This window comes from Gavia stellata, chromosome Z, assembly GCF_030936135.1.
Source record: "Gavia stellata isolate bGavSte3 chromosome Z, bGavSte3.hap2, whole genome shotgun sequence".
NCBI classification, from domain to species: Eukaryota; Metazoa; Chordata; class Aves; order Gaviiformes; family Gaviidae; genus Gavia; species Gavia stellata.
Genome location: NC_082637.1, coordinates 69084515 through 69228693, shown reverse-complemented (window position 1 = coordinate 69228693; position 144179 = coordinate 69084515). Strand labels below are relative to the sequence as shown.

At 39.6% G+C, this 144179-nt stretch overlaps 2 protein-coding genes across 3 annotated transcripts; one reads left to right on the top strand and one right to left on the bottom strand.

Annotated features, from left to right (window-relative positions):
* Positions 1-27500: 27500 nt before the first annotated feature.
* Positions 27501-105304, top strand: SRFBP1 (serum response factor binding protein 1). Its single transcript, XM_059833985.1, has 8 exons — positions 27501-27552; positions 53084-53172; positions 54138-54210; positions 81895-81966; positions 101593-101674; positions 102603-103344; positions 103787-103824; positions 104560-105304. Exons 1-8 carry the CDS (start codon positions 27523-27525, stop codon positions 104745-104747), a joined length of 1314 nt encoding a protein of 437 aa, XP_059689968.1. The 5' UTR covers positions 27501-27522; the 3' UTR covers positions 104748-105304.
* Positions 105305-118508: 13204 nt separating this feature from the next.
* Positions 118509-126525, bottom strand: LOX (lysyl oxidase). 2 transcript variants are annotated; one of them, XM_059834080.1, is made up of 7 exons: positions 126116-126525; positions 125793-126037; positions 125206-125314; positions 123807-123944; positions 121320-121476; positions 118764-118859; positions 118509-118628 (listed from the first exon to the last, which is right to left on the bottom strand). In XM_059834080.1, the coding sequence occupies exons 1-7, from the start codon at positions 126523-126525 to the stop codon at positions 118509-118511; spliced, it is 1275 nt and encodes a 424-aa protein (XP_059690063.1). The 2 variants fall into 2 exon arrangements, with proteins under 2 accessions (XP_059690063.1, XP_059690062.1); XM_059834079.1 differs by having other exon boundaries at positions 125793-126525.
* Between the last annotated feature and the right edge of the window lie 17654 nt (positions 126526-144179).

Below are 144179 nucleotides of genomic sequence, written 5' to 3'. Positions count from 1 at the left end.
TGAGAATATAACACAAATTATTTTTAGTTTTGTGAAGGGTTTTGGTATGTCAATTTTTGATGAACAAAATACTTGAACAAAATACACCAGAGTTTCTCTCTTCAGGCTGCACAAAATTATGTATCAATCTTAGATATTTGTTTCTTAACATCTCCCTTCTAGAGATCTGATTATTCCTGAAGCCACAGTCTCCATATGCATCTAGTGATTTTGCCACACTGGCACACACAGAGTTTCTAATTAGATTCCAGTACAACTAAAATCTTTATAACCATAACCATTTGATAAATGAACTCAGGAAAAGACATTACTCTCAATAAACAGAAATGTGTTGATGACCTGTAGTTTAAGAGCTGATATTGTCTATCCAAAATAACCGACTCAGCACGTTCCTTACCAGAGAACACACTAATAGGGGGTGTCCATCTATCACTCATACTTTCAGTGCTTGCATAAAGCAGTCACCATGATTTTAATTGACAAACACCACTTGTAAAACATCCAAGTTTCACTGATGTAGCAGTACCATCATAGCTGGAAAAGGAAAATCTGACAAAATATAAATGCAGTTTTACAGTATGAAAGGTTTTCTGAGGGGATGTGTATTCTCAGAACGTACGGGGATAAAGCACTGCATTCATACTAGGGATCATATTTGTAACTATTTGAGTAAAATAGCACATCCACGACTCTGATAATCACACCATCCAAAATGTATACATCTCAAGGACCAAAAACTTTTCCATTATTTTCATATGTAAATTAAATTTGGATACAAAATGTACTGTTCTGCAAGATGAGAGGAGACAAGCTGGACTCATTTCTATAGAAATATGAATTGAATGCACAGGTTCCACCAGCTGCTTACAAGAAATAGGGAAATTTGGTCCCAGTTACTTCTTTGGTTTTTTATTCTAACTTAATGGTATTATCTTTAAAGACAATGTTAAAATGCAGTTCTGTTCTGAAAACGAAAACTGTAAATATTGTTTTATTATGTTTCTTTAACTGCAAACTGCTCTTTTATTCTTTTTAATCAACAGCAATAATATAACCTATCTGGGATGCATGTTAAGGCAAAATAGGTTTGCTGCAAGGTTTGTATACTGCAAAGTTACCATTCTGCAACTGAAAGTTAGTCAATACCTAAGATGAAATACAAACTGATTTGTAAATCCATGTCAGTCCAAACCACTTTCCTGTAGTTTTAACTTTGCATTTTTAGCAAACATTAAAAAACCCCTTATTTCTGTAAATAAAGAGACAAAGCTTGGAACACATGCAGATAATAATAAAAAAACATTGTTTACTGAGACTTAATTTAGAATAGAAGTATACCTACGTCTACTCAAAATGGAGCTAATAATGATTTGTTCATATGTGGAGTTTCATTCAGTTACACAATTGCAACTTCGTATTTGAGTCAGATTTATTCAGCAGAGGTCCTCTACAATGTCTAATGGCAATTATGACTGCTGGAGGAAAAAAAGACCTGGGGATAAAGCATGAAACATGTGACCATGTGAGAGCCATAAACAGAAACTGAAGCTATGATGAAAACTTATCAGTCCGTATTTCCCTGCTTTCACTCAGATGTACTTCAGCTCAGGTCGTCATCCTTTGCCTGCTTGTTCCCAGCCTTGCGCCTTGCTGACCCCGACCCACTGGCTTGGCTTCCTGGCTTGGCCTCGGACCTGCCCCATGGCTGGGGCTGGTGTGATGGTCACTGATCCCTTCGCTGTCCCTGGTCATTCTCCCGACCCTGCACTGCTCTCCTCATGGGGGTGGTGGGCCAGCGCCCTTGTTGGTGTGGCATGCCGCTGCCAGCCTCCTTGTCCTCGTGGAGCTGCCTGCTCTCTTGTTGCCTGATACCTGTATTCAAAAGACATCTGGTCTTATATGCTTAAAAGCAGTTAGGTGTGGACTTTTTATTTATGACTGTTAAAGATATGACAAATTAAGATGAAACCCAAAATCACATGCTGGAATTACATGGGTTTAATCTTATCTCCTATATGCCAGCATTAAACACAGGCCTGCAGTCAACAGAAAAATTGTGTACAATTTCAACTGGTCCACACTTCCAGTATCTACAATAATAAGAATCAAAAATACCCTTGGGGTTTACAGAAATTCATCATGTTTGCTTAACTGTGTTTTTGCTGCCAATATAATGCCACTGTAATGAACTGACTGAGAACTCAAAACCCAAGACAGGCACAGGACTTTCTTAAGCAAACTGTGGACTTTTTCTATGGCACTGTCAAACTTCACTATATCTTTAATTCAAGAAATGTTTTTCTTCATCTAGACTATTCTAGAACTCAAAATTTGCCAAAGTGCGAAATGATAATGAGCCAGAGTTAATGCATGTACTTCATGTACTCTCGTTCAGTTCACATTTTCACTTGTGGATCTCAGCTACCCAAAGTGGGTAAGTAACTATTTTCCGAATCATGGTGTCACAACTCAGTCAGGGTTCAGGATCTTGGAAGAAGAAATAAAACCTAGTAGCTTTGTAGGAAAAAACCTCCACAAATGTAATAAAGGTCAAATAATGCAAATGAGATGAATATCAGTCATAACTTTACAAAGATTTAACTGACCATTGCAGCACAAAATGTCACTACACTGTCACCCAAAAAAAATCCTGTGACTGACTGGAAAAGTTCATTTTTATCTCCTGTCATGAACCATTAAAGCATTATTATAAGCTACATAAGTACTAAAGAGACTGTTCAGCTTTATCAATTTTGACAGCTAACCCCGGGAAACATTTGCTTCCATGATAACTGGATGTTCTCATTACTTTGTTGTTTATACAATTTTTTACCTTAATCAGCTCTCCTTGAGCTCTCCAAAGGTCCCACCTGTACAAAATATCAAATATATTACAGTATGTAGACAGTATATAGCAAGAATTTGCAGTGTTACGCCTAATTCAAACAAAGTTTTAACATGCTTCAATAGTCAATAGAGCTCTTCTGTAGAGCTCCTTAACTACAATCTTTTTTCTCTTTCCTTTCCCATATCCAGTCTGCTGTTGTTTGCTTTCAACTTCCTCAAAATTCAGAGTTTTTTGTAATCTCTATGATTAAAACTCTCCTGGCAGATGTTGGCCGTCTTCTATAGCAATTGTACTGCCACTTGCCGAGGTTATTATTATCTTTGTTTGTCACTTTTCATTTTAGAAAGTCATCTTTCACACTTAAAAATCACATAATATCTTCCTTTTTATCTGTTTATTGGCTTCTTATCTCTTGTGATACAATTTCTGACTTCTCATAAGCTTATATCATTCTCCTTAATTTCCTTTCTTGTTTGTTTTTCCCCAGTAACCTCACTATCTTACCAATTCTTCAGTGCAACATCTTTGCCTGCTTAAGCCTTCATGCTTTCCAACACATGGTTCCAACACCAGTCCTAATCTAATGAAAAATGCCACCTCAGACAAATGGGTGCAATAGTACATATATGATCTATAATTGTCAGTGCATGACAACTGGCCATTAAAACTGTTCTGCATATTTGAAATGTGCCAGATATCAAATCTGTGCTTCAAACACCTAGAACAGTCAACCTGTTTTGCTGTACTTTGGAAACTCATTGCACATCCCCATGTTCTTCATTGCTGTTCTGAGTTATGCAGCTATTTCTCATGTCTTGCGTAAACTGCAAAATCTTTGGAACTAGAAACACACACTTAACTCATGTTGATAAAAGTATCATTTATTCTGGCCCTACACAGATGTGCTGATTGTGATTTTTTACTAAGGTCTTAGGTGAGATCTTCAAGCTTATTTCATTTGCAGTGAGCCATAACACAAAATTTAACACTCACTGTAAGTTCCTCTGCTGGCTTTAACATGCATTTTGTTCTGGACTTGGCTATAGATATGAAAGGATTGAGCTGTTTTCCAACCTACCTTTTCTATCTGAACCTCTGTAACTAGTGCTAAAAAATTACTCTCTGCATAAATCAGTACAGTTTCACAACATGTGAATTTGACCTCTAATGTTTTGCATGGTCTTTTATTCAGGACAAACATTAAGCAAGTGGAAAAGTTATTCTGTCCTATGCTTTCCTAGTTGGTATTCTTGCCATGACTCATTCATTCTTACCTTCTAAAATTAAATCATAGTAAGCAAGCCTAAAGTAATCTTTTATTCCAGAAGTGCATATATACTTTTTTTTTTTAACAACCACCAATTTAAAAAAGTATATGCATTTACTGACATTTATGTTACTCTGTTTCACTGTTCCTCCTTTATCACCTATGCTTTATTACCCATGAAGCCAGTATGGTTTAGTCATGTCTTCCTTCTGGGGAAAATTAGATTTAATACTGTAACTAATTTTTTACTATCCCCTTCAATTTAATTTAGATTTCACCTTGAATTGTTAATAACTTCTTGCCTTTACTCATTTGCACTTAAATAATGGCATAAAGTTCACTGGCAATGCGATGTCATTTCTTGACTTCTACCTTTGTTCTTTCATTTTAATCTGCTTCACTTGGTTTACTTTTTTTTACTTTGAAACTGTTTAATATTATTTTTCAAGGCTCTGTTTAGCTAGCAATTAATTCCTTGACTCAGGTTAAATGGAAACACATAGAGCTGACATTCCATAGTCTCTTTTCCCATTAGGTACTGAACATCCTTCTCCACATAAGCATCTTCCCTTTTATTACTTCCCATCACAGTGATAAAGCTCCATTTTAATGCAAAATAATGTTTTATGGTGTTTTGGTTAATACGTTTGCTTTTTGCAGTAGTCTTCTTAGTTAAAAAAAAGAATCCAAATGAATGAAAGCATACAGGGAACAAGTTGTAGTGCATTTACCTTTTCTAGAAAGGTGTTCTTTGAAAGGAGTGATACACTCATTAGATCATGCACGTGACAATAAAAGTAAAACAAAGGCTGAATTAATCCCTCAGCAAAGACTGCCAACAAACCTCTAAGATTAATCAGAATGGAGCATTTCAAAATAAGAAGCAAAAGGCAATAGTTCCTATGCTGCTTGAGTTTATTCCCTATGTAGCATGTTCAGAGTCTACTAACTCAGAGAAGACTGAATGGATTTATATTCAAATTCATCAGCCAGAAGTGAAATGTGCCATCACTAAGATACTTCAATTATGTTCAAAAAAAAATTACAGGAATTCAAACTTTTCTTACAAATTGCATGTAGATAGATCGAAAAAATAGATAGATATAGCAGCAAGGGCGTGTAATTTTCCAGTACCCATGAGATCATCAGCTATTTTTAAAGTAGTGTCTTACCAGGACTACTGGCAACGGTAATTAGCTAAAACTGACAAGGTACTCATTGTGACATATTATGACAGGGAAGAATTTGTATCGCATCTCTACTTTAACACTTCAACATATTATAATAAACTAGCCTCATGGCCTCAAAAGGATATTCAAGTTTCCTCTCTTTCCATGTTTTGTAACTCTATCATCTTTTCTAGTGTATAAGTATTCCTATACCATCAAGCTGTCTATAGGATTGACTGTATAAAATATGGTTTACATCTCATAACCACTGACTTGATGACTTTTACCTCAATTCACAGCTACATGGAAGAGTTATTCTTGCTAAAGCAGAAAAATCTTGCAGCATAACTTCCTGTTTACCTTGAAATACAAGAAATCTTTGACACTTCTTTAAGCACTGGGCTTTTTATTTATTATTTTATTTGGGAATTACGAAGTTCTAATCTTTTTGCTTTTGTTAGTACTGCATTTTGGTGCATCTCTGAGCAAGAGAACAAAAGAGTTTAGGAGCACGTTAAAACCGACTCTATAACCTGTGCTTGCCTGAAGCTATTAATAACACATCATCAGAAAAACTAGATGCCTGCCTAAACTTTACACTAATGCCTCCTAGATGAAAGGATTTTTTGACATGCAAAACAGCACAGGCAGGCAGTCTAAGAGTAACTACAAAAGAATAACACATTTCACTTGATTTTTTTTTTAAATTGGTTTCTAAAGAAAAATGTGGCTTTCTGACTTTGATCATCAGGCACCAGTGGAGGGGGAAGTGAAAAGTGTTCTTTCCTTCAACAGTAGTCACAACCCCTATAATGTAAACACTGTGGAAAGTCTTCAAAACCTCCTATACTCTATTGTTATTCAAGCAATAGTTCAGTGTCCTTAGCTGAACTGGAAGCTCTCCCACAGAGGCAATATGTAATCAGGTATTTAAGGAAGTTAATAAGACAGACAAGCCTTCTGCTCTTTAAAATTTAGAGCCCACGGAGCATGGATACATCTTTGTTCTGTGCCAGAATTTTTATAATTCAACAGCTTTCAATGAAAATTTCCACTTAAAAATCGTGATAGAGATAAAAAATTATAATTCATAACTGTAAAGCTACAGTAAGTAATATCTAAGAGTTTCTTTTGCATCTATGCAATAGTCTAGCCCAATTATAAAAGAATTGCTTCAGTGGTACTTTGTGTGCTCATTAAATGCACAGGAACTTAAATGGAGGGCAATCTCCTTTTGCCACTCATTTGTCTTAATAATAAATCACAAACCCTAGGTTCTCTGAATAAAAAGACTGTATTTGGCCAGCATAAGCGGTATCTTTTCATGCAGATTCTGCACAGGGTTGTCAGTTCATTTCCTTTCAAAAACTAGTCAAGCAGCTCTCCCAACAGGAGGAAGGCTAGGAGAAATTCTAGGTCATACTGCTAAACGTCTTTCCGTAGCAAAACCTCACAAAAGTCAGCTTTTCAACACAATCTTGTTTTAAAATCACATTCTTCTCCATGTCATATGAAATGCTAAAGTAGAAAAAGTCACCATTTGTGTTTCAGATCCTGTGTGAGAATTTTACATTTCCAGTGATACGACTGGCACCATCTGGAAAGCTGTCGTACAACAGCATGAGCAGAACTGCTGATGGGGTCTCTGAAAACACTGCTAGTCTACACTACGCAGTAATAAAATTCAGAATTTCAAGATGCTAAGTCTGGTAACATTGCACTTACAGCACTGAGCAGGGAACTTTCTGTAAACATAACAGCAGCCTCAATCATACGTGCCACTAGTTTAGTATCTGTGGTGTAGTTAAGTCCCAGACTTTGATCACATAGTATTTTCACAAGAGCTACCGAGACCTGAACTTTTGAAGCAAGTTCTCTTTAAAAGTCTTTTTACTCTTTCTTTACTATATCCTCCCAGTGCTTTTTCCTGATGTCCATCCAGTAATACAGGATATGCAAGTCAGCCCACAACTACCTCCAGAAGATTCAGACCTAACAGAAAAAGTTTGAAGTAATGAACTAAATCAAACCAACATTTTTCTTTCTTCAGCTGTGTACTAAGAAAACACTCAGAAATAGGAGATACAGTCTTGAAAAGATCATCCTCTGGTTAAGACAAAGGACTGGAAGTCAACAAATTTCAGTTTTCAATTTTCTAGCTCTGCCTCAGATCCTTAATAACCTTGGGATGTTTTCCACATCTGAAAATAATGATGATAATAACTGTCTAACAGCCTCAAAAAGTACTTGTGAGGCTTTATTCTTCAGTGCTCTTGAGAGCAATGAAGTATTTGTCAGAAGGCAATGAAGTACACAACACTACTGTAAGAACCATGACATCTGGCAGGATGACCACTACTCCTTCTGGGTTCATGTCTACAAGTATTTGTACATCACTTCAGTTCTCAGCTTCTCTGAGCAGAAAATGCGAAGGCATTACCTGGTCTCCATAGGATTTTCTGTATTTTATAGCAGTAACATAGGATTACTGACTACTGGTAAAACCATTTAACCTTGTGTCCTATTGTTTCCAAACTGTGCAGATGACTTTTAATATACAATTCTTGGCATGTCTACACAGGAAGGCATTGTCCACATTTGAGCAAGAAACTAGGCAGATGCCATCTATGGAACTGACTGAGCAGCAGCTCAGAATTGGATTATTGCCTGAAAACGTCAGCTTCTACTTAAAAACACTTTCAGACTAAGTAGTTGTAGAGGAAATGATGCCTACAAATGCTTCAAGATCAAAATTCGGAAGAACTGAATTCTGTATGTAGGGGCTGAGAGCAGAGGGGAAATGAAAGGCTGTGATTCACTGTTTTTGCATGTTTATGGTTGACATGCAAGACTCTCCTCTTTTCCATTCAGTGTAAGTAGACACAATGCTTATGGTATAAACATGTCTGTGACAGAAATTGTATGTAGTCTTTAGAAATAAGTGCCTTATTAATTTTTACTGGAAAGAACATGACTGATGTTAGTTCACAAGTTTCCTCTTAAATGTTGGTCTTGCTGAAGGCTGTTGGATTCCGATTACAAATTTACTAGAGCTACCACAGCTCCACGTTTAGTCAATAAACATTTGTTTATTGATATTAATACTAAGGCTTGTCGTGAATTTTCCACATGAATGATTTTACCTAAAACCTGATTTTCTGATATAAAGTCAAAATCAAATATTTCATTGTAGGTCTCTCTGACTCATACATTTTATACTGTACCAAAAAAGACATTCTTATATTCGAAATAACAAAACATTAAATAACCTTTCCCAGGCACCATACTGCATTACGGATATTATGTATCAGGCTTTCATTCCAGTTTGGCCTAGGCTTTCCAAATAACGTTTCCCACAGTGCAGTATGAAATTCTCTCAGTTCGAGCTGGCTGGTGCTACATGAGAGAAAAATTTTAATTCATCGTAGAAGGAACTGGAAAGGACCCTGGAGGCAAAGGCACCGCATAACATGTTCAAATTAGTCTTTTCTTCCCTTGTTGACTACTGGAACACTGAAATGCCACCATTTATTAGTTTGAAAAAAAAGCTAAGAGCTTTGAGGTATCTCTCAAAGCAGTGTCTATCTGAACTTCTGTCTGGACAAAACAGATGCTAGCCTCCAATAATCTTCCTTTACCACACTTTACGCATAGTACACTCTTTTAACTCCTAGCACAGATTTCACTTTCTGTGTTGGACCATGCTGCAAATACACAAACTTTGCTATCACTTAAGTGCATTCTCAGTGTCAAAGCAGTTCATGTCAGACTCCCAGTGTCAGAGTCTTTTTTCTTGGCAGCCCATGAGTGACCTGCCAATGTGGTCTAGAGAAATTACAGCTTCACAGAGTTCTAAGAAAAATTTTCATTGTTTTAGAAAAATATCCTATACAGTTTTATTCTTATACCCCATTTATATGTAAAAACCCTTTAGAATGTTCTGACAATACTCGCCTGCTTTTTTTTTTTTTTTTAAAGAAAATCCAGAGACATGTCAGTTTCATTAAATCTCCTTAAGAAACAACATGTTCCTAAAATGTTTCCACTGGACACTTGATGAGGTGGGAGATGGGTAGTACTGCAAGCTCTTGTCAGTGAAACCTGGACAAGCTCTAGCAGAGTGCCACGTCCTGACAATTCTTCGAAGCACCTTGGCTCTTCTGAGGTAAGCGCTCTCAAAAGAAGCATTGCTGCCCACTGAGTCCTGGTAAGTGATTTTCCTGTGAAGGATGACTTAATCGAGACCACTAGCCTGGCAGATCTCTTTGCAGAGCACAATCTCTAAACCATCTTTTGGAATCTGAGAATCATCTATCAGGTTTTTTTGCTGCCTTTCTTCCGTCATAAAGTTGGCTAGAGTTTTTCCTGAGACAAAAAATGTAGAATAAAGGTGAACACTCATTCGCATGTCCGGTTGTGTAAAAAGAAAACATTGCAGAACATTGTTGCCTGACCACAGTTTCAGGAGACCAGAAACTTCTTTTTACTCTTTTTCCTTTTGGCAGCTCCATTTCACAGTGAGGCCCAGACAGGGCAGGGAAATAAGGGAGTACAGAAAGTTCAAATAAGAAACAGATGTCGGGAAAAAGTGTTGAAACACTATTCAATGTCCCAAAAGCTATTTGTTTCAGCACCCTGAATACCCCAAGAATGTCATGAAAATATATTATAACAAAGCATATATCAGTACGGTGATGGAAATTAGTAACAGATCAGCTTTTAAAAGCAGCCTTATAAAGTAAAAAGTACTGAAAAGAGCATTTCATATTTAATAATTATTTATGAACTAATGAATTTATGATTTACATAATTACATTCTAACCTAAAAATACGGAGCTTGGTAATATGATTTTGTAAGTTATCAGACAGCAAATTATTCTGAAATTAAATCCATACGCAAAAGCATAATTGAAATGAGAGTTAGCAATGAAATGCTAATTTTCCACTAGCTCCAGCAGGAGCTTTTGTGACTATCATGGTTTTAGTACCTGTGGAGTAAACTAAATGCCATAATATTAAATCACTAATGACCATGAAGACTTTTCCAAACTGAAAGTCCTATTTTGTTTCAGAAGTCGAAAGGTAGACTGACCCAACTAAGGATGTTCACGCACCGTTTTTATCTCTACAGGTAAGTTAACTGCCCTTTTTAGTTAAATGAACACAGTGACATCTCCAGTGAGGATCTCAGAGCATATATAGCAAGACAGCTTTTCTATCACAGTGTTATATATACTTCGTGCTCCATACAATACATGAGTTTGGGAAGAGTGCCCTATGGAATCTTCTTCCCTTGCAAGAGGTCTCTGTCATATTATGTTGCATCCAGGTGACTGCAAGTGGTTGGTTAGACTGTCTAAGGAGTTTTCAAGGGCACTTTGTCCAGTTATGTTCTTCTGAAAGGAATGACACCTCAGTCCCATTATTGCTTGCTATCATACCTTGTAAAGAAGTCAAAAGGAGCAACTGAAGAAACATATTTCTTAACTTGGCTGAGCTGGTCATGTATCTGACTACTTCATACACACATTCATATATTTATTATACTGGTTGAGCTGTATTAAAGTATATATCTCACTACTTCATATATTACAAATCTTGAGTTTTCCCACCTTTTCTGCAGTAGTGAAGAGGCCTTTTCTAAAAGAGCTCAAACATCTGAGTAATTTTTAAATTCTACTCTCTAACTTCAGCTGCTGTAATTTAGTGATGCAATTTTGCTTTCAGCCCATCATATTCTTTGCCACAAACCATACTGGCAACAACCATTTGTAATGACAGCTCTCCTACCGAAGGCTGCTGCACTAATCAGCGTGGTATCAAGCAATTTGGAGTGAATCAACAGTAATATTATTGTTAGTACAATTCTGCTCCTCACATTTCTTGTTCTGTCGAGAACTAGAGATTACAGACATGAGCTGGTGTTCACATCTAAGCCTGAGTAACAGTGGCTTGTAAATAGAAGGATCTATTTCACCTATTTCATAAAATCCCAAAGTTCTAACTGCAATTTATTTTCACTTATAAGGAGACAAATATTAAAGTAACCCTTAGACAAACTTTGGTGGACTTTTTAAAGGGAAGTTTTATATTCTCAAGAAAGCACAAGATTTAGGGGTGTATATTAAACACTGATTTCTACCAATATACAAAGCTACAAGGTCTTCATGAAAGAAAGCAGTTTTAAAACTAAGTCCCTTCTTATTCATAAAAACTGTGAAACACATCCTTAAGCCAAGATCATATCTAAGCATTACATTATATGTATAGATGTATTTTATACATATGCACTTATATATGTGTATTATATGTAAATATTATATACTCTAAATAATCCAGAGGCTAAATTTGGAAGAACAGATGTTGAACATGTAATACTAGAGAATATTTATTTTCAAAACAGCTAAAAACACCTGACCAGTTTCTCATAACTTTAAATAATATCAAGGATCTTGTGATTGAATTAAACTTTCAAAAAATTATTCATAGATTTTTAATTTCCTCAGATATTTTCTATGTCTCAGATATTAAACACAGTTAAGAGAAAAAACTCCAGGGCAGAAAAATCATCTAATGATACACAAGTGTTAAGAGCTTTGTTATCCTGAAACAGGGATCTCTCACGACCTGAACATCTCTGCATCTCGCCCCTGTTCTCAAGATTTCCATTGCAGATTAAGAAATAGTTCTCTTAAACAGTGTGAACTTTCAGGAAGCTGTCCCTTCTAGCAGTGCTGAGTCCTTGAATAACTCCAGCAGTAGTCTTAATTTTCTTTCTTATAAATAAAAATAAAAGGAATTCAGTATCAGCACAACAAAAGATGGGACACACATACTTATAAATACCTAAAAGTCTCTTTCAATCAGTGAATACTTCCTTCCCAAATGTGCTTCCAGGTTTTGGTGGTAGAAGACAGGCTATTTATTTGTTAGCGGGCAAAATTTGTAAGAACAGCTGTAATACATGATTAGATCTGACTGTTGAGTGATGTCTGAAGGCATTGCTCAGTGATATTAAAAGCTGGAGAATTTCTCCTCCCATAACCACCTTAGTAGTTGCATAACATAAAGTTACAAATACCAGCTTTACATTTTTACTCTTTCTTGTAAGAGAAAGAAAACACATACTGTTCCAATACATGTGGTGTGCCCCATGGCTGTATCCCATGGCTAACTATTTTCACAGGCTACTATTCCTATCATATAGAATTACCACACATCAGACATGTGATGTAATGCCTGTTCACAATACTTTAACAAGTACTATCATGGATTTGTATTCATAAAGCAGACAGAACTTGGCCAGTATTACTTTAAAATTATTATAAACTACTTTCTCTCTGCTGACTTAAGCAGTCTGAAAATCCACTTGATCAATGTATCACTAAAAATATGCTACAAAATGTATATGTATATGTATATGTATATGTATATGTATATGTATATGTATATGTATATGTATGTATATGTATATATACATATACATGTAAATGAACGTTGGTGGGTTTGGACCTTTTACTGATAATAGACAGTAACAAACTCCGTAAGATTTCTTCATTTAGATGCATTATCTTAATTGCAAATCAGCCTTCTGAGAGTTGTATAAAATCAGGTTTTGCAAGATTTGTGCACTTTTTCAGCTTTCAGACCATTAGGGGAAGTACTGACTTCTGCTGCCAGTACAATCATTCCTCAGTTTACTGAACATGTTCAAAATGTGTTTAACACTTCTTGCCATTGAACTGACAAACATAACAATGAAAGAGGTTTAGTGACAGAGGCTCTAAATGGTATGCTACAGGGATGAGCAAATTTTAATAAATTATTTGCTGAAAAATCCAGCAGTAGCCAACACAGAGCTATCAAAAAAATTGGTTAAACTTACTCATTTCAGAGAAGAAAAATGGAGGAATAGAAACTGGAATTCAGAAACCAAGGGAGAAGAGATTGTATCGTCTACTCAAAGTCCAATGGTTGGGTCTATTTCTAGTTTTTCCTTCACCCCAGACAGCAGAACAGTTATTTCCTACGATAGTATTCTAAACATCATGTTAAGGTATATTCCAAGGTTCATTTTTTTCTTTTTGAACTTGCTCCATGAATGTTTTTATTGGGTTGGAGAGATAAAGAAAGTGAGGAAGACTCTATAACCCATTCCTTAAGGAATATAACATAGAGAATACCAAAACATGGACTCTAGACCTTGCTGCATTGAAAAAAAAAAAAATTAGTATATTTGTATAACTTCAGAAGGCAGATATGAGATCAATTCACAGAATAGCTTAGAAGTTCATACAAAAGAACTATGAGGACAAACCAAGAGAAACTGCTGATGCATGATCAAATACAAAATTAAGTTGCTATAAGAGACTTGATGGAAATATTCAAATTACTGGAATATTAATGTTATTGATATTAATACTAATTAAGGATGTGAGGACATATCTTCTTGTTTATCAAGAAAATGTATGTTTTCTCTAATGTTCATGATGCAGAGGGAAACCTGCTGAAAATACCTAAATTTTGCTAAAATCAGAAAATGAGAATTTATCACTCAGTAGTGACAATATTACAAGAGTAATCTAGTATAGACAACCCAAATCATGGACCTCAGTAGGAGTAGGCATTTTATGAGTCAATAATAGAATCATCCAAAGCATCACACATGGCAGCAGCTAGGAATTTTTAACCATTCAAACATCGGTTTCGAAAACAATATGGCAGAACAAAGACTGTACAGCAACTTCTTTGAATAAAGTGGTGGTAAGATGACTTTTCAATAATTTGTCAGACAATAACACAAAGGAAGGTGTAGCAAACAACATTATTCTTTCCTAGATGCTCTTCCAAATGCTATTCTACACAATAGGAAAGATGTGGTTTAAATTGGAAGTGCAAAGTTGGTGTAAATAGACACTATTTTAAATTTATAGTCAGGTAATTTTGAACTTTCTTCTTTCAAGTTTCCAGGTTTGACACCAGGACACAATAATAACTTATTCACACAGCATTTTTAAGGCTGTGCATGCAAGATGAATCTCCTCGTTCCTTTTGCTGTACTTGCATAGTTCACGGAGGCTCATGTATTACTTTAATGACTGTATAATCATTCAAAAAGCAGTGTGGAAATAGGCTTCTGGTCTTTTTCATCAATTTTTCATTTTAATGGTATCATAAACAAACTCATCATCTCTAAAAATCCCCATTGGCCAGATCATTATAATGAGACTAACCTTCTGCCCCTCCCAAACCACTCAGGACTCTACAGTAATCTTAATTAGTAAGCTTTAACAGGAAACTTGAAATTAATTTGTATAAAAAAGGTCTGGCTAAGTGGATGAATTACTCACATGAGCTGAAGCAAATCTCTTTATGTGTGAAGACCACACACAAGGGTGCTTATGCACTGCAGGTTTCAGCTACACCGATTTCAGCCTAGATTTTCTGGTTCCCAGTTGAGCTATGCTCAGCAATGAGTATTTGCTAGTTTTGAACTTCCAGCAGCCCTGCAATTGGCTTACTTGACCCTGACAGCCTGCTGCCAGTAACTGCAGAGAACAATTCAGTGACTAAGGACCATCCTGATCTTGCTTTATTTCCCCAGGAGCTTCCATGTCAGCGTGAAGAGTACGACCACAATGCATTAGCATTCTTTACCCACCTAGAGGTTATGCAGAGAAGTCATATGGAGGCTGAGCTATCAACTTTCTATCTACTTTCCAAAACTATTCCATTGCAAAACAGTCATGCAGAGTCAGGTCTTTCACCTATAAATAAATGAATGAGGAACCAGAAGGAGGACTGATATAACCTTCCTTTGGAAACGAGTAGTTAAAATGTTGTTAATGCAGTAAATTGGCCATGAAGCTGAAAAACAGAAATCAAATTTATTTCCTTGGCTTGATCACAAATTTGAGTAAGCCCTTTGAGCAAGCCACTTAAGATGTTAACAAGTGAAATTCTTAAATCCTGAGCAGCCTGAAAAGACCTGCTCAACATGTCTGTTAGGGCTGTCTTTCTCTCTAAAATTATCCCAGGGGTGGGTATGCGTCATTGGACAGCAAGAAATCAGAGGACGTGAAATCATTTCACAGGATTTCTTATTCATATATTCATTTGAAAATTCCTCTTAGAATATGCTTCTTTCTAACTGGAACAAACTGAATATACTTGTTCATTTTCCAGGCATGACTGCCATGAATGGAAGAATTACAATCAGGTATTAATCAAGATACTATTACAGGCTGTAGGGATTTTGTACATTCATTGGCAGAGAAGCAGACAAGATCACTATGTGAATGCATTTCTTCATAAAATAACTGTTATTCATTCAGAGCCTTGTATTACCACAACTGCCATCCACTTATGGATATTCACTTATGGTGACCATTTTCAGGAGAATTCATATGCATATTTACTTACTATATCAAGCCAGTCATCGCTTTCCAAAACTAAAAAAAACCAAGACCCACAACCAGTCCCAAAATACTGTAACTGAACAATTGCTTGCCACTGTTGTCAACAGTTTTGGGAGTTTTCCATTGCAACAGAAGCAACAGTAATTCACTTACTTCCTCTCCTATTCTATTTGCTTAAAAAGAAACAAAATCTGAGCAGAGCTGTGTCTGCACTAACTCAGCTGTGCAGATGCTGCTGCACCAGCTGTATGAAGACCTTGTGAATGAATTTCTGTATATTTTTCTCTGTAGTACAAAAGACTTTTCTATTTATTCTCTCATGTACTGTCAAAGCAAAGTCACAGGTCCATGGTGCACATGTGCATACACACTCAGAAGTCAAACAGTGATAAAAAAGACACACTAATGACTAATAACTTACTTATTAGCAGACTTAACAAATTTGCTAATGATACAAAATCAAGAAAAAAAGCAAATAATAAATTAGAGTATTCTTCCTACAGTTATCATAAATTAAAATGCAGTGGTTAATAAAATTGCTGGAGTGCTAGCAGAAAACCTCAATGCATTTGCATGAGAAAATGAAAAAAAAAAACCCAACAGATATTACTACTTACACATTCTGTTTCACAGCTTATTGCATCGAAGACAGGCTTTTATTAAAGAAATAAAGACCAAGTTAGAACCAAGACCAGATGTATATAATTTAGGCAATTTGAAAAAAGACAGGAAGAAAAATCAAGAAAACCCTGACAATCACCAGGTGGAGCCTGTACTCAGTCTACTCTTCAACGGACTAAAAAGCCAGGCCTAATTTGGACAGTGGGAAGAAAACCATAGCAGGTGCTCAAACTATTTATGCAATAATACCATCCGTGAGCCTTACATGTTCTAACATATTCCTCCACTCACTTGCTACAGAAAGTAAAGTCCAACTCCTTAAAAAATTACATATCAGAAAATGAAAAATCAGAAATAGGAATGCATTCTCTTTTGTCCAAATCATTCAAGTCTGTTCATTAACGTCGCTTTACCATTATAGCAGAAAATGAGAGGACCAAAATTCTAGGTTCTACCACAGATATATTCCCCCAAGATATGACATTTAAGTTGCTCAAAAAACCCCAAAGAATTGAGTCTTAAATCATACACACTGATCAGTTAGGAACTGCATAGACCCTTCTTTCCATCACTTACCTATGCTCTGCTATAAAATAGAAAAAAAGCCACCCAAAACTTACTTATACCCTTTTGGGCCCACTGCCTCTTGCCCTATCAGTGGGCACCACTACTTCCATCAGGCATTTATACACATTGCTAAGATCTCCGAGAGCCTTCTCAAGGCTGAACAGGCCCAGCTTTCTCACCTGCTCCTTGATGCTCTAGTCTGTAGTCATCCTCATGACCCTTCACTTGCCTTGATCCAGGATGTCCGTATCTTTCTTGCACTGGGGAGCCCAGAACTGGACCGAGCACTTCAGAGGTCTCTCACCGGGTCTGAGTAGAGGGGAAGGATCACCACCCTCAACCTACTGGCAACGCCTTTCCTGATGTAACCCAGGAGACTGCTGGCCTTCTTTGCCATGAGGGTGCATTGCTTGCTCATGGTCAGCTAGTGTCCACCAGGACACCAAGGTCCTTTCCTGCAAAGTTACTTCCCAGCCTGGCAGCCCCCAGCATAGACGGGTGCAAGTGTTTACTGCTACCCAGGGGCAGGACTTGACATTTCCCTTTGCTAAACTTGATGAGATTTCCTCTCTGTCCCTCTCTCCAGCCTGTCCACGCCCCTCTGAATGGCAGCACAACCATCTGCTGGACTCTTCCCAATTTTTTATCTTCTGCACAGGCTCTGTCCTATATCCGTAGTGAAGAAGTTACATGCTATTGACCCCACTATTAAACTCTGCAGTCTAGCCAGTTTTTGACCCACTTCACTGTCCCTTTACCTAGTCCCTGCTACTTCAGTTTATCTGTTAGCACGTTACGGGATACGATGTCAAAAGCATTACTGAAGTAGAGATAAACAACCACTTCTCATCTCGTCCACCAAGCTAGTCACCTCACCGTCGAAGGCTATGGGGTTAGTCAAACGTGATTTCCCCATTGTAAATCTATGCTGACTGCGCCCAGTCAGCTGCTTGTCCTTTATATTTCTGTAAACGGTCTTCAGTATTATTTGCTCCATGCATCACGTCAGCAATTCAGGAGAGGCTGCCCAGCCTGCAGTACCCATGATTTTCCATCTCGCCTTTCCTGAAGACAGAAGTGACATTTGCCTCTTCCCAGCTGTCGGCAATCTTCCCCCTGCCTGCCCCACCCCAGGTTCGTCCCAGCAGGACCTTTCAAAAATGACTGAGACTGGTGACAACGGCCAGCTTCCTCATCAACGATGGGTGCATTCCAATAGGTCCCACGGACTTGTGTATGTCCACTTTGTGTAAACGTTCCCTAACCTGATCCTCCTCCACCAAGGGTAAGTCTTCCTTGGTCTGGACTTTCCCACTGGTTTCAGGGACCCACGATGCCTCAAGGCTGCTCTTACCAGTAAAGACTGCAAGGAAGAATGATTGCTTACCTCGGCCTTTTTAATGTCATTTATCAGAAACCTCCTTTCCACTCGTCAGTGGGCCTGTATTTTCCCTAGTCTTCCTTTGGCTGCCGATACTCCTGCAGGAGCCCTTCATGATGCCCTTCATGTCCCTCGCCATATTCAACTACAGGTGCACACCTGGACAGTGTCTCTCAATTCCTCCCAGGCCATCTGCCTCTGTTTCCACCTTGTACGCTCCCCTTTTACAGTTGAGTTGGTCGTGATCTCTTCATCATGATCCCATGATGCCCACGGGATTGATTCTTCCAAGCAGCTGCCTAACGCGGCCAAATTCTGCTCTCCTCAAGTCCAGGCTTGTCATGCTGCTTATTTTTTTTATTCCCTTCTCTCAGGATCCTGAACTCCACTATCTCCGGGTCCGTCACTGGCTCCTCAATCACCTGTGTTAGAGAGTTATCATCAGCACTCTCCAAAAATCTCCTGGATTGCTTGACAGCTGTGCTTTGCATCACTCCAGTGGACAGTGAGGCGATTCAAGCCTGTGGACGTGAGGCTTCTTTTAGTTGTCCGAAGAGGCCTCACCTATGCCCCAGGGAGGGTGTGCGCAGCCACACGGGAAAGCTGGTGGTGGGGAAAGCGGGGCCGGGTGGGCTGGGGAGGCTTAGGTCAGCGCCTAAGAGACCTCTGCCTCTTTCCACTTTGGGTTCTCCCCCTTCCCCTCTTGCCCCGGATTTCGTTGTCCTCCCTCTAAAGCCTCCTCAACACAATGTGAAAATCAGCCGGATGGGTGCTAACGGGTCTAGGGCCACCCTCCCACCTCCCGTTTGTCCCGACAGCGTCGCGGTCTGCAGTGTCAGCACCTCTCGTGCTGGCCTCTAGACTGGGAGACGCGTCCTCCACCTCCCTGGGGTGGGCTGGGTGAAGGTGTCAGGAGGTCTTTCTGCCCAGCCAAGGTGGCGGGGCGGGGGCACGCTTCCTTTGTCCCCTCTGAGGCGCTGGGGCAAGTCCCCAGACCTGGGCCGGAGGGAGCGTGTGGTGTCCTGGGAGGCGGTGGGAGGCAAAGGCAGCAGGAGGCAGGCAGGGCAGCGATGTCCTGTGGGTGCTGGTGGGGAGCACGGCGGAAGTCGGACACTAACCAAGGCTGGGCCTTGCTGGTTCACGGCACCCTGAGTGGGCAGGCTGCTACAGTGCTTTGGCCTGCAGCGCAGGGCATGCGCGCACCACCGTGGGCAGCCTTTGCGTGGCAGGAGCTGCGTAACGTGGGGAAGTTGTGCTGTGCGGAGGGGATGGAGTGGGTGAAGTCATGTGGAAGGGGGTCTTCGCCTTTGTGTCAGAAATGGTGTGGCCAGCAGGAGTAGGGAAGTGATTGTCCCTTTGTACTTTGCACCGGTGAGGCCGCACCTCGAATCCTGTGTTCAGTTTTGGGCCCCTCACTACAAGAAGGACATTGAGGTGCTGGAGCGTGTCCAGAGAAGGGCAACGAAGCTGGTGAGGGGCCTAGAGAACAAGTCCTAGGAGGAGCGGCTGAGGAAACCGGGGTTGTTTAGTCTGGAGAAGAGAAGGCTCAGGGGAGATGTCATCGCTCTCTGCAACTACCTGAAAGGAGGTTGTAGCGTGGTTGCGGGGGGGGTCGGTCTCTTCTCCTAAGAAAGAAGTAATAGGTCAAAAGCAAATGGCCTCCAGTTGTGCCAGGGCAGGTTTAGATTGGATATTAGGAAAAATTTCTTCACGAAAAGGGTTATCAAGCACTGGAACGGGCTGCCCAGGGAGGTGGTTGAGTCACCATCCCTGGAGGTATTTAAAAGATGTGGCAGTTAGGGACATGGTTTACTCATGGGATTTGGCATCGTTAGGTTTATGGTTGGACTCAATGATCTTACGGGTCTTTTCCAACCTAAATGATTCTATGATTCTATTAGTTACCCTGAGAACAAAGCTCAAAATTAAAAAAACAATACTCAGTGGTCAGTTTTAGCTATGTTCCGAATCCATGCTCCAATGTTCATGAATCCCAGGACAGTTCTCTCTTTGTGACATCAAAAAAAAAGGTGGTGGGTTTTTTTTTCCTAATTGGAAATTTCTGAAAGATTCTTTTTAAAAGAACTCTGCAGTTTTTGGATTCTGCTGGTAATACTGAAAGTGAGTTAGAAGTTCAGTGAGTTCATTAATGCATGATTTTGCTAGATTTTCAAAACCAGCCAAATCCCAAAGTATAACCAAAAGATCTCATTATCTCACAAATTAGAAGTAATCAGGGGAACAGATTAAGAAATACAAGTTGTTTATTGATAGAAATTTTCTATATAAGTTCCCACAAATAATTAATTTTTTTAGTGAAAACACAACAAAGCTGAAACATGAAGTCAGCACCATAAATTTCCTGGAAGCTCAAAAATAAGGAATATCTGTGTCTGTACCACAAATATTAAAGCAGTGATTCCCTTATCATCACTTTCACACCAAAACCACCTCTCTTCAAACTGAGTATAGAAACTAGTGTGTAGCCACTGATGTTACTTTGAAACATTGCTGTAATAGAGAAAAGATGTATTTGAAGTTTAAAATAATACATATTAAGTCTTCAGAATTCAGGAAATTATGTCCAGTTTTTACTGGTTTCACAGCAAACTTTCAACAATTGCTTTGACATTGGAAAGACAGCAGATTTTTTCCATCATTTTGTGGCTTGAAAGCTCAGTAAGTTTAATCTTTGCCAAAGGATCACATGTTGCCTAAATTCTGGGTATGTTACATAATGTATTCTTTTACAGTGATACAGAGTGCTTTTAACTGAAACCCTTTTGCTGGTTCGACAACCTTGTAAATTAAGAAGACTTATTCATCTGTATTTTTCAACTCCATTTATAAAAACCTCAAAACACAATTCTGCGAAAGCTGCTGCAGTTACAGATCCATCAGTCAAAATTTCCACTATAGACTCTTATTCTCAAAGCTACATCATAAAATAGTGTTTAGGTATTAACATTAGCTTCAGATTTCTTTCTAAGACTAATTGTAAACTATTCCTAAGCCCGGACCACATAAAAAAAATTTAAAGCATAAAGTCTCCCAGTTTTTTTTGTTCCTGTAAGTTGTATAAAACAAAATCCAGCCTGTTTTATAAAGCACATTTTGAAGAGAGATTATCCAAAATTTAGTTTTAACCTTTTGCTCATTTTAATGTAAGAACTGATGCATTCATCTTTGAAAACTTGTTACTACAAATGAGTATGCATTGACTGGACTCACATGCTTACAAGTAGAACTTACTACTCTGAAGTTGCTACAATCCATCTATTACATGTATCTTTAAATTGACCAGTAATGTACTTTCCTATTCAGAGTTGTACCAAATGGACAAGTGAAGACATATAAGGGCAGTTTATGAAATATGTACGAGAACATAAAATACAGTATATACCTAATACTGCAACCTTTACTCATGTTGTTTGTTTACTCATGACACATGACAATTGTTTGTGTGCTGTGACAAAGACCCGCTGTTAATCTTGATACTGTACGCTTACGCAGCTTCTGCTCATGGGATCTCTTTTAGAGTGCTGCTACAGCTTAATCTTCAAGTGATCCTCCTGCAAGGGATTGGAGAGAGCTCGGTCTTTTGTCCTTTTCTCCTCCTGAATCTTACCTTTGAGTAATTTTTTCTGCCATCACAAATTCAGCAGTCATCTCTGGACTGAAACATACAGATGTAGCTTTCTACTCCAAACTTGCCCCTCAGTCAAAACTCATGTTTCAGCCTGTCTTCCTGCTATCTTGTCAGGTCTAATCATCAACTGGGCTACTACCCTAATTTTACCCTCTGGCCATTTCTCCCACATCCTTCTTGAATCAACAATGACAGCAGCGCCATCCTTTCAATAGACATATACCAGGCATCAGAGCCCATATACTAGGCTCTACTCAGAGAACGTTGCCTAAAGCATAATGATTTTGCGTCCAACATAAGGTCTTTCCTATCCACTTACGGAGCTGATACTCTCATGCAGGTTTCTGTTACCGCTTTTCTATTACAAGTATTGCCACATCGTAGTCTGTGGCCTTGACTAATACAGTTCTGTGCCTTTGCACTGTATGCATAGATCATCTTCCTAGAAAGTAATTTTCACCTTACCACCCTTCTCTTTGCCAGCCTACCTTATGCATTACGTATAAGCTTCTTATCTTCACTTTCAAGATCTTGATACTCTTTCCCAGACACTACTGGAGTCAACAGAAAAATGAGCATAGACAGTTATCACGGTCAGGTGAGGGAGCAAGCAGTGTCAAACTTCATGTCTGCCCCTCAGTGCTGCTCACTAGCGCACGCAACTAACAGTGCTACAAAGATCACATTCGCATGGCTTCTGGACAACTCAGAGCAAAACAAGCTTGAGACTGCTTCGACTACGAGCAAACAGTAGTTGAAATGGGAGAACAGCACTTTCGTGCCTATTCACAATGTACTGTGTATTTACAAGTGTCAAAACAAGGACAAAAATACACTAAAACGGCATTAAACTAGGAAATGCAAGAAGGCAATAATCCTTTGCAGAAAACCAACTATGGTATGCTCTTTCTTCTCTGTCAGATGTCAAACTACTTTAGTACTTGAAGAATTTTGATTTCTTAGTATTATTTGAAAAAGCATGTTTAATATATTTTGAAACAGGTTTTTTTACTGTCTTAGAAATGGTATTAAAATGCTGGCACCTTTCTCAAGAAGTTTTGCTCTATGTCTTTGCGATTACTGCCACTGTTCTGGAATACCTTTTAACAGCAGTTTCAGTTGGATACATTGACAGAATCCACTGCTTGCAAAGCAGCTGCAAAAACTGCTATACCAGACAATGTTAATTCTCTGGTGGAGTGTTTCTAGACTCTCTCGTATTTAATATTTTAAACTTTTACAAAGTCTTAGTCCATCATACAAAAAAACCCAAGATTATGCTTAACATGTGAAATGCTTTCCATTTAAGGTCCTTATACTCTGAACACACAGAATCTACTATGCTGTATGTGTATGTATGAGATCAGTTATAGCTGGATCTTATTCCAGTCAAACCAACATGCCACAAAATGCTAGCGTCATTTTTTCCGTAAGGGTGTGTTTTGTGAATGCCATGTAGTTGCTATAATATCCAGTGAACACGCTCTTTAGAAAAAGATTAGTCAGAAAATGCAACTGACCTTCTTTTTAACACATTAACAAGCCACATACGAATATACAGTGAATCTGGCAAATAACTTAATTATCATACTGAAATGTGAATTCTTATTTACCTAAGAAGAAAATTGAAAAATGTATTTTAAAAGATTCCTTGGTAGTCTATAAAAATCTTTTATGAAATTAGTTTTTTTGACTTTTAGGACAGAATAGAAAAATTGGCTCTTGTTATTGCAGACTTACTTATTACTTTCTTCACTTCTGAAAATTTTTGTGTCTTCATACATACTTACTAGTTACTGCCCTTGTTATGTACACACTAGAAAATGCTAATCAGTGAAATTCACTGTATTTCAATCCGAAGTGATCACATCCCTCTGTTACTAAAGAAGCAGACTTGAGATTGCTTCCTATTAGAATGCATTCAATGTTCAGCCACACTGTAAGCACTTAAATTTGAAAAATATTTCTGAATTTAATTAATATTTTAATGTATATGAAAAACAGAGCCTGGAAAGATGATCCTGTGGTGAACTCCAACCTGGGATATTGAGTTTAAATGTGCATTGTTTTCTTCTGCAGCCCATCATAAATGACTTAATAACTCCTATATCCTACATTTTCCTTTTGTAAGGAGCAGTTTCAGTAGTTCACTTTGCTATTTCAGTTGCTTGTTGTGTGATGCTGAAATTTTCTCTTACTACACATATGTAGAGAGCTAAGTAAAAATGAGAATCCTAATGTCAGCTAGATCTTTTAAGTTTTATGATTTCCAAAAAATAATATAATCTCCAATAAAAGAAAGGGAGCAAGCCCAGAACAGATGCCTTGGTATCAGTAAAAAGAAACTCTGCTGGAAAAGTCAGAGCACTAGCTGCTGTACAGGAAGCTGCAAGTCACAGAACACCTTCTGGTTTTATGGTCCTCAATGTAGTTAACATTATTGGCACTTCCATTCTGTGAAACTTCTTAAATTCATAAATTTGGTTCACGAAGCATGAACAATTAATTGAAATTGCTAAAATTTACTTACTGTCATTTTCAATACAAAACACACTTACTGCATATTTCATTACGTCTCTACTGTGCGTATGAGTGCAAGTTTTTGCAATAATCACAAATTTCCATAAGTACTCCAAAAATATGACTTATATGCATGGCCTCTAGGATCAAGGTCAGATGTAGATGCAAGATGGTCTGCACAGCTGCTACTACATCACATAAGCCTGGACAGTGCCAAAATAAAGGGTGGGAAATGGGACCCAGTCATAACCCCCTTTTTCCTTAAACAGCTTACCAGTCCAACTTCCCTGTATTGTTCTGCAACATATTATGTCCTACAAATACATGCTGCCCTGCCACGTGCACATACACGCAGCTGTTCTCAAAGTAGAGAAGATGGTCCAGAAAAATGTGCTCAAACACTGAGAAAGCATGCCAAAATATGACTGAAATACTGACATGAAAGGAAGAAAGGTCAGAACAAAGCACCGAAGTATGAAAGTGTTACATGGGGCAATGCCTCAAAGCATCCTGACTGTGACAAACTGACAAGAAAATCTTGACTTAGAATGAATTTAAGTCAAAAAACAGTATGACTAAGAGCCAATGAATAGCAATTCTAAACTCTGGAAGGACACTGAGGTTTAAAAAGATGAAAGCAAAAAAAATATAAACTTTCATCAGTGACTGACTGTGTACCAAGTAAAAAAAAAAGTTGTTGGATGAAGAAGAGCCAGAAGTATGTCATCAGGGTCCATGAGAAATTTCCAAAGCAAGTTATTTCAGTGTCCAGAGGAAGTGGAAAGGAAAATTGAAGTTATGACCCAGTAGGTTACACAGACAGAGAACAAGTCTAATTGATGTGAGGCCAGGCTGGCACTGGTTGGAAGCACAGAACCGAGCTGGCTTCTTGGTTCAGCTTTTGCCTTTCTCTTTGCTAAGGTGCACAACAGAATTTAAGACTGGCATATATAGGAATTAATTTTGCATGAAAGATCAAGACAAAGAGAAGCACCTCTTTATTTTCCTTGGAAGATCTTTCGTCATTGAGTTTCTGAGTCCAATTTTACACTCAGTGCATACAAACCCAATCTAGAATCATATTCTTTAATTTTTAAAAATACATTGGCAGTATTGAGTGCATCACATCCAAGACTGCTTTATATGCAAACATAATCAAACACAGCTACTTCTCATGTAGAACACTACAGCTGCCTGCCATAAGTGGTACTAAAAAGCAAAGAATACTCTATAATGGTCGTCTGACTTCAAGTAGGCTGGATACAACTGCCTAAGTCAGAATTTTTCAGAAACAGCACCTGTGGTAAATAACCCTCACCTGCAGTGAGAGTCAAAGCAGTCCTGGCAACTATACATTTAACCCAAAATTCAGCTGCTGTTGCAACAAAATACCTTTACTACATCATGAAGGGATGGGTTCAAAGTAGTTCCAAATGAAACCTAGACTGCTACTGCACAACCAGTACCACTTTTCTGAAACATCCTGAATGGAACTCAAAAGTTTTACTTTGAAGGACCAGCCTGGCCTGATCCCTTGCATGTAAGACTCGATAATATACAGCCAAAGGTGATTTAGCTGCAGTTCACTTGCAGGAGATGCCTGAGCACCAGTTAGAAATCAAAAATTAAAATATAACAACATCTAAATGCTAGATCCTGCAGACACAATGCATTACAGAGACAGCTGACAACAGTTGTATTTATTTAAATATTCAGACTTCAAAGCAGAAGAATTCCAGGCACAACAGTGCCATCCAGGGGCCAGCTAGCTGCTGGTGAACGTCCAAAGAAATTTCCTGAATCTGATTTTATTCATATAAACAAAAAAGTTTTAGATTTAAAACCATTTCCCCAAATATTTTCAAATATGATCTCAGTTCTTTTGAATACTGCAACTGATAAACAGTAATGTGAAACAATAACTGATTCATTCTCTAGACATGCTAAGACTTGCTTACATTTAGGCATGAATTTCATTAAAGTTCCATTTCAGTAAAACAGAAAAATATTTGTAACAATTTAAATCAACAATTCCTTCTAGCCCAATAAACTGCAAGTAATGAAGAAAAGTTCTGATGAAACTTTGGCAAGCTTTTTAGACTTAGATCTCACAAGGTCCGAAACACATGCTCAGCCCCACTTCACTACAGCTCTTTAAAATTAATTGTGTATATAGAATTCTACAGAGCTAAAGCTTCAGACGATTTCATTTCTGCACAATCCATACTCTGCCTTCTGCACAAATGGAAAAATCTGAAAATCTTAAAGCAGTTTGAAAATGGAGTCTGGTTTTGTGCAATAGGGAAAAGCAGAGGAGTAGGATAAAGGGAAGTCTAGAAATACGGCACTGTTCACCCTTTACTCATGAAACCTTTTTTTAGGCTACTTCCACAACGGCAGCAACAAGACGAGAAAAGCAAAAACCCTAGATTATTTCTAAGTTTATAAACCATTGGGAGAGACAGATGTCTCTTTAGGTTAAGAATTTAGATGTGCATCTTTTCAGGTCTTCGATTCAGCCAGCTGATGATGCAAAGTAGCAGCTTAAAATGCAACGCAGCAGTGAGAAGTTTCAGGTTTCAGCTCACGCGAGGTGATCTCTTTTCAAAGAGCTGCCCCTGACGGGCCTCAGACAGGTCAGGCTGGCGACCCTCTTCCTGCCCACGTCGCCGACCACCCGTGAGAACCAGAAGAAAACTCTCTTTACCCCCATTTCTAAAGGAAACGGGACTCCGAGCTGGCGGGGCCGGAACACGCGGGGCGGCCGAGACCCCCAGGGCCCGCCGGCCGCGCCAGCCCGGCAACTGGGGCAGGGCCTCGGGGGCAGCGGGGCGGCAGCAGCGCCGCCGCGGAGAAAAAGGCGCGCGCGCTCCCCGGAAGCTGCGCGGCGAGGGCGGAGTCGGAGGACCGAGGCCTTCGAGAGGTGGCCTAGACAGGCTCTACCCATCGAGCTTCAGTCTGGAGCAGGCTTGCTGCGGCACGCGCGGCGCATGCGCGCAGTTTCGCTTCGCGCTGCCTGTGCAACAGCGTGGGGAGGCCTCGGCGGGGAGGCGGCGGAGCTCCGCGGGCAGGGGCCGGCGCCATGGCTCCCGTGCTGAACCTCAACAACGAGGTGAGCCCTCAGGGGTGGTGGCTGGAGCAGGCCGGCGGGGGCGGTTGGGGAGGCTTGGGCCGGGGAGGGCCCGGCGGGGCAGGGGGAGGCAGCGGCCGTTGGAGGGGGCCGGGGCACTGGGTCGGGAAGGGGATGGTAGAGCTGAGCGGCGGCGTGTCACCCTGGGAGCGGGCCGGGCTGGGCCGGACCCGACACTCCGCAGGGCCGGCGTGGCTGTCTGGAGCGGTGGGGAAGGCCCCGGGGCGATCCCGGCCGCGGCTGTCGCCATGTGGCCTGAGACGGCTGCCGCTGTCCCCGTGGGAAAGGCTGCGCACTGTGCTGGCTCTCAGCGAAAGGGCTATGTGGCGAAAATGTAGATCTGTCTTGTGAAGATAAACTACCTTTAGGGGGGTGCTACGCAACTGTCGACATGGGTGCTTCTGTGCAAGATCCCATCGTTGAGTGTCGTATCATGTCATGTCTTACTGTGTTTGTGTTCGCCCTGAAGTTTTGCAGGTGATTGCAGCGGACCAACCAAAGTCTTAGCTGCCTGCCTCTTGGATAGCAAAGATACGATGTTGCCCTATTTTCTTGGAGGTGGAGAGGCTGAGAATGAGAAATTAATGGGTTAGAGCTAACTTTTTCCTGTTGTATAAGAAGTTTGGTGTTTCATGTTTCTTTCAGAATTTTTTCCTGCTCTTTAGCTAGAATTAAATTAGCTAGGTGTGTTTCACTTGTGATGGGTTTTGAATACACATTTGCAAATCATTGTGTACAGTAAGTCTGATACAACTAAACTGGCCTCTTTAAACTGTTGCTGCAACACCTAAAGAGTAGCTGACAGTTCTGCTGAGCTTGTGTTGTATCAGCTGCTGCAGATGCCATTGTGCACTTCCAGGATTCCTAGATAATTCATGGTATCGTTAAAGTTATTATTTGTCATCAGCAGAGCCAAAATGACAGATTATAAAGCATTCTCAGATTACATTTGTATTTAAAGTAAGTTTTATGTTCTAGGCATATAGTAACATAGAGGGAGGTTGATTTGCAAGTCAAGAATTTAGGGAGAGATAGCCTGTTCATCAGAAAAAATGTAGTTTGATATTACATAAATGACCAGTTAAATATCTGTATTTTATTACAAGGTTTTGGTCCTTGCTATTAACAAATGTAAGGTCAAATGTCAGTGATTTCACACTGAAATATGCCAGTGAATCACTGAAGAAAGAAGAGAGTATTTATTTATTCAGGTGGTGATTCATAGTTTTTCACCAAAGAGATACTTGTGTAACAAGGGATGAAAAAAGAAGCAGCATTTGACTGAGGAATGACCAAACAGTTCAGAAAAAGAGAGAATACAATGAATTTCTGTACAAAAGATTGAAAAACTTCAGTAAGGACACGGGGGATGCCGTTCCTTCTTGTAGTTCAAACATCACCCTATCCTAAGAGGCAACTGAAAGTAAGTTTTTAGATTTTCTGGAGGTGGGAGCTTTCATTACAGCTCGGACGAAAAGTAGGCACTCTCTAATGATGGGTCCTTCCAAGACGCAAGGTAGTACAGAGACTGAAATCCTGGATGCCATCGCATCAAGGGGGACAGAAGGTCATGCTGGCTAAGAGTGGGGTGTAGACCTAGTGTGAATAGATTAAATAGTTTTTGCCATTTCTACAGCTATGCCTTTTCATGAACATCAGAGCTGTATTAATTACTGTGGTGACTAGTCACAAAATCTGAAATAAGTATTTTCTTTACCAATACCTGGATATCCTTAATGTATTTATTACTGAGATGCCCTTGTAAGAATGCGTTTTACTGGTAATAAATATTTATTTTCCTCTAGTAAAGGTGAAATGGTGGCATTTGAGCATGAATAAAGTAATGTTTTTAGAAAGTCTAATGTTTTAAACTGTTGGATTTTTCTTGTGTGTTCTTCCAATTTGCTAAGGGAAAGATTTACTGTAACCACAAAGCAGCTCTATACTATGCACCCTTGGCATTATGCAATCAACCAATATTAGGGATCATACAAATTTCTTCTATTAGGCGATATCAAATAGGCATGATGGTAGTTGTTACTGAAAGAACTTTGTGACCCTTAAATAGCTGATAAACTTGTTTGTTTTAGCTGGATTTACGGTAGTTCTGAGTAAGGCCTTGTAAATTCAGCTGTATTATATTTACATATTCCAGGTTTTAATTCTGGCAAAGGCAGACTTCTGCTGCTGTTAATTAATATCATAGATTATAATGGCCTGCTAAATGATCGAGTCTTAAGAAATTCTAGGATGAGAGGTTTCAAAATTTTTTTTACCAATTCATGTTTTGTTTACAGGAAGAACAAATAGTCTAAGACCAATGTTTCTCAGTAACATGAATTGGCACCTTTCTTAATGTTAATTGACCCTTATTTTTGTTACTACCTGTTACATGTTTGATACTATTAATTAACAAAACAAATAGTTATTGATGTCCAAAAACTTACTTGTTTTGGAGTGTGTACAGCATTCCTATAAACTGTATTGTCATAGGTAAAAGTTGCACAGCATCTTCTTTGTACAGATAAGATATACTTGTTTATCTTATTTCTGAATGGGAAGGATAATTACTCACCACTTATAGGTATCTTCAGTTCCGTGTAATTCAGTGGCAGAGCTGGTTCTGTTATTACTGTTCTGGTGAAAACAAAAAAAACCCCTCACACTCTTAATGGAAAGTTTTGTTAGTACAGTGTAAAAACCAAGCCATTGGTTCCAATATTGTAGTGAAGTAAAGCATATACATGTTTTGAAATGAAAGGACATTTAATTGGGTAGTGATTTAACTTCTTATCACCAAAGAAACTTGAAAGTTGAATATTATTATTATGAAAATCTAATCCTCCAAGGAAATGAGACAAGTAAAGGACTGTGATGTGTGTCTCCTTTTTCACAGGTTTTGAATTAATTGGCTAATTTCAGAGAAGTTGGAGAGGAGTAGAGACCTCAAAAGTTGGGGTTTTCTTAAATTATCATTTGGTTAAAGAATAGTGCCTCCATGAAGCAACATGCTCCCAACTGTTCTGATCTAGTAGGGAACAAAGAATGAAAATATCGTACTGTTTAGCTGACTGTATGAATGGGATCTGAAATTACTCTACAGTGGTAAGGATCCTGGGTGAAAATAAGAGGGAATTGAAGTTGTTGTGATGAGGTGAAATAAGACAGAAAAATAGAAGAAATCAGCCATAATTATTCATCTATTCACAGAATATTTAGTTTAGACATTCTATTCATCATTTATTTTTTCATGTGAAGTTGTTTATATCAACGTAACAGCTTCAGAAACTCACATTTCCACGTTAACAAATGGGTATTGTGCCAAAAGTGTATAAATGTTCTTTTTCTTTAATTGCATATATACCTAGATAATAACAGAAAAAAAGCAAGATCTTGGCAGAACCCACAGTTAGCAAGGTCCAGTAATTTTAAGAAGCCATCATCTTGCTGCTGGCAAATAACGTCGTATAGTTTCAGTGTGACTACATGGCTGAAAAATTAAGATTGAAAACAGTTAAAAAACACAAATGTTTTTGTAATTCAGACATCCCATTCCAGTATGAGATTATTGCGTTTTGATTTCTGTGCCCAAGGAAGAGTTGAGGCGGGGGAGGAGCGCGGGGAGTGAAGACTGCAGAAAGTTAGAACAAAGCGAAACAGTGAAGACTGGAGTTTTTCAGAAAGAAGTGGAAACTGCAGTATTTCTTACCATTTTCTACTTATCATGTTCTTTTATACAAGGGAAAACATAACTTGTAGAATGAAAAAGTTCAGTTTTGCAATTATTGTGTATCAACTGCATGTGATCATGCTTTTGCAGGGTTTGTCTGTATTAAGCCTAATTGTATTCTCATCTCGTGTTTAATTTTATAAGCATGCAGGCTGAAGGAATCTTTTTAAAAACTATTGCTGTCCTGTATATGTTTCCTATTTTAAAAAGCTTTCTAAGAATTTTCAGGTGTCTTGTCACAGAATAGCTTCCAAAGTTTAACTTTTCTGGAAATATTTGCTAGATGGCAGCACATAATCATCAACTGCCATGGACAAGGGCAAGTTTAAAGGGAGATAGCTCATGTTTAATGTGAAAAATTCTCATTGTTGATCAGCAATATATGATAGTATAAAACTGAAACTTTTGAATGGGAAACAACACAGATTTGTGTTTTTTCAGAACCCATGCTTCTTAAATTATGTTGTTCTGGTTTTACTGTCATACTCTGCTACCAATAGCATATGACTACAACAAATACAGTTATCTCTCTGCCCCCAGCTTTTTGGAATTAAATTCTGCTTACGACTATCTCAAGGAGTTAAAAATAAGTGTTCTGTTGCGGATCTACGTGAGTGCTGTAATGGCTGAAGTTGAATATTAGTAAGGCATCACATTATGTAAAGCAAATTTAAATCTTCTCAGAGTTGAGAGTTGTTTCTGTCTGTGGGACATAATGATGAATTGAATTTGCCAAACTTGTTTGGGTATGAAAACTTTGGTATCAGGTGAATTTTTCTCTTTCTCTATTTAATAATCAATTGCATACACCCAAAATAATTTCTTTCTGTAAAAATGTTATGGACCTCTTACTGAATTAGGAAAGGTTGAGTTTCATTTACAAAGCTGTTTTTTAGGTAATAAAAGCTGATGTCTACATAATGCTTGTCATCCACTACTGAAGTGTTCTTTTTTTTTTTTCCCCTAAAAGGTAGAGTCAAGATAAAAATCTATCTTCAGAGCAATATGTGTGCACCCATATTTTTCAGTCTGCTAAACAAAGTACAGATTTAAAAAATGTTACGTAAGGAGCTTACTGATGAAGCTCAATGCGGTGGATTCCATTCAGTTGTGTTTTGGGTCCCAATACTTTATGTTGTGATACTCAACGTGGCAATACTCAGGCCCTTTCACTCTTTTGATTTAGGACTGACATCCTGACCTCTGAGTTATCTGGACTGCAATTTAGATGAATTACATCTTCAGAAAGCAATCTGGACATGTGGCTAAGGATTTAGACTGGTACACAGCAAAGTCAAAGATGGGTGGTGTGGCCGATTATGAAAAAAAAATTAGACAAAACGCTGTGGGAAATAAGCTTAACTTGTGAAGAAAACTGACATACAGTCTCTGAAAGTCTGAAACTGCAGTCTTCCATCTGTAATTCTGTGAAAATTGCATCTTTTATCACAGTGCAACCAGAAGTAAATGTATATTTGGAGATGCTTATATAAAGGCTGGGTTGGCCTGGTGTAGCATGGGTAGGTGTCCTGTTTGTCATTAGGTGGTCAGACACAGCTAAGATAACAAATATAAATAGAAAAACAGTTACTGAAATAGCGTTTATACATGCCTTCACTCACAAATTGCAGAATGGCCAAGTACATGCTTTTAAAAGTAAATCACTCTTGGTGACCAGAGTTTCTGTATAGCAGTGAAAAAAACATGGTCTGACTGGGATATCAGGTGGAATTATTGAAGAATGGGGAGGGAGGAATTTGAGAGGGTCATGCATTCCTCCTGAAGTTGAATTGACTTGTATAGCCAGGAACTGTATCATGAATTTTGTAAGGTGCATTAAATGTGAAAAAACCTGACTACTAACCCATGCTAGTCCTTAGTGCATTATATATTTCTGTTATTGATACGGTACGTCCAGCATGTTTGTATAAATACCAATTTTAAATTGATCTGAAATGAAATTAACTTAAAGGGTTTGTTGTCATTGAATGATCACCATTTATGCAGAGAAATAGTCCATACAAAGCGAGTTTAAGTCTTCTCCATGGTATTTATTTGCAGTTACTTAAGATCTTCCTTATTTTCAGCCTTCTTCAGCATTATGACTGCCATGTCACTCAGGTGTGATATGCCTCTCTGTGTTCTCATTGACTTAGGATGACAATTTAGACATATAATTCAAGATTTTGTTTATTAATGACTTATTTTTTTTCCCCCACATTTTAGACTGTAGAAACTGGGACAGTTTTTAACATTGAAAGGCCTTTCATGTAAGGCTTTTTGTGAAGAATTCCTTTGCTGTTCAGTGTGCGGTGTCTCAGACACATGCAATGTGCCCCTGAAGGAGTGTGATTCTCAGACTGTGGTTTCACAGGCAGCAGGACTCGCTGCTTCTGAAGCTGGGGCTTCTCGCTCTCCTTGCTCCTTACCCATTCCAGCCACATGGTCCTGCCTCCCTCTTCTGGGAACAGAATAAGTCATTTGCTAGGGTAGTTTTCTGTTACTGATTTAAGGTAGCAGGGTCTTACAGGGAGTGAGAGCAGCAGGAACCTGTGACCAGGGATGAATGGGAGGGGCACTGAGGAGGGATGGAGGTGGACTGTCTCCCTTCCACCACAGCGAGCTGTTCAGTTGTCTTGTGGAGCTGGTAGAACTGTGCTGTTCTTCATTGCACTTAAGTGTTTATCTTTAGGCAGTGGCGTTTTTGTGAAATAAGCATAAGATTTGGGGAGGGTGTTCAGCAAAACCTAAAATAGTCTGGTTGATTACATGATGTGCAGTTAATGTTGTTTGGCAGCTGTTTATGTTACAGAAATTAACTAGTGGTCAAGGCTATAAGGTCAGGAGAACTAGAGGGTTCAAAGAGGAAGCCAAAGGAGCCCTTATATTTATGTGATCTTGATAATGTTACATAATGAGTTCATCGGAGAGTAGTTACAAGTCAGCTTGAAAGAAGAATCTTATAATTTTGCTGTTATAAATAAGTTTATATTTATTTTTGGAAAATGTCACCACGGGTATATCAAGCCGGGGGGGGGGGGGGGTGCGGGGAGGGAACCTGGTCTCAACAGGTTGCAGTCCAGTAATAAGTAAGGCAAAATGTAATTTTCTGGAGTTGTATTTCACACAGTAATCAGAGAAATGAACACTTAGGCCTTCTTTCTTGGTTTTTCTTTGAAATTGCTTTTTACTACCATGAACAAGCTGATATGATCATTCAGTTTTTTAGTGTATTATATCCAAACAGCTAGTGTTACCTAAGGTATGTTGTGATATTTTTGAGTGCATTCCTGGACCTTCTTTACCAGTGATAAAAAAGAATTCTAGATGGAAACTTTCAAAATAACAGTGACTGAGTGCTGTAGGCATTATGGTGTTTAAAGCAATCTGAAATACTGGGCAGCCAGCCCAGTGCAGTGATCCACGCTTCTCTTTGGAATAAAGTAGCTACCCCCAAAGATCTGTTTCATGTGCTATCCCCTGGGCTATGTGGGAATCTAGGGGTTACTTTAGGGCAGTTTAGTACTGCTGTGGCCTGACTTTATAGGTGTCTAAAAGGGAGGTGAGACATGAGGTCAGGTATCTGACCAGTTATCCAGTATTGGACTGAGCTGCTCAGAATTCAAAATATGCTTTCTTTCAAAGCATGCCTCTGTCTGATGGAGAAAATGCTGCATTTTTTGTTTAATGGCTTTATTGTTAGAAAACTTCCCACTAGTTAAGAGAGCTGGTGTAGAGGATCCCTCAGTCTGAGATGAGTTGAATCCTGTGATCTCAATGACCAGCAGAGTGCACTAATCACAAATACTAACCCTGGGCTACTGTCCAGCAAAGAAGGGAGATTTTATGGGGTGATGGGAGCCTGGTCATGTATTTCACCAGTAGGAGCATTTCTGTAGAAAATGCATGCTCCAAAGGCTGCTTATCCAACCATTAACATAAAATGCATGAGCTCCCTCAGAGGAAATATTGGAACTCAGAACTCTTTACCCCTGAGGAAATTCTTCTTGCTGGTCTACAGATGAGTTCCCTTTTGCTATTTTGTCTCTGGCTTATGAGCCTTGTTTGTTCCAGCACCTGTCCAGTGTGCTGGCCAAGCCCCTCTCTTGAAGTAGAAGTATTTGTCCTAGACTCCGTCACATTGAAGAAGGTCTTTGATTTTAGGCTTTTCAGTTCTGGTAAGTTCCCCAACATCTAGACTGTTCCTCAGGTGGTGGACACCAGTACTAGTCCTGTTCTGAGCTATCTGCCAGTATGGTTAAGCTGTATCAGATAGACTCTGTCTCTTGGACAACTTAAGTCAGCTTTATGTTCATCTGTGACCACTTCAAGATTATTATTAAGGTAAAGTGGTTAACACTTAGATACTTTTGAAAAAGTACAGGTGGCTAGGATGCTTTGTGGTCAAAATTGAAGCTGTGGCTGAATTCTGGCACTGCCAAGATCTGCGTATCCCTGGCTTGCAAGTGGTCTTAAATGCTTCCTTGAAGCTGGTCAAGCTTCAGTGTCACTGAAACTGTTCTACAGTCTTGGAAAGGCATATGAACAAGTTATGAGAACTGAGAAAAAATAAATTTCTACACAATTCAAAAGCAAATAGCTAATATATTCCATCAGTTTGTTTCTCAATATACTGGCAAAGCACTACTTTCTTCTGTAGATTACAAGTCTGTGCAAAGTTAGAAAGCAAACAGGACTTTCTCTTTAAACTCTGGAATACTTGGCAGCAGACATTTTAACTTTATGGAAATGCATGTAAAAATTCTTGCATTACTTATGTTACTAATAAATAATTATAAGCACAACAGTTTCTTGAGGGAGAAGAAAATTATGCTAGATTGGGCTTGAATTCTGCTTAAAACAGTTCAAGTGTTAAATTACTGACATTCTTTTACAGACCATGTAAATGTCCTAAGGAAAAGGTCTTTTGAAAGCTTATGAAATTTCCAAACTTATACTCTGTGAGATAGAATTCTGAGGAATTGTGGCTTTTTTTTTTTCCCTAGGAACTGTTCCAGCAGCTGTTTCTAAAGTTTCTAGAGTTGCCACATCATCAGTTATACTAATATTAACAGCAAATTCTGATCTGCTATTCACACAGATTTTGTTTCAGCAGATTACTGAAGCAATTAAACATGGCAAACTATGCAGGTTTTTGCTTCAGGCAATATTGTATACAGCTGTTATCAAACTACTGTACTTCAGGACAGAAATGAAAACTTTTCCTTAGCTCAAGTGGTTTATATGAAGTGTGTGTGGTAGGCCACGTAGACTAGTAAGATGCTCTCATAAAACAAAACATCTGTGGTTCCTTGGTGTGGTAGTGTACAATAATGAAAAAAACATGCGGACATGGTCATGGGAAACTTTGTAACTTTTATTTTAAAGGAACTGTGAGATACTTGCAGTACACTGTATAGTCTTTTATCAGGTGTAGTTTACGGGTATATATGCAAACATAAAATACAATTTTAAAAAATCGTTTTACAGTAAATGTGCTTAATTGCTTACTGCTGCCATTGCAGACATCTTTCTGCAACCTTTGCTTTGCTGGGCCTGAAGCTTGCTGCCAAATGAAGAGGGAAGCAGGGCTGAAATGGGTGTAGAAGGGAAGGGGTGGTGTTGGATTTTTTTCCTAATAGAATTTGGGGGCTTGGGGCAGGGGGCATTCCTAAAAGGAGAATAGTAATTAATTGTGAATTCATGGTGAATTGCCAATTGGTATAGCAATGATAAAATTCCTTTTGGTGTGTCTTACGCTGTGGACGTCAGTAGTGAAGAGCAATTAAGGGAAAAGTTTTTTGAGTTTGCATTTTCAGCACAAAAGTGGTCAGCTGCTAAATTCAGTGCCTTTTTTCATTGTCCTTTAAATCATACAAGAGAAAGGGATTTTTAAATTCTTATACTGATTTTTAGATGGAAAAAGATTACATTATTTCTGTTTCAAAGATGGGTCACAATGATACATGTTTATTCATATGGCGTTTAATACCAAATGAAGTGTGTGTGCATATATTCAAAACTAACTACTTGGAATGTATATCAATTATCCTTTTTTTAGAATACAAATACCCTGTTCGTTTTTATTCTGGTGTATTTTCTGTTCTGTAGTCAGCTGACTTAGAGTCATGCTTTCCTGTTCTTTAATTTTTGTGTTGAGTAAACAGGTCAAAATTGGGTCCAGCAGAGTGTTTGTTTAATGGCTCTTGGAGAACTTCCATTTAAATCACCAGTGAGCTTGATACTGAGATCTCCATGACACCAAAAATAAGCTAGGGGCTTTAATTCACAAATCTAAGTTTGAGTGTACTATCTAGAGATCTGGTTGGATTCATTCAGTTGTGTTGGAAGCTAGTTTATCGTATGTTTATAGAGTTGTTTAAAATTTTTTTTGTCTGTAGTCAAGCAAATATTGGCTATAAAGTGGCTCTCAGCAGTTGAATTGTACAGCTATCAATTTAAGATACCATTGTGTAGCACCTTGGTAGGGTGAGGAGTTAGATTGCATGAGGAGTTAGATGGCAAGGTCTTTAAAATCGATGCAATGTGAAAGAGTTCAATCTCAAAAATTCATTACCCTGACTAGGAGCAGAAATAAGTAGTATTTCAATAGGAGCAGGAGCTCAGAGTGAGGAGTAAAATGTGGGGGACATTTTGTTTCCTGTTTTTAATGAGTGAAATATTGGAATTAAGGCTTGTCTTTCTCCTAAAAGATACTGTGTGTTAAGGTAAGGTGCAAATGTAGGCAGTGAATCTGGAATAGCTCTTTGTTTGGAAGCTATTTTAGAAAAAGAGTGCCATCTTGTGATTTAGCTTACTCAGTTCCCAAGTAACTGTAGTAATGAGAATAAGCCAGTTTCAAATAAAAATCTCCAAACATGCTTTAAAATAGCTACAAAATTGTGTTTGTTCCTGCATTATTTCTGTTTTTTTTCTTCTGCAGTTCAGGATTTCTTAGCTCAATTTCCCTAGATTCTGACCTTGATAATTTCAACAGAGAATGAAAACTAGCCAACAAAATAAAATTTACCAATGGAAAACAAAACTCATTCCTCAGGGTATAACTTAGTACTTTTTAAACTAAAAATACTGAAATAACATTTATTTTGTCTTGAAAGTGTTCAGAAGAAAGCCCACCCCTTCTAAAGAAAGCAAATTATTTAAAGCTAATGGTGGAGCAGGGCAAACAGAAATTAGGTTTTTATATAAGCAATACATACAATGTATTACTGGCATAGAGCTACCAGTAAATGCTGAGTGTGGATATCTGAATCTCTAAGTGGTTAGGGGAACATTTTCCATTAAATTTGTAGCCATTATCATGGCATCTCAAAATTTTTACTATGAAAACTGGCTATCTTCATTATTTTCAGAATCACCTGTACCCTTGGGATCCACCCAAGGGTACTGAGGGAGCTGGCAGACCTCACCAAGTCCCTCTGCATCATTTATTAGCAGTCCTGGCTAACGGGGGAGGTCCCAGTTGACTGGAGGTTATTAAATGTGATGTCCATCTACAAGAAGGGCTGGAAGACGGATCTGGGGAACTACAGGCTTGTCGGTCTGACCTCAGTGCCGGGGAAGGTTATGGAGCAGACCCTCTTGAGTGCCATCACATGGCATGCACAGGACAACCAGGTGATCAGGCCCAGTCAGCATGGGTTTATGAAAGGCAGGTCCTGCTTGGCTAACCTGATCTCCTTCTATGACAAGGTGACCTGCTTAGTAGATGAGGGAAAGGCTGTGGATGTTGTTTACCTGGACTTTATTAAAGCCTTTGACACCGTTTCCCACAGTATTCTCCTGGAGAAACAGACTGCTCATGGCTTGGACGGGTGCACTCTTCACTGGGTAAAAAAACTGGCTGGATGGCCAGGCCCAGAGGTTTGTGGTGAATGGAGTTAAATCTGGTTGGTGGCCAGTCACCAGTGGTGTTCTCCAGGGCTCAGTATTGGTGCCAGTTCTGTTTAATATCTTTATCAATAGTCTGGATGAGGTGATCGAGTGCACCCTCAGTAGGTTTGCAGATGAAACCAAGTTGGGTGGGAGTGTTGACCTGCTCGAGGGTCGTAAGGCTCTGCAGAGGGATCTGGACAAGCTGGATCGATGGGCTGAGGCCAATTGTATGACATTCAACAAGGCCAAGTGCCGGGTCCTGCACTTTGGTCAAAACAGCCCCATGCAATACTACGGGTTTAGGGAAGAGTAGCTGGAAAGCTGCCCTGCAGAAAAGGTCCTAAGGGTGTTGGTTGACAGCCATATGAACATGAGCTGACAGTGTGCCCAGGTGGCCAAGAAGGCCGATACCATCCTGGCCTGTATCAGAAATAGTGTGGCCAGCAGGAGTAGGGAGGTGATCGTCCCTTTGTACTCGGCACTGGTGAGGCTGCACCTTGAATAGTGTGTTCACTTTTGGGCCCCTCACTACATGAAGGCCATTGAGGTGCTGGAGCGTGTCCAGAGAAGGGCGACGAAGCTGGTGAGGGGTCTGGAGCACAAGTCTGATGAGGAGCGGCTGAGGGAACTGGGGTTGTTCAGTCTGGAGAAGAGGAGGCTCAGGAGAGACCTTACCACTCTCTACAAGTACCTGAAAGGAGGTTGAAACGAGGTGGGTGTTGGTCTCTTCCAGATAACAAGTGATAGGACAAAAGGAAATGGCCTCCAGTTGTGCCAGGGGACGTGTGGATTGGATATTATGAAAAATTTCTTCACTGAAAGGGTTATGAAGCACGGGAATGGGCTGCCCAGGGAAGTGGTTGTGTCACCATCCCTGGAGGTATTTAAAAGATGTGGCATTTAGGGACATGGTTTAGTGATGGACTTGGTAGTATTAGATTACTGGTTGGACTCAATGAACTTACTGGTCTTTTCCAACCTAAATGATTCTATGATTCCTCTTTGCTGTTTTATGAGAGCACCCTAGAAAAAGTCTAAGGTCGTGTGCAGATATGCTAATATAGGAAGGCATGAGTGAATAGAGACTGGTGACATGAGAGGCTGGTAGGAACTATTTTGAATAGCAACTGGTTCAAAGGAATGAATAAGGGATTTCATCCAGAGGCAAAAATCACTGGGGGACTGCTGCAAAGGAAATGAGTAGCATAGAAGCAGGAGAGCATAACTTACGCTTAGTCGCATGATAAAATAGAAATTCCAGATGATACAAAGCAAAAGGTCAGTTAAGGTGATTGCTTGCTCATGGAGCAGTTCAGAAATAATAAGAATGATGGAAGAAAGGGAAGAGAGAGATAGCTGGTAATACTGCAAATATTGCAACAGTCATAGGTGGGTAATGAGGTGTGTTAGACAAGAGGAAATAGGATGAGGAATGAGGAGAGCTCATAAGGAGGGGAAATGTGTGTTTGGTACAAAAAAGCTGGAGACTGAAGAAGAAAGTAGCAAGCTTCAGAAGAAGCAGCAGAACCAGCACTTGGTGTTGGAGAGAAGTTCTAAATGCTGGACAGTAAACATATCATACCTAAAATAGATGGGTAGTGTGAGAGCACTTGTTCTCTTACAACAAAGAAGATTTTGCAGGAACCTTCGAGTGCTGCTCTAACTTGTTAGGAACTAATACTGGGATAGTTACACAACCTCTTGTAGAGCTGGTGTCTTGGCAACTGCTTGATGGAGAACTAATTGCTTGAAGGTATAGTTTTTAAACAGAAGAATACTGTCTGTCAGATCTGGCAGGGATGTTTTAAGCTCTTTATTCCTTCTACTTTTCATACTTGTCCTTTTCCCCAGTTTACATTTTATGTCATGAAGAAACTTCCAGGAAGAATGCAGATTTTTAGATTTTTCTGTATTTTTTTTTTCTGACACTGGCTTTCACATGTGTTTGTGTTTATGAAAAATTCTTGTCCTGAAACTGATTTTTTTTTTAAACGTGTTCTCAGGGAATAAAGAACACTAACTGGTGTAGCAAGGTAATTCTCCGTTCCCACTAGGAAGAATTCTTCCTGTCCTTCCAAAGAGAATGAAAAGTGAGTTATATGCTAGTGCTGTTAAAGTACCTCACTTTTTAAGATATTGTGGATGAGCTTAGTACAAAGTGAGTGGTTGTGTTGAATGACAGATTCACAAAAATAATGCATTTTCTGGTAATATTAAGTTATGAATATTTGGCAAATACTGTGCTGCTGTAATGTTGCACAGACTTCCCAGTCTTTCCCCGGCATCTTAGCATGTGAGACTGGTGTAAGCCGAAGGTAATTGAAGTAATTATAAAAATGTCTTTTTACATCAAGTATCTTGCACCTCTCCTTCTTCTGTCGAGTTCAGCAAGCTGTCAGTGTTCTAATTTCCCTTGAAGCTTTAATCACCAGATTAAAAACATCAGAATGTGGTAAGAATAAAACACATGTTCAAGTTGCAGACCCAATGATGCCTGGCATCTTACAGCTTTGAGTCCAGTATTCCTTAATACTTCATACCAGTATCCTCAGTTATTCCTCTGTCTGTACAGTTTGTTAGTGTATTATCCTTGGAGTTGTTCTCTTTGAGCATTTATCAGTAACTGTAGTTATGGCCCGTGTCTCCTACCTGTTTGGCCAGTCAGGAGATGTGACTGGTGGGTGTTCTGTGGCTGGTTCAGAGCCAGACGTGCTGGTGAATGAGTATGCATGTACTAATTGGCAGCCAAAATGGAAAAGATTTGAATTCTGCTTGTGTATTTCTTCAATGCTAGGCATGCTAATTTTAGTCCTTATCTCCTACTTGGCTACTAGTTTTCACAAAATGTATAGGAGCTTTGGCCTGTGCTGATTTGTCAAACTTGGTTTCTCTTTAGTAAGCCTGAAAGTTACTGGGGAGGGATACTGACAGGCAAACACTGTGCTGACAAACTTAATTTCCTCAGAAACCAGGTTAACAAATTTAATTCCAGAATACACACAGTTTTAATGTTCCACTCTTTCAGGATAGCTGAGAAAAGTTGTAATGTATTGGCTCTCAGGACCCTTGAGGTTTTTTCTCTGGTGACTTAGGAGGCCAATACCACCATCTCTTTGCAAAAATGATCATTAATTAAACTCAATTGGAAATGCTGAGCATCAAACACATTTTGAAAATCTAAATTTTGAAACAAAGTTGAGAAAGCGGGGCTTCTAAGATGGCATGGACACAATATGTTTTAAATGTAGTATAGGATATGTTTTCCTTTGTTTTTTGAGTATGTAAATAAAGTAGTTTGTCGTAACGTCAGTGTTACATAAAGGTAGTTACACAAATTGATGTAATGTTTAAAGAACTTCAAGTCTAAATAAACTATTAAAAAGGAGAATTATACATAGAAGAATCAGCTTGGCTGGCAGTCTTCAGAATTTCTGTCTTAAGCTTTGAGTCAGCTCAGGTGCTGGTTCTCTACTTGCTTTTAAAGCCCATCATAAGCTGTGCCACCTTTCTAGATGCAAATAACTGCTTTCACTGGGTGTTTTCCAGAGCACTTTCAAAACGAATGCATGAATAATATGAGATCAGTTCTACCAGTGCAAAAAGAAGGGGCAGCGTGCATTCTTGAGGGCTAATTGGCATACAACTGCCACTGTGCCATTCCCATCCCACCCCGAATTAGTACCCTAGTGCTGCAGACTGATCTTCTTACAGCTGGAGCTGAGCAGCTTTGTTGTGGTTCAAAAATGAATCTGGATGTTTTACTTAATGACAAAACATACTTGCCTGCTAATCTAAGTGAGACAGTCCTCAGCACAGGGAAGACATGGACCTGTTGGAGCGGGTCCACAAGGAGGGCCCCAAAATGATCAGAGGGATGGAACACCTCTCCTCTGAAGAAAGGCTGAGAGAGTTGTGGTTTTTCAGCCTGGAGAAGAGAAGGCTCTGGGGACATCTTATTGCGGCCTTTCAATACTTAAAGAGGGTTTATAAGAAAGAGATGGGGACACACTTTTTAGTAGGGCCTGTGGCAATAGGACAAGGGGTACTAGTTTTAAACTGAAAGAGGGTAGATTTAAATTGGATATAAGGAATAAATTTTTTACCATGAGGGTGGTGAAACATTGGAACAGGTTGCCCAGAGAGGTGGTAGATGCCCCATCCCTGGAGACATTCAAGGTCAGGTTGGACAGGGCTCTGAGCAACCTGATGTAGTTGAAGATGTTTCTGCTCATTGCAGGCGGGGTTGGACTAGACAACCTTTAAAGGTCCCTTCCAACCCAAACTATTCTATGATTCAATGAATATTCAACAGTCAAGTGCTATGTGGAAGTAAATGTAAATGAGGGAAGGTAGAGAAGAATATAAGGGGAACAGCACTGTGTTTACAGTTTGTCAAAGTTTATTCACTCTCTTACCATTCCCATCTTGTAAACATTTCTACAGTGTACTTTTTCAAGTGACTGATACCCCATGACTGAGACATTCAAACTGAGGTAGAATAAGGGTAAGTTATCTGATACACTGGTTTGTCCTTTCAGCTGAGCTGCCAGCTGGTTGTTCTGCTGATGCTTTTCTTGCAAGATGGAGTGATATCTATTCAAGTGCTTTAGTTTTACATTCTGCTGCAAAGGAGTTAGTAGTTAATAGACCTCTTGCTGGCCTACGTAGCAAGGAGTCTTGCATCTCTCTTAGTTCTGTCAGACAAACCCATCCCTTGATGTTTTGGGGCTTTGACAGATGGACTTAATTTAACTTGCATTTAAAGCACTTGCTGACCTGGTACGAGGCAGTCAGAAGAGAGAGTTCTAGCTACTCACTGGTGGTTAGGCTAATACTGTGGTTCATGAATTGTGGTAAGTGAAAGTGTGGTGAGCGCTCAACAGCGTTACTTAGGCTCATTTTTAGATAAAAGTACGTTAATGTTTAAAAACTATACATTAACCTGAGTCTTATTTTTAAAATATCCTCAGAACAGGCATGTAAGTTTGTAAACCTCTTTTGACTGTCTCTTTTTTTAACAACTGTGCAATTCTTACAGAAAGGTGCCTATCTTACTTGAAGTGGAAGAAGATGAAGTAGTAACATGATGGTGCATCTTTAAAGGAAAAAAAGAAGAATAATAACAATCCCAAGCCAAACTTGGGACTTAATACTGGAAACAGTGTTGTTGCATTTTTGACTTTGTTATGTGAAAGGTGTCATACCCAGTTTTGCCAGAATTTTCTTTTCATAATAGCGATTCAACTCTACAGGTTTGGACAATGTTTGTGATTTGTATAATTAATTCAAAAAGTTACAAAATTGTTTGTGAGTCAGTAGAGTCAAGCCATGGTGTTATGCTTCAGATTATGCAAGTAATATAGAGATTCATAATGTTGCCATGGGAGCAATGCTCTCTTTTTCATCTGCTTTTTAAAAGTTTATCATTTGAAGAGAAAAAGGGGGGAAAAAACCCTCACCACTCTCATTATTTATTCACGTGTGTTTATCCTGATAATTCTTAGTCACTTCTGTAGCTTCTGCTGTTACTGTCTTCCTGTGAAATCAAAGCATAAGGGGATGTGAAATTCACATGTGGCTTCTAGCTAGAGCTCTGGTCTAATTAAGAAATCCTAGATATAGAAATGCATTGATTTGAGCTTGGCTGTGTTGACTGCCTTGATCACATCCCCCTGTAACATTCCATGGAAATATTTTTAGCAGAGTGCTAGCTGGGGGTTTTCAAACTCATTTCCAGCTGATCAGTTAAATACAGGGTTAGAAATTGCCTTCAGGTAGTCCTCCGTTTTGGAAGACTTGTGTAATTTTTATTTCCATGTGGTGACCTATGCACTGATTTATTTAATATAGCATCTTTGGGCTAGTTTATCACAGTTATTTCTTATCTGTAAGTTTACAACTACTGGTGTTTTTTTAGGGTTTAGAAATGTGTCTAGCCAGCTCATGATCCTGGTTTGGACTTGAGAGCTCAAATGCTTTCTGAAGTACTACACAGAGCCTGACTCTGTACAGTGAGACACCGACTTTGAAGCAGTAAATCCATTAAAGTTTGGTCTTTGGCAACGAGCAAGTAATTCTAGACTAACCTTACTCCTTCCCAACTATCTGAGATATTTGGAGTTGCTTTTCAAAACCTTTAGATGAAAATGATCTTTGCTAGCAGTCCGAGTACTCATTGTGGTTTCCAGTTGGAGAAATTATGCTAGAAACAACAACTGTTCTCCATGGAGGGGGAAATAGGGTGCTATATTGAAAAAAGAAACTCATATTTCAGTGCTTCAGTTGAGAAAGTACAAAGAAAGCAGCATGGACAGACCATGGAGGAAGGATTTGACAGTAACTCACAAGGAGTGTGTGCATTACTTTTCCCAGGAGAAAGGTGGAAATAAGCCCAAGTGGGCAGTGTGCTTTTTCCCATTCATCTTCACCAATGCCCTTCGGGAACCTGACAGGGTGAGTGCCCAGAGGCCTGAGAGTCTACGGGTGTTTCACTTTGCGGCTGCCTCCAGCTAGTGGTGGTGCTTCTGCCTGCTTTGGGCAGCAGGGTGCTATATTTTCATCCGGAAAAATTTGCCTTGTATTTCATGAACTTGTCTGACATTTTGTTAGGTGTGTTGTGATATAATTCAGTGCACTTGGTTCAAACCTGTTTGCATGTAGCTGAAGATGGCAAAGGCAAGATTAATTCTGTATTGATACAGCACAGACGCTAGCTGAAGACACTCTGTTCCTTAGCACTCTGTGCTGGGATTTAATCCTTATATTAAATACAGGGATAGCTCATTGGTTTGTTGGAGACCATCTCTCTGTTTGCGTCTGTACGTTCTCACTTTGCTCTTTTGCCCTGAAACTAGCTAGTATTCATGTGACCATAAGGGGAAACAGTTCAGGAAACTGATCTGGCTGAAAATTCACTTTGTTTTTTCTAAGGTTGGGATTTGTGGGGGTTTTTTTTCTTTTTTTTTTGTGGATAAATATTTGTGTAAAACAGTCTTGGAACTGAACAGCTGAACCATGATACTCCATAAAGGTGATTTTATGTTTTTCTTGCTGCCTTTACCTCCCTCCTTACATATGTTTTTATAATGCAAATATATGAAGCTGTAATAAGTCCAATGCTGGCTGTTTCCAGATATTTTGACATGTATAAAATACATACTGTAATATAGTGATTCTTTTTCTAAAAAAGAAAAAAACGTAAACTTGGCAATTCCTAACTTTTGCTAAGAATCTAAAAATCGTTACATCTTGCAAGCTGACATTCCGGATAATGGAGACAAATATTTGTAATGAAGTTCCAGAAACATTTTTTCACTTAGATTATTCACTCAAAAGATTATGTACTATTGTTAGTTCTGGCTAATATGTGATCCAGCTGCAGGTGTTTTGAATTTTAAAACTCTCTCTTGCCAACTAGCACCAAAAATTAACGTTTAGAATATTCTGTTTCCATGGTAATTTCTTGGTTAGAAGACTGCCAAATAACTATAAAATGAAACCAGTGCTTTTGGTGTGCCCTAAAACAAGGAAAGAAGATCAGTGAGAACTGAAACATTACTTAGTTCCATGTTTTTCTTGTAGGTATTGGAGAGACCTTGAATACTCAACTTAAATACATTTTGCTTTTTATATTTTTTTAAGCTGGATTTCTTTCTTTGACATTTGTTGATGCATAATTTAAGCAACATACACGACTGTTTTTAGTGTGTTTTTAATGACTTTTTCCCTTCCTACTTCAGCAGTGCTACTTAAACTTGAGGGGGTTCAGAAGCAAATTTCTTAATATGGTAAAATCAAAAGCTATTATATACCTTTGGGCACACGTAAATACTTTTCTCCTTTTGCTTTGAGCCATTTTGATCTTAATGGGTCAGACTCTCCTTTCAGCCTGTCTAGGGTTCTCTTGACATGAAAGGGCTCCACTAGGACTGAGGTATAATTTGTACCTACGATTTAATTTATTGCTATCGTTCATTCACTAGACCCAGTTTGTGCAGGTGTGTGGTAATTTGTTGATAGTGATATGATTAGATGTATTTAAAATAGATTCCTTCCTGACACAGCATTTATAAGGTAGATTCTTGGTGTTTTCTCATTGTCATCCCACTCTCAGGTGTGACCTTCATGTCAGATATAGCATGTTAGCCTTGAGAGCACAGGGAAAAAATGAAGCAGAAAAGCAAACTCAGAACTACCATCTCTTTTTTTCAGGTATGAAGTGGTAGAAAAGACATAAGAGACCTTATATTGCAAAGTGGATTTGAACGTGTCTATGTAAAATTGCAGAACATTGCTTAGGAATCATATCTTCAAACTGTAAATGAAATTTTTTTGCAATTGTGTCTGGACCTTGAAGACAGTCTTCATATTGGAGAGACTTTACCATGCTGGGGGAGAGGATGGAGGCCTCTGTTTAATGGGTGTGTGTTTGTATAACATTATGGATATTTCAGAACACTGTAAACTCTTACAATGAGTTTTTTCACTGGATGAGCTTGGGTGCAGTGTCATTCCTTGAGAAGAGCAGAATGATTTGTCTTTTCTGGTTACTTGTACAAGAACTAGGACTACACTGTGTGCTGGCATAAAGCAGAAGTAGATGAAGAAACTCCAGTCTGTCTAGTGCTGATTGTTTAAGTGCATTATTGGGTCAGGACCAAAATGTTCAGCACCTCATGGGCTGAAGCCCAAGTAGAACAGTTGTATGTGCTTCAGGCTGCTCAGAGGAAAAAGGCATGGCCATCAGCTTATTGGTTTTCATGCATTTTGGATAGCTGGGGCCAACTGCATAAGTAAACTTTTATTAACTTTGAGTTAAGAAAAATTTAAGACATTTTGGGTCTTTCAGTTATTTTCAGGTACAGTACTAGCTTTTGTACATGGTGACATGAAAAACACACTTTTCATATTGTAAACCTACACAGTTCTTCTAGTATTTCAGTGGTTTTGAATAGAATATATTAAAGTCATGGGCGGAAACATGTTATTGCTTATTCTTTCTTTTAATCCATTGGATTAATATCTTTCGAAGTTTGGGGGTTTTTTGGTCAAGTATAGCTGATGCTGTAGTTCAGAGTAGACACGTACCTTTCTTGATACATCTACAAATCTTTAGTCACACTTTCCTTTATTTTTTCTAACTGGCTGAACACTAGCTTAGTTTGGAGGCATGTTGCCTGTACAGACCTCAAAACAAGTTTCAGAAGTGGCCAAGTATAACATTTTATTCTAATGTACTGTTCCTTTGAGAACTTTGCTGCTGTTGTCCTAAAAATGTGAAGGCAAATACCTTTCACTAGTCATGCGAATTTGAATGTCGTATTGCACCTATACTGTCGTTTCATCCACATGGCTTGGTGTGTTTTTTGTTGCCATCACCAATAGGTTTTTGGAACCTAAACCAGGTATTTTTTTCGTTCTTTCATCTAAAAATACCGTAGGTTTCTCTTCAAGAAAATTGAAAATTTCCATAAAAGGTTTTTGCAACAGCTTAATTGTGTAGGAGGCTCTTAAAATTACTTTCTGTTCTATTACACATGTGTTTTTGTCTTGTATTACAAATAATAACCATGTCCCATTAATTTAAAAGAGATAATGTATGTGATCAGAAGCCCTTCCCAGTAAGTCCAAAATTGATTCAGGCACTGATTCAGCCCTTCCAAGATTTTTGTTAGTTGAAATTAAGTAATTAAGTTAGTTTGAAATTAAGTAATTTGTGACTATGACTGAATTACCAGTATTCAAACCAAACTATTTTCTTGCAAAAAAAACCCTAGAAGGAAACATAGAGATCAAAGGTACGATTAAACAATCCTGTGTCAGTTTCTCTCCCCTTATTCCCCTGCTTGGGCATGAGAAGAGCTTGGACATGTTGCGGATTGGAGAAGGCTTTTGGACCTCCACACAAGAGGACAAATCTCTGGGAATGGTTATTCACCCTTCAGAGGCAGAAGCACGCTGGAATAAGAAGGCAAAGTGGCTGAAGCTGTTGGTTTCTCTCTTCCTCAGCTGTAATTTCTTGGTTAGATGTAGTTCTTGTGATGCCTTTAAACACACATTGATTATATGCATTGTTTGCTGGAAATCATCCTCTTGGTTTGACATATACCCTCTTGTTCTTTTGTACCATGCCAAGTGTACCCATCTGTCCAAATCAGGGCTCTTTTTATTGCCAGATACTGCTGCTACTAGCAGTGGGTACCAGGAGCTATGTGTCAAGTATTACTTTAGCATAGGTTGTGCTGAAGTCAGCAATTCCTGTTATAATCCCCCTCAGTAATGTACAGTCCTTGGGCAAAGGTAAATTGAAGGAGAGGGTTTCTAGTTCTTGTCTGGCTAGTAATCTGCTGCTCCCGTGCTGTGCTCTTTGCCCTTTCTTGAAACAGCAGCAGCTACTGCCTGCTTATGGCTTGTGCGCAGTTGGCTGGTACATGTCATGTTTTGTGGCAATGCTTATTGTAGGTTGCAAGCTGTTGAGGTGATGGAAGCCTCTCTTTGTGGAGTACCTGCAGCCATAGAATTTTTTTGTATTTCATCTTTGTTTAGGATCTGTAGTAATATAAATACTTATAGTGTGGAAGGCACAATGCAGAATGGATGTGATTTTTAATCCTAACCATAGCTTTTGAAACATGCTCATGTACTCTCAGGCTAGTGTGTATTAATATCTAGGCTTGTTTTTAAAAGTGAGTTCATTTCCCCTATGATTTCGTTTAGATTTAAGAATTTATATATTATCTATAACTATTATTCCTTTTATCTATTCTTGCTACTTAAGAATTGTAATTAATAAATATGCATTAATCGTTAATAAACACAGATATTTGTTAGTATTAATAAATAGTAATGGCTTAATTGCCTTGTAGGTAAAGTTTTACTACAGAATAAAGAAATGTCTTCAACAAAGGAAAATAGCTCTTATTCTTTGTTGCAAGGAATCATTGAAGTGGTTATTTCCACTTACAATTCCAGGCTTCCTTAATTTCCAGGAATCCTAGAATGTGTTCCTGTTGATAAAAGAAATTACTCGCTTTGAGATTTGCTTGTGTTTATAATTATTCTTTTGCGTTTACTGTGACCTCTAAGTAGATTAAAAATCCTTATTGCTTGGTCTTAAAGCATTGGTAAGTCTGACCCTGACTTAATCTTCAGCCTTTCAGAGTTTCAGTGAAAATTTCAGACTTCTCCTTTTCTTGTTGTCTTTTCTTAACCTATTTATAAAAAATATCTTATGATGAGTAAATATTTGTTATTATTTTTCAAAATCTAGTACTGTTTGTGGTGGGGGTCTTTTTGGTATTTCTTTTTACTCAAGAGGAAGTTGCCTATCTCACTTTGTAACACAAGAGGCGGATAGTTCAGTGAGTCCTAGGAGCCACCCTGGTGGTCTAAGCCCCATTGTTTCAGGCACACTGTAAATCTAAAGCAAAACTTTTTTGATTTCTGTCCCAAAAAGCTGATTGCTTTCTTGAGAACTTTATGAGTACTTCCAAGAACACATTTGATGCATACTGTCCCGTGTGAAAGAAGTGACTGTGGGTTACATAAATTGATATTCCTAGTCTGCCAAAGAGCGAATACCTTCCCTCAATCCTTTTGTTGTATATCTATATAGCCCTCATTGGCTGGCAGTGGGGGAGGGTGAGTTTTGGCTCTTGTAGGCCGTGGAAGCATGCTGTGTCTGCATTAATATTTCTATTTAAAAATACATTACAAAATAATTTTTGAGAGAAAGTTAAATATACTTCATGTTTGGATACACAGTAACTAATATGTAAAGTATGAGTTATTTAAATCCAAATGTGTTTGTAGCTTGTGGATGTTTTTATTGGTTATTTAAAAAAAAAAAAAAAACACAACAAAAATGAAACAAGCAACCCTCCCCCAGACTTTCTAAGAAGGTATACCCAGTTTGCATCTGAAGCGCCAGACTCTTTGAACATACGTTAATATTCAACCAGAAGATGCTTTATTTTCTTTCTTCCATTTAGAAGAAAATGTAATATAGGGAGCTGTGATAATTCCATTCATACCTTATAAAAAGAAATGTTTACATGCTCAGATGGCAAATGGTAATGTAAAGGGTTTCTTCCTTAGTGCATGGAGACTTGAGCAGTGCTGCTGTCTAGCAGAGACTTAGCACAGGTGTTTTTTGGCATGTGGTTTTTGCTGTTAAGTAGAAGTGTTTGTAGGTGGACTTGTGTGCACAGTTATTTTCACTAGGGTAACCAAGGTAAGTACTGACCTTTGCTGTACGAATTTTAGAACAGGAGTCCAATTTTGAGTCAGTCATTCTTGTCCCAAAAGCCTTCTTTGCCTTTCCCTTCTCTCTGTGCAAGTGCCAGTAACGCTGCACCACTACAATTCCCTTCCCCTACTTTTTGGGGGAGCTCTGTGCCACATGCTCTTCCGCTGCCCTGGCAAAAGTGGGGCTGGCAATCAGCATGCACCCCTCTCTAGAAATTGTTTTGCTCTGACTGATCCAGCCTTCAGTAGAACCGCTGCTAAGTACAGTTCAGGGTTTAACCTCTTGCTTGTGTCGGTAACCTAACTACAGGTATAATTAGGTGTGCAAAATACATGGGGTTTTGCTTTTTTTTTTAAATAAATTACATAGTCTTACCTTTATGGTCTCTGCACAGGGGATATAAACTAGCCAGGCTTCCTATCACAGGTATGAAATGTTCCTCTGTGAGCTTTGAAGATTTATTTTTTCTCTTTCATGGTCAAGCTTGATGCAGGTTTATAATACTAATATTCCTGGTGGAACTGATTTGATGGTGCAGTCACCATCAAGCAATCATTTTGATGTTATGTCTGAGAAATTAGAAGATAAAACAAATCTGAGGTAAAGAACTTCCTTGAAAAAGAGGTGCCAACTTATTTTGAAACTTACTGTACTGGATAAGAGAAATTGGCTTTTTGTCAGGAAGACTGATTTTTTTTGTTTGTTTGTTTTAATAGTTCATATTGTCTAAGTTTAACTGTTAAATACAAAATCTCATTAGTGATAGTAAGATATATCTGAATAAATAAAGGGATTTTTTAAGTTGTAAAAAAGCAAGGTTTTAAGTCACTGTTAACTGTATCTCTAAAATGTGCACAGACAAGACAATGCCTAGGCCTAAGGTTTCCAATGATGGAATTTAATAGCAAAAGATTCCAAAGATTTGTCCATTTGTACCATATGTCTAATAATAATTAAAGTTCTTTTATTTTGGGACGAGAAATATGACCAAAACATCATTGTCAAGTTTTCTTTAATACTGTCTACTTTGAAATACATTTAGGGAACAGAGTACTGGATAGGATAGGAAGTTGAAAGACACTGTAGTGAGTTGGAAATCACTTTGATTTTATTTTCAACAAAAATTAATTCAAATACGTAAAAAGATGTTCATATCTCAAATTTTTTTCTGTAATAAATAATGTTTCGTTTGGGAGTCTTTCCTTAATCTTTCAAAATGTTTCATAGCGAAAATGCTTTTACATATTATGTACTAATGGAACAGTACTGGTGCTGTTTCACCGGGACAAAAATAAAGTGAAGGCGAAAGGTGAGTCTTTTCAAATCTCTAGCTCAGTCTAGCTCTAAGAATAATATTAAAGTATGGCTAGTTAGGAATGTCTGTCTTCTATTTAGACCTCAGACACATTTTTAGACTGCTGGTTGTTCTTCCTCTGATGTTTATGGAAGCAGTTTTATTTTAAATAAAATCTGAATTCATTTGAACTGGTCTTTGGTTAGCAGGGGAATGCATTCTGTTTTCAAAAATAGTTCTTTTTGTAGAACTAATTTCTAAAATTTAAGTCAATGTAATGAATGTATTGTATATGGGAACAAATCAAGGAAGACAAGCTTTATAATGTCTTCCATCTTTTTGACAGGTTGTGAAGATGAGAAAAGATGTGAAGAAGGCCAGAGTCCTGACTATTCGCAGACTAACCAGACACATTGGGAAATTAAAGTTGAAAAAGTCAGTTTTAAATATCAGTGTTCTTTTTTGTGTTTTTATAAATGAGACAGTTCCTTAATTGTTTTCCCAAAACCAGGAAGTGAGAGAAACATGTATTACATTTAAAACTTCAGGCACTATGATGCATACATTCTATTTGTCTTATTTTTACGTCACTTTAGATAGACTAAAAATACTAACTAAAAAGCAGTTTCATAAGGCAAAATTGGAATAACGTTTATTTTAAGGGGTTAAGTGATTGGAATTAGCTTCCAATACACTAACAGAACCTTTTACAGCACTCTTATGTGTCAGACTTGATCTTTTAGGTTATTCTGCTGCTGAATGTAAGTTGTGCAACATTTTCTTACTGCAGTTGTCTTCAAGGTTCTATAGCAAAAAAATACTGTTCAGTTTGCATAGATATACAGGTCACACTTGGTTTTTAAGAATTAGTATTAATATTTAAGTAAATAGTTAAACCAACATTTTGTAGATTAAGGTTTTAAAGATAACTGGCCTGAAGTAACTTATGACATGTCTTACTGGAGACGGTATAAGATACATATGTTACTGGGTTCAAAATGTAAGTTGAGTGTACTCTTCTCCCACAGTTTTAGCTAATTCTGCAAAATAAGAACTAAGCCAAATGATAATTTGTATTTAAATATTACATATCTTAATGTAATTATATTTGAGATATCAGTGCCTCTTATATATTGTTGATAGGAATTGTAGTTACTATTTTCTACTAAATTAACATTTGTCTTACTATTCCCATAAATCCTCAGTGTTTCTTCCTTTGTTCATAACAGCAGAAGCATTAGGTTATGTTCAACTCTTTGCTAAAATATTCATTTAACCACAAGGGAATGTGTTTATGCTCACACTTATGATATTCTTATTTTGCTACTTAATATTCGCCCACGGGGAAATAAAGTGAACAAAACCCAGATTTTTTTAATAAAGACAGACTTCATTTGCAGGGGTTCAGAAGACTTGAAATTAAAGAACCAAAAACGAGTTGAGAGATTAATAGAAGAAATCCATGCCATGAAGGTAATACCGTGTTTTGATATTTCAATATTAGAGGCAATTAATTTTAGTAACAAAAAGCTTTTGTCTGTTTTCTGGGACTGCATTACAGAAACCTAACTGAAATATTTCCGGAGTCAGCTTGATCATTACTGTAACACAGCTGCAAAATTACAAGTATTTGCATATTTCCATGTTTGTTTGCTGCATTCATCAAGGTGTTAGGCAATTAAGCTTTCCAGGCTAAGAAATACATGGTGCTTGAAGTTTTTACTGTAGTGGTTAAAGCGCAGAAATTGAAGTTGTCATGCCACTCAGGAGTGTGGAAGGCATTTTGTGTGCCTGACAATATAGTATCCTCGTTGTCAGTTCTCTTAGCTTTAAGTATGATGCTACCTGTATTTTACTTTCAACTTCAAAGTTCTGTAGTAGTTTGAAATTTTAGCTGCAAGGGACTAGTAATGCTTGGGTCAGACCTTTTTTTATCTTCAGCCTTGCTGTCAGTTGATACAGTTTTTGTATCTTATGCATTATGACGTATCAGCAAATGCTTCAGCAATTTTACAACTTCATAATGTTTTATACTAATCATATCTCAATTTTAACTTATACTGCTTAAAATTGTGTGTGTTGAAATGACGTACAAATTCCACTCATAAGGCTTGAGCACAAGAGTCTTGTATAGGCCAAGAAAACTGTTTTCACATAAAATGGCTGTTTTGTTTGTTTTTCCTTGATGACCGTAGTGATTAAATCACCCTTTCCCTTGTGTGGTTTTTTTTGTAACCTGTCTTTTTTTTTTTCTTTCCTGATCCTTGTCTTAAGGATCTTTCCTAAGGTCTTAATCTTCAAAAAGGTTGGTAACTGGAAAGGTTTCATCGACCCGTTCAGATATGCATTGTGCTAGAGTCATCAGGTGGAATCATAGGGGTTTTTAGCACAGTACTTACAAAACAAGAGTCCTCACACATCGGTAAAGGGGAAAAGAAAATGAGGAGCACTGTATTAAAGGGTGAAGCACTGGTCAAGCAAGATGACAGTCATATTGAAGCATTCTGCTTTTTTGGCTTGCCATCGGTCTTAAACTTGGTATTGTGATTGCTTTTTTTTTTTTTTTTTTTTGGATGACACATTTATGTGTCTACTGGAGCATGATGAGGATTCTGGAAACGTATCTCAGTTTGTGAGAATATGTATCAAGTGACCAGGTGTGGTGCAGCACTGAACTCGCAAGCTCATGTTTTACGGGGCTTCTGTGTCCACTTCTGAGGGGGTTTCACTGCAAGATCCATTCTGCACAAATCTCCCAGAAATGTTCACTTTGTTCACATTGTGCTTTTCCATCCAGGACTGGCTCATGCAGACATCTTAAAGGCTGTCGGGACTGTATTGGCCAAGTACATTCAAGCTGTTTCTTCAGTTGGTGTTAATGAGTGTAGGAGTTGTAAGCGTCAACTTTAAGAGCGATTGTCAAGGGAAGATAGATTTGTAATCTGGAGAGCTGAAGGCAAACAAATTTTGATTTGAAAAAGTTTATAGAAAGGGAGGAGTCTTCAAAGTGAGCAGCTGAGAAAGAGGAAAAGCTCTCCCACTTCTCAGGCAAATAGCACTTGGTTATCTGAAATTGTGCTGTAAGTGGTCTTTATTGCTAAAAAAATGCACCCTTAATAATATTTTAATAGCAAAAAGGTTCTTTTTCTTTGGGTTTTTTAGTCTTTGAAAATTAACAAATAGACACTTACTAACTCTACAGTGTATTTTTTTCTTAGACAAAATAAAAATTCCTGTTTCTTATGAATCACAGCCTAAAAGACACTAGTTGTTTACGTATTTTTTTCACCATTGTTGATTTCTAGACTAAGAGCTTTTTAGAGTTGGTGTAGAAATATTCCTCATTCAGCATGGAAGAGTAACAAGACAGCTTTAACAGAAATCGTTGATATTATTTGAGATAGTGGAAGATTTTGTGTTGGGATAATGACACTCCCAGCAACCTTTTGGATGAAGTTATTGATCACAGGATTCATGAAGAACTCTTCGCATAATGTGAATGGATATTTTAGAATTTTTAGGGAAGAATGGACAGAATAGAACTGGCTAATAAGGTAAATTGGTAAGTGGTCTACGAAGTTGCAACTTAGAGCAGGCTTGTATTATCCAGACTATTCTAGCAGTTTCAGTGTGTGGATCCCGAACACTTGCCAGAGAAGATGCAATTCCTTTGAAAACTGACTGACTGTGTGCAGAATATACGAATTGGTCATTTTCTATGTAACATGCAGAAATAGTCCATAAACTTCTACTTACATGTTTTTTGTAAGAAAAAATGTCTGCCTTCTCTCATACTAAATGTTTAGTCTTGAGGGGTATAGCAAGCTGTAGAGAGAAGTTCTGTTGAAAAGACAAAAACCAGCAAATATAATTACACCAGCCAAAGTGGTTTGGAGCCCGAAAGTGGATGTTACACCAGAGTCTGACAGCATGTGTATTTTCAGATGAAAAGTTTTCTTGAGATGGCTACTTGCAACTTCTAGAACTTCTTTATTGGTTGGCCAAAGACATGAAGGGTTGCTGTAGATCGAAGAAAACCCATCTTTGAAAGAAAAGGAAAATAGTAAAATTTTTTTCTGAGTGTGTCCCTATTGCCAAAGACAGCACACCTCTTCCTAAATATGCATTTTTCTTCCATCAGTCAAGACAGACCCAGACCACCTTTCTGCTACCACATATCCAGAAAAAAAAAGCCTTCTGGGGACTGTGGGCATGAAAAGGGTCTTCTGTGAAGGACTTCATGTATCCTGATAACCTCAGAAGGCACGAGAGGAAGATTCTGTTTCACAGGGAATTTGTTTCAAACTCAGGGAAGAGAGACTGAAATTCTAGGACCTCGATGAACTTACTGACGTTTCTAATGCAATGGCTTAGGTTTCTGTTACTCAGGAAAAAAAATGTGAGGGATTGAAATCCCAATAGGAGTGAATTCCTTGCTGCCTTAAGAATTACGTTTCTGCGTTCAGCTGCCTGTAAACCCACAAGCCTTTTATGCTAGTTTATTTACTTGGGGAATCTGTTTCTTGGTCAGCACAGTGTTTTAATATGCCTGCTGCCACTTTGTGGAACAACTGTTATCTTTCATCAAGACTGTATAAAAAAAAAAATGAAAAATCATTTGCCTGATGGTGCATCTGTTGTTAGAGGCTGGCTGCCTGCAGCTCGGCAGGACTTGTAAGAGCTGCTGTCCTCCTGAATGAGACAAATGTGAACTTTCAGTTACAAGATCTTAACTTCTCTTTCCAGTGTGGATCTTCACTAATTACAATCTGATATTATAGGAAGGAGAAGATGCTTGCGATTATTTGGTAACTCTTGTCTTATCACTAGTACTTGGGGTTGCTTTTTTCCTGTCTTCAAGTAGACTCTAATTAGACACTGCTGACATCATTTCCCTGTAAATATAGTGTTGCCTAGGAGTGGGCCATAGTTAGATGCTCACTTTCCCAGTTAAATACCATGTCTGTGTCTACTTTTTTTTTATATTCTATACATACTCACACATGCATAGTTCTGCGTATATTGAAAACCTAGGAATTGTTGGTCCTGGGCTGTATTAAGAAACTTTGTTATTTGAATTTGCAAATAGCATATATTGTTGTATTATTGTTGGAATGACATTTAATTTTTGATTCTGTATGTTTTCATTGTTAGAACTGGAGATTAAAAGTAACTTAATTGGCAAATACAATTAATAATGTCTCAAGCACAGCAATCAGAAGTAAACATTGTGGGAACTGACAGCAGTTAAAAATACCAGCTACGTGGATGCAGGAACTGGGTTAATTGTTTGCAGGAGTTCTCAAAGCTATTGGAATAGTACACTGTTTTTTGAGTTCTTCAGATTTTGTTTTGCCAAAACCATTTAAAATATTTATTTAACGAATCATGAAAGATGGGGTAAAAGAACAGTATGATCCTTTCTAGTCCTTCTACTATGGTACTACTTTTTTAAAATATAAAATTGTTTATCCTTACAGGAATTTTTTTATTTCTTTGTCAGGCTTGATGATACTGTCAAAATGGATTAATTATCCATTGTAGAGTACTTCTTACCATATTTAGGAAGCTATGATTTTTAAAAAGTTTCTTTACATAAAAATAACTGATTGTCTAGAGATTTCTTAGCAACATATAGCTTATCTTGAATTGTTTAAATTTCTTGGCTGAAATTAGGTCTTAATACAACTTTTTGTCATTGCTTTACTGTATATGTAATAGTAGTTTTTGCCTTTATCTTACAACGAAAACCTTGGTATTACAGCAGGTGTTGCTATAGCAATATCGTGTTTGGAGGATGCCCATTAATGAGATATGGAAGAAAGGCTATTTGCAGTGCTTGAAGGGAAAATGTCTTTCAGTTGTTGGGAATGAGCAGCAGTTGATTACAACCATTGTTAAAGGGCTGGAAAGATAGATTCTGTATCCTGAGGATTGTCACTGGAGAAACAGATAAACCAATACAATGTTTTTGGTTTAATACACTTAAAACACAATATTTATTAGAGAATAATGACTTTAGTACAAGACATAAAGGAAAAAATAATGCTTTACTCTATTTTCTTTCAACTTAATATTTTAGCAAGGTATGAACAGGGGTAGAGTTAAGCATGAACTCCAGTATTTCTGTCAAGCTTTTGAAAGCCAAATTGTTTCGTAAAGGTAGAGCTTCACTCTGAAGGGTGTTTTCACAATCTTTGGCCTTGGAACAGAAATCATCTGATTTCACGGAATTAACAGTGGTATGGGCGAGAAAGGGCTTTTGCTCAGGACTGGGTAACTGATGATTTTAGAGTAGGTCAGCCTAAGGAGCCTGATAGAGCTTTCTTTTAGCATGGTCTTTTTGCATAGAATTTTTGTACCCTGAAATACCAGGCTTTTTCAAAAAGCTTTATCGTTTTCTTCTAACAGTAGTGGTTTCTTTTTTGATTAATGCTTTCATCTTCTGTAGCCTTGGTTTCAATTAACATCTTGCTGTAGAAGGGTCTTAAGTAAGAGTGAGGACTAATGCACCTTTTTACAGTTTTGCTTTTTCTTTCTCCTAGCATGTGTTTCCAACAACAGTCTTGCATATTTTCTTTCATAATAGATAGCAGACTTTTATGTTGCTGTTATAGAGTCTTTAACCTTTAAAGGTTTTTGAAAGAGTAATGTCAAGCTCTAAAACTCTAGTGTAATCAGCTTAGGAAGGGTCCTTGATGCTTCGCAACAAAAGACAGAGGCAGGGGCGGTCCAACTTTCACAATGGTATGGGCCAGACACCACTTAGAGACCATTTCAGGGAAGGAAGGGGTAGAACTTGAAGTCATTCAGCCCTCCTTCAGTGGAACGATGCAGATCCTTGCTTTGGCAAGTGTGTGACTTATCCATGCATGACTTATTTCTCTGGAGTAATGCAGGAAATCTGGAGTAATGCAGGAAACCTGGTGCTTTGAGTGGTGGATAGATCCATGTGTGCATTACTCAGGCATACATGTGCAAGAAGTCAGTCGCTTATAGGAAACACTGAATTTTACTGCTTGTGTTCCCAACAGCACGTTCTACTTTGTCAGTGGCATTATGTGGCTCTTCCACATAATGTATGCCCTAGTAAGGCAGATTATTTTTGTTATACAAACTCTGAGAAATCATTTAACAGATATGTCAAATTCTGTCAGGGCTGAAGTAGAAAGCTCTTTCAAGTATGAAACACAATGTAAAGAGCACCTAATGTAATGCAGGAAAAGGCAGCATGGATAAATAGTATGTTCCTGAGCCCAAACACAAAAAGGAAGTCCACCAAAGGTGGAAGCAAGAACAGACTACCTGGGAGGAACGTAGAGACACTGCCTGAATGTACATGGTTACTGTTAGAAAATACAAAACTCAGATGGATTTCCAACTAGCGAGGAATGTGAAGATCTTCAGGAATGGCTTCTGTAAGCACACTAGGAGCAAACATAAAGCTAAAAGAAAATAAGGGTCCACAGCTCAGTGAGTGGATATGGAAAAAGGTGAGGTATTAAGTGCATTTTTTTCCCTCTTGATTTTTACTGGTTAGTTCTGCCCTTTGGCTTCTCAGTTTCCAGAGCCTACAAGCAGAGTCTATGGGAGTGAAGTGTTACCCACAGCTGAAAGTGATACTGTTAATGAATGCATGTGTCCAATTGACTTATACAAGTCCATGGGACCAGATACCTTTCACTTGTGGTGCGGAAGGAGCTGACTGATGTCATGATGAGGCTGCTTTCATCGTTTTTGAAAGGTCACAATAATTGAAAAAGGTTTGGAAAAAGGCAAACATCACACTTAACTTCAAGAAATAGGATCTGGGCACATACAGGTTGGTCAGTCTCAACTTAATCTCTGAGTAGGTTATGGAGCAGGTCTTTCTGGAAGCTAATTCCAGGAGCAGGAATGACAGGAAGATGGCTGGGAATAGCCAGAATGGATTTACCAAAGGTGGATTGTGCCTGACTGACCTGATTACCTTCTCTGATAAGATGACTGTCTGTATGGACAAGAAGGAAGCAGCAGATGTTGTATACAGTGACTTTAGAAAAGCCTCTCATGCAATCTCCCATAATCTCCTTATAGCCAAACTAGGGCCAGGAACACAAGGAAGAGAAAATAGCTCTCCATGTGAGAGACCAGCAGGAATTCATGGAACTCTGCCTTGGGATGGATAGTGAGCCGGTTAAGAGCATAAGGATCACCATTACCAGACAGACCAACATGGGCAATATTATTGAGTATCTGCTACACAATGCATGATCAGAAACAGATAATAGAATCGTAGAATCATTTAGGTTGGAAAAGACCCTTAAGATCATCAAGTTCAACTATAGACCTAACACTGCCACGTCCACCACTAAACCATGTCCATAAACAACAAATCGACATGTCTTTTAAATAGCTCCAGGGATGGTGACTCAACCACCTCCCTGGGCAGCCCGTTCCAGTGCTTGATAACCCTTTTCGTGAAGAAATTTTTCCTAATATCCAATCTAAACCTGCCCTGGCACAACTGGAGGCCATTTGCTTTTGACCTATCATTTCTTACTTAGGAGAAGAGACCGACACACACACACACCCCCCCCTGCCCCCTGCAACCACACTACAACCTCCTTTCAGGTAGTTGCAGAGAGCGATGACATCTCCCCTGAGCCTTCTCTTCTCCAGACTAAACAACCCCGGTTTCCTCAGCCGCTCCTCCTAGGACTTGTTCTCTAGGCCCCTCACCAGCTTCGTCGCCCTTCTCTGGACACGCTCCAGCACCTCAATGTCCTTCTTGGAGTGAGGGGCCCAAAACTGAACACAGGATTCGAGGTGCGGCCTCACCGGTGCAAAGTACAAAGGGACAATCACTTCCCTACTCCTGCTGGCCACACCATTTCTGACACAAAGGCGAAGACCCCCTTCCACATGACTTCACCCACTCCATCCCCTCCGCACAGCACAACTTCCCCACGTTACGCAGCTCCTGCCACGCAAAGGCTGCCCACGGTGGTGCGCGCATGCCCTGCGCTGCAGGCCAAAGCACCGTAGCAGCCTGCCCACTCAGGGTGCCGTGAACCAGCAAGGCCCAGCCTTGGTTAGTGTCCGACTTCCGCCGTGCTCCCCACCAGCACCCACAGGACATCGGTGCCCTGCCTGCCTCCTGCTGCCTTTGCCTCCCACCGCCTCCCAGGACACCACACGCTCCCTCCGGCCCAGGTCTGGGGACTTGGCCCAGCGCCTCAGAGGGGACAAAGGAAGCGTGCCCCCGCCCCGCCACCTTGGCTGGGCAGAAAGACCTCCTGACACCTTCACCCAGCCCACCCCAGGGAGGTGGAGGACGCGTCTCCCAGTCTAGAGGCCAGCACGAGAGGTGCTGACACTGCAGACCGCGACGCTGTCGGGACAAACGGGAGGTGGGAGGGTGGCCCTAGACCCGTTAGCACCCATCCGGCTGATTTTCACATTGTGTTGAGGAGGCTTTAGAGGGAGGACAACGAAATCCGGGGCAAGAGGGGAAGGGGGAGAACCCAAAGTGGAAAGAGGCAGAGGTCTCTTAGGCGCTGACCTAAGCCTCCCCAGCCCACCCGGCCCCGCTTTCCCCACCACCAGCTTTCCCGTGTGGCTGCGCACACCCTCCCTGGGGCATAGGTGAGGCCTCTTCGGACAACTAAAAGAAGCCTCACGTCCACAGGCCTGAATCGCCTCACTGTCCACTGGAGTGATGCAAAGCACAGCTGTCAAGCAATCCAGGAGATTTTTGGAGAGTGCTGATGATAACTCTCTAACACAGGTGATTGAGGAGCCAGTGATGGACCCGGAGATAGTGGAGTTCAGGATCCTGAGAGAAGGGAATAAAAAAAATAAGCAGCATCACAAGCCTGGACTTGAGGAGAGCAGAATTTGGCCGCGTTAGGCAGCTGCTTGGAAGAATCAATCCCGTGGGCATCATGGGATCATGATGAAGAGATCACGACCAACTCAACTGTAAAAGGGGAGCGTACAAGGTGGAAACAGAGGCAGATGGCCTGGGAGGAATTGAGAGACACTGTCCAGGTGTGCACCTGTAGTTGAATATGGCGAGGGACATGAAGGGCATCATGAAGGGCTCCTGCAGGAGTATCGGCAGCCAAAGGAAGACTAGGGAAAATACAGGCCCACTGATGAGTGGAAAGGAGGTTTCTGATAAATGACATTAAAAAGGCTGAGGTAAGCAATCATTCTTCCTTGCAGTCTTTACTGGTAAGAGCAGCCTTGAGGCATCGTGGGTCCCTGAAACCAGTGGGAAAGTCCAGACGAAGGAAGACTTACCCTTGGTGGAGGAGGATCAGGTTAGGGAACGTTTACACAAAGTGGACATACACAAGTCCGTGGGACCTATTGGAATGCACCCATCGTTGATGAGGAAGCTGGCCGTTGTCACCAGTCTCAGTCATTTTTGAAAGGTCCTGGTGGGACGAACCTGGGGTGGGGCAGACAGGGGGAAGATTGCCGACAGCTGGGAAGAGGCAAATGTCACTTCTGTCTTCAGGAAAGGCGAGATGGAAAATCATGGGTACTGCAGGCCGGGCAGCCTCTCCTGAATTGCTGACGTGATGCATGGAGCAAATAATACTGAAGACCGTTTACAGAAATATAAAGGACAAGCAGCTGACTGGGCGCAGTCAGCATAGATTTACAATGGGGAAATCACGTTTGACTAACCCCATAGCCTTCGACGGTGAGGTGACTAGCTTGGTGGACAAGATGAGAAGTGGTTGTTTATCTCTACTTCAGTAATGCTTTTGACATCGTATCCCGTAACGTGCTAACAGATAAACTGAAGTAGCAGGGACTAGGTAAAGGGACAGTGAAGTGGGTCAAAAACTGGCTAGACTGCAGAGTTTAATAGTGGGGTCAATAGCATGTAACTTCTTCACTACGGATATAGGACAGAGCCTGTGCAGAAGATAAAAAACTGGGAAGAGTCCAGCAGATGGTTGTGCTGCCATTCAGAGGGGCGTGGACAGGCTGGAGAGAGGGACAGAGAGGAAATCTCATCAAGTTTAGCAAAGGGAAATGTCAAGTCCTGCCCCTGGGTAGCAGTAAACGCTTGCACCCGTCTATGCTGGGGGCTGCCAGGCTGGGAAGTAACTTTGCAGGAAAGGACCTTGGTGTCCTGGTGGACACTAGCTGACCATGAGCAAGCAATGCACCCTCATGGCAAAGAAGGCCAGCAGTCTCCTGGGTTACCTCAGGAAAGGCGTTGCCAGTAGGTTGAGGGTGGTGATCCTTCCCCTCTACTCAGACCCGGTGAGAGACCTCTGAAGTGCTCGGTCCAGTTCTGGGCTCCCCAGTGCAAGAAAGATACGGACATCCTGGATCAAGGCAAGTGAAGGGTCATGAGGATGACTACGGACTAGAGCATCAAGGAGCAGGTGAGAAAGCTGGGCCTGTTCAGGCTTGAGAAAGCTCTCAGGGATCTTAGCAATGTGTATAAATGCCTGATGGAAGTAGTGGTGCCCACTGATAGGGCAAGAGGCAGTCAGAATAAACTGAAATACAAGAAACTCCATTTAAACTTAAGAGGAAACTTTTTCACTGTAAGAGTGATTAATCACTAGAACAGGTTGCCCAGAGAGTTTGTGAAGTCTACATCCTTGGAAAACCTGTCTGGACATAGCCCCAAGGAGTGTTTTCTAGTTGACTTGCTAGAGCAGGGGGGTTGGACTAGAGATCCAACCTCTAGCTTGTGTAGTACTCCAGAGATCCAACCTCTAGCTTGTGTAGTACTCCAGATGTTCCTTTCCAAACTCTTTGATTCTGTGGAGTGAGGTGAAGTGAACAACTGGGCTGTAAGAGTGGGTAAAGAACTGTCAAGCCTGTCAGGTTCAAAGTTTTACAGTCAGTGGTAGAACATCCAACCGGTTACTGTTTACCCATGGTGTCCCTTAGAGGTGTGTACTCGTACCAGTACTGTTTAGCATGTTAGTAATGCCATAAATGATGATATGAGGTGCATTCTCTGCAGGTTTATGGTTTGTACCAAATTGGGGGACATGGATTATATGCTTGAGGGCAGGGCTGCTGTTCAGAGGGATTTGTACAGGGCAGAAAAATAAGCTGAGAGATACCACATGTAGTTCAAGAAAAGGAAATGCATAGTCTTGTATCTGGGGTGGCATACTTCCATGCAAGTGGCATACTTCCAGGCTGGGGACCAATTGGCTAAAAAGCAGCTTTGTAGAAAAGGGCCTGGGTGTCTTGGTGGACAAGAAGTTGAACGTAAGGCAAAAAAGTGCCCCTGTAGAAAGGAGCACCAACTGCATTGTGAGCTTCATTAGTGTAGCTGACAGGTCCGAGGCAGGGGTCCTTCCCCCCTATTTGGTTGTGGTGGGACTGCAGCTGGTGTGCTGTGTCCAGTTCTGGGCTTCCTGGTACAGGAAAGAGATGGACGTACTGGAGCCAAGTCCAGCAGAGGGCCACCAAGCTCGTTAGGGGCCGGAGCATATGATGTACAAGGTAAGAGAACTGTGTTTGTTCACCCTTAATGAAAAAAGGCTAAGGGCAAACCTTATTACTGTCTCTAGCTACCTAGGATGGCCTAGGAAGATGGAGCCGTTCTTTCTTCAAAGGTGTCCAGTGGCAGGATGCTGGGCATAAGTTGCATCCCGGAGAATTCCAACTTGCTGTGTGGGGAAGAGGAGGGGAATTCACCAGTGGGGTGATAAAACGCTGAAACAGGCAGCAAAGAGAGGGTGTGGGATCTCAGTCCTTGGAGATGTTCGAAACTCAAGGGCCCTGAACAGCCTTCTCTGTCTAGAGCTGATTTGGGCAGAACTTTGCATTAGATCTGGAGGTCTCTCCCAGCCTCCGTAAGTCTATGTTTACACAATCATAAGTAGGGATTTTAAAGTTAGGAACAGTAAAACTGTAGATGTACAACAAAATATTTTAACTTTAGTTAGGAGTGAAAACCATCTCATTTGGTCAGTTGTTATTTTTCCTCTTTAAGAAGTAACTTTGGGAATAAGTCATTAGAGAGTTGCATGCCTAGGTTTTGATATAGATGAGTAACTGTGCTATACTGTAGATTTACCTTCCAAAGAGTGTGTGGAAGAGCTTCATAAACAGTATTGAATATAGACAGCTAGATCAAGTACTTGAGCACGTACTGTGTGGAGCAGTACCATACTTCTGCTAGTCTGGACAGTGGAATTTAATACTGCTTTAATTGATAAACTTATGGATATTCTGTTCTGTGCTAGTTTGTATTATTGAACTGATACTACCAGTAAATAGACCTGTTTCAGAGAAGATGTTTAAGTGGCCCTTAGTACATTTTCCATGCAAAAAATGGCAAAGATATTTGTATGACAGTCAATGTCTCATGACTGGAGGTGGGGAAGAAAGCATCATGTATTTCTGTATTTAATTGGTTGCAGCATAGTGTTTTACCATCCTTTCCATATGAATATTAAAGCATCTTGGGCATTGGATTAGAAGGGAAAAAGGGTTGGTTGCTGTAACTTCAAGGTCAGGGTTTTGTCTCTTTCACTTTTACAATATGCTCTCTCTCCAGTTCATCTGTCAAGATTATCATGATGGGTTGGTTGTGCACACTGATAACCTTTGACATTTTTCTAATCATGAGGTTCCATGCAATTCCTTTTCTGTGATATCCTTGTAGGAGATAATTCCTCAGTAATTCATGAGCATTTTGTTTCAGATGGAGCCTTGCTTTCCTGGAGATGGCTGAACACCTGCCTGCCAGTGGGAAGTAGTGAATGAATTCCTTGATTTGCTTTGCTTGTGTGCACAGCTTTTGCTTTACCTTTTAAACTGTCTTTATCCCAACCCACGAGTTTTCTCACTTTTACCTTTCTGATTCCCTCCCCCATTCCACTGTGGGGGAGTGAGCAAGCGGCTGTCTGGTGCTTAGCTGCTGGCTGGGGTTAAACCATGACACAAATACAAATTATTCCTGGAGTAAATGCTGGTGTATGTAATTGCACTCCAGTCGAGACAGTAAGGATGTTGCTTCCGAATGGGATTTACTTCATGGAAATTTCACTTGCCAATAGGTACCTGCACTTATCCTCAGAAGTGAATGATGACAACTTTTTTTATCAAAGCACAAATATTTTGGTCTTCATAGCTGAGGTGGAGTAAAAGTGTACAGAAGTAGTGATGAGCTGAACGACTGACTGTTGGGATGCTTTTCTCAGTGTTTATGAGGTTTGAGGCTTGGCTCTTCATATTGTTGATTAATAAGAATGAGGGAGGAATGCCTTGCCAAGAGGCTACATAACCATGTCTCCTCAAGTTATTCCTTGAATATTCCTACGTACTACCTTTTTCTGACATGATTCTTAAAATAATGAGAAGACAGGTTGGTATACTTACTGACTGAGTTCTGTTCTGTTCTTAATCTTCATAGCATTTCATATTATTTTCACTGATACATTGCTTCCATTCATTTTTATGCTAATACAAGAAACCCCATATTTAATATAACTGTTTTCCCAAGTCAGTCTCCTGTTTGTTCCTCTTTTGGCATCAAAATATCTTAACTGAGCAAGCTTGACAATCTCAGCATGAGAAAGCCGTAGAATATGATACTTTTTTCCTAGGTAGCTGAGAGAAGAATGTGGGGGGGGAAATATTGTACTGTACAATTTTAATTTGGAATGAGAAAACAAATGACAGGCGTTCCTACTGTTTTATTTCATTATGATAACAGAAGTAATGATTTTTTTTACACCAAATACTGCTTTGGATTGTATAAAAAAAGATGGGCTGCATTTCTTAAATATAAAAGTCAGTAAAAACATGACCAGCTTCATTTTCAAGACTTCATCGTTGACAAGATACTTAAATGGAAGCAGTTGTCATGTGCTTTTTTTCTTATGCACTAGATTCTTAGTTACAAAGTGAAAACAGATCACAAAGGCAGCTTTTTGTTGGATTTGAGACAACTTAAGGAAAATATTAGAGTAGGTTCTAAGTAAAGGTTGTCAACTATCTTAAAAATATGGCTTGCAGATGAAGCTTTTTCCTCTTCAATCTTGCATAAGAATTTTACTATCTTATTTTTTTGTAAGGATGCAAAATAAGCTATTTTCACTTTTTAAAAAATATGGCTTGCAGATGAGACTCCGTCTCCTTTCTGAATTCTTCATAGGTATTTTTATTGTTTATTTTAATAAAGAGGCAACCTTTGCGGTAGTACAAAAAACAAATTAATGCAACCCATATGCCTTAATTTATTTGAAAATTGATCAGTGACAGCAAACCAAAACATTTATTATTATTCAAAATAATGACAGAAGTGTCAGCACGTTTCTGCGCTCATTTTGAAAATATTTATGCATATTCTAAATAGATATGTTCTTTGTTGTTGACTTCTTTCATCATCCCAACATGTATTTCACTTTAGTGCATCAACTTGGGCCTCTTTGTTAACCTTCTCCACAATTCATCTGAACCTGAGATAGAAAAGAATACTTCTGTAAGCACTGCATAACTTTTCTTTACATTTTCGCCATCCTATGGTGAGGTGTACTAATAGTTGCCAAATAAGATGGTACTTGTGAGATCTCTGAGGCAGTTCTAGTTAATTTCTTGCTGTATACTAGCTGGTCTATGTACTTAATTTATTCTAGAGAAGCTGAGAAGAATATCTCCAGTAAATAGTGAATCTACTTAGTATGGTGGATCAATATTAAACTGTCTCAATATCCTTAATCAACTTCTCTTTTTGGGACTCTTTCTTCTGAAGAAATTTCCAGCAGAAATTAGGTCTTTTGTTCTTCACAGCTATAAAATAAATTATTCTTGAATATTGTAGTAAAGGTTTTATTCTTATTTCTTGTAATTGGAGGGGCTGGGGGGAAGAAAAAAAAGAAAGTGGAGACCTACTGTAAATATCTTTATAGTCACTTGGAAACTAATTAATTCAGAATGGTGACTGCAGCTGCTATGACTCCTTACTCCAATTGATCCTTTTGTGTGTGAAAACTTATTTCCCCCATGGTTGCCTCCTGCTTACAAAAAAAATACATCAAGTCTGTTCTGGGAATGTAATACTAATGTAAATATGAGTTCAGTGCTGGACAGACTCATTGGCACTTTTATTAAAGAATGGATTTAGTGAACACGTGGATGAATAGGATGAGACAGAATAATTGTACTGTTAGGAGATGAAAGTAATGCCTTGCAAATCAGTGGGGGTTCTTTGAAGGAATAAATACATACAGTGGATGTTGCTGATTGAGTCTATATATTGTTTTGAATTTCCAAAAAGCCTTTGTCCAGCTTTCACCAAAGCCTCTTGTGGTTTTTTGTGGTTTTGTTTTTGGTTTTGAGTGGTGGTTTGTTGGTTTGTTTTTTTTAAAAAAAAGCTGTTTATGGATATGAGTTTTCATCTTTTAGTCACAGAATAGTGGAAGAGAGGAATACATGGTTAGCTTTCATACTGTTGCGAAGTTAACAGTGGAGATCTGGGGAGATCAGTGCTGGAAAAGATTCAGAAAAAGTGAATGAATGACAGAGCTTGATAATCCAAAATTTTAGGGTAGTGAAGCTGCTAACACTAAGACACTGCAGAATAATATTACAAAACTGACTAACTGGGCAATAAGATGACTAAAGAAACTCAGTAGCAATAAATGCAAAGTAGTGCATGTGGTGGTGGTGAGTATTACATTTCCAGTGGTTCATTTTCACTGGATCGAAATTGGCTGTTACCAGTGAGGAGGTTGATATTGGAGTTATCATAGATACCTGTGTGAAAATGCTATATTGGTATTCGGTGTCTTCAGGCAGAAGATAGTCTGTTCCTCTTTAAATCAATTGTTTTACCATATACTGTGTAAGTCTTCTTAGTGTATTTAAAAAAAAAAAAAAGAAAAAACTAGTAAAAGTATGATGAAAAAAAGTGTCAAGGGTAGCATATACAGAATGTGTAACAAAATTGGAATAGGATTCCCCAGGACACAAGGTGAATTACTGATGTTGGAGGTTTATACCTCTCTAGGAAAGGACAAAAAGTAATTTATTTTCTTCCCCGTGGAGCTTTAAGAAAAGACTGGAGGAGGAGTCCATTTCCTGGAGATAGTGCATACTGGGGAAGGGAATGGAAAAAGGGAATTCTTTCTTTCTGCATTATGTCTAATCTTTGAACTCTTTTATGCCCTCTGGAAGCAGACAAAGGGACTGTGTACATGGCTCTGTGTATTCACGCTCTTGTATCTCCTTCTGCATCTCTCTGGGTTCTTCTGTCTTCATTATTCATTTCTGTTTCCGTATCTATTTCAAACCAGAGTCTAGCGGATGGGGATTATTAGCTGGATTGCACCCATTTGTCAGTCACTGTCTTCATTGGGAACGGTGTGAGAATATAGCATATCCTTTTCCTGGCTGCTTTGGTGGCAGTCTTGCTGGCTCAAGCTGCTGCTGGGAGAAAAGAGGCTGAACTGAGAAGGAGGTGGCTTTCTGCTGGTTGTGCATAGCGTCCCCTGCTGGCAGGTAACGCTGTTTTTCTTTAATTCTTACAAAAACAGTTCATCTGGCAGGCAGCAGTACTGGCAATGGTTTGAATACCAAGGATAGTAATTCAAAACCGAAGGCAGTTCCAGCCAACACAGGACTGCTTGGAAATATGTTAACCCTGAAATTGCATGTGGTTGTTATTTTAATATTAGAAAAGCAGCGTGGAACAAATTGCCAGTACAGAGTGAAATTACAGATTGTACCAGTCCAAGTGAACACTGACATTCAGAACTAAAAGATGTTTGAAGAAAAAAGAATATTCAAATAATGATAATTTTGCATCATCATGCTTGCTGTACTGAATAATCCAGTGAGCTTGTCTTTTCCTTTTTTGTAACTTTTCTTTTGAATGCTTGTAATTGTAGTTTACTTTGATGATACCGTCTGCTTCTGAAATTGTCACAAGATTACAGACTTGCAAACTTTTTTTTGTATCCTATGGTGAAAATAGTGACTGTTGCTCCCTGAATGCGGCTACTGAATCAGATGGGAACCTCCAAAATTAAATAATTCATTTAATCTAATTGACTACATAAAATGCCAAGTTCACAGTGTTCATCTCAGTAGACTGATGTAATTGCTGGCATTTGACTTGCATACCTCTTGAAATATTAAATTAGTTTATAAACGTGGCAGAAAAGAGCAGCCTATACTTGCCAAATAAAGTTTGGGTATTTTACAACAGCTTAAACAAACTAGCCATGTTAACTCTTCTTTTGGGGAGTTGTTTTTTTCATTTTGTTTTGTTATTAAACTGCATGAATAAGTAGTCTTTGCCTCAGCTGCATGCGCTGCTTTTAAGAGAGCTTGTACAGCATAGCAGAATACAGATTTTTAGCTAGAGTAAAGTAACCATTTGGACAGAACTATGTTTATGGGAATACTGTGTAGTTTTGGTTGATGAGTATTTTAATAACTTTAATTTTCCAGAGAATAATAAAAACAGAAAACTGTAGAATTTTGTAGTGTGAAACTTAGTAGATGAAAACTCACAGGTTGACACTGAATTTCACTTGGATCTAAACTGAGACAGCAATACTGTAGACATTTAGTAATGTTTAAAATTGCTGCCAGCAAAAACCTGACACCAGTGTAGTTTACAAAAAGAACAATTGCTAGACAAGTTCCACTTGAAATACATTCTTGCGTTCCCAATGATTAACTGTAATTTTGGAGTGCTCTTTTTTTAACAGGTTAGTAATAGTTAATTCTCATCAAAATCAAATGCCATATATTCATCTAAATCGAGATGGTTGTATACAGCTTTTGATTTTTTTGGAAGTTCTATTCTGATAATTTCCTCTAGTGACTTCTTCGGTTTTGTTATTTTAAAACAATTAAGTTTTACTATTTTTTCTTAATCTGTTCTGTAGTATTCCTGCCCAAGTTGTTATTAATCCAACAAGGCTGAAAATTAATGATTTCAAGGAAGATTACTTTTTATTTTGAGAAGTTACATATTAAAATAAAAGGCAAGTCAAAACAACATTAAATTCTATGAAGCTTTCGAAAATGTAAGGCAATCGATGAAACATGCAAAGTCGTTAAAAAATAGATGAAATTTTCTTTAGTGTATACTTTAGGAAAATTAGCAACTGTAGAACTCTCTTTTTTTGCTTTCCTTCCTCTTGGTGATACAGAATCTAGATATTTGATAAGTGAAAAATACTATAAGTACGGTAGGATATTATAATAGTCTTAAACCCTAATGATACAGGGGAATGTACTTAAATTATAATTCACTTAATTTGTCTGCAATTAGAGAGAAAATGTCTTCATTTCTAATGGATAAAATGTCTGGTTTCGGTACGTGATGATATAGAATCGTCATCCAGTCAGGTTGCCGGGAAAAGCTTTGTTGGCTAGATTGGTGGAACAAAAAAAGATCCGTGGAATCTTTTTTTGTTGTGGTTTTGCTTTCCTGTAGCTGTCTGTTCTTTATGACACACGTATTTACAGTAAAACTTGACTTCTATGGAAAGCTAAATCTGTACATCCATGTACTTTGAACGTTTATCAGACTTACTACATTGGCTGTAAGCTTAGCAAAAGTTTAACTTCTTGAAGTTCTTTGTTAAAAGAAGATGTCACTCCTGAAAATGTGCGAACTTCTGAAGTCGTATTTATTCAAACAATATTTATAAATATTTGTAAGACTGATAGTATGAAAATGTTTTAATAGTAAGGAGTTCCCACAACATGCAGAGTTTTGCTAATTGGAAAGACATTTCTATGCCCATTGTAATGTGACATGTCATTTTCACTTAGGAAAAAAATATGTAATATGCTGATTTATTTGTTTGTTTATATTAATTTTGAGTGCACTTATGCCTCAATACAGAGTCTTTATTTTGTCAGTATATTACATTATACTAGATGAAGAGGGTTGGGAATCCATCTTTCCAAACATATTCACCCTACAGTGGTTAACTATAGCCTTGTATGGTCTCCGTTAGCACCCAGTAGAGTACTGTGTATTTTTATAAGCTTTACATGTTTGTACCACTTAGGTTTTGTGTCCATCTGTAATTTAAAAAGCAAGAGTTTATGCCAGTGAGGTGCCAGTGAGTCACCAAAGAAACCATGACAGTAGCTCCCAAATAGAATTCTTCACTTTCTCTATCTGAAAGGTACAGGCTGTGGCATAAATATGCACAAACATTGAAAATCCTGAGTGTCACCTTACCAGGAAGAATAGCAAGTCAACCTGAGCAAGGCAGAGAGATCTTTAACCTTAGTGTGAGTAGATTAAGCATATCTCGTCCTTCATTTCTTTACCTAAGCATTTTGTAAATGTTCCTATGTCTGTTTCAAGTATTACAAATGAGTGCTTTTAATTACATTTTATTTAAATCTAGCATGAACTGAGTGTGGCTTGGCAGGCATAGCAAGGCCCTTCTCTGTGTAGTATGGGGGGATTCTGTAAATTGGGGGAGCTGAAGTGCTGAAGTTTCCCAGCACATCCTCTCCTCTGAGCCGCAAGTGTGATTCACCCAAGAACCCCAAGATTGAATCCACGTTTCAGCTGCATGGGCCAGCAGGTGAGCTGACACTTCTAGGACTGGTGGGTGCAAGTTTTTTCCAAATGACTGTTTAAAAAAAAAAAGTCAGGAAAGCTTTTAGCACAGAGGATGTCTAGGTTGTTACTTGACTCGTGAAGGTTAATAATATTCTGAACAAGTGACTTGGCGGTCTGTATACCTTCTTAATTTTCTGGCCATCGGTCAAATTCAGACCCATAACAGGGATGGCCCTAGCAGCGCCATCCTAGACTCCCTGTGAATCAATCAGTCTACCTCTAATGAGACTGTTATCAGCCCTCACTGGATTCTCACCTGTGGGTTGAAAACCTCAGTCCTCCTCAGCGGTAATGTGAAACTCTTGGTAACTGTGGCGTAATGCTTTCACATTCACAGAAGTGAAGCATTATGTAAAGTGTCTGTTTGCAGTCTGCTGCAATGGGAGGCAATGACAGGTCTTTTTAGAATTGGAATGCTGAAATGCTCGGTTGACTTCCTGATGAAAAAAATCTGGTTTTTACTTGCCACGCTTTCAGATTGTGCTGTATTTTTACGAGAAATGTCTGGGTGTGAAGACTGGAGACTTCTAGGGGCTGCTAGCAACAGAATTTTTAGTATCAAAGTAGTGCTACTGTATCCATTTAAAATAATTTATCAGGCTATATTTTTGTTAATTAGGAATGAAACATTTTAATGATTATCCAATCTATGTCTTGGCAACGAGTAAAATAAATGGTGTGGTTGCATCATACGGGCGTTCTCATGTTGCCTTTCAGCCAGAGGAGATACGTGGGTTTTGGGGATTACTTGTCACAGTCAACAAAGCAGCAAATCATTGAAACAAAAGTCTGAGTCTTTAGGTGTGAAAAGCTTTACTGCAGAAGGTGCAGTCACAAACAAGAAGCAAATACAGTGTTCTGAGTTTACCTAACACCAAGTTACAATTAGGGAAATTTGAGACAAATCAGTAGACCTCTCTGGAAGGATTTTATGTAATTTAAAGGTGATGGGTAAAGATGAGAGTGACCTGGATTGCCTGGATTCCATTGAGGAAAAAAAGTAAACCCAAATGGAAGATTAAATTTTCAGGAGTAAGGAAGGCTACAGACTCTTTGTCTAGAATGAGAGTTCTCTTCTTCTGTTTGATATTACCAAGACAGATACTGCAAGCCATTTTATTCCTATTGTAAAACTTGTAGTTAAAAAATGAGAGCAAATGAGAGACTTACAGAGGTTGCACATGGACAAATTTTCATTCTGCAGTAGATGAAGTTCAGGACATTTAATTGCTCAAAAGGGAGCTTGAGAAGTGACTTGGTAGTAGTTTGTAAGTACTAGCAGGAAGGCAGCCAGCTACTCTAAAGTGCTTAATTATGTCTGTTGGTAAAATTACATGGTGATTTTATAATAAAGCAGATATCTCAATGTAGTGCTGATCTGTTTAATAAACTTATTAATAAGCTTAAGCCATACTTAAGTAGGCAATATCAGATTTTTACTTCGCAGTTTAAATTTTCTGTGCTACTGTTCTGTTTATTAATTTTATCCAAAGTCCCCTCCTGGCGATACTATTCATCTTGGTTTCACATCTGGTAAAATGGGGGCTTGGGTAGGTGTGGCTTGGGGGTGGATTTATTTTATTTTTTTACATAGGCAGAGTGCTATTTAGTTTGTTATGGTAGCCCACTAATGAGACTTACATCTGTAGAAATTTGGGGGGGGGGGGGTGTATATATATATGTGTGTGTATATATATGTATATATATTTGGGTCACCGTTACTGACAAAGGATTTGAATTTGTAAACTGTCAGGGTAAAAAAGTGTCAACTTTTTCTTCATAATCAGTTTGGTATAGCCAATTAAGAGTACTGCATTTCTTGAAAACAGGCCTTCATAGCTGAAGCAAACTTGTATTCTTATCATGGATTTAGTTTCTTTTTGAAAGGCATATAAACGCTCAGGTGAACCATGGCTGATTTATTCCACTACTTTGAAGATATCATGCTTGGAAGTGCATGATCCCTTTTTTACATACTTTCAAAATGGTAGTATTTACACTAAGAGTCAAAGACTACTTTTGCCCTGAATGACTAAAATACTGAACTTCTACAGACTTAGGGGAACAATTTGGTTATGACAGGAAGCCATGCAGTGATTAAATTATAGAAAAAAGAAGCTGAAGACCTGTTCTGAAATGAGGTTTGGGTTTTTTTCGTATCCCTTTCTCCTCACTGAGGAACCTAGAAAAATGACAGGAAACAGCAAAATGAGACTGAATGCTGTGGAAAAATATAAGAAACTTTGCGAGAAAGTAGTCTCAAACACCTGCTCAGGGGTAAAAAATATGATAATGATTTAATAGTTGTAAGTGCAGTAGTGGGTAACAAAATACAGTTGAGATTTCACCAGAAATATTTGATTTTTGGTATGGGTGTTCTGTTATCTACTGGAATATACCCTGATTCTGTTACTTATTTTTTATAGAAACTCCTCCATTTTAAGACAAAAATCATCTTATAAAGATGGTGTATATGGACTGATTTCATAAGGAAAGGCTTAACACTTGTACAGCTAAGAAAATGTGAAAAAATAATGAGGAAGGTGAATGAATTACATGATAAAAGTAAAAGGAAAATATTAGTCAAAACAAAATTGAAATTGGGTAGTTTTTAATAGTGTGAGGACTCCTAAATTGCTTCCACAGGCCACTACTGGCAAGCTTTTTTTTTTTTCTGAGTCATCTAAAACTGCCTTAGACAGCATAGCTGGGAACACATTTTATGTGAATAATCTTGCATTTCTGAGATGTGTCAAAGCCTCATCCAACAGGGGTTTTTTGTGTCTTTCCTGTCTTCTGAAGGCTATTCGATAAATTACATTTCCATACCCGTTAAGTTAGAAACTGTGTCTTCCTCAGTATCGCTTGTATAAAATGTCGTCTGAGCAACCACAATCAATATCGGCATGAAATCGTATTTTCAGATGCCATTTATGCTTGACATACTTGTGTTCGATATAGTCTTGCCTTTCTGTGTAAGACAGTTATGGTTTATTTAAAGAAGTTCATCATTTAAAATACAAAAAAAACCAAACTTCGCCTTTCTAAGTTTCTGTAAGTAGTGGGGTGAGCTCACTGCCTCTGGTACCAGGACTCGCTTCAGAGCTGCATGGCTGCCCCACAGCTACCCCTGCTGCACGCTGCCATATCCCTTCCTGTGCCCCAGCACTCCCTTTTCCCAGCCCAGGCCAGTCTTTGCCCACCCATAGTTACTTTTTCCCCAGATTTGGTATTTCAGCGTGACTTTGTAGGCGGTTTTGGCTTCATGTGCTATTACCAGTACGGGTACCTCGGTACTGTCAGCCTTGCCAGCTGTAGCCCCCCAAAAGCTGCCCCGTACTCCACCCTTCTGTGGAGCTTGTCTGTTTTTCACGTAACTCTCCCTTAATGATCTGTAAAATCCAGCCGCTTTGTCAGCTTCTCGCATTATCTGTCACATCCAGCAGTTTTCTTATGTCATGTCCAGTAGTTTTTCACATCCTGTTTATTCAGCTTAATCTCAGGCCAAGGCCTCGTCATCTGCCTGCAGCCGTGATGAGGTCCAACTGGCTGGCGGGTCGGTTTGCCTGACGTCCCCCCGCTGCCCGCCGGAGCGCGGAGCAGCTGCTCGAGCAGGGAACGCCTGGAGGAGCCTCTGCTTCCACACTGCAAAAATTGTTGAAAAATGGTGCAAGTCCCAGCTCTGAGAGGCTGCTGCTGCTGCTGCTGCGCTGTCGCCTTCGCCACCTCTTTCCGGTCTCATCTTGGTTGCTCCTCTGGCAGCTGTTGGCTCATCTCAGGCACCGGGACAAAAAGAGCTACCCCATTGTGCTTTGTGTCATGTACATCATCCTGCAGAGGGTATTCCGTTGCTGGTGCCCCTGCCTCTTAAAGGGTTTCATGCAGAAGTTGATATAGGGGTGCAGTCTGTAATTAAGAGAAAACAATCTGTTCCCCTTGTTGCTTACTACCAATTATCCATCAGTGTGCCAGCATTTGCCAGCTGGGCCACGGGTGCCATCACTGCTGGCAGAGTATCTGAAAGTCAGTAGCTCTTGTTGTAATTGTAGTCTCTTTCCCACAAGAGGAAACATGGTCAGCACGCAGGGGAGAAGGGTCTGTTAATCCCAACAGTTGTTTTTCATCATCCCTCAAGAGGCAGTCAGTACTTCAACGCATTAGTTTTAAGGCTTTTTTTTTTAGGTATTTGGGGGTTGTTTAAAATGTTTGTCAGAGATTATTTTCAAGGAGAGAAGGGGAGTGTGTGTCTTGGTTGGTAGGGGGGCTTTGTCTGTATTTACCTAATCTGGGATTATTGTGGACCGGATACTTCATAAAGTAGCATACCTACCTGGTTCCCTCTTAACTTTTCTATTCCCTCTTCACTTGGAACATAAAACCTCATTAATCTTGGAAATTTACTTGCACAGGGTGTTACAATACCAAGTATTAACATGATTTCGGGAAGCAGCTATAATCTGGGGGCATGTGGAAGGTGGTGAGAGCATTCTTCATTAGGAGCCTCTAGCAGTGGACTGTTTCAATGCTTAGTGGGTAATAAGTGAAGAGGGAAGGGGTGAACAAAAGCACAGAGAGGAACAGAGCTGCTGGACAAGGGGTAACAGAGTGACAAAGACAAAAAGTCTCCAGTTTCTAAGTAACAAGCCATTAAAAAACTACTGGCATTGCTTTGGAGAAGGCCAGCCTGGGCTTTCTAACTGATAAGAAGGGGAAACAAGATGAACATGGGGATTTTGGCATATGGGGGTACCTATCGACTATTCGAAACTTACTAAACAATGTTTAGGGGGCATAGGTGGGAGTGGGTACTGGAGGGGCCAGTCCCAACCAGTACACTTACCTGACCGAGCCCTGTGTCTGATTGCCACAGACTGTCATGTTTTTATAAATCTTTTCTTAACTCTCTGTGTAATCTCACTCTTTATCCTGTGTGTGTGAGTGCTGTAAGGACTAGATGCCAGCTGCTGGAGGGACCAGCAAGAGTGCATACGGGGCCAGCAACTGGAGTCAGACCAGGGGTGTAGGTGCACCGAGCCTGTGGTGTCAGCAGCAGGGGTGGGTGAGGGTCTCAGCTCCAGCCACAGGGGCAGGAGCAGCACGTGTCCCAGGTGGGAGGACAGGGACAGTGTGTGTCCTGGGCACAGCTATGGGTGAGACTGGGGCGAGTGAAGCATGTGAGGCTCTCGGTGAAATATCTGGACTGGGACTGCATGTCACAACCCATGTGCCTGGTGCCTACTGCTGACGGGGGCAGGCAGAGTGTCTGTATTTTCACGTGGTTTGACCCCACGTGTGTGTCTTTGGCGTGTGTAATTCACTAGCAAACTTCAAGTTGGACTAGCAATGGAGGTGCTGGGTCTGGGCAGGGTTATCAGGTGGGTAGAGGGCCTGTGCTGGTGTTTGGGAGGGACCTGTGAGCATGGGGTGCCTGTAAGACAAGAGTACCTACTTGTAAGACAAGAGTGTGAGTGCATGCATCTGCCTGCTAGTGTCTTGCTGACAGCCAGCAAGTAGGTGGCCCATGAGATGGATAAAAGGGCTCTGGACCCAGGCAGAGGGGTATTACGTGGACAGAGGGATACGCTGTGGTGATACTTGAAAAATCCATGAATGTGCATATGCTCGTGACTCTAGAGGGGGTGGGAGGAAGCATACTCTCAATAGTGAGCTTTAATCCTGACCAGATGAAGAGGAAAAGGTCTTGGCTGGCTGTACTTTTAAGTTCGTATGAGTCCTGGGAGTGTTAAATGTGGGTGCTGTCAAAGGCAGTGCCTTGTCTGTGGCAGCTAGCTGCATAGCTGAGCTTCACTACCAGTTGAACCTTCCAACAAGAAAGCAACTGCCACATCTATGGACCTGGGATGGAGACCCCCAGGCCTCTGGGTGTCCCGGAGATGCTGGAGGTGGCAGCCACTTACAACATCCCTTAATATAATTGGTGAAAGAAGATTTCAAAATAGATATTCAATACAAAGATACTCTTTGTGAGTCAGGAGTTCTTGAGCTACGTGCATCTCAAAGTTGAGAAAACTGTGCTGGAAAAAATACCACTATATCCTTTTTCTATTTTCTTGTCTGCTGCTGACCATTAACAGACAGAAGAAAGGTGTATTTATTCCAGTAACTTGACTTACATGGCTGCTTTTACAAAACCAGGTTGCTGATGAAGAATATATGAGTCAAAAATGCTTGGTTTGCCTTGAATATAAGAGAAGTGAAGGAGATGCTTTATAAATTTGGGGGTTTAAGCCTTAACAAGAGGTTCTTGGCCTCATTCTGTATACTAAGCATTTCAAGTGAAGCTCCATTCATAACTTCACATTCCAAACTGTAGTTCTTTCTCCATTATTATGTATGATTCTGCAATGTTAAGGGAATTCTGCAATATTGTCATATAAAAATTAAATCTTTGACATTCTGGTGTAGAGATTGCTGAAGTTTACCTGCCTCCCCTCTGAACCAGGTTGCTGCATTTAAATCCTAAAGAGACAGGAAATAGGCAGTTTTATTTGGGATTAAGATCAAATAAATTACCTTTTTTTTAACAAAGCAACAGCTTGACTTAATGAACAGTATTGGGCTTCATTCATAGCCCCCAACCAACTATGTGACAGTCAGCATGTCACTTAACCACTAATGTCCTACTTTCACCATCTGTGAAATGCTTTGGAAAGTCATGGAAAACTGAATCATAGGTCTTTTCCATCTCTAGATTCTATTAGGTCATCCAACTGTCCATCTGCCAGTAGAAGATTGTTTCCTACATCCACCAGTGTTTTTCCAGTCTGGATTCTGTCCTCCAAGTGATTGGGCTTCCACCAGTACCTTTGAGAGATGATTTTGCAGACTTACAGGCCTCGTTGTCAGGAAACTCTTCTGACATTCACAAAAAGAGATTTTTTTGTTGTTTTTAATGTAATTTCGTTCTCTTACTTTATTTCCATTATTATATGCTTGCTTATAGTTTTAAGACATACACAATTTACGCAACACCTTAAAGACCTAGGTAAGGTGCACACTCTCTGTAAGGTATCTAGTATATAGAAGGAAGGACAACGTAAGGATTTGAAACACAAGGTATGACCCTCTATAAGAATGTAAGCTGCTTGGTTCTTCTGAATTTACAACTAAGGAAGTGCACAGACTGCTCCGGATTTAGGACAGAAACAGGACGGAATAAGGAAATGTAACAATGGAGCAAAATGTTAAATGAAAGTGTTGGAATACTTATCAAGGATGATTAAGTAGGGAAAAAGAGAGAAAGGAACAAGTGTAATTTAGTTCTTGACGTGAAAGTCTTTCCCTATTATATAGTACATTTTTTCTAGACATTTGTAAATTATCATGTCTCCCATAATTTGATTTGCATTTGAATCTTTGCTAATACATTAATTATTCGGAGCCAATAGTTACAGCAGTTGCTTTTAAGGGTTTTCAGTTGGCATCTTTCTTGTTAACATTACGTTCAGATCTGCACTACAGCTGCAGCCCAAGCACCTGGACACATCTCATTTTCTCAAACTATAGTGCTTTGCATGGACACTTCCAATTTAGGTTTTCTTCCTCTTCATTGACCACAAGAGTTGCAAAATTACTGTATTTTATATTTAAGTCATCTACTTTCCTGGAGTTTTAGAAATTCAGATAATTTCTAACAGATAATTCTCTTCAGGTGTTGAAGCCACCAGCATTGTGATATAGGCTAGATCTAGCTGCAAGCTATCAGAATAACTAGGTTTCTTTGTACAAAGTTTTTCATTTTTCAGAACTATGAATGTGTGGAAGTTATTTGGGCTCTGCATAACAGTAGTTCAACTGCTTTTAAAATGGACATCTGGCAAAAAAATGGTATATAACATGATTTATTAGATGCAGTGCCCTAGGAGGAAAAAGCCAATATTTGGTGCATTCAATTGATAAGGTTAATAGGGCATTTTGTAATATAACATATATAAAGTATGTATTTTAAAATAACAAGAAATGCGTCATGGGGGCACGTTACATAAAATATTTAACTTTTAACAAAATACACTTGTCCAGGATTTTCATTCCTCATTTCAGCTGCCAATGGAAATGCTTAAGTCCAGGAATGAAAACTGCATATGTAGTCAGTCTCTTCAGAAAAGAGAATTTATTTTTTTTCTTCTCAACTTCATTTTCATTGTCTTAAACTTCTATATTCATATATGTTGATGAGTTCTGGTGTAACTTCAGGGTCTAAGGTAAGTGGGGCATTTCAGACTTTCCAAAGTCTGTTTGTAGCACAACAATACAGGCAGTTTAAACATTTCTGTAAATAAAATCACCCTTCGGCATACTTTGCTGTTGAAAATCTCTATTGCCCTCAGCAGTAGTAGATACAGTCAGATTAGGTGTAAATAATGTTTTGGAAGTCAGTAAATGTAGTATTTACATACGCAAAAAAAGTCTCTGTATAACACATTGACTTTCTTCCTTTGAGAGATCAGTGGGAGATACCATGAAGTTAGAAAGTTTATGAGGAAGGTGAACCTTAGAAAGATTCTGTAAAATCTAATCATAAGAAGAATAAATGTGTCTTTCATCCACAGGAAATAAAGCCAGATGAAGTTACCAGACTTGCTCTTAGGACAGAAGTTAATTTTGAAAGTGTCTGCAGAAAGGTATGGTTTTTTGTTTTCTGTTTTCTTTCCCCTGATTCTGTGAGTGTGCAAGCACTCCTTAAGAAAAGGTGCATATGTGGGTAGGAGTGTGTGCGTTTGCACAGTGTGTTCTGTATGTTATATAGCATCTTCATTGTAGACCTCACTTGCTTTTCTAAGGAAATTTATCCACTAGGACTTATCTACAAAAAATTATATAGCTGTTTAGTACAAGTGGCTTGTCATCTAGGCTGGTGGGCTAATCCCTAGTAACTGGAATAGAATACCAGGAAGCATAGTGGTGGGTTTTGAGTCTTTATAAATAGATTTTTTTGTTGTTTATATAGCACATATACATGGTTCAGTTAGTGTAAATAATCTAAGCTTTCAACAATAGTTGAAAAAAGGCTCCAAGTACTTTTCGATGCAGAGAAAAGTTGCCACATGTGAACAAAACATGACAAACATTAGCCTGAAACAAAGGTGGAATTTTAACACCCCTCTGGCTCATTAATTTCAGTGCGATGTTTCTCCTGAAGCCCACTGATGGTACATTATTAACTGTCTAACTAGTGATGTCTGTAAGAGATGAAATGAAGACATACAAGTGGGAAGATGCTTGTTGAAATAAGCAGTTGAGGTTGAAAGCAGACAGGACACTGCAAAAGAAGAGTGAAGAAGAGCAGAAATAAGTACCATTTTAAGGGATGTGCCGCAGAAGTGATGCCAGAAAGCAATTCTGAATCAAAAAATACCCATACATGAAATTGTATGTTTTCCTCCACATTATCCTAAATTCCTGTGGGTGGTCCACTGAGGGAGTCTGTAATCTGAAATGTTTATTGTCCACAGGCTAAGTTTTAATGTAGGATTGGGTCATTTCCTCCTCTAATGGCATCATTATTTTGTAATACAACTGTGGTGTTGCAAAGCACAGTCATGTGTGATGTAGTTCAGCTGTTAGTATAGTGTGCAGCATGATTTCCATGCTTCATGTGAGCAAAATCAAGCTAATAGGAAAATAACATAGGTATTTCTGGTGCAGTGTTTGGATGGAAGCTTCTTACTGCTTTTTCTTCTCTTAATGATAGAGGAGAGTAAGGAAAAGATCACAGATACACTGACATGGAGCTAAAAAAGCAGCATTCTACTTTTAAATTTAATTTGGCTAAGATTTTCCAGTCTGAAGGTGAGCTAGTCAGAAACTGGTTACTGTAATGTTACAAATGGTGCAGAAGTGAAGATTCTGGATGTGTGAGGACATATGGAGAGGGATTTCATGCTTGAAGAGGGATGCTAAATTCAAACAGTAAGACATTTTGTCACTTCCTGTAGGAGATTCTTCTGCCAAGAATTCAAACGCATCAGGCTTATGCTGGTTGCATGAAGTATAGGAGCACCAAAATGAAATAATTGATGCTGTTGTTTTAAAGGTGTTTACAGTTCGAATTTTATTTTCTAAGAGGACAATTTTATTGCCAAGAATATAAAAGGAATATTATTAATCCTACTAGTTTATTTTTTCCCATTATTTTTAATGTATTCATAGTCATGGCTGACTGTATGCTTTCCATATTTACTTAAAATAGGCTTTCATTTAGCTGTAATCCTTGAAAACAGATAATACAGGTATCGTCATAGAATTGTTTTGGGTTTTAGAACTGTTGTTATAATTATTACAGTACTGTTGACAAGTGGTGGCTAAGCCATCACAATTTTATTGGTTGCTATTGGTTAGCATAGCATATCCCCAAATAAAGAAGGCATCCCTTCTGTACTTTAACAAAAGTTAATTTTCCAATGTATTATTTCCTCTTTTCCCACAGTTAGTTATTAAACACACAATAAAAAAAAAAATCATTTATTTTCTATCCCTAGCAATATTCTGTAGGTCACATGAAATGCAGACCACACTGTTTACCTTTTCATTAACTAGAGTTTCGAAATATTTGAAGGAAAACATCCTGTGGCTGTTTTCGTTTTCAGAATAGGTTTGTTTTCATTGATAAAAGCCAATCTGCTTTTAATTCACTGTGGAATGCTGAATATTAGTTTTGCATAGTGGTCATGTAGTCAAGATATTTGTTTAATTTCTTCTGCCCACTGAGATTTTATGTTCTGTTACTATGTTTCCCCATATATTTTTCAGAATAAGATAAGCATACTTTTCTGTTTAAAAAGAGTTTGCATAGATTTCAGTCAAGTACGGAACAATTGTGCTAAGTGTTTAAAGTGGCACTCTACCTTGAGTGCTTATGATTTAGCTGTCAATATTGCTATATTGATGGTTACTAATCAGCAAATCAGATTTATGATAGTTGCAGAGTGAGTTGGTAAGAGTCACCAGCCACATGCCACAAGATTTCTTCCTTTCCTAATTGACGAAAATGTTGTAGGTCTTACCACGTTACTATAAGACAAGAAGCACTTAGTGAACAGTTCTTCGTGCACCTCTGCTGAAATATTTTTAATCCATTTTAATATTGCTGCAGCTGGCACCATTGCTATCAACAGGTGATAAATTCTATTGTAAAAATTGTAATGAATGTTGCTCTGCAACTTTAACTAGACTTTATATTGTTGGTGCTTAGTTGCAGCTGTTGAAAAATGGAACCTGTATTTTCTAGGTTTTGACTGAGTTTTTGTGCACTTTCTGTACACAGTTGTGTCCTGTCTGCCACAAATATATTTGCCAGCCATTAGTAAAATTAAAAAACATGTGGCAGACCTGTTGACTAATGTTTTTTTAAACTGGTATTTCCAGCTGTGATTGCATTTTGAAGTGTTCCTTACAGCATATGTACCTAAACTGATAAGAGAGCGAGGCTTGGTTCATTAGTGTTGTGCTCCAGCACACCGAATATAAATCGGAAGCTGATCCTAAAAATGCTATTCATTACAAGCAGGAAACTGACTTGGGAACTGACAAAGGTCTTAACTGTTATCTTCAACTTACTGCTAACATAGGTTAAGACAGGCAGGATAGATAGGTTATTATGTATTAATATTTTTCTGGTATTAGAGAAATTATATGTGTCATCTGTGCTGTTTCTCAGAAAAGGGGACATTGGTCCACCTGTGAACACCGTCATCGTAACTGCAGTTGGATTTGTTGCCTTTGCACTAGTGCTAACAGATACTGACGAACTTACTGTAGCATCTCATTTAGTTTTTAGATTTTTGGAGGGGAGGGGGAAAATTGAAACTGAAACTGCAAAGAACTGTTGTATTTTTCTTTGAATGAAGACTAGAGTACCAGTATACATTATTGTCAGAGCTTGAATTGAGCACATGCTTTTCTGACTTGCAGAAATACCAACAAATATTCGCAGATGATAAATACATCCTCTATTTTTTGCTTCCAGATACAATCTTCGCATAACCTTAGTAGTATAGTTTTCCTTTTTTTTTGCTTTGAGCTCTAATCTGTGGTCCTTGAGAAGAGCACCACCTTTTCTTACTAAGTCCTGTATTTCTACCTGTTACTCCAATCCTGTCATGTTTGAATAATGCAGATGCTTGTCCGGAAACAGGATTCTGCACAGCAAATTTTGATTATATTGTGATCTTCACAATTTGTTGGGGCCATGCCACATCCCTTTGAGTCTCAAGATTACTGAAAAGCTTGCCACAATTTCTAAATCTGTTGAGAAATTTCTTCTAGACCAGAAATGTAAGCCATTACTAGCTCTCAGAACCTCTTTTTTTTGCTAATGTAAGGCCTGGTGAGCTTATTTTGGATTGCTTCATGATCAGGAACCAACTTTGTCTTGTTTGGAATTTAAAAGGAATTTGAAGGCTTTAGAAACAGGATTTCAGGCAGCTTATACACGGCCATAGAGAAACGTGCCAGGATTTGACTGAACAGCCTGGTGCACGGTATGATTTTGATCGTTAAAAGTCTAAGCTGCCTGATGAAGACAGCTGTACTTAACATGATTTTGGAGGGGTGACAGTGCTGCCTAGCTTCAGGTGCAGATTTTTTTAATGGATGCCCAAAGGCTGTTATGCTACAGTTAAAGTTTTGGGGATTATTTCAGGGATGCATGAATTTAATATCTATGGCTCTTTACCTATATGGCTCAAATGAATTTGGGATTGGGGAACCAGTTTAGATACTAACAGTAGTAAGAAAAGGTTTTCTATGATTTATCAAATGAGAGTTCTACTGCTTCATATGTGCGAAGACCCTGTTTCACCTCCCAAACTCCTCCATGAATTCACTGGATCTCTGGCGTAGGACTACGGAAGTCCTTGGGCAAGGACATGAGAAAGAAGTAGAAAGGTATTTCTGCCCAGGGCAGACAGGAACAAAAAGGATGAAGTTACAGGACTGACTATGTATTACCTTTATTTCTTTCAAAAGAGTGTTTAAATCACATTATTAAAATAGCATTTCTCGGATTCATATCACCTCCTTTTTAAACTATGCAGGTGATGGCCTGAGATTAGTCTATCAGTCCACAACCTCTCTCTCATCAGTAACCAAAAAAAGAGCAAGGATAGAGTAGTCACAGTGCTTGTGTTGTTTCATGTTCTTCTTTGTAGATGTACACTGAAAACATGTTTCACACCAACAATCTGCAAAAGGCAGTTTATGAAACGCTGCTAACTTTAAGGCATTAATTAACAGTCAGTAAGTAATTATTTGGAGCATCAGGTTCCCCAGATTCTATTACTAGATGGTAATCTTTGGTTACAAGACACTAACACATAAAAGACATGGTTACACAACCAATAAAAGCATAACATTTATTCTAATGAATACACTTATTTATTAAGGAAGTTTTAAACTTGATACTGCTAGTACTTTTTACCTGTGTGACAGCGAAAGAAAGAAAGATGTTATTTCTGAATCAAGTAGAACTTTTGATTAAACACATGTGCATCCAAGAAGGAACAGTCATATCTGTATTTTCTAACTTTAAAAAATACAAAGTTTTCTATTTTAGTTGACAATCCTGAATGTACACTTGTGATCTTTCCCTTAATTTATTTTAAAAATGTACTTCCTAGTGGAAAATACATAAAAACAAAACCCCTGTATTCTCTGTGGATTTAATCTGAGGAAATGCACTAAATCATAAAAGAATCTCTTGCAGTTTAATTGAAGACTTTCCATTAACTTCAGAGGCTTTGGATGAAGCACAGAATAGTTGCTGTCTTTCGTTTGGGCTTTGGGGGATTTTTCCACAACTTCCTCCCCTGTTCCCCCTCCTCAAGCCCCGCTGAAGAACTCTACTCACTACAAAAACATTCTGATTAGGATAGATGTTATTATTGATATAAAACCTCTGTTTCTGTTGTTAGCGCCTTTAATAGCAGCATATCTAGATAATTACTTATGTGGATTTTTAACATTCTTTGCTTATGAAAATATTTTGTTTACAATCCATAAACCACAGGGAGAGGACTACTGTATGAATCAGTCTTGTGTGTAATACTGATGTGATAACCCATCAGCTTCGTATAATATGCTTATCATTAATTCTTTGCACTTTGCTGTTTCGTGGTTTGATTGTGGCAACGTGGGGGTGAATGGCTGGAGTTTTTGAGGGACCCATGAAAAACTTCATTCTATTTTTTTTATCTAAGTTCTGGTTGTCACACTCTTCTTAAATTAGAAATTGTGTATAGACAATCAGAGCATAATTATAAGAAGAATATGTGATAATTTAATAGCTTAATGATCACCTACCTGGACTCTTGTTAACAATCTCAATCTCATCCCCCTGCTTCTTTCTAAGTATCAATTATTGGAAACATTGTTATCAACATTACTTACTTTCACTTCAGAATGAGTGTATTCCCTTGTACTTACAATGTTATGTTATGCTCCTTTCTTATTCCAGTGGGGAAATAAAGGTATTCATTTGCATATCAGATACACCTTTCTCTATGTAATAGTTGCATCTGTCAACTTCTTATACTTTTGGAAATGTGTTGCATTGATTTAATAGCACAATTTCCTGTAACACAGGCTAAAATAGTTGGCTTGATGCTGGGAATCAGTGTTGCAGAGTTGAATGCTTTTTGTCCTGAGTATTTTGACTCTGTTTGAATGGAAGTTACACTGAATGTATGAAGCCACTGTTTCCTGAGAATTTTCCATGTCAAACACCAGATGTTAACGTTAAACAGGAATGTCTGTGGTCTTCCTAAGACTACTGATGAAGTGAAGAATTTTGCATTCAGTGATGAATATCACATTCAGGCGTAAATACTTTCTCTGTGTAACTGATTGGTTTTTGTTTTCTTTTCCTGAAGGTTTCTCATCTTCCAAATTTGATCACTTGAACTGCAAGCTGTTTAGCATATCTTTTATATATACTCCTCTACATTTTAGAACCTAGAATGCATTGCTATGGCTGCAACTGAAGTTTTATGTCAGTATAAAACTAAGTCCATCAGTTTTTGACAAATCTTTCTCCACTCTTCTCCCACCTACTTCTCCACCTGATTGTCCATCTGTCTGCTATCCCAGTCAGTATCAATCCCTCCCAGGCTTCCAGTGGGAGAGTTCAGGCTCCTTTCTATGCTATTTTCTGTCCATTGTCCTCACACCTTTGGTTAGCCGTTCCTTCCCCACACTCATACTCTTTCCCTTACTTTCTCTGGGCAAATTTGTAGTGCTCTTCTCCGTTACCCCCATTGCATTCAAACTAGGCTGCCACACATGGGCCTCAGCAGGGTCATCATTTGAGAGCAAGGAGACAGACTAGACCAAAGCTACCATCATCTTCAACAGCAGAGTAGCGATTGCAGTGATCTCAGTTTAATTACAGCTTGAATTTTGTCCATTCTGGAAAGAATCTTTTTAAAGTTCAGCATTGAAATAAACTGCTAGTAACTTTGGCAGTTTTTCACAGAGATACTATGTTTATCTCTGACACAAAAAGGCTGTCTCCTGTCAAATTTTAAATTACTAGTCCAGAGATCTTTCTACCACTCATTTGCATTCCTCTGAAGCTGTATTACTTAGTTTTGTTGCCTGGCTGAACTGATTGTTCAAGATTATTGAAGTGCCTTCCTGCCCTTAGACAAGGCTCAGTCTCAAAAGTGATGTGATTGCTTTTGATTTGAATATGCTAGTTTCACTTACGTGCTGTGTCAGACCAGAATGTGGGCAGGCATATTGTTGTCAGTAAAGCTCAGAGGGAGCCGATTAATTCACATTTTTGTAAGCAATATTTGGCTTGGATCATCTAGGTAATTCAGCTACAATAAACACACTTGCAAGAGCATAAATAGACAAAAAGGTGGGTGAGGAAGAGCAGTTTTTTTAAGCTCAGATATGCCTGTGGTAGCGATGTTGTGATGCATGGTGCTTCACATGTAGATGGGTGTATCTTCTGAGTCCCAGAAAGACCTATATCACAGCACTGATGAAAGACAAGCAACTCTTAACTTTCATTCCTATTTTAAATGAGTATTTAAGTAATATGTATAAATATCATACTGGATACTAGCTGTCATGGGAACAATAGAAGAAAATGTTAGAAGTAGTCTTTGGTTTATGCTTTCCTTGAAGAAAATGCAGACAAAAAAGTAGCTTAACAAGAGGTTCTCAAGGTATGGTGGTTGGTTTGGTGCTTTTTTTTTTTTTTTTTTTTTTTTTTTTAATAAAGGAGGGCCAAGTTACTGATGTCCAGAATCTCCTTGGTATCCTTCTCCAAAATACTGTTCAGCCTTGCATACAGTGCCCAAGAGGCAGGCAGAGGTCCAGAATCTCAATGCATGGATGAGAGTATGGTATCGAAAGGAGAGATTTAAGTGTTTGGGGAACTTTTGGGGCAAGAGGAAGCTGGACAGGAAAGATGAGCTGTATCAAAACTGTGCCAGGCTGCCGGCACTGAAAATTTTAAAGGTCATAAAGGAATACTTAAACTAAAAGCAGGGGAAAAATGATATGCATGGAAAAACAGCTGATTCACACTGATATGACCAACAGGAGGCATGTGGCTACTTTTCAGGATGTCTCTTAAAGGCCAAGGAGGGAACAGCTTGGTCCAATAAATAATGAAGGTAAATCAGACTGCCTACAGTGCCAGCTGATTGGCACCTCCAATACCAAGCTACAGACAAAGGATGTAAATTATGAATGCTTCCATACCAATCCTTGAACCGAAAAAATTAATGGGGGAAACTAGAATACCTGACATATAATGCCATCACGAATGATGACATAGTAGATATCTTGAAGACCTGGTGGAAGGAGGATAATTAATGAAAGGTACCATCTTTACAGGGATAATGGCGTAGGATGTATGTGCATGAGAGTGGCGCTGTGTTGTGAAGCACTGTATTTCAAATCTAACAGCACAAATTTATTACAGGAAAAGAGAACCACTAAGAAGCCTTTTGAATGGAAGTTCTAACTGTCCTAAAAGTTTGATACTAGTAATGTGCTACAGCCTCTAGTCAGACTGGTGATCGTGAACAGAAAATGCTAAATGAGATTAGAGAAGCTGCAAATTTAAGACAGATATTAATAGTGAGAGTTTTCAATTACCCTTTATTCATTTGGGTACTGAAGAGAGAATCTTATAATTGTATCCTTTATGTATCCGTAAGGAAAGTAATCAGTTTACAAAGTTGATCCACGTGAAGGGGCAGGGAGAAGGATGTGCTCAATCAAATGAGAAAGCAAAATGTTTTTCCTGTCTTGCCATCTATGTGTCTGCTAATCCTCGTAAGTTAATCCTCTGCTGTAATGGTACCAATTGAGCAATTTCAACCAAGGTTACTGGAGGTGGTTTTAAAAGCATTAACTTCCAACAGGTGTTTTTTTGTGTGAGAAACCAAGATCGGTGTACCACTAAGGGAAAGATGGCCTTAGTTCATTACCTCTTGAACTTGTTTTGAGAAGCACCATAGAGTTGGCACAGAAGATAAGTTCAAGGAGAGGGAATGTAGGGTAGAACATACATGAGTTGCAATCTTCCATTATTTTGGTTGCTTAGAGAACTTAAAGTGTTAAGATGTCTTTAATGTTATATAAACAATTGTAAACACTTATGTTAAAGACTGACAGCTACTCACACATTACTAACTGGGAAAGCTCTTTCTGTATATATGCTTTGTAGCGTGACTCAGAATTGCATTACACAATCAGCAAAAAATAAATCTGGCATTCCTGATATTTCTAAAAATGAAAAACAGCTGCTCCTGTCTTTTGCTCTTTTTATAGGTGAAACTCTATCAGTTTTTCATTATATATCATATAAAAATAAAATATGAAACCATTCCGATTTCTTCCCTCCTTTGCTATCCATGTCAGTTTTTAAAGTGCTGCAATTCAGAATAAAGAAATTGTGATTTACAAAAATAAAACTTAAAAAAAAAGAAGTTGTAGAATTATGATGGCTCTTTCAGCTCAATATGAAGCCCATCAGTCTGTTAACACTGGAAAATTAGAAGAAAAGTGCTGGAGGCACTATTGCTTGAACTTTTTAAAACTTAACTGTAGAAGGAGAAAAACTAGATGTTCTTGAATTACTGGAATTCTGTTTAAAGAAAAATCTCATCTATTGGGATGTCAATGAGTGTAGCTTCTAAGACCGGCTACATTAAAAAGTTGCAGCTTGGTAAAACAAGAGCACAAGTTTACAGCATATTGCCCCGCTATGGCAAGATTACTAGGTAAGAGAAAGTATGGGAAACATGAGGTAACTAGTACTTAGTGATAAGTATAACAACATTGAATTTAAAGCGTAATGGTCTAGTTTTTCTTGGGTTTGGAATACAAATAACTTCATGACAATTGAAATGGTTGAGTGATTACATGTTAGGAAAATTCTGCATGCCAGAGTTCAGTAATAATAATATAATGGCCTTGAAGATGCCCAAGAGTCTCTAAGCATAAAGGTGACTGTTCTGTGTGCCATATGGTGAAATACCTGCTATAAAATGTGAATATACAGGATTTCCATTTATTTTACATCCATGAGCTGATATACTCAAGTAATATCAGGTCTTCCATATATATCTGACATGTGTTTATCATTAGAGTAAGTTTCGAATGCATATACTCCCTCAATAGACTTAATGATGGAAAATCTACATTTTGGTGCCAAAGAACTGGTATGTTTATCTCAGATGGTTTAATAGTTTTTCAGTGAACAGAATTTATATTTCCATTGTCTTTTTCAGAAAGTGGATGAAAAACATATAGATTAAAAGAAATCTGTTTTCAATTGTGCACAAAAATTGCAATGTGGTATGCCAAGAAATTCTGTTTTGTTTTGAATAGCATATTATAACATGGCTTACCCCTGGTTAGTGTGTGCAGTGTTTGTAAAGTCTTTAAGTCGTTTGTGCCTTCAGACCCCTGGCTCTCATATTTAGTTCCTTCAGCAGTGCACTGAACATAAATACATCTCTCCTGAGAGATTTATCTGAAGACATTGACCTGACAATACTTCAATTATATATAGGTGTGTTTCCTGGTGGTAATGCTTTTAAGTGTGAAGGTCTGAGCAAGACAGGGTTTATTGACAGGGATAAATCTTTTACCTTTACATTACAAATTATCTGAAACACACCTGATTAAATTGCAGCTTGTTTTTCAAATAGTAGCTAGTTTTGAAGCTTTGCATCTGTTTTACATTTGAAGATCTGAACTATGTCTACTTTCTCGTGTTATAAACTGTCTTTCATATGTGTTTATACATATGGTGCTGTATCGGGCTGCATCTGACAAGTGATAATTTGAGGTTTGAGCATCTGTTTTACAGAGAAATATTGTAAGGAGGTCTCAAAATTACATCCCTGAAAGTTTGGTACAGAGTTTTGTCACCAAATTGAATTCATAACGAGACTGGTGGATATCTCAATTCTGAAACTTCTCAGGTTCATCCAAGGCAGAATACTGTGGACTTCTTGGTCTATTATATAGTTTTAATGATGTGGAGCTCGTCCCTGTATCTCGCCAATTTATTTGCTACCATCTGCTTCCACTCAGTCTTTGGACATGCCCATGATGCACAGCTGGATCTTGGAGGCTCAAATGCATTCAGGTTGTAGTGAACTTGGACAATTCTGTTTCCTGCTCAGCTTGCAGCACTGCCTGAGTGTTGTTGGTCTACTTTGTATTTCTGCTCTCTTTTCTGTAACAAATAAGTAATCAATTTTTTTCATTTTGTTTTCCCAAATAGAGGTTGTTTCAGATTTTATTTTGAGATTGGCCAGCTTAACTCCCTGTTCAGAGTTAATAAACAACTGCCTATTTTGAGTCTCCAGACCCTCATTCTACATGGCCAGTTACGAGCAAACAATCTGTCAACTTCACTCTTCTGCAAAAGTCATTTGTAGTTTCAGATCTGATATGCAGTGGTTGTCAAACTAATTTCTGTATGACCTTTCCTCCAAATTTCATTATGTACTCTGAAGAAGTCTATGTGAATTTTGTGGCAAAGACTTTTCTCTTGGTATTGTTCACAGCTACTGCCTGTTATCTGAGATGCACTTTGTTTCTATTCCCCCTGAAGTACATTTTTTGCTTCAGGGTTTCTATTTCATTATATTTTGCTTTCCAGTATACCTTCTCAAAATTATTGTCTTCTGCTTGATTTGGGTTGGGGTGGGGTTTGGTTGGATTTTTTGTGGGTGGGGTTTTTTTTTAGTGGCATCTATTTTACTGTGCTGTGTACTAATTTTTTTTTTATTCAGTTTGGCAAGACATATTTTATAGTGGTATTGTGCCTCAGCTGTTCAAATGTCAAAATATATGAAATGCATTTGTTTTATACAAAGCTATATACAAAAAGCAAAAACATGTAGCCTTTATACTGTTATGTTTTATGTATTTGATTTTACATTGCTATAAGTCAGAACTGTACGTATTTTGTACTGGTTAATTCTACTGGATGTACAATACAAATTATGTCATAGTTTTACATTACAGCTATTTCTTAATAATTTTTTTAGAGTCTAATACAGGGAGTACTCTCTTCACAACTGCTTTCCACTGGGAATTTGTCCACATTGTAGACATATTTGTCCAGAGCGTAAAGTAGTGTTCAACACGCTTCTAGGTTTTCTCAAAGGCCAGCAGAGTTTTCAGTGTTGGTAGTCACAATAAGTTAGACCACCACAACTGTGGGGGGGAGTTGGCACGGAGCTCGCTTTATGTCCTCTTTCATAACCTTAAGAAGTTAACTTTTTTCCTTAAAAAATGTGGGCATTGTTTGTGTGGGATGTCAGACTGAGAGGATTAGAGACACATATTCTTACTAGCCCTGGAAGAAGTGAAGAAGAGTTAGCAGCATGTGATTTTTCCCACAATCTTGCTGTTTCAGCTTACACCTAGAGCTGACTCTGTTCTCCATGAGGAGATAATTAAGAATCCATGCCCACTTTATTCAAGATTTTTTGCTCTGACTTTTCTTTATTGAAACAAACATAGGAATTATTTTATGCATAAAGAGAAGAAGGAAAGAATTAGTAGAAGATTAAGTACATAATTTGTACTTGGGCAGGTCTGGGATTTATGCCAAGCTCTGCTGTAGATAACTGTGGTAGTTCGGGATGAAACACTATATCTTTTTGATCATTTCCCAATCAGAAAAATAATCATTTACCTCACACTTGTATGGTTGGCTAAATTAGTTATGACAGGTTAATCCAGAAAAACTCTATTGACTGTCTTATACTCCAATTAAATACGGTCTTCTAACACTTGTGAAGTGCTAGGCTTTTCAAAGGGCCTTTAGACTTTTTCAAATACTTGGATAGTAGGTATTTTTTATCATGCATGCAGCAAAGAATAGCAAGAAATCTATTTTTGTTTGAATTTATTGCCTATTTTGAAATTCTTATTTTAAAAGAAAAGGAGACAGTGATAGAAACAAGTTTACACTTCATACTCCTTTTTGATGAAAGACAAGCCAAACTGGATGTAGGAGTGAAGGTAAATCTAAGTGAACAAGTTATGGGGAAAAGAATAGCTTTGGTCCAGACATACAAATGAAGTTAGGGCAGTGTAAGCACTTTGATAGTATTTAGAAGAATCTCATGCTTATCCCTCATGCAGGATTCAAGAGTCTGCAGAAGTCAGCGATGAGTTGACAGTCAGTGCTACTGCCATCAATGCAAGGTCAGCTAGATTCTCCAGACCTTTACCTTCTATTGTGTGCACTTCTGCAGATGAGCGAAAAGATTGTCCAGAGTTGCTGTGGGTCTTCACCTTCCATAATGCTTGCAAGATAAATAAAGTAAATATCGAAATATTTTCATGGTTGAATTACCACGATAACAGAAAACAATGTAAACCAATATAAACTCTGGCAAGTGTTGAAAAGAATAGTAAACAAGAAGCCAAGGGGGACTTCAGGTTTGCTTGTGTATCTTGATGTTTTGTAAGAAATTGTTCAGTTTTTCTTCTGTTGTTCTATTACAAGACATTATCCTGCTGAGGTTTTTTAGCAAAGGCTTTAGATGTGTTAGGAGATACATTTTAGCTTCAGTTGGAAGTTTTTCATCAGTCTATTTTAAAAATTGTGTATAGTCAAATGAAAAAAAAGAATCTGTTGAAACTTGCATGATCTCCTGAGATCCGTACTGAAGTAATTGCCATAAGAACTTCTCACCTGTCTTGCTGTTAAGCTTCGTAGCTACTTTTCTGTAACACCTGTCCTATCACTTTGATCTTACACATAAAAGTGGGGAAGTTTGAGTTAAAACTGAGTAAAAGTTGATTATAAATCTGACAGGTTTTGGCTATCTACTTCCGGTGCAGAGTCTGAAGCATTTAGTGCTGATGCTTCTCTCCTTTGAATACTATGGGATTGCTCTCAGTTATTTCTGCATTTGGGAGAACCACTCTCTTGTAAACTCTTGTCAAATCCAACAGAGACCTGTTTACTGCATTCCCTAGTTGATCCATCCTCCTGTTACCAAGGTGAGTGTATTGGGTTTGCATGGCAAGGTTTTGGTAGCAGGGGGGGCTACAGGGGTGGCTTCTGTGAGAAGCTGCTAGAAGCTTCCCCTATGTTCGATAGAGCCAATGCCAGCCGGCTCCAAGAGGGACCCACCGCTCGCCAAGGCTGAGCCCATCAGCAACAGTGGTAGCGTCTCTGGGATAACATATATAAGAAGGGGGGGAAAAACCTGTGCAGCAGCAACTGCAGCTGGAGAGAGGAGTGAGAATATATGAGAGAAACAACTCTGCAGTCAGTGAGGTCAGTGAAGAAGGAGGGGGAGGAGGTGCTCCAGGCGCCGGAGCAGAGATTCCCCTGCAGCCCGTGGTGAAGACCATGGTGAGGCAGGCTGTACTCCTGCAGCCCATGGAGGTCCACGGTGGAGCAGATATCCACCTGCAGCCCGTGGAGGACCCCACGCCGGAGCAGGGGGATGTCCAAAGGAGGCTGTGACCCCGTAGGAAGCCTGCGCTGGAGCAGGCTTCTGGCAGGACCTGCGGGCCCATGGAGAGAGGAGCCCACACTGAAACAGGTTTTCTGGCAGGACTTGTGACCCCGTGGGGGACCCACACTGGAGCAGTCTGTTCCTGAAGGACTGCACCCCATGGAAAGGCCCCACGCTGGAGCAGTTTGTGAACTGTAACCTGTGGGAAGGACTCACATTGGAGAAGTTCATGGAGGACTGTCTGCCATGGGAGGGACCCCAGCCTGGAGTAGGGGAAGAGTGTGTAGAGTCCTGCCCCTGAGGAAGGAGTGAAAGAGACAATGTGCCTCTGTCCAGCTGAGGAGGCAGAGTGATAGAGCGGCTCTGGTGGGCTCCAGGTGTCCAGCCAGGGTCAACCCACCACAATCAACAAACATTCTCTTCCTGTCAGGATCTGAGAGGCAGCAGTGCTGCCACGAGTGATACCAATAACCAGTTACCTCTCATACCAAAATACTCACCGTGTCTGATGGCTACAAATCACATACTGTATGTCTTACAGACGTAAAGGAAGAGGGCAAACTAGCAGCATTTCACAGTCAGAAAGTAACTTTTCTGAAGGGTCTTAGTCCAAAGCAGTATGAGGTCATGGGATGGACTTGGGTGGCAGCCATGATCTGGCACCTTCAGCCATCCTGTGACTCCACATTAACCACATCTTCTATTATGAAGGACAGCTGTAACTATAGTTAGAGCTCTGCGAAGAACATGTGGATTAACAGGTTTTCTGGGATTTTTTTTAATAGACAGTTCTTCTCCTAAGCTGCTACAAAGGGTATTGCAATGACATCTTCTTTTGGCCCACAATTTGGGATATTTTTTTTTTCATGCTTACCCTGGTTAGCATTGTCTCTGCCACTTTGTTTGGCGTAAAATCAGGCTGTTGTTACACTCGAGGTTAAACTGCACTTCCAGTTAGTTTAGGAACTTGAGTATGACATGCTTCAACGTTACTTTTTGTGTCATGGCTTTTGCCATGTACTGCATATTTGTCAGTGGGTTTCTGACTGTCTCCATTTGATTGTCATCATTTTAAATAACTGAGAGATGATCTAAAGTGATAGATGCAGGGCCACCAAGCGTTACCAGTTTGGTAGCACTGTCTTTTGACCCAGTTGAAATTCTAGTAGTAGTCTTTGTAGTAGTATACTCTTCTAGTAGCAGTCTTTTTTCTGATGAAACCTGTAACAAGGCAATCCCCTTTTGTACAAAAGTCAATTGAAGAATAGAAGTATGACCTCTTTCTTTCATATTATTGATCATAATTATAACAGAGAGAGTACGAATAAAAGTTGACTTGGACAGGAAGAGTAACCAGAATGAAGCGATGGTCAGAAGTCTCCATTTCATGTTTCCCAGTTAATTCAAGGTTTCTGCCCTTTAATTATTCCCGAAGCTCTACCATCTCAAGCATGCTAACAAGGTATCCCTTTCAACTCCTGCAATCCCATCTGCCCGAAGGCCCTGAGACACTCAGTTTCTCATTCTCACTTTATCATCTGTGTTGCATGAAGCAGGTACTACCCACACAACTTCTGCCTGACAGGTTTTTTTTATCCAGTGCTGCAAGCTCTCAGAACCGTTCCATGCTTCTTCTGACTTGTATTCCACCACAAGTCAAAACTTGCATTGTGATTCTGGTTTTGTCCTAGCAAGCTTGTAATGTCCGTTCTCTTCCCAGTCATTGCCACATGGTACAAAGCTTGTCTCCCTTATGTGGGGCATACATGTGTGTTTGTGTATGTGTAAGTTTTACAACTGCAGCTTTATTATGCTATAACTGACAAGTTACGTTTTGAGGTTTGTGCATCTGTGTGCACATCTGCCATTCAGGATGAAGAATGCTTGTTTGTGCAGTTTGTGTTTCTTTTTATTTTAAGAGATTTGAAAATACGGAGATCAGTGCAGTTAATTCCGTTAAATGTCCACATGGAGTTTAATGAAATGTGTCAGTGATGATAGATAGATGTCTTTAATACTATGTACAGAAACAATGCATCACTTACCAAGATAAAAAGTTTGAGGAGACTCTTGACTTTCAGGTGGTTCTGTATGTAGCTTACAACTTCTCACTGAAAAGTGTGACTATACACCACTCAGTGCTTTGTTCATTTCGCAGAGCCTCAGTTGCACACTGAATGGGGGGAGAATGTTCCTATGGAAAGTACTAGGACATTCTTGCTTGAAAAAATCAATAGTGCAAAATAATAAAAGAAGTAGCAGGAACATGTGAGAACAAATGTGTTCCATTCCAGTATCTGCATAATTAAACATACTGGGGGCAGAAGGAGGCAGAAAGGGTGTTCTTGCTGTAAATACAGTTGACGTTTTTATGTTAATTTTTATATTCTGCCAAGGTTTTATATACTGGAAAATACCTGAGGAAAAATAAATTGTGCATTGGATGTGCCAAAAAAACAGAAAAATGAGAGATTTTAAAGAATGTGAATGTCATATTGTATGTTTGTTGGCTACTGTCTATTAGTATGAGTAGTGTTTGTGAAGTATTTTGCTATAAGGAAAAAATGTGGTTATTCCATATGGATTGGCATGTATATGCTTAAACCATTTCTATAAATATTTGAATTAAAGGACACCAGATGTTGCACAGAAGCTGCTGCTGCTTTCTGAACTTCATGGTATATTCTTTCAAAACCCACAGGAAGTAGCTGAGGGAAAAAGTGTATTAATTAAGTTCAGAAATAGATTTTCCAGCTATAGAAAAATCTCCAAAGAAAATAATGTTTGATCTTCAGAAATGTGAGCTTGCTGTCCCAGGAATGTGGTGGCAGCATGCAGCACTGTCACATGGGGATCAAAATTCAGGTTTAAAGTTCTCAGAGCTAGGCTAGCCTGAAAGTATGCCAGTCTGTGGCCCTTGGAAATGAACCCATCTTTTGACCTGTCTCCTCTGGCCAGTGTTCACAGCTCTGTAGACAGTCTGCAGAGAAAACATTTCTCCAGTTTTTCTTGACCTGAAGAAATAACATTGTAATAGCAGAGACTTGAGGAGAAAGGAAAGTGCTAGAATTCCCAGATGCGCTGCACTTCAAACATGAAATATGAGCAGACATACCCAGAGTATATTTTGTAAGCTCTTAGAACTATGGCGAAGGAAATACAAATAAGATTTGCTTTGCATTGGTTGAGGAACAAGATTTACATTTTGCAAACCAATTAAATGTTTCTGCATTTAGAAGTCCTGGCTCTGCTGTAGCTGTAGTGTCTTCTGCTCTGTTTCGTTCAGACCAAAGCACTGAAAGTGACTCTCCTGCACTAGTAGTTGGCATGAAATGTTCATCTCTCTTCTGCAATGAATACGTAACTGTTTATACTAAGTGGCATGATTCTGCTGGAAGAAAATGTACATACAAACAAGATTCCCCACTGAGCACTTTTATGTCAAGCAAATCAGACACTTTAAACATGCGCTGCTGATGTATTAGGTAGCGTTTATGTTGTGGTTTGATCCCAGCTAGCAACTAAGCACCCAGCAGCAACTCGCTCACCCCACCCGCTAAGGATGGGGATAGCGTCAGAAGAGCAAAAGTGAGAAAAGCTCATGGCTTGAGATAAAGGCAGTTCAATAAGTGAAGCAAAGCTGTGTGTGCAAGCAAAGGAGAATTAGGAATTTATTCACTACTTCCCATCAGTGGGCAGATGTTTAGCCACATCCTGGAAAGCAGGGCTTCATTTCACAAAACAGTTGCTTGGGAAGACAAATGCCATAACCACAAACATCCTCCTCGTCCTTTTCCTTTCCTTGAGCTTATATTGCTGAGCATGACTTTATATGGAATGGAATATCCTTTTGGTCAATTTGGATCAGCTGTCCCAGGTGTATTTCCATCCCAACCTCTTGCTTACCCCCTGTCTGCTTTTTGGGAGAGCAGAGTGAGAAACAAAGAAGGCCTCGATGCTGGGCAAGCACTGCTCAGCAATAACTAAAACATTGGTGTGTTACCAACTCTAAAATGTTTTAGTCACAAATCCAAAGCACAGCACTGTCTTGGCTGCTATGAAGAAAGTTAACTCCATCCCAGGGCAGAGCCAGTACAGTCTCCACCCCTTATTCTCTACCATTACATACCTGTGACCTGGGCTTCATCTCTTGCGGTGGTCACTCAGCACAGGAGAGGCACCGTGTTGTGTTGAGTTGTTGGGCACCAAAACCAGCTCGGGCTGGGTCACAGAGCACTTGCCCAGTTCTTTACAAGGCTCATAATCTATTGGTTCGGGTGGCTTCTGCTGTAGCACTTCCTGTAGCATACAGCTCAAATCACAGGTAGCAACAATTTAAACATATATCCATTGTAGTACCACTAGGAGGAAGGAAATTGTGTCTTTTCTCCTTTCTCCCAAAGAACTGTAGGCTTTAAGAAATCTTCCTGCTAAGTTTGTGTTTTACAAGCCTGTTACACCCTCTTTCCTTCCCTTCAAAAAAAAGAAGACAAAGCTGTCTTTGGAAAAGTCTTAGATACCTCTTATTTTGTTCTTTAAGCAGAGTGATGACAAGAACCTGAAAATGAGATAGCTTTTACAATGTGTCATACCTGTGACTTCTAATACATAAAAGAGAAAGTCAGAAACGGAAACAATCTCTACTTTTCTCATTTTTCTTCAAATTAAAGCATGAAGATCATGTTTGTTCTTTGAATTAGTCTGCAGAGTTCCAGTATTCTACCACATCAAATTCAAGGTTGTTTGTCTTTAAGGATCAGGTTAGACCTTGCCTCTCAACCGCATTTAATGTATATTCCTTCAATACCTGCTATGTCATTTTGCCTGTTTTTATGGCATCCATACTGCACTTCTTGCAAGCTGCTGTATTCTTTCATGCAGAATGCCTTCTACCAATATGTTCTTTATATAGGGGAGTCATGACTTTGCTTTGCACTTATAAGAAATAGTGAATGTAAAATTAGCGTGTTAGCTCTGAAAGATGTGTCTGGTATGCTTTTAAAATGACAAACATGTTATCCCTATTCAGTACGTGAGAAACAGCAGATTTACATGTCTGTTACGTTTCCATCAGTGTTTGGGCAGCCAGATTCTTCCTCATTTAGAATGATAATAATATAGAAAAAATAAGAAATATTCAAATATTATGGTGTCATGAGCTTTTCCTCTTGTTCAGTTAATAGTCCAGAATCACATTAGTATGCATTGTGGCATAACTGATACAGACCTGTATAAGTATTCGCTGTTCTATTGACTTCATGCCTTTGAAATTATTTTATATAGCCAAATTGTACTGCAACTGAGCGAGCCATTGCAAGACTTGCAACACACCCCATCTTGAAACCCAGATTTGTTGAACTTAAAGGTATGAAATATTAATTTGTTTATGACTTCAATAGCTTCATGGTGTGTTACTTTGTTCTTGTATATTCCTGACATGAGCAACCAGTATGAAAAGAAAAGTAAAAAACCGTAAAAGCTCCTGTAATTACCTTAACTAGCTGCAGTGAACTAAGTGTCACAAGCTTGTAGTCATTTATGTTCGTTGAAATGGGCTTATATGTGACAGTATGCTGTATGACATTTAAAATATAGGGTATAGGACAAACAGGGCTCATAATAGAAACTCTAAAAATCGAATTGATATAATGGAGTATCTCTAAATTAAATAGGACTGAACTGGCAATGAGCACAATAACATGCAGATACAAAGTTAAAAGGAGCATTACAACTGGGTTTCCAAAGGCAGCTAAAAGGTTTTGCAAATGACTCCCTTAAATTCCCTGGAAACTGTCCCCAGAATCCTTAGAGAATCTTTCCTGGTTCTTTAGGTTATTTTCTGTTCTCTTTAAGCTCAAATTTTCCAACTAAAATTGATATTAAAAAGGATCAAGTCCTAGTAATAATGTCACAAAGTTACCGTGTTAATAACATACCCATTTAATTATATCTGAGCAATTTACTATTTGTTTGCAGTTTTTACACAGAAAGTAATGCCCTAAATGAACATGATTATCAGCTGCAGATTATTTGCTGAAAGAGAAGTTCGTGGTTAAACCCAAGTTTAACAGTGTATTCAGTTGGTAATAATTTCTTTTCTTCGCTTTTGTTGATACTGTACTCTAAGGTATTTCTTGCCCTGTGTGTTCAGTAAATGATTGATAAGGATGTTCAAAACATGCTTACTCAATACAACATATTTAACTTGCAAAAAATATTTTGTTATATTGAAGTAACTTATGTAAACTCATGTGTAGCTGCAACAAAAAATTTTTCTTTTGCCTCTTGTATAGCTGCTGTAAAAGCTTTTAAGGATGCAAGAAAGAACCCAGCCAAAGACATTCCTTCAAAAAAGGCTAAGTCAGAAGAACAGCCTAAATCAGCACAACATTTCAATAGCAATTTGGATGACCAAGCTCTTAAACTAGCTCAAAAACAGCAAGGATGTGAACACAAAGCAAAAATGAGCATAAGAACAGAAACTAACAGGGTGGCTGAAAAACTTCATGAGAGTGAATCTGAACAGAAAACTGTGGAAATGGAGAGAGCATGTGCTCCAGAAGAATCTTCATTTCAGGCAGTAGAAATGCAAGCAGTCACTCAGAATAAAACAGGAAAGAAACTTGGCTATCAAAAAAGGAAAGAAAATATGAGCATAAACAAATTAAATGCAACAAAAGAAGTAATTAATGATGATTGTGACCAGGATCATCCTAATGAAGAGTATTTTGATGATAGTACTGAAGAGAGGTTTTATAACCAGTCATCAGATTCTGACAGTGACAGCAATGATGATTTCTTCATTGGCAAAGTAAAAAGAAAGAAAAAGATAGCAGCAGTTACTGATCTTTCTTCAGCAAAAGAAAAGGATAGACTTCAGAAAAACATGGTGAAAAAAGAAAAGAACACAGTGCCTGGGACAGCACAAGATCTGATCATGGAAGAAGGAAAACCACATGCAAAAGCAAGCAAGATAGAATCAATGTTCTGCAGTTCTTTGTCTACCTCTAATCCGAAATCTCAAAACAGAACAAGGTAAACCTTTTTCCCTTGTTATATTCTTCATTCCCTCCCTCCTTCCCAGTAATGGAAATTGTTGTATTTTTAGTAGCCCTTACCAAACAAGGAGAATTTCGGCCAGTTACAGCTTTTTCACATTTTCACATAAACATTCAGAGATTTTCACATAAACAACTCTGCAGTCTTCTTGTGCTTTCTTGACACTTACGTATTTTTCATATTAACATTAGCACTGACATATACATTTGATTCCTAACTAGACCTGCATCCCAATTAAATTACTACTGAATACTTCTATTTTTACTTCTTTATTAACAAAGAGGAAACAATATATAAGGGTTTTGCATGTTATCTTTAAAAGTCATTGCACGAGTGTTCTGGTGATGATTCTTTATTCACAGGTGTTTGTCTTCTTACATGTTTCTTGAAAAATCCTAAATATTCTTTTTATTTTTAGACATACTAAAGACCAGCCTCTCAAAAATGGAAGAACAGGTATGTATTACTTAATCTGGTAAAGTTAGAAGAGTAAAAACATTTTGAGATTTAGTTGCCTCTGCAGTCTAATCATGATGGGCTGTTTTTTGTTTCATTTCAAATTTGCAGCACATATTTTAACATTTGTTGCTAAAATGGTCAAGTTGTTGATCTTTCATTTCAATTTGTGAATATTGTTTGCTATTTCCTATTTTTTAATATTAGAAATACTCAAAGTAGGGTTTACACAGGAAAGTGCTTTTCCGTCTGTCTTCATGTTGAGCAATTAGTGTTATCCGTGCACAGGTAAAGGTGTCAGACTATGATATTTGACAAGTAATTTAACTCATGAATAATTCTTTCAATAGCTGCTTCAATATTTTGTTTCATTTATAGTGTGTGGTTCCATTTTGGAATTCATTAGACCAAGGATATCTTTTCAGTCATACTAGTTACATTGTGGTAATATCTCATTGGTTTATTGTGAAGAAAAAAGTTGAGACTGTGTTGAGAATTTGTCTACGCAAATTTGGAATGTGGTCAGTAATAATAAATCTTAACTATCTGCAGTCTACCAAGTGACAATTTACTGGGCTGCAAGATGAGTAAATCTTGTGTGAACATTCAGATGAATGTGTTCCCCATGGCTCATTAAGAAATTCTTGACAATATCTGAAATCCCAAGGTAGTTTTAGCATACTTCTATGAAGGTTCATGATGTAGTTAATGTTTTATTTTGTGCTTCTTGCACAGCTCTTCTTAAAAAGGAACCACAGCTCAAGAAGCAACCATTTGCAAAAGCTGCAGGTATTAAATGCGACAATAAGAAAGCATATTTGGAGCAGCCTCTTCATCCGTCGTGGGAAGCAAGCAAGAGACGCCGGGAACAAATGTCTCAAATTACAGCATTCCAAGGGAAAAAGATTATATTTGATGACTAGACTATTTGTAAATTGGTATTTTAAAAAAAAATTCTTGCAGATTTGCATCCCATGGTATTTTCTTACAAAGTAACAACTGCAGTTTGAACATTTTTGTCATACTGTCCTTATCCTTGCAACCTATAAAATACCAACTGCTAGAACTTACCATCTGTTAATAATGAAGATTGCTTCATTTATTCAGTGTGCTGTCTGTTGATTAATGTATGGTCATATGGTGTTGGTTCAAAGTCCCATTATGTAGTGCCACCATTTATTAAATACACCCTAACGTGAATGAATGGTTTTTAGAAACATTATTTGTGCCCTGTAGGAATAGTACAGATTCTCTGGAGCTTTTTTTTTTGTGTAAAAATGTACTTTACAGTATATGAGGACTTGGATGTCAAAAGAGAGGGGAAAATACAAAATGTTGAGGTGATAATCCTAGGACTATTTTATCAAATACATCTCAACTGAGAAGAAGTAAGAGATTCTTAAAACCTGAACAGACGTCACAAATCCATGAATGTATCAGGTAGCTGGAAAAGCCGATCAGTAGTTGCATGATATGAAAATTTCTGGAGAGCAATAAAATATTGGCCTGTTAAATTGTGATCTCTGTCCTTTGATTACACTGCCAATTTGAAGAACTAAAAGAATGTCTTTAATACTGTTGTCCTGGAGGATATATCTGGCTACTCCAGCATGTCTGTCTTGCACTTTCTGAAAGCACTTCGACCTGTTCAGGACATTGGTTGAGAGGGTCCCTTGGGAGACGGTCCTGAAGGGCAAAGGGGCCCAGGAAGGCTGGATGTTCTTCAAGAAGGAAATCTTGAAGGCGCAGGAGCAGGCAGTCCCCATGTGCCGTAAGAAGAGCCAGCGGGGAAGATGACCGGCCTGGCTGAACAAGGAGCTTTTGCTGGGACTCAGGAAAAAAAGAGAATTTATCACCTCTGGAAGAAGGGGCAGGCAACTGAAGAAGAGTACAAGGATCTCCTTAGGTCATGCAGAGAGGGAATTAGAAAGGCAAAAGCCCAGCTAGAGCTCAATCTGGCCACAGTCGTGAGGGATAACAAAAAATGCTTCTATAAATACATTAACAACAAAAAGAGAGACAAGGAGAATCTCCATCCTTTACTGGATGTGGCGGGGAGCATTGTTACGAAGGATGAGGAAAAGGCTGAGGTACTTAATGCCTTCTTTGCCTCAGTCTTTAACAGCCACACCAAGTATCCTCAGGGTATTCAGCTCCCTGAGCTGGAAGACAAGGATGGAGAGCAGAACAAACTCCCCGTGATCCAGGAGGAAGCAGTTAATGACCTGCTATGCCACCTGGACACTCACAAGTCTATGGGGCCTGATGGCATCCACTCAAGGGTGCTGAGGAGGCTGGCAGAGGAGCTTGCCAAGCCGCTCTCCATCATTTATCAACAGTCCTGGTTAACAGGGGAGGTCCCGGACGACTGGAGGATTGCCAATGTGATGCCCATCTACAAGAAGGGCCAGAAGGAGGATCCGGGGAACTACAGGCCTGTCAGCCTGACCTCGGTGCCGGGGAAGATTATGGAGAGGTTCATCCTGAGGGTGCTCCCAGGGCATGTGCAGGACAACCAAGGGATCAGGTCCAGCCAGCATGGGTTCATGAAGGGCAGGTCCTGCTTGACCAACCTGATCTCCTTCTATGACCAGGTGACCCGCCTAGTGGGTGAGGGAAAGGCTGTTGACGTCGTCTACCTGGACTTCAGTAAAGCCTTCGACACTGTCTCCCACCGTATTCTCCTGGAGAAGCTGGCAACTTGTGGCTTGGACAGGAACACTCTTCGCTGGGTTAAAAACTGGCTGGACGGCCGAGCCCAGAGAGTTGTGGTGAATGGAGTGAAATCCAGTTGGTGGCCGGTCACAAGCAGAGTCCCCCAGGGCTCAGTTTTGGGACCGGTCTTGTTTAATGTCTTTATTGATGATCTGGATGAGGGGATAGAGTGCTCCCTCAGTAAGTTTGCAGACGACACCAAGTTGGGAGGGAGTGTTGATCTGCTCGAGGGTCGGAAAGCTCTGCAGAGGGATCTGGACAGGCTGGATCCATGGGCTGAGGCCAATTGATGAGGTTCAACAAGGCCAAGTGCCGGGTCCCGCACTTTGGGCACAACAACCCCAGGCAACACTACAGGCTTGGGGATGAGTGGCTGGAAAGCTGCCCCACAGAAAAGGACCTGGGGGTGTTGGTTGACAGCCGGCTGAAGATGAGCCAGCAGTGTGCCCAGGTGGCCAAGAAGGCCAACGGCATCCTGGCCTGTATCAGAAACAGTGTGGCCAGCAGGAGCAGGGAGGTGATCGTGCCCCTGTACTCGGCGCTGGTGAGGCCGCACCTCGAATCCTGTGTTCAGTTTTGGGCCCCTCACTACAAGAAGGACATTGAGGTGCTGGAGCGTGTCCAGAGAAGGGCGACGAAGCTGGTGAGGGGTCTGGAGCACAAGTCTTATGAGGAGCGGCTGAGGGAACTGGGGTTGTTCAGCCTGGAGAAGAGGAGGCTGAGGGGAGACCTCATCGCTCTCTACAATCACCTGAAAGGGGGTTGCAGAGAGGTGGGTGTTGGTCTCTTCTCCCAAGTGACGAGTGACAGGACAAGAGGAGATGGCCTCAAGTTGCGCCAGGGGAGATACAGACTGGATATTAGGAAAAATTTCTTTACTGAGAGAGTGGTAACACAATGGAACAGGCTGCCCAGGGAGGTGGTGGAGTCACCCTCCCTGGAGGTATTCAAGGAGCGTGTGGATGTGGCATTGTGAGATGTGGCTTGATGGGCATGGTGGTGTGTGGTGTGGGTGGTTTTTTGTGTGTTGGTTTTTGTGTGGGGTTTTTTGGGGTTTTTTTTTTTTAGTAATGGTTGGACTTGATGATCTTACAGGTCTTTTCCAACCTTAGTGATTCTGTGATTCTGTAATGCTGAAAAACTGAAAGGTCTTTGTAAACTAAGAAACATTTGACTTTTAAGTGCCATTCTGAGTTTGGGAGTTCATTTGATTGGCATATGAGGTAAAATCATCATTGTATTTTTCTTCAGGGCCTTTTCCTACTGCTTAATTGAAACAAGTTCTGAACTTGTAATTAATCTTGTGTTGTTTATTTAAATATAGTTATTTTTCATAATCTTGTATCTTTCATAATCAAATTATGAAACGTGGTAAATGACTGCAGTGTGTGTAAGATAATACACTGTACAAGTCATGTAGCTTTTTGTAATGCCTAAGAATAGCCCTGCAACAGACCAAAGGTTCATCTAACCTAGTATCTTCAAACATATTCAAAAAGGGATGCTTTAAGCATAGGGGTAGAGGAAGCACACAGTGATACATCATCCAACATCCAACTCATCAAGCTTCCAGTTTTATAGCTTAGGGACATCTTGTGATATCGTAGTTTATTGTGTTTAATAATCCTCAGTGGATTTCTTTTCTGCAGATTTGTCTGCTCTTAAATCCATCTAAACTTGTGGAATCTGTAATCCCTTGAAGGTGTAGAAGTCCTTCCTACTTATTACACTCTTATGAAAAACAATCTTTTTCTATGTCTCAGGAAAGGCGGCCAGCAGCCTCCTGGGCTGCATTAGAAAAAGTGTTGCCAGCAGGACGAGGGAGGTGATGCTGGCCCTGTACTCAGCACTGGTGAGGCCACATCTGGAGTGCTAGGCCCAGTTCTGGGCTCCCCAGTACACAAGGGACAAGGACAGACTGGAATGAGTCCAGCAAAGGGTGACCAAGATGATTAAGGACTTGAAGTGTATGACATATAGCTAGAGACTGAGAGAGCTGGCACTGTTCAGGAGAACAGAAGGCTTGGGGCGATCTTGTCAATGTGTATGAATATGGCGGGGGGGTGGGGGGGAGTGTAAAGAAGGTTGAGCCAAACTCTTCTCGGTGCTATCGAGTGGCAGGACAAGAGGCAATTAGCACAAACTGAAATACAAGAAACTCTGCTTAAACAAGAAAAACGTTTTTCACTGTGAGTGTGATGGAGCACTGGCACAGATGCCCAGAAAGATTGTGGAGTCTCCATCCTTGAAGATACTCACAACATGACTGGACACAGCTGGGTAACTGTCTCAAGGTGACCCTACTTGGAATGGTAGGTTTGAACTAAATGATAGCCAGAGGTCTCTTCCTACCTCATCTACTCCTTGTGATTTTGTATACTTAGGACTGAGTCAAGCAATGACTCCCTAACCATCAGCAGCTCGACAGGGGAGTTACTGGCTGTGTCTAAAATATGTAGTCACTGTGTAATTCCTCAGGGTATTCCCCTTGGGATGACATTAGAGTCAAATGGCAGGAACAAGTTTAGTTTTTTTAATTATTCTGTTGCTGACCTTGGTACCAGGGAAGATTATGGAGAGGTTCATCCTGAGGGCACTAACAGGGCATGTGCAGGACAACCAAGGGATCAGGTCCAGCCAGCACAGGTTCATGAAAGGCAGGTCCTGCTTGACCAACCTGATCTCCTTCTATGACCAGGTGACCTGCCTAGTCGATGAGGGAAAGGCTGTTGACGTTGTCTACCTGGACTTCAGTAAAGCCTTTGACACTGTCTCCCACAGTATTCTCCTAGAGAAGCTGGCGAATCGTGGCTTAGACAGGTGCACTCTTTGCTGGGTAAAAAACTGGCTGGATGGCCGAGCCCAGAGAGTTGTGGTGAATGGGGTTAAATCCAGTTGGTGGCTGGTCAAAAGCCCCAGGGCTCAGTATTGGGACCGATCTTGTTTAGTATCTTTATCAATGATCTGGATGAGGGGATTGAGTGCTCCCTCAGCAAGTTTGCAGACGACACCAAGTTGGGAGGGAGTGTTGATCTGCTCGAGGGTCGGAAAGCTCTGGAGAGGGATCTGGACAGGCTGGATCCATGGGCTGAGGCCAACTGTATGAGGTTCAACAACACCAAGTGCTGTGTCCTGCACTTTGGCCACAACAACCCCATGCAATGCTACAGGCTTGGGGAAGAGTGGCTGAAAAGCTCCCCCGCAGAAAAGGACCTGGGGGTGTTGATTGACAGCCGGCTGAAGATGAGCCAGCAGTGTGCCCAGGTGGCCAAGAAGGCCAACAGCACCCTGGCCTGTATCAGAAATAGTGTGGCCAGCAGGAGTAGGGAGGTGATCGTGCCCCTGTACTCGGCGCTGGTGAGGGCGCACCTCGAATCCTGTGTTCAGTTTTGGGCCCCTCACTACAAGAAGGACATTGAGGTGCTGGAGCGTGTCCAGAGAAGGGCAGCGAAGCTGGTGAGGGGTCTGGAGCACAAGTCTGATGAGGAGCGGCTGAGGGAACTGGGGTTGTTCAGCCTGGAGAAGAGGAGGCTGAGGGGAGACCTCATCGCTCTCTACAATCACCTGAAAGGGGGTTGCAGAGAGGTGGGTGTTGGTCTCTTCTCCCAAGTGACTAGTGACAGGACAAGAGGAGATGGCCTCAAGTTGCGCCAGGGGAGATACAGACTGGATATTAGGAAAAATTTCTTTACTGAGGAAGTGGTGAGGCACTGGAATAAGCTGCCCAGGGAAGTGGTGAAGTCACCCTCACTGGAGGTGTTCAAGGAACGTGTGGACGAGGCATTGTGGGACATGGTTTGATGGGCATGGTGGTGTTAGTTGATGGTTGGACTTGATGATCTTACAGGTCTTTTCCAACCTTAGTGATTCTGAGTTTCTGTGATTCTGTGGTATGGCCACCTCTCTTCCTCTCTCCTGCAGACTTTGTATCTTAATGTTTATAGCCCAGCAACTTCTGCCCATTCTCCCATCCTGTGTTAAGTTCTTGAAGGCTAAACGTTCCAATTGGTCCAATTATTATCTAGGCATGTCTTTGCCTCACTCGGTTAGGCTTTCTTTTCTGCAGTCTAAACAAATGTTAGTATATGTGGTATTATCTTCCTGAACGGCATTGCTGCTCAGAGGAGTTAGAAATTAAAATAACCTTCCATTTGCCGGTGGGTTTTGTTGTTATTTTCACTGTACCATATGGAACAACATTTAAGGCCAGAAGCATCAAAATAAAACTTGGAAACATGTTTCCTGTGGTTTTGGAGGGAAGGATCATATTTTGTAGAAAAAGGCATGCATTTACCTGCTATATACAAACTCTTTAAGTTTTCCAGATGCAAATGCTAATCCTTAATGCTTTAAATAAATAAGTAAATAAATGCTAGCCGAATGCTATGCCAAACAAATCTTTGGTATGTGACTTCTCTGGTTCCAATAAGAGGCAAGAAAAATTTCTTTTGGTAGATGCCATCAGCTATAATACAGTTTTGCATGGACAGCTTATCTTTCTTTTAGCAGATGAGCACCCTATTTTAAGAGTTAATTCACATAAAAGACCAAAAAGTTCAAGACTGCAAATAGTTTGGGGAAAAAAAAAAAGACTCTGAGGAGCTTATTTTATAAAGTGCTTTTTTGCATGTGCTTAGAGATCTAGGAGCATTGGTTTATCTTGGCATTTGAGCAAGTTTCTTACTCCATTCTTACAACTGTAATTTGTCGCCATAGAATTCTTCCTAAAGGAAGCCTGACTTATCAAAACATCTCTTTTTTAGTCTTCAAAAACACTTCTGAGCTCTTATTTCAAAGAAAAGAAAAAGATAACATACACTGAACATGAATGAGAGAAGAGAGATTAGGTTACTGGCATTGCTTCATATTTTAATGGGTTACTACTATTTTTAGCTGGTGCTTAGTGACTCACCTGGATCACAGCCTTAATGCACTATACAAACAAGTAGTGACGGTTGAGACTTGATGATATTTTTATGTGCAACTGGGCAATTTTTTTCTGAACTGATAAAACCAGTGAACTTGCCTGGACGTTGTTGATAAGGTTCAGAACATTTTCTCCTCATTATAATAACATTCTCAGTATGTACATGTTTTTAACACAACCTGTATCTGTAATACCATTTAGACAGATACCTCTCACAAAGTACTACCAATTTATTTTTATAGTGATATGAAAAGTTATTTCATTCTGTGATGATTAGATTTAAAAAACAGTGAGAACCGTGCTTTCCAGTTCAGTACCATACCACAGAAGAAATGTTCTCAGTCAGGGTACATACTGTCAGATACTACTAGACTGCTTCAGGTGCACAATTTCTGCACTTCAGGCTTACTGACAGAAGAATCTCAAATTTTTCAGTATCTTTTAAGAGTGACAATTTTAGTTTAAATGTGATTATTTTTTTTTAAAGGAAGACAGGTGTACTATTGATAGTACCCGTTTGAAGATTTCCAAACAGGCATAAATATTTCTCTCATCAGTTTTCATGGACTGATTAGATCAGGAGAAATAGGGCTTGAATGAAAATTCAGTTACAGCGATACTTTCTTAACCTAAAGTGTTGAGCTGCTTTCTAATTGTAGACTGGTGACAGATCATTTTGCAATACTAGGCAGGTGATCTAATGTGAAAATGAGATAGTAGAATAGCAGGTAAAAGATACGTGGTAACTAGAAGATGCTTTATTTTCAATAAATTTGAATATACTTTCTGCAATAATTGTATGCATTTTTTACTACATTTTTGTATTTGCGCTCTAGGGATAGCACTTGCAGAAATTCTCAGTTTGAAGCTCTCAGCTCTAATACGTAGTAGTATAGGAATAATTTTGTTACATGTATTATAGAAACATTATCACAACATTGTTTATATCTGAAATAATTCTACATTTATTTTATGAATTTTAAAAGATATTACATTGGTTTTGTCTCCATTTACTCAAAGCCAAGAGTGCCGTTAGTTCATATTTAAGTGTTTGACAACCTCTTACTAGAGTGAACATTCCAAAGTTTTTAATCATGCTCTTCTGTATTAATCTCTCAGTGAAGGGGCAAGAGATGCTTCACAATTCAGCCTATTTCATCAGTTAGCACATGGACTGAAGAAGCAGCAGGATGTTGGTTTGTACTCAGAGAACGTAAATAACAAAGGATAAAATGTTTTCGTAGTAACTGAGTGTTAAATATGTTAGTCAATTTTCTAGAGTATGTAGACTTTCTACCATGGGCTGCTCAAATGTTCTTTCCATGAAAGTGAAGTTTTTGCAGCAGAAATTCTGCAAGTGGTTTCTAAGTTCCTGATCCTACAGAGACAGCCATTATGATAAGGAAGTCTTGTATCCAGATGAACCATACCTCATCCTGTTACGCCTTCATGTGTTAAGCCTTTGTGTAGTGTGAGAGGTAATTTATCGTGCCTTGAAACTTTTTCTTTCTTGTTTCTTACTTGTGACATTTTTTCTGAGACCATGTCAGTGTGACAGAATCTTCCTCTTTTTCATATAGATACAACAACTTTAATTGAAGCTTTCTCATTGAGAGATGGATCTGGCCTATGCATTAAATATAGTACTTGGACAAGTAGAACGCTTGAAACATTTTATTCAAGTCATTTTCACATAAACTTGCAACCATAATACGGGCATGTAACACAAGAATATGAAAGTGCAATGAAGAATACAAAGCTAGTGCCTGAATATTATAAATTAGAGCTCTTCAGGTAAAGATGCAAAGTTATTGAAACTAAGACTCTTGGAAGAAAAGTGAAGGAAATAATGAAAAACCTTCAAAAAAGTTGCAAAAGCAAGTGGCATTTCACTGTATCTGTAGCATTTAGTTGCGTAATAAAAACCTCCCAATAACATACTCTTTGGTTTTAATTCAAGTTAAAATCTTTCAGCACCTTTTAAGATTTTGAGAAAATGAAAATGTCGTATCAGCATAAATGTGAGACACAGGATAAACCACCTTTCAATGTCTCATTTATGAAATTCACCCTGCTGGTTTTGAATGAGTACACTGCAAACCATGAATGACTATAGGAAGGTACATTTGGTGTTTGTACTCATTCGACATGGCATAGTAAACTTTGGAGCAGAGAGAAAATGAGTAGACTTTTACTAACACAAAAACATCATCTACACAATATGTTGGTTCCACTGGTGACCAATCTGTCATTTTTGTTACACTTTTGTCTAGAAATATGCAAATATCAAATGTATTTCAGGATTAAAAAAAATATATAACAAACCCCTCCTGTAATGAGCCTGACATACAATATGTTCCTTATGTGCAATTTTTATCTAAAGATCTGAAATGTGGCAGGTAATTGCTTCACACACATTTTTACAATTTGGCTTTTCAAAGGAAATTTGAGACTACAAGACAGCAAATTCGTGCTAGAATTCTCACAAAACTTAAACCTGATTTTGCTCCCACTGAGACCAATGGCAAGATGCCTTTCAAAGATGATGGGTATAAGCTCAATGTCTGGTAAAAAGGATTCCAAAATATAATTTGCTGTCTAAACCAAGCTTTTATGAAAACAGTTTTTATAAATGTTTTTCAACAAAAATGCATGTAATCCCATAAATATATTCCAGTATGAAAAAAGTAACTTAAGGTGTCTGGGTCAAAACTGCAGAGCCAAGATACTGAAAATACTGGTTGGCACTCCCCTATTTAGAACTACTTCTACACATGCTATATAATAAACTCTTCTACTGCATTGTGATTTACTATAGTTAAACAGGGGAAGTTAAAGTCACATTCCTTCATTTTTTTTAATCCTAAAATCCCTTGCTTTTCTAAATAGACTGTTCATGTTATCTTAGGCAATTTTTGTGCTATTGTACATCACTGTCATGTTGCTTAACACACATTTCAAAACAAATACAATATTTTGCTACGGAAAAAAAAAGCTACATTTTTGTAGCTACAATATCCCCAATATTCAAAGTTATGGCGTTCAACACCTTTCCGAACCAGGTCATTCTCACTGAAAGGACTAAGTCCGGTATTACAACTTGCTCCACCTACACAGATGCTCAAGGTCCTCTGGCTCCTTGCTGACTTCAGTGGAGTTCTGCAAGTAGTTTGGGTATAAACATGTGAGCAGGTTACTGCCTCATAAGCCAAGGGATAAACTCAATTTCTGTGGCTGCTGTGTCCAGTTAAGTGCCCTCTTATCCCACATTCAGCATCAGGCACAATGAGGTACGAGCACACAACCTCTTACCAGGAAGCAGCCCGTGCCCACAGCCTACTTCCATTACAGTAGCTTTTGTGTCCATTGCCCAAGCTGCTGTCAGGATTTTCACCCCAATTTTGACCTAAGTCTATAGAAAGGTGAATGCACTTGCATCCCTTAACACCTCTTAATCTTAAAAACGCTTTGGGCTGAGATTTCAGAAGCCTAGACCTTAAACAGACCCTCATTTTTGCAGACATATGTAATAAATGGCTTTGTAATAAATCTAGTTTCCAAATTTTGCTTCTGTTTGTTGCCCATACTGGTGACTGATTGCTAAAATGGATCTCTCAGCAAAGAAAAAGGGACCTGCAGATATAAATGGTATTCATTCTGCACCCACTCCCAATGTTGGGTAGTAATCACTAGGTCGCTGGTTCTTAGATTCTTTTTAGGATATAGTTGTGCAAATTTGTAACTAACTTATGATTGGAAATACTTTATAATCATGAAATAAGCTTAAATATATGTAGTAAAGAACAAGTTGATCCTTACAGGATATTATGATAACTCATGAAACTTCCCAATTAAATCCATAGGGTTCTATTGCATAAAATACTTCCAAATACTGCTTGAAGTATTCTCAATAGTGATAATAAAACCTCTCCATACTCCTCAGGTTATTCATTTTTAATTACACTGAACTGAATAACACATGTATTTTTAAAAAGATACTGAGCTTTCCGTGTTATGTTAGGTGTTTTGAACTGCTGATTAAATTTAACCAATACCAATCAAAATTTCTAGGTCCCTTTGTTTCAAAAATAGATCCTTCATTTTACATGATCAGAAATCTTCTGAAAAAAAAAAACACGCCAGATCCCCTTGTGATATGTTATTTCACAGTTTAAAAACAAAATCACAGCTACTGTAGCTTACAGCAGGGTGCACTGCAAAAGCAAAATAATTTGGGGATGGGAGGAGGAGTGGTGTACCCAGCACCAGTTAAGCAGTTCAGCAAAAACTATAATTTGGGCTGGAAGTTTTTCCCCTTAACAATGTTGTATTTGGTTCCTGAACAGCCTAAAGTAGGATGTTAAATACATTGACTTTTGTTCTCCCTCTATATATAGTATATTTTCAACTTCATTGTTTGAATACTGAGATATACATTTTTAAAGGCAAATACAGTACTTAAGGGGGAAGCAGGTAGTAGGCTTTTTCACGATAAAAATACTTTGTTAGAGATTCTGACCTACTTCTGTTTGTGGTGCCACCTGAGTTAATTGCCTGTATTATTTTGATGGTTAACCTGTTCAAGTTGGATGTTTTTCACAGATGACGACATCAGGGACTCTTCATCATCTCCAAGAGCCCTTTTCTTGACAGGTATTTATTTTTATCCACATTAAGTTTGCAGAAGTCTTTTAAAAGCCCCACCTTGAAAAATCTCTTGAACATAGAAAGGTGGATAAGTTCTTTAGTTCATTCCCACAGATGAAAGGTTTCTTTCAAAACCTCATCTGTTTTTTACTTAAGAAAATGGAAAAACTTCTAACGTATTAAAAATGTAAACATAACTTTTCTTGCAGGGGTATAACTGATATATATATATATATGTATTTCTCTGCTATATGGTAATATTCCTTGAAAACTGAACATACTTTTCTCATTCATATCAACGTGTCCTAGCAAGTTTTATTTTAATGGTACTGTAGCATTACTCTTAAGCTGTTTTTCATTCTGGTATTTTCTGAGATAGCTGACATTAGTACTTTCTATTGCATTTTATTTAATTCATTTTACATAAATTTTTGCTACCTTTTAAAATATGTTCAACTTATTCACCAGTAATATTCCCACTGAAGTCTATTATCACCTAAACTCCAAATTTTCGGGAGTTAAGAAATGCTTATGTTTTTATGAATTAGATAGATTTTCAAAATTTAAAGTATCTGTGCATGAATCACCAGTTCCACACATTTCAACAGTAATAAAAGTAATGCCAATTTAAATGCTTAAACTCCAGTTACAAATTTCGTTGAGAAGCAGCTGAAGTGCTTCAGAATCACATAAGGTGTGTGAGTGTATGTGTGTTATGTTCTGTAGTTTTGTTTCTATAGCGTTTACATCCTATTGAAGTTTATATAATGATACTTCAGTTCAAAACATTTGGCACCGTCTCATCCATTTTCTTGCATCTTTCTCAGTATCTGTCGAAAGAAAAGAGACAATGTTATGCAGATAACCAAGCAGATACAAAAGAAGTATCTGCTAAATACCCTTTTGTCAGCTTGAAGGTACAGGTCAACAAACAGTTACAGAAATTTTGTTTCCTCACTCTGCATGAATATATTTACTTGGTAACATTTACAGAGGTAAGATGACTAAAAGTTAAAGGCATGAAGCATAAATTTCCCTTCCATGTGAATGTGAGCAGAAACTGTGTTCCTAGAAGTACCTATTAGTCAGTCCTGTTTCAGTGAAATGCTTTAAAACCTCCTGCCACAGGTCTGCCAAAAATAATCACTCGTGACCTGAAGGACGCCTGTTCTACCTTTTCTTCTGTTTCCTGCATGTCTGACCACCACACAGCAAGAACAAATAGAGGATTTTGCTGACATCGTTTAACTTGTTGCGTTTATGACCAAAGCGTGATTATACATACAGATCTCCACGCTGGTGTGAAAAAATGTTCCTCATTTTAGCCTCATTTAACTACTGGTTTCCTGATACAAAGTAAGGAATGAATATTTTAAAGGTTAATTAAGCAATAGTCACATTAATTCGGTATGTTTGTTTCACTGATGCTGTTATAGCAGACTATACTAGTCATTTATTTTACTTTTCATTTACTACTCTGGAATTTATCTCACATGAACCTCCATACAATGTCAATACCCACTCCTTATGCAATCCACACGAAAACACCTGATAAATATTTTGTATGAGCAACAAATATATTACCCTGAGAACTGCTTAACTCTGTGTTGCAGAAGGCTGATTGCTTTTTGGGTGTGTGTTTCACAGATACTAAGCTACAGTAGATCTGCAGTGGGAACATTAATTAAATTAATTTGCCTTTTTGGAGAAAAAAATGCAGAATTGTGGCATTGTTTAAACCTTTAAAGAACTAAACTGTAAATGGAGTGTGTCTGGAAGAACTGTTTCAGGGAGGATAGCTACTGTGTAGGCAGCAGTAGCAAAGTAACATACATGTGTGGGATTTTGCAGAATGTTTTAAGAGCTCTGTAACTCCTCAACAGTTCTGTGTGGATGCTATAAATGGGTATTGAATAAGCACAGAAAGGTTTTAGTGCAAATACAAAGAAGGTGTGAGCCAGAAGTCGTTATCTAGCAGTCCAGACAGTAGCAGCAATTTTGAAAGGGCTATATATTCTGACAGCATGATTGCCAGAGCAAAATTCTCACTAGTGATTATTTTTCAAGACTAAATAATTTTTAAAGATCAGTGCTAGCCTTACAGAAATAGTTTAATTACCAGAGGTCAGGATTTGAAAGCTGTGCAGTTATCAACAGCAAAGCAACTGTTCCCATCATTCCTGCCAAAAAAGACCTTTGAAAAGTACCATCCAAATTTTGAATTAACACACTAGATGCTGAAACCCAGGAAACAACATACTGAAGAAATTGGTATCACTAGAATTAATGGTGGGAGTAATTTTTTCAGTATAAAGTAAATCTCTAAGCTTTATAAATCTGTTTGTCAACTTCAGTACTATGAATATAAAACAGTTGCAAAGACAAAGGAATGTACTTACGGTGAAATTGTACAGCCAGAGGCATATGCATGGTGGCCTGTATAGCGTATATCGCAGCGTACTATATTGTTGGAGTAATCGGATTCAGGCACCAAATAGCTGGGGTTTACACTCACCTTAAGGGGAGAAAGCACAGTGTTGTCTACTTCCAGGTTTGAGTTTATAACTTAGATTCAAAAGGACATATGATTTGCTTCTTTAAAAAACAACAAAAAAAACCTGCCAAACCTCCCCACTCCCAATATGCTTACCTTCAGAATGTAATTTCCAGGTTTTACATCTGTAATATCAATCCACTGGCAATCTATATCAGCATTGTAAGTGTCATAGCAGCCAGGGCTCAGTCCCTTAAAAATGAAGTTAAGATGGATGTCAAAAAATTGTTAGGAATAGTAATATTCTAGACAAACATTAGGGACACTCAGACTGAAGTTCACTTAACCATCACATTTCACTAAGAAAATTACCTCAGGAAATGAGGCTTATTTTTTCTTGGCATTGTATTTGAATATCTAAACTAGAACACGTAAGTCTAACATATCACTTTTATAGACAGCACTGTATTACTACTGCATAAGAAACACCTATACTATTGATAGTTGTTCATCTGTGAGGTATCTGTATTTTATCTGTATTTTATTATCACTTGTTACAGTACTCCTTTTATGTAAATATTCTTGATGCTATTACTCACTGTTCTTTACAAAAGGTGAGAATAAAATCAAAACTGACCAAAGGCTGGACCTAAATATCTGTAAATCTCAAGTAAATAGCTTCTGAGGTCCTTGAGTACAAACTTGATCACCGTGTTGGAACCTGTCTCTACCCTTAGGAATGATGCAACTTTTTGCTATAGATGTACTCTGCCAAAGTGCCATCTTTGAATAGCAGAGTCTAGGGCCGTTTTTACATTGAGTTTTGCACAGAAATGGTGTCTTTTCAGGTAAATAGTGACACAAGAACTGAAAATGTAGCCTTTCTTCTAGATGAATCTTTTCTGAAAACTTCTTTGCTGTTTAGGAACATTAGTAAGAATCTCCATATATAAATGTATCGGTCGTTCAAATCTGGTGTCTTTAACTGTGGCCAATACAGATTTTTCTAGGCAAAGCTGATCTGTTCCAGCGACACACAGTGCACAAAACCCAAGTCCTTCAGGAATTCCCTCTTGACCCAGCTGGTGATCAGCTCAGACTCTCGCATGTATGTGCCAAGTCTGTGGCTGGAGGAAAGTTTTCCAGTCCAATTACAAACCCCTGAAATATGGGCTTCCAGTGGAAACGCTGACACAGCCATGATTCTAGTGACACAAATACTCCAGCTGTAAAATATGTATGTTGCTTAGTTAGATGTCATAGTTTACAGAAGAAGAAAAGATATTTATAAAACCTCTTCAAAGCCTTTGTGTATTGCAGATCATTCATTACATTTAAAATTCAAATGTGGACACGTCAGCCAGCGAAGCATAGCTGTCATTTCTCTGTGATAACTACCTCCCAGATTAAAAACTGCAGAATAAGGGATAGAAGTTTATGTGTAAGTATGGCTACATTGAGTTAAACCACAGATCCATCAAGCTCAGTATCATGTCTCTGACAGTGGTCAGCAGCAGATGCTTGAGGAGAAAAGAACGTAAGAAATGGGATGTGTAATGTCCTTTACCCAGGCAAATTCCTCCCACCAGGCATGTAACTGTATTTAAGACATGGGGTACCATCCGATTTTTGTATTTAATAGCCTCCATTACTTTGTCTAAATCTTTTTTGAACCCATGTAGATATTTTTGATCTCTGCAACATCCTGTGGTAAGGAATTTAATACTTTATTCATGTGTCAAAAGAGCACTCCTCTCTGTTTTAAAGATGTTGTCTGACAGTCTTTTTGGATATCCTTAAATTCTTGTACTGTGAGAAACAGTGAATATCAACAATTTCCTCTTTCCATCCAGGACCACTGAAGATTTTGTATTATTTCTGGTTTTCCAAATGGAATAGTCTATGGAATCTCTTAGTATGGTAGCCATACTATATTGCTGCTCATCCTTGTTCTCCTGAGGTTGGTTGGTTTGGGGTTTTAAGCTTTTCTGTAGCAGTTTTGAGAGATGGTGACCAGAACTCCACGGAATATTCAAGGTAGTAGTCTACCATGGATTTGTATAATAACATAATGGTACATTCCATTTTTTATCTATTCCCTTAATAAGCCCTAACGCCTTGCTTTACATTTGTGTATGACCCATCAAAATGTTCACATGGCTGCCATTCTCTTTAACAGCCTTCTATAGAGGCATAAAACTATGCTGTAATTTTTTCTGTGTTGGACTGCCAGATGGCAGCTATAGGTATTAAGGGAATTCAGCACCTTGCAGCCTCATGCTCCTTGCAGCCTCATGCTCTGCAAGGGAGAAAATACTAGCTATGAACTCTGGGACCAGCCAAGGACATCACCAAGCAGTTTGTGGGGGCTGAACACTGGAAACAACTTCTTTACTGACTCTGTCTTGAGTTCCCTTTAGCTCGCTTGACCAGTCCTATAACCACAAGAACTTGTGATGTGTTTTAATACAGTTCAGTCACCAGTGATTCTAGGCTAATGAGTGTCCCTACATTTCAATGAGACACCCACATTTGTCAGCACCTGGGTAAATTATAAGTCTCCAAGTTGCTATCCTGGCCTCTGTGATGGAGAATTTCAGAGCTAGTTAGGATGTCAGACAATTTAGGGCATCAGATGATTGGTAGAAAAAATAACCAAAGATAAATTAGAGGGGGGGAAAAAAACTTGGTTGTCTCTGAACCAACTCTTACCTGCGTATGTGCTGTACATGCGTACCGTCTATAATATCCATAATCACAGGAGGTATCTTCAAGACAGAAACTTGCTTTGTGTCCTTCAGCAACTTTTCTGTGTGAGCTTGCATCCAACAAGTCATAGTGGCTGAATTCATCCATGCTGTGATAATGTCTGTTAAATGATAGATACATTATTAAAGATGGATCAGATCTTGTCAATAACATTTTACCATATTCCTATTTGATCCCCCTTCTGTTAGATCTAGACAAATTTTATTTATTACACAGAACTTGTGTGTTACTATACTTTCTGATTACTGGCCATTCAATTAAGTTTTATTTTCATTATTCTAATTTTCAATTACTATAAAAATGCCATCTTCTATAAATAAATAATAGATTTTAATTTGTTAAGGGAAAGACTCCATAGCAGCACTGTTTTTTCCAAAATCTCCTGCTTCAGCTGTTTTCCAATAACAACAGCAAGTGAACTACTTAACAGTAATTCATATTTGAATCGTATGTCTTATAACTGCCTTCAGCCAGAGTTTCGCTAGGAATGCTTACCTTACATAATATAAATTCCAGGGAAGTTTCCTACTTGCTAGCAAAAACACAACCATTTACTTTCACGTTTCCATGGCCCTTAATCAATGTAACACAGTCATAACATTAGTGAAAACAAAATCTGCATAAAGAAATCAGCTTCTGTGTACTGGCAATGCAGATCTTGTCTGGTGTCAACAGTTTTTGTAGTCCATACTTAATGTAGTCTCTATTTCGGAAGTGTGTATGCTTTTCATCTGCGCACAGTGATGCATTTTTCTTGCTCTCACACAAAGTGAGTTCTAGCTCTTACCGTGGACTTGGACACCTATTGTTCTTGTAATTTCACTTTTTCCAAACACATGGAAAACAAAATTTGTAGTATCTACCTGCACTTGGTCTGTGCAGCATTTGGCTGCTGTTACTTATGAATGCTTTCAGCTCAAGATATACATGAAAAAGATGTAATTAAACAGAATTCAAATGTACTGTTAAAACAAAGAGGAGCACACAAGTCCCACAGGGATGCACGTCAAGAACACTGAAACTGGTCCACAGATGATGATGACTAACACTGAAGACTGATGGCTAGCCAAACTAATTGGCAGTTGTAGTTCATTTCCAAATGAGCTTGTTTCACTGTCATGGAAATGATCACGAGAAATGCATTTTTTCGTAGGCAATGTATTTTCTGTCCAAGAACTGAATCAACATCAGAGACACTTTGCATCTGGATAGCTATAGCTGGGCTATCGTGGCAGAGTAAGAAACTGCTTTTCTACAAACGAAAGATTTCAATTGCTCTCTGTCCATTTCATCCATTTATCAACTTTGCAAGCACCAGCTTTGGGGGTTTTTTTGGTGGTGGTGGTGGTTTTTTTCAGGAGAGGGGTTTAACTAAAGTATTTGTAAAGGCTTTTTTTGTTTGATTTGATTTAGCTTTAGCTTTTTGATTCTTACATGATTTATAAACTAGTAATATCAGTCTTTTTATGAAAGAATTTTTTCTAGTGATACTGATTTTTCTTTCAAAACTGAAAGCCTTTGAAGCTAGAGATAAATATTCCATTGACTCTAGGGGCCTTTAGATCAAGCCCACATTACATATTATTTTTTCAATAGAATAATTCTAAGTTATCACTTATTTACCCGTAACAGCAGCATTGTATTTTAAGTAAGGTGGAAGTAAGGTAAACTTTCTAGTGTTTTACAATTGGTCCTGCTATGAAATAGCAAAAATTGGAACAAACCTGCCAACTGTTGCATGTGAGTTTTCTGGAAAGGTACAAGTTTGCAGCATTACCTTGCTCCAAAAATGTTGAAAATGTTCTACTACATTTCTCTTGACATGTTTCCAGCAATTTTGCTATTTCTAGAGCAATACTGCTATGTGAAAGTATGATGATATGATACAGATATTGATAATGAGATCAGCCAAGTCAGTATCTTCTCTTTTCTATATTGACCAGACCATTCCTTGTCAAGAATTAACCCATGAAATTCAGGTCAAGAAGTCTGGGGCAATGTTTACAATGATGTATTATATGGAACATGCTAGTAAATGTACATTCTAGGGTTTCCACAGTTAGTTTAACATGGTTGGAACTTTTCATTTACTGGTTCCACTTAAATGTAACTGGACTATAACCTATGTAGAATATACTTAGAGGGAGAAGGTGCCACTGACAAAAATCATTTGAGATTTGTATTTATAATTAATTTATACTTGTAAGAAAGAGTTTTATACTTATAGATAAGCTTCATATCCATTTTGGTTTCATGTGGCTGTATAAAGAGTAATTGCCACTACCATAAAATGAATCAGACAGTAAGAGGCTAAAGTTTCCCCATGGCTTCTCCCCGCTTCACTGCAGTTTTAGAAAGTATCACGTTGTAAGTGAAAATTTGTTAGTGAAAAAGATAAGTAGAAGATACCATACTGAGCATTTCACTCACTGGTGACAGCTGTGCCACTCCCATGAATAACGGGGTCTGCTGGGCAGAAAATCTGACGTGCCTTGATTTTTCACTCTTTGGGGGAATCTCAGGAGCACCCGATTGTCATAGTCTCTAACATCTGCTCGATAAGCTGAACTGTAATAATGCAAAAAAGAGCTGTAAGTATATGCAAGAAACACTTTAAAAAACACTTTATATTGTCTCAGAAGTAACTGATAGCACAGATCTTTTCAGCCCCTTTAAAGCTCATGCATTGGAGACACACAAGAATTCCACATGGAGTGCTCAGAAGTGCCTCGTGTCAGACCAAGATCTGAGTAAGATTCAGATCTGCTTTTAATAATATAAACAGGAGTTTGACCACTGACTGTCTGCCTCCGTCTCTGAAGCAGATCACCGCTGAGCTGTAAAATTACCCTGGTACCAAAAATACAATTTAATTCGTTAACCAAAATAACTCACTGTGTATGTAAGATCACACAACAGGTGTTTGTTTCTGTTGTAAAAAAATTAATAAATATATGCCTCAGCCTATATTTTCCTATTTCACATAGCTATTATCTACAGTCTTTTAAATACTGGAATATTTTAATCAACTGAGAGCCAGCAAGAACATTTCAATTAATCTTCACAGCATAAAACCCACTGCTTCTTATGCCATGTTTTCTTTTTCCAGCAAGTGAAAAAAGGGCATGACCCTGGAAACAGTCTGACATCAGTTAATGATGCTGGTAAATAAATAAATCTGTTTTGCATGATAAGGTATCAAACAAGTTAAAATGGTTAAAAACAGCCATGTTGATTTCTTTCCAAACAAAACAGGAAAAATCCCTCTTTGCCAACTGGACAGAACCTAACTTCATAGCAAAGCTGTTATTTTGACCCATTAAAAGACTTTGAAACACTTTTCAGGGAGTCTTAAGAGACATTACAAGGCATAGGCCCAGAAAAAATTAGCATGTTGTAGTTTTAGTAGTAACTTGTGCTGGTTAAGAATAGGGGTTTTTTTTAAATAGTGTAGAATATGATCTGGTTGGATGAGAGGAGGGGGATGAAAATCACCAGATTCAAGTGGGTTTTTTGGGTGCCTCCATTTTGCAAAATTCAGATAGGTTCAAATGAGCCTGATAATAGAAATGTGCAATATAACTTTTCACAAAATGTAGGTTCTTCAGAGCATCTGTAGTCTGTCTCTCTAATATGGCGGTGTTGTTTTCTTACGTGCACGCTCTACCATCTGCCACAGGCGTAGAAGAAAGTTACAAACTGGGCCATGTTTCCTCAGGGCCTCCAGCCTAACTTTTCTCCACTCTTCGCCGTCTGCTGTGGTACTCTGTGGTTGGCGCAGGAGCACAAGAACTCACAGTGGACAGGGAAAAGCCGGGGTGATGCCTACCTTGCCAGGCAGTTCTCCTCGGCAGCACATCTCAAGTTATACATGGACATCCTCTGGACGTATGTGGACGCCTGGATGTAATAGGGATCCGGGACTAAGTCAGGAAGACCTGCAGTTCATCAAACCAACCACATAACAGCAAGATCAACCCAGGACACGTCTGCAAATACTTGGCTTCCATCCCAATCGTTAGGAGCCGTCGTTTCGGCACGGACCCCTGCCCCCCATTCAGCTCGCTCTCTCTTTTGCTCAGGCCCTCCGGCTGTTCTCCAAGACCGCATCGCAAACTCGACGCCGCACCCCCGCGGTGGGCTTCCCGCCGTGTCCCCCGCGGCTCGCCACCCCCCCAGCCGCGGGGACGGCCGCCCACCGGGCTTCCCGCGGGCCGGCAGGAGTGCAAACGCCTGCCCGGTCGGGTTTAGCCCCGAGCGAGGGGCAGGCAGGGCCGCCGACCCCGCACCGCGTCCCGTCGGGACGTGCCGCGCTGGCACCGGCGTGCGGGGGTGCGAGGGGGGCGGCGCGGCGGGGCCGGGGCCGGCGGGAGGGAAGGGACGGGACGGGACGGGACGGGAAAGGAGGGCTCTTACCATACTGGAAGTAGCCGGTGCCATAGCCGGGTCTGTACCTGCTGCCCTGGCGGGGCCTCTCGTAGGTGTCGTAGTAGTTGTAATAGGGGTTATCGTCCGTGTACTTGTAGGGGTTGTAGGGGTCGTCTCCTACCATGACATCTTCCCGCCCGGGTCTGAAGCTGCTGAGGGGCGGCGGGCCGCCGGCCCCGGTGCTGCTCCGGTTGCCGTCGGTCCCGGTGCCACCGGCGGGGCTGGTGGGGGCGCTGGGTCGCGACGCCCCCGAGGAGGCGCTCCCGGCCGCCCCGGCGGCCGCGGGGGTGGCGGCTCCCTGGCTGCGCTGCCCGGCGGCGGCGCGACCCCCGGAGGGAGCCTGGTAGCCGGCCTGGAACCAGTGCCGTGCTCCGGAGCCCCCCCGGCTGCCGGGCTGGGGCTGCGCGGCGCTGGTGGCCGCGGCGGCGGCTCGGGCGGCGGCTCCCCGCGGCAGCGTGCCGTTGTTCCGCAGCAGCAGGATGGGGCTGCCCGCCGCCTCCGCCGCCTGCCTGCGCCGGGGGGGCTGGTACTGGGAGCCGAGGCTGAGCAGGCTGTACACCTGCCCGTTGTTCTCCCACTGGATCCGCTGCCTCCAGGCGGCGGGGGGCGGCGGGGGGTCGCGGCGCGGCGGCGGCTGCTGGCAGCCGGCGGGCCACAGGCAGCTCCAGTAGATGCACGCGTGGAGCTGGGCGAGCAGGAGCCCCGGCGGCGCGAAGTGCATCTTCTCCTCTTTCCTGGGTGCCGGCGGGGGAGAGAAACGGGCGAAACCTGGGGGCGAGCGCAGAGCGAGGAGCGCCTTCCTGCCCGGGATGGGTGGGGGGGGAGGGCGGGGGTCTGGGGAGGCCGGGGGGTGCGGGCTGCGCCTCTGGAAGGGTTAGGCGGGCAGCGGGGTCTCAGGCGCGGCGGCACCCGGGCGGTGCCATCGGGCAGGTCGGGCCGTCGGGAAGGAAACCCGGCCCGGGGGAGGCGGTGGGAGCAGCTTTTCTTCTCCCCGGTATTTATAGGCGCGGGGATGCGAATGGGAGCCGGAGCAAACAATCAGCCTCTCATCGTCCTCCGGCCCGCGCTGGTGTCTGGAGCGAGGGAAGGAGGAGGAGGAGGAGGGGAGACCAGGGACTTTAAACTTGCTGGCACGCTCGCAAAGTTACACAAGCCCCGCTGGCTGGGCTGGCTGCGCCCCCGCCATTTGTTCACGTAATGCGGCTGGAAACGTGCGGCCCTGACAGTTCCCCCACGGCCGCCCCCCGCCCGCCGCCGCCCGCCCCGTGCGGGGGCGACCGTGGGGGGACGGGGCGGCGAGGGCCGGCGCGGCGGCGGGGGCTCCCCATCCTCCTCCCATCCCTCCCGCTCCCCCTCCCTCCCTGCCTGCCTCCCCCCGCGCCCCGGGCCGCGCCGAGCCGAGCCGAGCCTGCGGCGGGCGGGCGCGCTCAGACACACGTAGGCTGCCAGAGTATGCCGTGGGGCAGCGCCAAAGTATGCAAAGGAAAAATGCTATTAGCTCATCAGCGCTGGAGAGACTAGAAACGGGGTGGCGGGGAGGGGGAAGGGGCCGCTAGCGAGAGAGGAAACATGTTTCTGGAAAATGTGCTGGCCGGCACATCTCCCGGGCTGGAGCAGCTGCTGGGGACCTTCGTCTCAGCGCTGAGTAACAGTCGGATCCCCTTAACGACCTCTTAATTAGGAGAAAACCTCCATCAAATAAACTCTTGACTATTGACTTTTGGGTTCTCTGCGTATGAGTCACACGAGAAATATACTGGCGGTGCTCCTCCCGCAGAAGTTTTCATTGAAAAGTGAAATTTCACATGGGAGAGGCTTAGCCCTGTCACCAGAACAAATAAACCTGGCTCGGGCAGCGTCTCCCCAAAACCGTGCTGGAGAAGAGGAGCAGGCTGTGGCCCGAAATTCTCTCCCTCCCTTCCTGCTTTTACAAGAGTTCATCAACGCTGTGTTTTGATAAGTCAAATCACCAGCGAGGCAAACGAATTAAGGTCCGTGGATTTCAGCCAAAACTCCTTTTGGGTGTATTTTTCCAAGGGCTGTTTGCTTATGAATCCTTGCAAAGGAATGGAGGAGAATACACAAAAGTTCTCCTTCACCGAAAGTTTGGTGGTAAGGATGTTTCTTAAGTGATTCCCATCAAAGACAATCAGCCCAGGCTGGAAGTTTCTACCCTACTGAGGTAGATGCAAGGCACCTTCCCGCCACTGCTGGCTTCCCCAGGTCAGATTAATAGTCCAGACACTACTGGCCGGGCAGATGTTTGCCACTGCATTTTGATGTTCTTAATACAGTTCTCCTGTCATTTTTTATATCCTAGTTTATTTTAATTGCACATTACTTCAAATGGTTCATGCGTAATAATGGAAATCCTGCAAAACGTAGTCCTGTGTTGCGGCTGCGATGGGTTGTGAATGCTGCTTTACGCTGCTCTCCCATTATTAGTAGTAGCACTTAGCTTTAAAGTAGCTCTTTATAGCCCCTGAAGTCAGTGGTGCCGTCCTGGGCATCAAAGTTACAGGTGGGTCAGAGGCTGTGACCAGCGCCCGGTACCGGCTGCTCACCAAGCCCGGCTTGCGTGCTCTGCTCTTGATCTCGGGAGACCTGTGCTGCAGACAAGTCTGCAGCCTAGTGGACTTACTCGAGCGGTGTTCACTTCCCTGCAGTCACTCAGACGACCCAGAGGGTTAAAATCCCCGGGAAATCAGCAGTGGACTGTAGAAATTCCCGTCTGGAGAACACCGAGGAGCACAGGGCAGGTATGCATCGAAGAGAGCAAAGTCTGCTTACTTGGGAATCCCCCCAATAGCAAAGTGGGTGTTTGTTATCGCTGCTAGCCAGCACCAGCCTGGCGGGGAGCATCTGCTGGACTGCGCTCCCAGCCAGAACCAGTAACTGGTGTCTTTCTACAAACAGGTTGTGTCTGATGCTCCAGTTAGTACTGGTCTGGGCAGCCTGCTACAGAGGTTTGGGTTTGGGTTCTCTTATTCATCATATCTGCATACTGCCTAACCCCTCTGATCTTTCTCATTGTGGCTTTGAAAATATTATTCTCCATTTAAGGGTTTGCCTGGAACAATCAGTGACTAAGACTGAGTAAAATGGAAAGGTTGAAAATAGGGAAAATACAACACTGAAGGAATGAGGTTTCTGTCTTTCTAATCTTCCTCTAAATCTTACTAGTGTTACAAATAGCAGGTTGTTGCCCAATGTGTGATATTAAACAATGTTTCCACCCAGTAGGATTCTAGCCATATTTTTTTTGCCTGATTAAGTAACTATTTTTCATGAAACTGGAGAAAGCATAGTTGAAGCTAGTCTTGCCCATTTATTAGCCATTCATGTTGTTTGCCATTTTTTCCATAGCACAAGTTTTATTTGTTTATTGATTTAGGTTTCATAAAGCATGAAAAGCACTATCAGCATCCCTAGAGAGTCACATCCTTCACTTATCACTAGATGCCTATGTCCATTCAACTACTGCCCTCACAGATTGCCTAATTATACCCAGCTTCTACACCTTGGGTTTGTCTAGACTGTCAAAAAGCCCACCAGTATCCGTGACCGGATGTATCAAGATGAAAAATCTCTGCAATACCTTAAAAGTCTTGTAAGCAAGCACGGTACTGTGATTGCTTTAAAAATGCCCTAAAAACTGTCGAGTACTCTAGTATTAAGCTTTCTCATGAGGTTAATACAGCTTCTTTGTAAAGCCCAAAGCCCTCTTTCTTTTTTTGGCTAGAATGACTGGTATGCCTGGGCACTTGTAGCACTGGGGATTTTGATTTCTGCCACCTACAGAAACAAATATAGTCGATAACAACTGAGAAATTAAATTGTCCCTCACCAGAAAATGACACTTATTGAAGGAGATATCAGTAAGTAATAGCATTTAATTTCTCAAAACCTGAGATCAGGAGGCATTTTATATTTAAATTTAATTGGTAGATTGTTGCAGTCCTCATTCAAAGGTTACAAATGGAAAAATGTCTTCAATGGCATGTGTAGCATTTGGAGTCCTCCTTAGGTGTTCACCACTATTAAACAGCAGTTGTGCATCTCAAAAATGGAAAAAGATTAACCTGTTTTTCAAAAAAACCGAAACAGAACCAAAACTATTTGAATTTGGCATGTTTTAGTATGTACCCTAAGACAGACATTTTAAGGTTCTCTAAGCTTACTGTTTAGTGTGTGGACGAAAAAATGTGATAGTGTAGAAAAGAGGAAGTTATGTTAAATGACAGTTTACACCAATCACATTATTTGTTACTTTTAATGTTATATTTTAAAAATCATCAATTCTTTTGTTATAGGATGGCTAATTAGTGTTCTTGTTTAGTGTTAAATTGGGGTGCTTAGCTAGAGTCACATACATGAAGCAAGAAATACAAATAATATTACAAAATCCTAACATGAAACTAGGCAAGCTTAGTATGTGTTAAGTATATTTTTTTGAAGCAGGTATTTATTTGTTTGGGATCCAAAGGTTTCTTATTGAGGAGTCACTATGAGAAAAACCTTGAAGAGTAGTGATTGGTTTCGGCTTTCTGTATCTGAGAAAAATTGAGTTTACTCATCTGAGTTATGCTTGTGTAGACAAATAACTTATTCTGATTTTTCTGTTTGCATAAACACTGAGTTGCAACTAGATTATTCAAATTTATCTTGCTTTGCAGATCTTAGTTACAATATTTTTATAACTTGTAATTTCTTGCATTCATATATTCAAAATTTGGTAATTTTGTTGCACACTGTGGATTTTTCTGAAAAATTTTACAGCACGTCCAGGTATCTTTACTTAGAAATTCACTTGTCAGTGCATTGGATTAAAAGGTGCCTAATTGTAATGAATTGCCCTTAATAGTTGGAAATAAGATGTTAAAATATTCTTTACAGAATGTAAACTTCACTAGAAACTAAGAACACTGAGTATTTTCAGATTCAGGTATGTAATAAGATTTTTTTTTTAACAAACCAGCTTAATTAGAGACCATGATTATAAACTTTTTCTGACATCAGTAGTCTTCAGAGCAGACTGTAAGAATTTATTTTCATAAAAGTTAATCTTCTAATTAAATTTAGCTACAGTTTGTAGGTCTGATTTTGAAGTCTCTAATCAGGCAGCTTTCTACGACCATAAGTAAAGTGAAAAAGTAAACTTTCAGACTTTTTTCTACTCTGAATTTATAAAGCAACACATAGATATTTGTTGCTTCAATGAACTTGTCAATTTGTTGAAGAAATAAAATGGTTAGAATTTTATTAGTAGGTAGTCTCCTCAATTCAAAATTATCAGCCAAGATGCCACCTGGCCCATATGTAATATTTTGGGTTTATCTATCTGCATTACAAAACTAGTTTGTACTTACTTTGTTTTATACACTGTGGGTAGAGCTACTGAATTGTTTCTACGTCCAGTGAAGAAAATTAAGCACACTTGTCTATCTCTGCAGGATCTGACAGCATTATCAAGAAAAGCAGCTATAGGACCTGACAGCTGTTGCTCTTTTCTTGAGTGAAACCTGAAGACAAAAGCCTTCTGATGTCAGTAGATTTTTTGTCAAATCAGGGTTTTGCAATGAGGTTTTAATAGCAGTATTTTTTAAGTTTAGAGTGTTGACCTGTTGGTAAAGATGAATATGAATTGTTTCACATCATGCAGTTACATGGATTCTTACATGAACCTAGATTTTAAAAGAACATAGTGAAAATAAAAAAAAAAATCCTGTCCCTTGTTGAATTTATAGTGTGTTTCATCTTTGAATATTGTTTTCTAACTCTTCCATTTGTTTTCTATTTGTTTTCTGTTGGTCTCCCAAAGGTTTCTATAACAAGTGAGATTTCTAAAAAAGTGAGATAAATAGATAAATAGGCAGCTACTGGAAACTCAATCAGAGATTTGAAAATCCACCAGAAAGTTATTTCTTTTCTTACATGTCAGCGTCTGAAATGAAAGCTTCCCTAACTATTGTCTTCAAAGTATTCATTGCAATGGTATGCAAAACTTACAATCAGTAATATAACCAGGTATGTTTGGTTTGATTTCAGTAAGTTGTCTGATGACATGTACAAAGGAATAGAAATCCAAGACAATCAAAGTGAAGAGCCCACTATCTCTGCATCAATGCCTGTGATAGGTACCAGTTAGTTTCATTTAACAAGGTTAATAACATTAAAATTAGATTTGTACAGTGCACGTGTAAACAGTATTTTTTGTTTAGGGAGTACAGTCCTGGATTGTCTTCATAAGCAGAGCATGTGCTCAAGAACTGCCTACAATCTCAGACACCACTACCTGAATTTTACTGAAGTTTTTGAATACTGAGAAGAGGTTATAATGATAAACTTGAAAAACCTAAGTAAATTCAGAAAAAGCAAATGTTTGGCTGAAGAGTTCTATACACAGGCATGTCTTTGTTGTGGCAGGGCTCCAAAATGAGTCTCCCCTTCTGTGTATTTTGCACAAAAGCAAAAAAACACAGCTTATAAGTCCAGGCTGAGAAAGACTTGAGAAAACAATCAGTTTTTAACTGAGTGTCACGTTAAAGGGCAAGGCAATTTGGCAGAAAATAAACCCCCTTGCATTCCAGCTCGTCCTCAGAGGGGCTGAGGGCAGCTAGGCATAGATTCTGAGTGATGCCCAATTCTCTGTGGTACCAGTCCGGTTGCATTCGATGTATTGAACTCTCACGATTACGGATACACTCGTAACACCATACACTTTCAGTCTAGTCGTGTTCTGTGAACTAGCACAGCCACACTTTAGGGATTCGGTAGCGTTCAATGAGCACTCTCATGGCTAGATTAGTGAATAGTGCAGTTTATTCAAGCAACAGATACACAAGTTCTTTTGGATTGCCGGTGATAAAATTGCTGCCTGCAAAGCATGTGCAAATACCAAGAATATGAGTAACACAGCCTGGCTACAAACGCATTAAGTTGTAAAGCAACTCTATAGAGATTTCTAAGTTTTCCGGGGAAGCACTTGGTATAACCAAGTGTTCGAATCTTACCCAAAGGCGTCCCTGTGGGGGGGGGAAGAGAGGCTCAGCCCGTCGACTGATCCCAGGTGTCAGAGGTGGTTGCGATGGTATCTCCCCTGGCATCTCTCCTCTCTTAAGCCATTTTTATATTATTTGTCCTTACAGGTGGAGCTTGAGTGACTCTAGTCATACATATCTCTATTGTAATTGGTGTAAAAGTTTCTCATTCTGCTTTTAAAGGTATAGACTAAGAAAAATCCAGAGCGCAAGCTCAGTGATGGGTGGTCGCACCTTGGAGGTGGGTAGCTTTGGGATGGAGGTGTGTTTTTTGGTATTATAATGAGATTGTAATGAGCAAAGTTCACCCAAAGGACAGCATTTTGTCAAAAAATGACAGACTGTGGGCTCAGGGTAGTAAATATGCAGCTTGTCAGTTCCATAGTACCTTCCAGTTCCTGTCTTATCACAGAGCCTGGCCGCGGCATCTTCACTCCACTCCACCCTCCGTGCAGTTTCTCTTAGAGTCAGCACACCAAGCTCCCCTGGTGTTGCCAACATCTAAGGTTGCCTAGGGAACTTCTGTGGGATGGATTCCTTGCATATTCGCCACACTCCACCCTGAAGATTTCTTCAATGCTCTACCTTTAATATAAATTTAATTTCTAAGTTACCTCCAGCAGTTATTCCACACTGAGGCATTCACCAGACTCTTCTGAGATTAAGAACATTATGTATGAAGGAAGAGGAATGGATAACATTTCAAATCCATCATTTTCTTTCCTCTTCAGCAGAGGAGAAGAACTTGTAAATCTTTCACAAAGTGGAATAATTTTCAACATGATGTAAGAGCAGAACACAGTGGCAGAAACTTTGGAACATGATTTTACTATGCATCTCATCAAAGATAGTTAGTGTGACAGTGACATCTCAAACACAAAGCTAACCGTAAAAATAGCATCAAGAAGTTCCAGATTCATTGTGTCTCGTTCATCATATCTAGGTTGCTTAGTTTACAAGAAGATATAACTCCTAACTCTCCTATATACCTGGGTCTGATAGTTCTTTTCCGTCTAGTGTATAGCATCTTCATCTTCACAACCATCCCTGAATTTTCATGTCTGTCACAGAGACAGGTAATTTTCTTTGTGGAACTTCAATGTCTGATGGGGGAGGTCCTGGACGACTGGAAGATTGCCAACATGATGCCCATCTACAAGAAGGGCCGGAAGGAGAATCTGGGGAATTACAGACCTGTCAGCCTGATCTCGGTGCCGGGGAAGATTATGGAGAGGTTCATCTTGAGGGCGCTCACGGGACACGTGCAGGACAACCAAGGGATCAGGCCCAGCCAGCACGGGTTCATGAAGGGCAGGTCCTGCTTGACCAACATGATCTCCTCCTATGACCAGGTGACCCGCCTAGTGGATGAGGGGAGGGCTGTTGGTGTTGTCTACCTGGACTTCAGTAAAGCCTTCGACACTGTCTCCCACAGTATTCTCCTGGGGAAGCTGGCGAATCGTGGCTTAGACAGGTGCACTCTTCACTGGGTTAGAAACTGGCTGGATGGCCGAGCCCAGAGAGTCATGGTGAATGGAGTGAAATCCAGTTGGCGGCCGGTCACAAGCGGAGTCCCCCAGGGCTCAGTTTTGGGGCCGGTCTTGTTTAATGTATTTATCAATGATCTGGATGAGGGGATTGAGTGCTCCCTCAGCAAGTTTGCAGATGACACCAAATTGGGAGGGAGTGTTGATCTACTTCATCTACCTTCCAGGTCGGAAGGCTCTGCAGAGGGATCTGGACAGGCTGGATCCATGGGCCCAGGCCAATTGATGAGGTTCAACAAGGCCAAGTGCCGGGTTCTGCACTTTGGCCACAACAACCCCATGCAATGCTACAGGCTTGGGGACGAGTGGCTGGAAAGCTCCCCCGCAGAAAAGGAGCTGGGGGTGTTGGTTGACAGCCGGCTGAAGATGAGCCAGCAGTGTGCCCAGGTGGCCAAGAAGGCCAACGGCATCCTGGCCTGTATCAGAAATAGTGTGGCCAGCAGGAGCAGGGAGGTGATCATGCCCCTGTACTCAGCGCTGGTGAGGCCGCACCTCGAATACTGTGTTCAGTTTTGGGCCCCTCACTACAAGAAGGACACTGAGGTGCTGGAGCGTGTCCAGAGAAGGGCGACGAAGCTGGTGAGGGGTCTGGAGCACAAGTCTTATGAGGAGCGGCTGAGGGAACTGGGGTTGTTCAGCCTGGAGAAGGGGAGGCTGAGGGGAGACCTCATCGCTCTCTACAACTACCTGAAAGGGGGTTGCAGAGAGGTGGGTGCTGGTCTCTTCTCCCAAGTGACTAGCAACAGGACAAGAGGAAATGGCCTCAAGTTGCACCAGGGGAGATACAGACTGGATATTAGGAAAAAGTTCTTTACTGAGAGAGTGGTAACACAGTGGAATACACTGCCCAGGGAGGTGGTGGAGTCACCCTCCCTGGAGGTATTCAAGGAGGGTGTGGACATGGCATTGTGGGACGTGGCTTGATGGGCAGGGTAGTGTGTGGTGTGGTGCGTGTGTTTGTGGGTTTTTGTTTGTTTGTTTGTTTGTAATGGTTGGACTTGATGATCTTACAGGTCTTTTCCAACCTTAGTGATTCTGTGATTCTGTGTGATTCTGTGAAAAATACCAAGGAACGGCCCACTTTCAAATCCCAAGGTGAATTTTCATAATTGACTTGGGAAAATAATTCTGTGTTATACTGATAAGGTGTATACAAAGGCTCAGTTAAAATAGCCATCAATAATGCCCTTCATAATGCAACTATGAATGCATAAAAGGTACGACAATGATGAAAGTAATAAAGAACTGGCAGAGGAACTGCCATATCCCTATGACTAGAAGTTTAATTGTCTGCTACTTTGTTTTCACTGAAGAATATGTACACAGTAAACAACAATCAACACCCCACCCCCCTCCATCTTTGCATTAGAGAGAATGTTTTAGAGGATATTAAAAACACAGTTTGCAATTTTGTATTCAAAAAGAAATGAGGGAAGAACAGAAACAGACGGAAGGGCCAACTTCTCCACAGCGACATCTGCTTCTAGCAGGACACAGAAACCTACCTGGCAAAAGGTCTTCTGACAGAGATGCAGGTTCAGACTTATAACATACCTTATATTAACCAAGTTCCCATAGAAAAACAGTATAATTTAGGCATCTATCAGCCCTTAATCCCTCCTAGATGTCTCCAGCGGTGTTTTGCTGTATTTGATGTTGTCTAAATGTAATTGTCTGATGAGGGGGCAGGATGTTCTGAAATAAATACCCTCACATTTGCAACTCAATCTTGGTTCCTAGCTTGGTATTGGCAAGAAAATGTTTGATATTATTAAGACAAATTGGCTCTATTTTGCTTATCAGACAGTTATGTGTAGAAAGTTTCATCTGTAAACCATGAAAAAGGTTTTCTGTTTGGATTACGTAAACAGACGTGGTGCGTCCTCCTGGAAGCTATGTTGAACATATGGATCACAGAGAGGTAATTAGAGACAGCCAATATGACTTCACCAAAGGCAAAATCCAGAGTTGTAGTCAACAGCTCAGTGTCCAAATGGAGACCAGTAACAAGAGGTGCCCCTCAGGGGTCCATACTGGGACCAGTACTGCTCAATATTTTTATTAATGACACAGACAGTGGGATTGAGTGCACCCTCAGAAAGTTTGCGGATGACACTTAGCTGAATGGTGCAGTTGATTTGCTTGAGGGAAGGGATGCCATCCAGAGGGACCTTGGCAGGCTTGAAGAGTGGGCCCATGTGAACCTCATGAAGTTCAGCAAAGCCAAGTGCAAGGGTCGGGGCAATCCCCAGTATCAATACAGACTGGGAGATCAATGGATTGAGAGCAACCATGTGGAGAAGGACCTGGGGACAGTGGTAGATGAAAAATTGGACATGAGACAGCAACATGTGCTTGTAACCCAGAAAGCCAACAGAAGCGTGGCCAGCAGGACCAGGGAGGTGATTCTCCCCCTCTACTCCACTCTTGTGAGACCCCACATGGAGGACTACATCCAGCTCTGGTACAAGAAATACATGGACCTGTTGGAGCAGGTCCAGAGGAGGGCTACAAAAATGATCAGAGGACTGGAACACCTCTGCTATAGAGAAAGGCTGAGAGAGTTTGGGTTGTTCAGCTTGGAGAAGAGAAGGCTCTGGGGACACCTTATTGCAGCCTTTTAGTATATAGAGGGGGCTTATAAGAAAGGTGAACAAAGACATTTTACCAGGGCCTGTAGTGACAGGACAAGGGGCAATGGTTTTAAACTGAAAGCAGGTAAATTTAGATTACATATAAGGAAGAATTTTTTTACAATTAGGGTGGTGAGACACTGGAACAGATCGCCCAGAGAAGCTGTGGATGCCCCCTCCCTGGAAGTGTTCAAGGTCAGGTTGGATGAGGCTTTGAGCAACATGAGCTGGTGAAAGATGTCCCTGCCCATGTCAGGGAGGTTGGAACTAGATGGTCTTTGAAGGTCCTTTCCAACCCCAACCATTCTATTATTCTATGAAAACAGGTGTATTTCCAGTCCTGAAACATACACCAATGGAGATATGCCAGTTTGCCTAAACTGATGGTCTGGACTGGTAAGCATGTCTTGGCTTCTGAGCATTTCTTTCTCTAGGCATAACTAAGTATAACTATTCTAGGAAGATTGACAAAAGTAGCATCTAATTGAACAAGTCTTGGGAAGAACTGACTTTATTTATTTACCCCCCCTTATAAGATGAAAAGAACACTAAATCTATTGAGAAATTGTTTGTTGTTCATAGTCTCATCCTATCCAAGTACATGATCTTGGTTCCATTATCTTTCTTCCTTACTACTCTCTTGTTTTTTACTGATTGTTATGTCCTTTCTCAAGCCAGTTTGTAAGCACTCCAGGGCAAGGGGCGTGGCACTGCATACAGAATGCTGTATTGAACAGACGCAACGTTTAGAACATGTGAAAGCCCTCATGCAGCCATGTGTATTATTGAACAAAGTTGACAGCAATTCTGACTCAAATAAAACACCCATGGTGGTTTTCCCTTTGGTCTAAATTTCTTCATAATATTTTGTCTTACATACCAATATTATGAACTCTTTTACTATTCTGCTCTACAGTAGAACCTTTCTGAAATACATTTCTAATCAAATTCCTATTTTCATCCACAAGTAATTATCAGATTTCACTTTAGCTCTTCTCATTGTTCATATGATTGGAGAAAGTATTTGAAGTAAAATGTTAAGTCATGCAGTTGATTGAAAGGAATGTTTATAAAAAGATGTTGAAGGTATATCAGGTCAATGACTGTAATATTTGCTTTACCAACTAAGAGTAGAAGAAAAGAGATATACTTAGAAAGTGCTTGTTTGGCTTTAATGAGCTGAAACGAAAGTTGAGGGTAAACACTATTTTCTCCTCAGAGTGAACAGACTCAAGCAGCTACTAATTGAAGACCAATCTTTAAGGGTAAATTCAGAAACTGTCAGGGTATGCCAGGCTGATTTCATTGGGTTTATTATATTTGAGTTGAAGCCTAACACGGTAATTGGTTTAAACTGCACTGCATATGTGTAATCCCAAAGCATTCAAAATTGTCTCAACATTTGATGTCATGTAGCCAAACAGAAACTTCCATGACAATAGATACATTATTCAGAAATGTATACACTCAGTTGTGCTAATTTCAGTTGAATACTGTAGTGACAGAGGTGGCTGCTGCCTTTATCTGAGGAAGTGGAGCCCCTTCCCCATCCCTCCAGCTGACTTGTGTTTTCCCCTGTGATATAGGTCTGGGCTGTGTGACTGCATGAGGTCAGGTGATGGGGTGATGCTGTCAATAGGGTCTACAAGAGGATTGGCAATGGGATGAGGGACAGAACAGATGACAGTCTTGACTCTGGTGCAACATTGCCTTCTCTGTAGCTTTGGAGGCACTATGGAAAGGCTGTGGTTTCACACAATGGCTGGGTTTGTATTAGTTATCCGTGTGGTGGCATGGGAGCAGGACGTGACAACAAGAGATGAGGAAAACCAGGAACAATTAAACCCCTTACTTGTCTTCCCCAGTAAATCTACAGCTAAACCCACAGTAGTTTTTCTTTCAGTCTAGTTTTACCGTGCTGATTTCTTTTTGTACTTGTTCTTGCTTAGCAAAACTTCCTGTATGTACCTATCTATATAATAACGTATCTAGGTACAAGGACCATTTCCCTGCACAGCTTGAACAAAATCAAACTCTTGGATCTATACAAATACACAGACCATCATAAACAAATACATACAGTCCTAAGCTTTAGAAGATTTTATGTTTCTGATCACTGTCTATGCTTTGTTACAGGGAACTTTATAATAGGGGGTGCAGCTGTTCTACAGAATGGGGTGTCTCACCAGTCATAGTATGACAGATTACACCTTCTAGCACAATGATGTGAAAGGACTGTAGGGAGGTGTGCCTGCTCCTAATTTTTCCTAGTGGAAAGTTACTGTGACTGCTCCACTGAAGTCAAACTTCACAGAGGAAGCCAGAAAGAGTTTCTCCAAAGAGCCGTGAGAAATCAATAAGGAGTAAGAAAGTCTTGACTTGATGGCATTGTTTCACTCACTGTCATGGGCCTCTTGAGGAATAAAGAGCAGAGCCTATAGGAACTCCTATAGGGCTTCTCTAGGAATCGTATCAGCAGAAGAGACCCTGTAGGAAGAGAGAACTTGAATAAGCATTGTCAAGTTTAAGAAGCAAAGATTCTGCTTAAGAAGGATGAAGCTTACTGAATGTCTGGCTCCAGAAGTAGGTGTTCCCCCCACAGACACTCAAGGAATATAGTGTGTCTCGATTCCCCTTTAAAGTTTTGTGAACAATACTCAATTCTAGTGAGCAACTCCCATGGAAATCAGCTGAGTTACACCAGGGTGGGACTTTGCAGCTCAGAGTAGAGCATTTAACGTGTTTGTATATGCCCTGTGATGTATTTTTTAAAGAATGAAAATCCTGTATTTTTCACATTTTTTATTGTAGCTCTGGCTTTACATTTTACTTTGCATTAAAATTAGAACTGTTTCCAGCACAACTTTCCTGTGGTAAAACTTTGGTTAATTTAAGTTTAAATTTGACTGTGGTAGGAAGTAGGAGCAAAGCACTATTTAAAATGCCTGAGTTAATTAAGAAGGGCAAGATACTGTCTTTCTCAAACTACCATTTGCCTTTCCATCATTACTGTACTGTCTTTACAGGTTAGTATTTGCCAAACACTAAACAATAACAAGTAGTAACTTTAGTTTGCATTACATCATGGAATATTCAAAAGCACATTATAGAAATCTCTCCTATCACTGTTATTTGCACACCACTGAGGAAGAGCATGCCATCACTGTTAAACTAATGTTAATGAGCAGTGTTGGACAGGAAGAAAATGAAATATTGTTTTACAGAAACCTCTGGGGAGATCTGTAAGTATGATTACATGTGTTAGAATTTGGACTGGAATTTGGATTTACAAAATTTTAAAGCCAAGAGGGACCTACACAGTCTGATCTTCTGCATAACACAGGAATTTCACCCAGTAATTTCTGCAGAAAGGTCATAATTAGTCACTGAGCTAAGATATCTTTTTTAGAAAGACAGTCTTGGATTAAAGAGGTCAAATGATAGAGAGCACACCACATCTCAAAGTCAGCTGATGCAATAGTTTCTTCACTTCAAAACAAAACAGAACAAAACAAAACAAAACAAAACAAAACAAAACTGTGCCTTATTTATAATCTGAATTGAACACCTCCACTGAAGTTGTCATTCAGGACAGCACCTGTAGTAAGAAAGCACTTACTAACACAAGCATGAACATGTTTTAAGCATGAAAAGTTATGATTGGAGAAGTAAGAAAAATAAAGCAAAGTTTTGTTCGCTGTTCTTGTTCACTCACCTTTGTAAGGTCCCTCACTTTCCCTTCTGGCTGCTTGCTTCATGAGGGAGTGCTGGGATTGTGCTGAATAGCTGCAGCAGCTTTGAAGCACCTTTTGAAATGAACCCTACCATTATCTGGTCTTTGGAGTAACTGTCCTCCACTGGTTTTCTATGAGAAAGGAGCATGTTGCTGTAAAGGAGCAGTTTTGGATACGGTATCTGGTGTGCTGAAAATGTATTTGTTTAACTTTGCATTCTTCATGCCAAATGATGGAGAGCTACTGGACTGAGAAAACCACTAGTGAGTGTCAGCTGGAGGGAAGAGACCTGCTTACCCCCAGAAGCATTTTGGGAAGTTTTGATATCCAAGCACCTGAAGACAGTCTGATGCCTTTAACTCAATGAGTCATCAAACACATTAATTAAGAGAAATTGCTAAGTCTTGTCTTTTGTTACATGTTTTTTGCTTTCTAAACACTGGGATCAGAATGAATACTGCATCACTTGAAAAAATACAATATCCTTCACCACTCAAAATTTATGTTCAGAACATATGATCATAGTTGTAGTTTATAAAACTACATTTAAGATCCACATTCTAGTGAAAAGGCATACTGGGTGGAGGGACTGCTCAAAAAAAGCCTGGTACTGGAGGACCACAGAACTCTACGTACTCAGTCCTACATCATGATTTGCAGCTTTTGCCCATGCTTAAAATATATCAGGTAAACTATATCCCGTACCTGAAGAAACTGGCCAAGTTCCTTTCTTTGGGGTTAAAAGATAGCAAACAGAAGCCAGAAACAAAGGACAAATTTCCATTGTGGTTAGTGTGACCCAGTCAGTCCTGTCTCATCTGAGCAGTCCCAGTGAGTCCTCTGCACTCCAGACTGTCTGGTGCACCTCCATGCTCTATGTGATCAAATCCTTACCAAGACGTACTTCTCCCAAGAAACCTGCAAACAAAATGAGACTACCTGAACATTCATTCCTGTTCTTTCGAATCATTGGTGGCTATATAGCATCTAGACAGCATCTCTTATCTCTTTAGGTTTTAAAATACGACTGAGATGTTTGCCTTCATTTTTATGTCGCTTACTGTGGCAGCACCCCAATTATAAAAGTAATACTCTGATAAATAATAAAGTTTTTTCTGTTTAAGAATATAAGATTTAATTCAGTCATTTTCTGTGACAGAAAATGGTCGTGTTGTTATTCATATCACATGAAATCATATTTTCATAAACTATACAGTTATTTAAAATATATTATTTCGGAAAGATGTTCCAAGCAGTGGACAAAATATGTATGTTAAGTGTGAAATAGTGATATCCTTGAAAAACACAAACTCAACTCATTTGAACCCCAAAAAACCTAACCACTGAGGTTAAACCATAAAATGTGGTGGGCCATTTCTCACTACGGTAAACCACTAGACTATTAGGTATGCAGGCAATATGTGTTTGTTTGCTCTCGTGGATACTGAAAGTATTCTGAATTCCACAGGACTTTAAATATTATGTTATAAAATATTAAACCAATACCTTTAGGACAAAAACAAAATCCAACACATGCCACCTAAATTACTAAGGTTGAAAAATAAAAAATCAGGACTCAAGCTTCTGAAGAATATTTTTTTAATGGAACATATTTCCAGTTCAGCTATAAAAAAACTCCAGTTTAAACCTCTGCACTTGTTTACACCTGAGAATAATGATGTACCTTATTCATTTGTTTTTGGAAAAGGTTATTTTTGTTTCAGCCAAAGCAACTTTTTTTTTTTTATTCCAGCATCTTTGAAGTTACAAGTTACCCTGTCTTTTTAAAGGGAGTTTCCTGTTAAAGAAAACTAAGAAAATTATATGCCTCAATCCAGCAGGACAATTTATTGTTGTTTATGTCTGCAGTGGACCAAACAGAAACACATATAGCAGCAAGCTTTCTTTCTGGGAAAACCAAACAAATGCTGTCCTCGTTTTGTTAATGAACAGATGGATTTTTCAAAGTTCACCGAGTGTTAAACATTCTGAAAGAGACCAAAATGCACTAAATAGGCTTCTTAAAAATAATGTGCATTGGGAAAGATGCAACTCAGAGAGTGCATTCATGTGAAGACTGTTGTGAAAGCGATTTCTTAGAACAGATCTTTGCAATGTTTTTTCCACTTCTAAATGCTGATTGTTGTTTTTTTTAATGCAAATTTCTGTGGCATTAATTCTGGGAATTTGTCCAGTTAAACACATTCTTCCATTTAGCCCAAGAGGAAACTCTCGGCAGCAATTCTGAATTGTTTTTAATTCTAGCAAGATTGATGTGGAAACCTTTGTTTTGGTTTGAGAGACCCTTAGATCTATCGTGTGCAATGCGATGATATTTCTCTTCAGAAAAGCAGCTTCTTCAGAGCCAATGGTGGGGCAAATAAATATTTACCCCTTGATTAAAAAGAGGAAAATACCGTATCATTCAAGAACTTGGGCCTTTCTAGCTATCAACAATAGTCTGTGTGCTCATTGCCCTCTCCTGGTTTCATCTGGTAATTTCTCAGGTTTAAAATATCCAAAACAGGTCTCCTGAGAACATTATGCATTCCTCTGACAGACTTTTTTTCCTTTTCCAGTCCAATATGTCACTCGTGTACATGGTTTTTCAGGTAGTACAAATGACGTCTCTCATCAGTGTACTGGAAGCAGGCTATAAGGCAGCACTCGAGTCAGACCTGGTGAACTCTGTTTGCTCCTTGTGCTAGTACATTATTTGTTTGCAACACATACTTAGGACAATCCAGGCAATGCTTGAATTTTAAAAAATGCTTTTGATAACATTCTGCCTTAAATTCTTACAACAAAAGGAAGCTGTTATGATATAATAGATCATTACAGGTAGGGATCTCTCAGAGGGCAGAAGTGTATGTTTCCTCATGAAACATATGAGGCCCAGTTCTAGCAGTTTGTTCAGGTCAATGCCCAGACAAGTTCTGAATATCTCCAGGGATGAAGATCCCACATGCTTTCTGGGCCCATTCAAGTGTTTTCTTAATATTATGTCAGAGTTTCCCATGTTCTAATTTGATGTTCCTCAGAATAGGACCTTTCATTTCATAAAGGAGAAAACTGATGAAGACAGAGGAACAACAGAGGTTAAAAATCATGACTGGTGCAGAGAAGGGTAATATAGAGAAATTTTTTCAGTATTCAAAAAAATGACCATTGCTGAGTGTACATTAAAAAAAAGGAAAATCTTTTTTTCTTCAGGACGTAATTACCTTGTGGACTCAGTACTGCTGGATAATATAGAGGGCACAATGCAGGAGCTGTGAACCGAATTGAGAAAATAATGGAAGACACAACCCATAAACATCTATGAAACCCCGTGGTCTGAAAGCAGCTGTGCTCAGGAGGACTGCAAGCCTGCTGACTTCTCCAGGTTAGGAATGTGTTCCCAAGGTGGATCACCCCCACA

Excerpts from the sequence above, each read along its gene's own strand:
- SRFBP1 (XM_059833985.1), top strand. The coding sequence starts at position 27,523 with ATGGCTCCCGTGCTGAACCTCAACAACGAG. Across the intron at positions 53,173-54,137 it reads GGGAAATTAAAGTTGAAAAA|GGGTTCAGAAGACTTGAAAT; the intron begins GTCAGTTTTAAA and ends CTTCATTTGCAG. Across the intron at positions 101,675-102,602 it reads CAGATTTGTTGAACTTAAAG|CTGCTGTAAAAGCTTTTAAG; the intron begins GTATGAAATATT and ends CCTCTTGTATAG.
- LOX (XM_059834079.1), bottom strand. The coding sequence starts at position 126,525 with ATGCACTTCGCGCCGCCGGGGCTCCTGCTCGCCCAGCTCCACGCGTGC. Across the intron at positions 125,315-125,792 it reads CACCGGCTACTTCCAGTATG|GTCTTCCTGACTTAGTCCCG; the intron begins GTAAGAGCCCTC and ends GATGAACTGCAG. Across the intron at positions 121,477-123,806 it reads GAGTGGCACAGCTGTCACCA|ACATTATCACAGCATGGATG; the intron begins GTGAGTGAAATG and ends ATCATTTAACAG.